Source organism: Triturus cristatus, chromosome 7, assembly GCF_964204655.1.
Source record: "Triturus cristatus chromosome 7, aTriCri1.1, whole genome shotgun sequence".
NCBI classification, from domain to species: Eukaryota; Metazoa; Chordata; class Amphibia; order Caudata; family Salamandridae; genus Triturus; species Triturus cristatus.
In genome coordinates this window covers 268,708,465-268,852,643 of record NC_140590.1, presented here as the reverse complement: position 1 = coordinate 268,852,643, position 144,179 = coordinate 268,708,465, and the positions used below count along the sequence as shown (strand labels likewise).

The following is a 144,179-nucleotide window of genomic DNA, read 5'->3' as shown; positions in this document are numbered from 1 at the left end:
AGATTCATCCCGGGGGTAGTTGCAGCTCTCTATGGACCGGTCAGAGTTTTAGCAGATGCAACCCTACAAGGGCTGATCAGGAATTCAATAGATGCACCTCCATCTGGGCCATTCAGCAGTTGCAGCCCCACACTGACTGATCAGGAATTCAGCAGAGAGAGCCCCAGACCAGACCACTGATTGGACAGATACAGTCCAAAATTGGCTGATCGAGAATTCAGGAGATGCATCCCATGCAGTCCTATTTGCAACACAAAATCACAGGCTCAACAGGGCCTTAGCAATCACGTTGTAACAGAGTCAATGTTCGTTCCCTCCTGGAACATTTGGGAGAATCTCTATGGGTCCTCTGACACCCTTTTTTCTGGACATCACACAGTCACTGGGAATGCCTTGGACGTCGCTCCTTCCTGGACAGCGTGTTTCCTGCAAGGTAGGCGGGCTCTTTCACTATCAGCAGGCAGACGGCTTCTAGGTTCTTCAGGACAATTCACAGCTTCTCCTGCAAGTGATCCAGACCTCAGGCGATGTCCCTTAACCCTTATGGGGGATTGGCTGTCAGGCAGACACCAACCTTGGCTATATAGCTGCCCTCTTAGTACTCTTTGAAGAACTCCCTTCTTTGGTCATGGAGTTCTTGTAACTAGCACAAAGCCGGGTAGTTGGTATACCCATTTTATACACAAGAGGCAGACAAAAGATGTGGATCCACTGCCTAAAACTGTAGAGCTGGTAGAGATCGTACTTCTTCAAGCGTCCTTTCTAGACTGTTCTCCAGGTAGCCTTTGTGTAGAGCACAGGTCTTCAAACTGTGGGGAGCCCTCTCCGGGGGGGAACAAGGATGTATTCCTTTCTGGGTGGGGGGCGCAAATGTTTCAGTAAGAACTTGTAAATGAAAATGACCTGGACAGGAGAATTTGTTTATTTACTGCGTTTCCAGGCTGTCTTCATTTACAAGTGCGTGGCAGGGTCAAAGACGATTAAAAAGCGTGTATTATTGTTTATAAATGCCAATAAAAATGTTTTACAAAAAAAAAAGACGATTAAAAAGTACAAAATATTTCGTAACTAATTTGTTCTGGGTTTTTTCAACTTCAGGCAACTGTACATAAGTTAAAGCATACCTTAAAGGAAACATAATTGCAAGTTAATACTTGTGAAACCTCATTTGGTTAATGCAATTGGTGCAGATCAGGGCATACAAATTCTCCCTACTTCCACGGATAGAGTAATTTCACAGATACACGCACATATACTCATCATACGCTTGGGCCCATTTCACTAACACACACTCAGATTACTCTATTAGCACTGGTCATGAGAGAAACTCCTGAAACACCCTGTATCTACAGTAAGGTCAATGCGACCGAATTGATTCTGTCCTGAGTCATGATATAAACAACAATAATCACAATAGAGTATTCAATAAACGACAAGAAATAACCACCAACACTGTATTTAAAATAATGGTACTTTATCTAAAATTAGTTCAAAGAAATTCAATCAAAGCAAATCATTATTCTCATAATTACCTATTCTAGCTAAATGTCATGAATGGGTCAGGACAGGTCTCTCAGTAGAAGTCTCCCGAGTCGCCGTCCTCACAGCATCGATCCTCACCAATGCAGGTTTGGGAAGAAGTGGCCTTAGACCCTCTCTAGGCTAACAATACTTATAGCAAATCTTTCAAAAATAACGCAACATAAAATGTTCTGAATATCCGTTGAACCGCTGAGCAGAGCGAGCAGGAAAGGATGTAGCATCGCTACATTTGGAAAATCTCCGCTCCGAAAAAATCACAAAAATAAAAAGACGGAAGAAGGAAACTCGAGTTTTGCAAATGTTACTTTCGCGCACACATTTCCTCGGAACCACCACTGTAATCACAAAGTTCATTGTGGCTCTCTTGTCCTCCAAGGTTATTTGGACGCTTGCCTGGAGTCACTGTCATCACGGAAACTTTCAAAACTCCAGCAGAAGCCATAGTCAGGTGACTTTCAACAAGGCCTCTCGTCATCTCATATTCACTCGAGCACAGGCTGTAAACGGCAGCCATTTTATCACAGGCCAAAACGGACCATCTTAATTAAAAGAGACAAAAACAACGTTACCACAGCATAGTGATTGAACAGTGTTAACCCCACTAATACCCTTATGTGTATGTAATTATCTAGCCTTTTGCAACACAGTAAAGCATTAATACACGTTATTTCAAAAGCGTTTTGTGCTTTTAAACAAACAGCACTTAGCAACATTCATTTAATTAAACCTGCACATTATTATTAAGCAACATATATGCATTCCCACGTGTAATTTCTCTTGTTAATTGTGTTGGTTAGTCAGAATTTTCACACAGAAACAAATAATTAATGATTACAAATTAGTATTTTAAGTCTCGACATATAGACAAAACTGGAGCTTAAAAACCCAATAAATTTTCAACAGAAAATTCTGCTCCAGCAATCCCCCCTTTGGTGATATTATCACCAAATAAACAACCCAAAAAAAAAATTTAGTCCCATTTTAGGAGAAATTGAAAATGTCTTTTTTTCTCTTCACAACACTACACACCAGACTCCCTTTCATCATCCCTCTTCGTTTCCAAGTAAACACTCTCCCTCAATTCTTCTAATTCTATTTCTTGTGGTTCTCTTTTTGACCTCTTTTGTTTCTTTTCTGCATTACTTTTAATTTTTCTCTTTTTCCCTCCCCTGTTTTTACAACACAAAAACACCAATCTTAGTATCAATAAAGCAACAAATACACATGACAAAGGAAACAATATTTTACCTATAATAGTACTACCTATTTTTGCAATAAAACTCTTAACAGCAACTATTTTATTAGCTATTTTGGTCCAGATACTCTCAGCTTTCAGTGGTACTAATTCTTCATGCAAATCAGTAATATTTTTGATATAGACCTTCAGGTCTTTGCTTTCGTCAGGAATGTAAGTGCAACAATGTTGAACTTTCAGCATTCCACAGACCCCACCCTCCTTGGCCAATAAAATATCAAGGGCAAGTCGATTTTGCATAGACATGGCACGTACGGCAATCATCTCCGTATTCACCAAAAGAAACCCTCCAGCGGTATTTGTCGATAAGCGATCCACCACTGTTGACAGTTTCCGAATTCCATATGCATTCAAAGAAATTCCCACTGCTGGAATTAAAGCCCCAAAAATATCACCTACAATTTCAGACCAAGTTTCTCTCTAAAAACGTGTTAGTAAATTAATATGTTCTACATCTTCTATTCTATCTATATGAAAGATCTTTGGAAAGACCAGGCCCACATAACACGTGCCATACCAATGGTCAGGCAACCTGTAATAAGCCTTGTTCCCACAAACATAATACACTCCTGGGAAAACTGGATCTTCTCCTCCCTTGAAACCCCATCCTGTTGCAATGAAGTATGTATCATGACACTCACTAGTCCCAACAAAATATGTATCATATTGGGATCTCTTTCTTGTAATGCATAGCCTACCCTTCTGTGGTGCATCTAGAGCTAAAGTTGGACTAGCCCCATTTCTCAATTCTTTCCCCATCTCAATGTCCCAAATTGTCTCACCCATTTTATATTTCCCTGCCTTTTCATGCATACTCATTCTCCTTTCCTCCACCATGTTTAGGAAAGCCTTCTCCTCTTCTTTCAAACTGCAAGTTAAATTGTTCTTAAAAATGTAATCTAATGTTAATTCTTCTTTTTCAATAAAAATCTCACCAAAAATATTAGCTTCTTTAGCTGGATTCAGCTTTTTGTTCATAGGCAATTGCCCAAAAATATTATCTTTGTTAGACATCTCATAATCTATTTTCCCTAGCAAATAAAAAACACTACTTAGCACACTACAAGAAATTCCATACGTAGCTGGTAAATGGTGATAAGTAACACCCTCTGAAACGGATGCAGGTAACTGCATACATACGTAGCAATCCCTAACTTCCATTGTCTTCACGTATTCATACAACAATTTTGAAAAAACATTACTAGAAAAATCATTAATTGACCTATCTTTATGTATATAAGTATTACTAATTCTAGTTGGAACTACCTTTTGTGAACTCTTCTCTACATTAGTCACATTCTCTGTGTGTATCTCAAATGTACCTATTGTAACTCTAAATGTAACTAATAAACCTAATACACCCCATAGTAGCATTAATATTCCAGTACAGCAGCAGCACATTTTACACCATCTTTTCAAAAATGCACATCTACTTTGATTATTTTCTATGTTAGCCATTTTACTACTTTGACCGTGTCTTTTGACTTAGCCTCTACTATATCACTACTGGAACTTTTGAAACTTTAGATTACTTCAAACAACTAATTTTCAGACTTTTTCCTTTTCACTTTTCTCCAAGTGATTTCTTCTGTTCACTCAATTTGGATACTCATCACTCTTTACTTCATCTTCTTCAACATCAAATTGTATTAAATCTCCAACATCATCCTCAGTATCCGATTTTTCTCCAATGTCAGTCAAGATTACTTTCAGGATTTCACCTGTATCTTCCTCAACCACTTCACGTATGGTCTCCTCTGGATTTCCCTGACTCTCTGCCTCTTCACCTTCAGACAGTGCCACGTACGTCCATTCCGGCGACCTATATTTCTGGTTAGGTTTTCTTATCCTTTTGATCTCCTCTGGTTCTTTCGACTCTTTTCTTTTTTCACCTTTTGCTGGATTCTGACTCGACACCTCATTCACTTGTTCAGCTTTCGAGGTATTTGCTCGTGTCAATCTGTATCTCAGCCTCTTTACTCTGTTGTTAGGCCAAAGATCTCCTCTTATAACCTTTTTTGGTCTTGTTTCTTTATTATTTCTTTCTCCAATCCAAGTTCTCTTCCTCAGAACTCGACCCTCTAATTTCTCATTCTCACTTTCATCCGATTCTGTTTCAAATGCCTCTTGTTCTTCAGCAGTTTTCTTTCGCTCCACAGTCTTTTCCACCACTGTTTGAGACTTCCCTATTTCTGTCCCTCCTCGGCTCTCCAACACGCAATCTTCTTGCTGTCTACTTGTCCCTTCACCTAGCTTATCAAGAATGTTCCCTACACCTCCTCGGGGGTCTTCCGCAATCTGTCCCTCTCAATCTTCTTCTGACCCTGCTTCTTCAGGTATAATCTCAAGTGGTTTTTCAATCTCCTCATCTGATTCAGGAGTAGTCTCTGTGGAACTGCTCTTTTCTCTTCTTTCTTCTCCACTGCTTGTTGGAACTTCAGACTCTCTTACAGAATCTGATCTTCCCTCTGAGACTCTCAATGTTTCTCTTGAAGCTTCTCCTGGAAAGAAAGAATCACCTGACTCTCTTTCTCCTTCTGTTCTTTCAAAATTCCGTTTCCTTCTTACTGGTTCTGTTTCTTCATCATCACTGGAATCTGACTCTTCAAAATACTCCTTACCAGTCCCATCTTTTGGGTTTGGAACTCTCAGAGTATGACTTGCATGCACCCAGTTTTTCACACCGGCACACTTTACTGCAGTTGTCGTAGTCAGAATAACTTGTCTTGGCCTTCCCCACCTTGGAACCAAGCAATTTCTTCTTCTGTGCACTTTAATCCTCACCCAGTCCCCTGGACTCAGATCATGAGCCTGCTTCTTCTCAAGTGTGGTAGCATCTCCTCCAACCTGGTGAAACACAGAATGAACTGCGTCAGCCAGGCCTTTACAGTAATCCAAAATCATGTCATCAGTTATTGTCATCAACTTATTGACAGGCACAAATGCATGACGCATTGCACGTCCCATCAAAATCTCATGTGGACTTAAACCAGTAGTTCTATCTGGAGTAGATCTAATAGTCATTAGCACTAGAGGCAAGACATCAGGCCATTTCATTCCAGTGGCTAAACACATCTTACCAATCCTGTTCTTGATTGTGCCATTCATCTGCTCCACTACGCCAGAAGCCTCTGGTCTGTATGCACAATGTAGCTTCTGCTGTTTGCTCAATGCTTCACAAATCAAACTCATGAGCTCATTATAGAAGTGTCCACCTCTATCAGACTCAATCGTTACTGGAAACCCATACCTAGGAATCAACTCTCTTAACAGTAACTTTGCCACTGTTATTCCATCATTTCTCCTCGTCGGATAGGCCTCCACCCATCTCGAGAACAAACAGACTACCACTAGAACATACCTCAATCTGTTCAGTTGGGGCATTTCAATGAAATCAATTTGCATTCTCGTAAAAGGACCACCTTCTCTACCTATCGTTCCCAGACTCACCACTGTCTTTTTCCCAGTGTTAAATTGCTGGCAAATCAAACATCTTTGACAGATGCTCTCTGCAATCATCCTGAACTTTGCATTGTACCAAGTCTGTTTAAAAGACCTGATCATCGCATCCCTTCCCAAATGTCCCTGGCCATGATACATCCTTGCCATTGTTGACAACATAGAGTTAGGCATGACTGGTCTACCATCTCTATAGACCCAAACATGATCTGTTTCTCTTGGGGCACAACCTGCCTTGATCCAGTCTTTCTTTTCTTCCTTTCCTGCCTCATCCTGCAACTGTTTCACCTCATCCCACGTCCCTAGGACATTAGTAAACATCACAGAACAAAAAGACATTTCCCCTTCTCGTTCCCTATTAATCGAGTGTTTATTTTTCGCACAATATTGTGCTATATCGTTTGCGAAACGATTTCCAAGAGTTACAAAATCATCTCCTTGTCCATGAGCAGCACATTTTACAACTGCTAATTCTTTAGGCAGCTGTATCGCCTCAAGTAATTTTCCAATCACTTCAGCATTCTTTATTGGAGTCCCACTCGACGTCAAGAAACCTCTCTGTAGCCAAAGCTGGCCAAAATCATGCACAACTCCAAATCCATACTGACTATCAGTCATCACAGTCACTCTCAGATCTTTCCCAATTTTGCAAGCTTTCGTCAATGCCACCAATTCAGCAACTTGTGCAGATTTCACTCCTTTCAATGGTGAAGCTTCCATAACTTCTGAAACCTTGCACACTGCATATGCTGCACTCAGCACACCCTCATCATTCCTCAGACATGATCCATCCGCAAACAGCACATGATCACTCTCAGGCAATGGAAGATCTCTTATGTCTGGTCTCGGTTTTGTACAGTAATCAAGCACATCTAAACAATTGTGATCATCTTCTGTCTTCACACCCACATTTTCAGTATCTGGCAACAATGTTGCTGGATTCACATTCACACATCTCTCAAGAGTCACATTTGATGCTCCCAGAATGACTTTCTCATATTTAGTCAGCCGACTATGTGACATGTACTGAGTTCTGCTTCTTGTCAAAAGAATTGCCACATTATGAGGTACGAATACCCTTACAGGATATCCCATTATGATTCCCTCACTCTGTTCCAGACTTCTGCATGTTGCAGCTACAGATTTCAAACAACCTGGTAAACCTACAGCTACAGGGTCAAGTGTCGATGAGAAGTACGCAATAGGCCTCCTCAGTTGTCCATGCTTCTGGATTAACACTGAAAGTGCACATCCATTTCTCTCACTGCAGTACAACTCAAACTCTTTTTCATAGTCTGGCATACCCAAAGCAGGGGCTTCACACATTCTGTTCTTCAATTCCTCAAATGCTGCCATCTGTTCTCCATCTAGTTCCAATGTGTCTTTTACCTCACTCTTTGTCAGCTTAATCAGTGGTCTTGCTATCAGAGAGAAGTTACTAATCCACTGACGACAATAACCCACCATCCCCAGAAACATCCTCACTTCCCTCTGGGTCCTTGGGGCCTTCATTCCCCTGATAATTTTGATCCTGTCATCAGTCACCTTTCTCAGACCCTTTTCAATATTGTGTCCAAGATAATGCACCTCTTTCTTGCAAAATTGCAATTTGGCTGGAGATACTTTTAACCCTCCATCTGCCAGATGATTCAGTAAAGCTATAGTATCTACTTCACAAGCTTCACGTGTCTTTGATGCCACAAGTAGGTCATCAATATACTGCACTAGTACTGAGTTTTCAGGCATGATCAAACTCTCCAATGATTTTTTCAATAATTGATTGAATATCGAAGGACTCTCTGTATACCCCTGTGGGATTCGACACCATGCTAAAATCCGCTGGCCAAACCTAAATGCAAAAATCGGCTGGCTGTCATGATGCAATGGTATCGAGAAGAAAGCATGACACAAATCAATCACTGTGTACCACTCAGCATCATGTGGAATCTGATACAAAATCACTGACGGATTTGGCACAATGGGACAACATGCCACCACAATTTTGTTAACTTTTCTCAAATCTTGTACAATCCTGAACTTCCCATTAGGTTTCTTTAGCCCCATTATCGGTGAATTACACGGGCTACTCAGTAGTTCTCTCAAAACTCCTTGCTGAATCATTTTCTCAATTATAGGAGTTATTCCTTCAATTATTTCTGGTGTCATTTTGTACTGAGGAATGTTAGGATAAGTAATTCCCTCTTTCACTGAAATTTTCACAAGATCTACATTATTCATCAATCCCACATCCTCTCCAGTAAAATCCCAAACTGTCTTTTTCACTGTGTCTCTCAGCTCTTGAGGCAAATCCTCCGGATTAAACACAGCATATGCACCAACCATCTCACTCTCTCTATTATCTAGAGTCATTCGGTACAAAACATCCTCATCTTGTGTTTCAAAAGCTATTCCATCCGGAGTACAAAAAATTGTACAATTCATCTTGCATAGCAGGTCCCTGCCTAACAAGTTCACTGGACTAGTGTCACAGACCACAAATCTGTGCATGTCTGAAAATGTCCCTATTCTTACCCTTACTGGTTCAGTAAGACGTGTCTTGATTTGTGTATTGGCTACACCCACTACTTGGATTGCTTCATCCGAGAGAGGAAGATTTCTAATATCTGTTGACCTGACAGTTGATCTTGTCGCACCTGTGTCTACTAAAAAAGTAACACTTTCTTCATTTATTTTCCCATCTACAAATGGTCCTGCCTGGTCTATTTCTAGAGTTGCACCAAGTATGCACTCTTCCTCCTCTCCTCGGCACCGTCAATAATCACCTTCAGACTCACTCCCTTCATTCTTTAACAAATACTGTTGTACCTGGTTAGAACGCCTTGGTTTGTTTACCTGCTCATCATTGTAGAATCCTGAATCCTGATTGTACTTTTGTGACCCTCTATTCTGCGGCAAGGGCGGTTTTGGCTCTTGGCTCTGCTGTCTCACAACCTTCTGTTGTTGCTGCTGTTGATTATTCCCCTCGTTCTGCACCTGTTGATTTAAGGGTTTACTCTCGTTATTCGCTAATGGTGGATTGGTACACTCGGATCTCCAATGTCCCAATTGGCCACAGTTGTGACAAGGGAACTTTTTCTTAGCTTCCTCAAGATTCCCCTTTCCTTTCCCTGCATATCTGGGCCTATTCCCTGGATTATTTGCCTGTTCCACCAACTGTGCTTCTTGTCTTTCCGCAACCTTCACTTGTGCCCACATTGCCTTTTCTTTCAGCTTTCTCTGTTTTGCTTCAATTTCATCACTGAAGTACTTTGCATGTCTCAGAATCTCATCTATTTTCTTACTCTGCCAGTCCACTGTATGCTCACGAATTCTCTCACTAATCTCAGGTCTCAGGCCATATACAAATCTGTATACAAAATGACTCAAATCCTTGTCACCCAGGTGCTCATCCCCACTGAATTGTTTAAAAGCCAGTATCAGCCTCTCATAAAAAGCATGAACTGATTCTTTTGCTTCCTTATGTGTTCGATCTATCTTAACCCAGTCTGTCTCTTTTGGAGGTACTTTACTTTTCAGGTATACAATCACCTGATCATACTTCCTCATTACCTCTGGATCTGGTGCTCCTGTTCTCTGATCTCTTGGATATTCCTCAGTAGGCCAACTTACAACTATTTTACACTCAGCCCACAAGTCTGCTGGAACAATTATATCAAACAGACTATTCAGGTCAATCCACAGCACTTTTGACAATTTCACAAACCTGTCTACCTGCCTATACCACTCGACAGGCTTTTCTCTCAGTCGAGGGAAATCATTCGTAAATGATAAAATATCCTGTCTGGTCCATGGAACATGTACATATCCTCCTCCAGGTATTTCTCTCATAGGATAAGCATCCACTGTTTTCTCTTTTTCTCTCACAGGAAATGCTGAATAAGTCCTGTCCACTGATTCTTCCCTTTTCTTGTACCACCTATCCTTCCATTTTTCTACATCACCCCATTTTCGCAACAATGCAATCATTTCCTTAATCTGTCCTGTTCTACCAGCACCATTCAGATTTTCAATATCTTTGTCCGTGAAATCCATCCTGTAAGACTTCTGCAATGCTTTCACCTTATCAATGTCAACTCCTTGCTCATTCGCTATTGCTCTTAACCTGTCATGTGTATTTGTAGCTCTCCAGGTAATGTTTTTGCACATGAATAATAATTCTCCATCATGATGGTTTTTTAGAATGTCTATAGGAATTGTCCCTACAACAAGCTCCTCTAATTCTATGCGTAACCTGGCCACATCAATTGCCTGTGAATCTTTATCCCTCTTTTGAAGGACTCTCATCCAATCATTCAAATCTTCAGCTGTTATTTCAGTAGTTTTTCTCACTGGAACCACTTTTTCTGGCATCCTCTGTGGTTCTAAAATTGGCATCCCTGAACAACTAGTATCACTAGTATCCAATCTCGAATTAGACTGTACCCCTAATCCTCCACTACATGTGTCATGTCTGGATTGTCTCAAATCACTACTTTCTGTCCTTTTTCCTGACTCTCCTGAGGGACCAGCCAAACTTGTTATCTTATTCCCAACATATGGAATCACCAAACCATTTTCACCCGTCCTCTGCTTATCAAAAATAGGCATAACCGGACCTATGGTTACAGGCACCGTAACAGCTTCTAGATTCTTCGTCAGTTCTCTAATCTTTTCAGTCAGTTCTGATGTAGTTCTGGCTAATTCTCTCGTATTCTCATCACCACATCTTTTCTCTCTCTCTTTTTCCCTGAAAGAACTACCACTTCTTAAATCAGGTGTCACAACTTCTGTCTCAATGATACGCAATGTATCTCTTATCGGAGAAGCAACTGGTGTGCTCTCTTCGGGTTCTGGTCTATATGGAGGTGGTCTCTTGTAAATCATGTCATCCAAGACCTCATCCTCATAATCATTAACTCTATATCTTTTCACTTCTGCCTCAGGAACCCTTTCCGTACCCTTCCTTTCTTCCTTCTCGTCAACTGTTCTCATAGGATATAATCCCTCTGACATACTAGCATCTCGCAATCTCCTCATTCGATCATGATGAGTTTCACGATCATATTTCCTCCCGAACATGTACCTATAGTTGCCTCCAGACCTCTGTTTTTCTCGCTCATGTACTTCCTCTTCCCATTCCACCAAAGCCTCAAACTGTGTCGGCCTTGGTCTAGGCTCTAGACTCATCATTTTCTCCCGTAAATTTCTCAACACGGCCAGATTAAATGAACCATGTTCTGGGAATGCTAGGACACCATCTTCCTTAGTATACCTAACCCAATTCTCCAACCATATACAGGTATGATACCCATATCTCGCAACCATGAAGGATGCAGGCGTTTTCGTTGGAGGTAACAATTCACCTTCTCTTGTTTTAACATCTTTATCCTTGTCAAACCATCTTTTAATTTTTCCAAACAAGGATTTCTTCTTTTTCTCTTCTTGGTAATACATTTTAGCGTTTACCAAAACTTTCTAATCCCTTCCGTAATACAACTGTACAGTACGATATTTCATCCAATAACAGCGCGACTCACACCAACGCACCAATCCTGGAGCGTCTACGTCACCTTGTACCCCTTCCAATCCTTGCGCGGCTCACACCAACGCACCAATCCCAGCGCGAACACTGTTCTGATCCAATATCCAATCAGAGCGCGGTCTGTTTGACGTCAGCAGTCGCTGCAGTCGCTCCTGCTCCTGTCTCCTGTCACTCGTCTACCCCTCCTTTACAAAACTTCTCAGTAGACTTTGTGTCAAATTCTACAAAATCTATTAGTTACAACATATAAACATCTCCATTGTCTGCTTCGCTAACCACAGAATAGTAAAGAAAATCTATTTCACAAGAATCCCGTCTTTCCCTGAAACAGCACTCACTTCTGCTCCAGTACGGAATTAATACTCTTGTTGACACAGTAGCACATCCCTCTACTCTGCCCTTCTATCATGCATTCATTAACTGTTTCCTCTAGGACTGCTCCAAAGAGTTTTACAATCAACTAAATGCTCATACATTCACGCACATTCATACAAAAAATTTAGTACATACACACAGAATTCTGCTTTTTCCGAGAACAGCATACGATCTGCCCCACTACAGAATTATAACACACGTTAACCAAGCAGTGTATACCTCTGCCCAGTCCTTCAAACAAGCTCAGAGAATACCTATTACTTCTCCAGCGGTAAGCTTTAACGGCAAACCTTACGGATCCCTGGGACTTAAGACCAGAGTTTCACAGATAACCTTCGCTACCATCCACACTTCTTTTATACCAGAAATATATCCCTAATAGTAACACACGACGATGTCACTGATTCCGAACCCAGACAATGTGACGTGCAACTTCAATGGTCACACGTTTCTCCTGCATACGTACAGGACCAGCAATCCCGTCTTTCCCGAGAGCAGTATATACTTCCCTCTGCCCTACTACGGAACTGCTACCAGCTCCCAAGTTCCAGAAGCACTACATATAACTCAATACGACGACTCCAAAATATAGTATTAGTACATATACCAACATCAATCAATAATCAATGAATCAAAAAGCCAATGTACAAGCAATCTAATCAGATCAAGACAATAATCAAAACCATCCTCTGCTACCAGGAAATTGGTGCAGATCAGGGCATACAAATTCTCCCTACTTCCACGGATAGAGTAATTTCACAGATACACGCACATATACTCATCATACGCTTGGGCCCATTTCACTAACACACACTCAGATTACTCTATTAGCACTGGTCATGAGAGAAACTCCTGAAACACCCTGTATCTACAGTAAGGTCAATGCGACCGAATTGATTCTGTCCTGAGTCATGATATAAACAACTATAATCACAATAGAGTATTCAATAAACGACAAGAAATAACCACCAACACTGTATTTAAAATAATGGTACTTTATCTAAAATTAGTTCAAAGAAATTCAATCAAAGCAAATCATTATTCTCATAATTACCTATTCTAGCTAAATGTCATGAATGGGTCAGGACAGGTCTCTCAGTAGAAGTCTCCCGAGTCGCCGTCCTCACAGCATCGATCCTCACCAACGCAGGTTTGGGAAGAAGTGGCCTTAGACCCTCTCTAGGCTAACAATACTTATAGCAAATCTTTCAAAAATAACGCAACATAAAATGTTCTGAATATCCGTTGAACCGCTGAGCAGAGCGAGCAGGAAAGGATGTAGCATCGCTACATTTGGAAAATCTCCGCTCAGAAAAATCACAAAAATAAAAAGACGGAAGAAGGAAACTCGAGTTTTGCAAATGTTACTTTCGCGCACACATTTCCTCGGAACCACCACTGTAATCACAAAGTTCATTGTGGCTCTCTTGTCCTCCAAGGTTATTTGGACGCTTGCCTGGAGTCACTGTCATCACGGAAACTTTCAAAACTCCAGCAGAAGCCATAGTCAGGTGACTTTCAACAAGGCCTCTCGTCATCTCATATTCACTCGAGCACAGGCTGTAAACGGCAGCTATTTTATCACAGGCCAAAACGGACCATCTTAATTAAAAGAGACAAAAACAACGTTACCACAGCATAATGATTGAACAGTGTTAACCCCACTAATACCCTTATGTGTATGTAATTATCTAGCCTTTTGCAACACAGTAAAGCATTAATACACGTTATTTCAAAAGCGTTTTGTGCTTTTAAACAAACAGCACTTAGCAACATTCATTTAATTAAACCTGCACATCATTATTAAGCAACATATATGCATTCCCACGTGTAATTTCTCTTGTTAATTGTGTTGGTTAGTCAGAATTTTCACACAGAAACAAATAATTAATGATTACAAATTAGTATTTTAAGTCTCGACATATAGACAAAACTGGAGCTTAAAAACCCAATAAATTTTCAACAGAAAACTCTGCTCCAGCACAATCACTGCAGATGCTTGTGTGTGAGGTCAAAGATTCAGAGAACTGAATCCTGGTAGGCGCATTGGGGAAAAGGGGCTTGTGTATTTATAGTGCTACGAGGTCCTAGCCTATAACAGAAAGCACTGTGAATGTGAATATATAAATCATTATTTGAAAACTGTATTACACATAGTATAAAATAGGCTGGTGCCGAATGGTTTAGTCAGGGCAGAATTATGTAGCAGGGCAGCCCCAAATTATGTGACAGGGTAGATGAAATTAAGTCAACTATGCAGCATAATGCAGTACATTTGTTGATAGTATTACTTTATTATTTTGTGCTTTTTACACATGGTAATACTGCTTGGCCAAAGATTTCACCTCATTAGTGCCAGTTTAACAACCAAATACAGAAAAAAGCACATCAAAGGTGATCAGCTAACCTTTGTGTAGTGCTGTCCACTGCACATGAACATGTTGACATATTTTAGTAACTTTTGATCCGTTGAGCTAGAAACAAATTATGTTTGTTAAAAACTTTAGTTTATGCACCGGATTATGGATTACTTGGCAAATATGGCAGATCAAGAATTATGGGAAAAAAGCAGCAGTATTGCATAATTCTAGTGGCTCTGGGTTTAGAGTGTTTAAGATAAAACAAGTGCTTTCAAAACATATATTTAGGAGTAGGTAATCAAACTGTACCTAGTACAAGCATTTTTATAAGTATCCATCAAAAGTACATTTTCCAGAATTCAACATCCTTATGTCACGTGTCTGGGTCCCAAGCAGCCCTTATATTTGGTGATAAACTAAATGCATTCATTTACATTTCTTTGAGGTAGCAGGTTCCTTGGTGTGAAGGTCTATTTCTTGTTTAATTCTCTGTCCTGCCCTCGCTTTGCAAAACAGGAAAGCCCCGCCCCTCCCCATTCACTTTCAATTAGAGGCCCCTGAAGGTCCACATAAACCATTCAGGGATGGCTGGTTCTTGTGTTTTACAACAGAAAGTATGGAAACAGGTTTCGTGAAATTAAAACAACATGGGCACATTGATTACCATAGACCCTACCCTCTTCGAAATGCAGATGTTCTTTCAGGTAAGTTGAAGGGTGTCATGGTGGCCAGCTGGGTCGCATTGAGAATCAGAGCCCTGATCATTCAGACCCCTTATCATTCAGGCCACTGGAGCTCCATGGATAACGTCAAATACATTGTCCATGGGAAGGGTGCTATCAGGGGGCTAATTTTCCCCCCTACAAAGGGACTGAGACAGCTCTTTCTCAGAGAGATGCCTTGAGGAAGGTGGTACCTTATGGGGGCTGTATTTGTATGAAAGGGCCAGCACTACCATTAGCATAGCAGATGCAGTAGGATGGGGTCAATGTTGTGGGGGGCCACTGCACCCTAATTGTGGTTGTCTTGCTGGCAAAAAGTCGAATGGGGGCCCATTTTCCTTGCTCGTATTAGAGCCCAGGCCACTCTTGTTGCACAGGGAACATGGCATAAGCACCGGGGCGAGATGTGGGCTTTGTTCCCTTTTTTATTACACAAAAGGGTAGCAAAGCCTACTTTGAGCCTCAGGCCTAGGATAGCCCTGTGGAGTGGGCAGAGGACGAACCCTGTTTCGGAGTGCTGTAGCTATTATTGGTGCTGCAGGTGCAGTGGCACTGAGGCCTTCCTTATTTGCATTAGGGCCCAGAGCCCCCTTGCTGTGCAAGTGTTGCTTTGCGCCTTGTACCAATGCCCCAAGGGAGGTGAATATGAAGCATAGGAAACAGCTTAATTTGAGCCTCGAAGAGATGACAGAAGGGGTATGGCCAGTGGTGTAACAAAACGTGAGGGGACCTCCTTGCAAAGTACACGGAGGTGGCTCCCCTCCCCAGCCCACTTCCTACCACTTTTGCTGAGGGTACCCCTGGAGCACGGGAGGCCCCACACACAGTGGGGGCTGCAGAGGCTTATGTTACGCCACTGGGTATGGCGCAAGATTAGGGCCCATGTTTTTGACAAAGAGCAGAGGAGACTACCTGCTTTGCAAGGCAGTAGTTATCATTAGTGAAGCAGATAAAGTGCCAGTGGATCCCAAGGGGTGGAGGGCCCACTGCATCAGAGTCATGTCTATCTTACTTTCCAAATGAAGCATGTGGCCTTGCTAGCATTAGAGCTGAGGAAACCCTTGCTGCAGAATGGGGGCTAAAAACTGTGTCAGATGGGTGTTGGGACTTCAATCCTTTTGTCTCAGTTATATGGCTATGCTGGTACTGTTTGGCATGTTCATTGTGTTCCGTTTTTTACAGGACTGTTTGCTTGAGGTGTTTATGCCTCCGCTTCAAGCGGTCGCGGTAACTCTGCGTCTCTTCTTCGCGGCCGCCCTCCATTGTTTTTCCACTCACCGGAGGGTCTGGGTCTAGCGGTCCTCTGCCTGCTAGAGGGTACACGCCCGCTCGTGCCCTCTGCAATTATGAGCAGAGTGCCCCTGCCAGCCTAGAGCGTGAACACCCTTCGGGGTAAGGTTTCTTCAAGGAGCAGTGACTCCTTTATGAGGGTAAACAGTGCCCAGGCTGCAATACTGTCGTTTGACTGCCCATTTACTGTTTAAGGGCAATTTGTCTGCCAGATCCTTTCCCCTCAGCGGTTAGGCCAGTGTTATCTGTTTCACATGTTTTCAGAGACCTTCCAGGGCCTAAAGCCTACTGTTGCCCCTGCCTGCCTGCCTACAGGGCTTGGGTCTTCTCACTCCCCTCACCACTAAAGACCTCACTAGGTCAGTTGCAGACGACCATTCCTTATTAGGCTTACCCCCCACGCAATCTATCCCTCTTACCTGGTGGGTGGCCACCATACCTTAAATGTCTGTAGTGATTTCCCCTTGGGGTACTAACCTCATTACTCATAAAGGCTTATGGGGATTACTATGAAGAGGAAGAAGACTTGTCACATTTCCCAGTAGCAGACAAGTTCTGCAACGCTATCTATCATTAAAGCGGTCTCGCTTGCAATGGCCCCATTGGAGAAGATACTCATGCAGGTGGCACAGCGATGCTTACAACCCCTCGCACCGAGGGAAGACCTGCCTGGGCCTTCGCCCCCAAAACCTCCAGAACCGGCCTTGGGCTCCCCTACCAAGAACCTGTGTAAATGCCCACATTCCTCGGGGTGGACCTGGATGCGTTTGCCAGGTTGAGGAATTCGTTCTTGGGCGCTAAGCCCCCTGTGATCCCTGACCTGCCCACCCAAGCAGAGCCCTTGCAACTGAGTGAGACCGCCCCCAATTCACATCCCCCCATCTGATGGCTTCCCTACAGGCTTGGAGTGTGAATCCAACCATGATCGGTCTTGGAAGGCCTCCTCCAACTCCACCCACAGGCCCGCTGCCCTCTGCGGCTGAACCAGATGTCCCTCAGTCAGATCTTTTGGCCCGGGAGGAGCTAATGCATCCCTGTTCCTCGGAATGGGCACCATTTGACAAGGTGGCTGCAGGAGTGTGGAACTAAATAAAATATCTACTTGTCCATGGGGCAGGTAGCTTCAGAAATCTGCTTGTCCTGTAACAAAATCCACTTGTCCCTTTTGTGCCATGTAATGCGGCAACAAATTATGGCAGCCACCTCATTATATAAGAGCTCTGAAATAGCCTCTCTGATTATGCCAGGGCTCCTTCCATAGTAGGGTTTGAATACTAGCAATTACCTTATGTTGCCCGTGTTACCGCAGATCTACATACTAGGGCTGAAGGTAATGGTAAGCAACAGTTCCAGGGTCAGAATGCTGTTTTGAGTCTGTGCAAACCTACCCAGTTGCATGTTTTAACGGTTTTCACCAACTCTTCTCTGATCTTTTCCCATACTGAGAAAGGTTGGAAGTGTACTCGTGACAGTGGCATACATAAAACTTATTCCAGGCTTGGGAAAAAGTGGTTGGAGGGAAAGTGAATTTTCAAACACTCAGATTTTCACATGAGCAAATCAACACCTGCATATTTGCTCATTCTAAAATGCAGTTCACAAATATTTTCTAGGAGTACTATTTCTTGGCCTACTTCTGTTAAGTCTTGTGAATTCACGAAAGCCGTGTATCTGCACTTAATGCAAGGACATGGATACACTTTGGAGACTTTGTTTGATAATTGGACCGCAAATTAGGTCTGGCGTTAACCATGACTTTTTGTGTTTATTAAAATTCTGTCTGTCTCTCTCTCTCTGTCTATCAGCTTGCGTCACTGTGAGTGACAGCATTCTGTTCTTTCACAAGGTGCATATCAACACACAGTTGTTTTGTTCAGTGCAAGGAACTATTGTAGCAATGTGTGCTTTTGAGACCAAACCGGTTTTTGTTTTTGCCAATGTTTGTTATTATGGTGAGTGCAGGAAAGTAGGATCTGCTTCTTATGGTTATCCCCACTTTTTGCTTCACGTAAAAACTGTTTTTGATTAGCCTGACTGGGATCCTGCTAATCAGGACCCCAGTCTATCTGCTTTCTCCTTAAACGGTTATGTTACGTACCTAGGTACACTCCAGATTGGATACTAGGGTACCCTTGTCAGTCCCTAGTATATGGTACCTATGTACCCAGGGCATGGGTACCCCAGAGGCCTCCCATGGGCTGAATCATGTATTATGCCACTCATTAGAGGCCATGCAAAATGGAACCTACGGGCTGCCATTGCAGTCTGTGTAAGCTGGTGCATGCACTACTTACTTAAGATATAGGTTTACTATATCTAAGGGTCACTACACTTAAAAAATATAAGTCACCCCTATAGCAGGCCTTGACAATCCTGAAGGCAGGGTGCTTGGTTCTACGTGAGAGGATGCCACTGCATGAGAAGGACACCCCTGCAGCCTACGGAGTCCATTCTCCTGGGTTGTTAGCGCTACAGCCATTTACGATGTATAGAGTGGCATTATGCAACCACGTAAAGACCAACTCTAAAACGGCTGAAAATAATCCTATCGTGGTTGGTATCAAACATTGTGGGATCATACCTCCACATGATTCCACCCCTCAGAAATGAGCTTTGTTAGGTCCCTGGTGTTCCCGGTACCAGCCTTCTACTCCCAGGCAGCCCAAATGGTTGCTGCCAATCAGAGACACATTTATGCCCTCCTGCTGCTGAGCCAAGCTCGAGCAGGGGAAGGCAGAACAATAGGCATCCTGTCACAGGGAGGTGTGACCACTTCCCAGACAGGATTTAGTGTATTTGGCCTGGGTGGGTGCGCTTGCCAGCAGCCGAAAGTCTGCATGAGGGGCACATTTGGTGTCCCTGTGCATAGTCTAGTTCAAACCAGTCCTGGAGCCGTTGGCTCCTGCTCTGGCCCGAAACTGGACAAAGGACATGGGAGTAACCTCCCCTCTGTCCTGAACCTCCCCTGGGAGGGTCCCCTGAATCTGTCCAACCCTCTCCCATGGGTGCAAAAGGGCTTACCTGGCTGTAGGACCCTAGATTCGAAGTGAACAAGATTCTGAACCAGAAACCACTGAACTTCTACCGTCTGGACACTCTGGACTTCGTTTGGGCCCGACTTCGTCTACCTCTCATTCTGAAGCATAATCTGTGCCCGTGCACCATACAGGCTCCTTGCAGGACCTGTGGAGCATCAAGGACAACCCTAGACATGTCCATTGGAGTGATGGAGTCACTCCCCTGCAACCGCAGGCACCACATCTCAATTGACCGGTTTGCAGCTCCTGAGCTTCTATGTACTCCAAAGTCTCCAGCAACACATGAGGTGGGTTTCCAAGTCCCTCGAGGTCCGAGCGGCCCTCTTACTAAGTTTGAGGTCAGATTCCCTCGTGGGGGCTGCAATGCCCGTACCACTGTGCACCGCGTACTTTTGCAAGTGCATATGCTTGTTGGCGTTCCCAAAAGAAGTGCACTGGGCTCCAAGTAGCCCCAACCTCTGGTACCATTTCCTACAAAGAACTCCGGCCTCCTCGCACCTAGTGCTCCGTCGGCTGCTGCTTTGTGAAACTGCTTGAGGTCCCCTTGCGACTCCTGTGCCTCTGGCCTGTGGGTCCTCTTGAGGGTCAACACTGCTTTTCTTGGGCTTTCCTGGTTGATCCAGGCTTGCCCTGACTCCCCTGTGTTTGGTGAGTCCCCTGGACCTTACTTGTCTGAACAGTAACCTATCTTGACCTTCTTCGTGGTTTGCCGCTGCCAAGGCTTGTTGGTGCTCTCGCCAGACGCCGACCCCACCGACAGCCTTCGTGGGACAGCTCGTATCCGGCTCCTGGTTGTCCTCGACGTTTCCTAGTCCCTGTGGCTGCAGAGTCAAGAACCCCCTCAACGCACCTGAAGCACCCGATATCGGTGGGCATTTGTCTACCGAGGCCCGGTCACTCCTGAGTGACCAAGACTCTGTCCCCTCTGCTTTCAGGTACTCTTCGTCAAGAATCCACCTTTGGATTCCATCGGACACTTTTCTTCTTCCCAGCAGTGGCTCTTCTTCGAAGTCCTCCATTGAGTTCGATGGCGGTTTCCTACGCCACTTCAGCCCTATGCACCCGGCTTCCCTGGGATAGGTAACTCTGGTACTATGGTATCCACGGATGGGGTGGCTCTCCAACCTCCTAAGTTCCACAGGGTTTCTTCGAAGTCCACTCAGAAGGGTCCTTAAACTTTAAAACTGCAACCGCGACTCTCCCAAAGAATTGTAACGCGCACGTGGTCGTGTTCCCAAACTGCACCCGTCCTACGTGAGGTCCCTCCTTACTCACCTTAGGTGGTTCCCAGTGATTCTACATCCTTTAGACACAGTCTTGACTCGAGTCGTGGTTCTTATACCACTATTTTAGTATATGGTTTGGTCTCCCCCTAGAGCCCACTGTGTATTAGTGCTATTTACGATTTTTTCTATGCTACAGTACTGTGTGCTTTGTGAGTATCTTTGTCTAGAAGATACTGTGTCGTACTTTTAGGGTTTTATATTAATAAATACGTATTTTTATAACTTCTGTGTGGTTCGCCTTTCATTTAATCAATACTATAAGGTGGCATTCTGATAAAACAAGCTGCTTAACATTCCTTCAAGACTAAGCCTGAAAGCTGCTCTCCACAGCTACCACTGGGATAGCTTTCTAAGGTTATCTTTGACCTCTTAAATCACCATAAGGGTTGTTTGGACTGGTACAGGGTGCCCACTTTAATTAGTGGACAGCATATACCAGGTCAGCTTCTCAAGCAGCTCCCACACCAATAAGGTTTTACAAAAACCATGACAAAAGAAGTCACAAATTGACAAAGCCAGAAGACTGACCAACAATTTCAGACCTACTGGCTTTATCAGTGCTTGTTTATTTGTATGTTTCCCATAATCTTATTAAAACTAGTTACACTGATTTCCCATTATGAATATTTTTGGGAAATACTAGCATACATCAACATATTTTACTAAATGATGCTGCAAAGAAATGGTACCTAACATTTTACAGTATTTAGCTAAATGATTTTGCATTTTTTGTGACCATTTTATTTTGAAAGCAAAGAATCATCAATCTTGCTTTCAAGCGTCTGCAAATATTTGCATCTAATCAGACAGCATTCTGGGAGCATTATACGCGGCCTTATATTGCTAAACATTGAGAACGTGTGTACACATTTTTATACTGGAGCCACTGTCAGTAGTGCAGTCTGAGCTTACAACATTTGCGTAGAGCACTCACCATAAACCATAAATACAAGTTTGCACAGCATTAACACATGGACGCAAATATTCCCTTAACTGCAGGGAATGCCTTTTCCTGATCCATAATGTGGTATTGTAAACTGGCAGACAAGGGGTTTGTGCTGTAGGAGGTTGGGCCTACTTGTCCCGAGGATAAAATACTCATGAAAACTTGTTCCCATTGACCCCAAACAATATGTCCAGGGCATCGGGCTATAGGAATTCCACATCCCTGGGGCAAGTGCCGGTTGAACGGAGGGTGCAGAGGGGGCTAAAGCGGAACACACTTCTGGGCTGGGGGCATTTCCGGCGCTGAGCGGTCTAGTCGCTCGCCGTCCCATACTATTAAAGTCCTGGTCAGAGCGAAAGCGAGTCAGATGAAAGAGACTACGCGGCTCGGCCAAGTCAAAGCTGCTGTTGAATTACGGTGATTCCATTGATACTTTTACAGAATTTAAAAAAAAGATACATACTGTTTTTACCTACTTGCTTATTTGCACAGTCTTGCACCCGCATCCTTGGTGGTAGTTCTGCCCCAGGCACCCCGGTCTGTCGCGGCAAGTGCCGGTTGAACGGAGGATGCAGAGGGGGCTAGAGCGGAACACACTTCCGGGCTGGGGGCATTGCCGGCGCTGAGTGGTTTAGTCGCTCACCGCCCCATACTTATTTTAACCCAATGCTAGTACGAACGCGCAGCGGGCGCGTGCAGAGGGCGCGCCAAAGGCAAGCTCGTCTGCGCCTGGACCGGGCCCAGGTCCACAACCCCTACACAAATGGAGCAAGGCCCAGAGAGGATAAGGTACTCTAGCCATGAGTTGCTCACACTCAGGTCTAAATCCTGCTGTCATACATTGATGATGTTGAGAGAAGTCAAACAATGCCCAAGCTGTCAGCTATCTTTTGAATTCTCACATAGCAGAAGGCTGAGTACACTTCAGACTCACCCTATCAGGCCAAATAACTAAATCACTAAGGCTGGGCTAATCAACTCGCGGTCATTAGTCAAGCACAATATAGAAATGGCTAATTTGATAGAAACTCAAAAACTTCATCTTAACTACTGAGACCTGGGCTGATGACGCCTCAGATGTAGATTTAACATTAGCAATTCCAGAGGGATATTCAATCATCAGGGCGGACAGAAAAAGGAAACGGGGGGGGGGGAGGCTTGGCAATTATCTTTAGAAATGAACTGAGGACTAAGGGCTCGGACCAGGGCAGCAACCCAGATTACGAGACCTTATTCTTTCACATTAACATTACGAATAACTATACTTTAAAGGCCTTTTGATTTACAGACCACCTAGGGCTAAAACACCTTTGACACAACTGCTTAGCCCATTTCTGGAATCCAGTGTGAAGGGCTCTGATTTTACCATTCTGGGGGATTTCAACTTGCATCTAGAGAAGAGTTCAGACACAGGATCGGCTACAGTGAAAGATGCATTGGCCAACCTAGCCATGGAACAAATTGTTAAGCAGAACACCCACAAAGCAGGGCACACTCTCGATGGGATTTTTACCTCCAATAGTGACATCGAGCTATTAGAAATCCTGCCGGTTCCCTGGTCAGACCACAAGGTAATAACATTCTCTATAAATGTGAAAAAAGATGCAATTACACCCGCCCGCCACCAAAGCGCACCACATACCTTGATTGGTCAAGGACAGATTCCACTAAACTAAAGGAGCAGCTCTCACTGACAGTTCCTGAGATGGAACCAGACATCAACATTGCCACAAATCAAATTTCAAGCTGGTTAATTTCAGCCGTTAAGGTAGTAGTCCCTCAAAAAAAAGTTACCTCTAGGAGGAAAACCCCTTCTCAACCATGGTTCACTGACTCACTAAAGGCACAAAAGCAAAACTGCAGAAAGGTCGAGAGGAGATGGAGGACTAACTATGATCAACGGTTGAAAGACGAATATAAAACCTCTCTGGCCATTTACAAAAAATTAATATAAGAAGAAAAAAGCAAATATTTTATTCGAAAAATACACGAGGCACAAAATTCTAGTAAAGAACTCTTTACTACTGTAAAAAAACTAACACAAATTGATGGCAACAAACAGGCAGTAATTAGCACTGAATTTTGTAATAATCTGGGCCAGTTTTTCGTAGATAAAGTGACCTCAGTCTATGAGTCCTTCAAAATGACCGACAAGCATTTTCCCACACGGTCAAACTCAGAACTTATAGAGGAATCATTCCCACTAAAGCAGAATCCCTGGTTTCACTTTTCGCCACCTTCAGTGGAACAGATTCTTCAGATAGTTAGGACTACTAAGTCCGGTGGTCTAATGGACCCTTGCCCACCGAAGGTGATGCATCTATTCCCTGAGCTGTTGAGCGAGCAATTAGGAAGGTTATTTTTACAAATAGTGAAATCAGGCCGCTTCCCAGATACATGGAAAACCACCTCTGTGCTGCCACTATTAAAGAAACCAAATCTAGACCCACAGGAACTCGGGAACTACAGACCTATTGCGAGAATTCCATTCGCCGCAAAACTTCTGGAGAAACTATTGAATAAACAGCTGGCCCTATTCCTCTCAGAAGTAAATGCCTTAGACCACTCGCAATTTTGTTTCCGAGAGGGACATGGAATGGAAACAGCCCTGCTCACGGCAGTAGAGGAACTCAGGAGTGTTCTGGATACCAAAGGAAAGGCCGCCTTGAACCTTTTGGATCTCTCGGCGGCCTTCAACACGGTAAAACACGGTAAACCATGACACACTCCTGATCCGACTAGCCGAAGCCGGAGTTCATAAGACGGCTCGATCGCTGTTAGCATCCTATTTGTCTAACAGAACGTTCACAGTGGAGCTGGGTGAGGCAAAATTAAAACCATTCAACTCTCCGTGTGGTGTTCCCCAGGGGTCTCCTTTAAGCCCTACTCTTTTTAATTTGTATGGTGCGCCTTTAGCAGCAATTATAAGGAATTGTGGGTTCCTACCTGTCTCTTATGCCGACGACACCCAAATAGTGGTATCAATTGCAAATAATGTCAAAGAGACGGCAGAAAGATTTTAAAACTGCATGATGCAAGTTAATCAATGGATGCAGAGTAATTGCTTAAAGTTAAACAGAGATAAAAGCGAAGTCATGCTGTAAGAGACAGATATGAAAATGTGGTCCCCGGAGTGGTGGCCAGATACTTTAGGGGACTGCCCATCTCCAGTCAACAAAGGGAAAAATCTGGGTGTGATACTGGACAACAAACTTTCATTTGACGCCCAGTCAAACAAACTGGCATCGACCATTTGGTACATCCTAAAAATGTTAAGGAGGCTCCTGCCATTTATCCCCCTGGATTCCCGTAAAATGGTGGTAACAGCTCTGGCCTTATCAAGGCTAGACTATGGGAACGCTCTGTATGCTGGGATACAGGCTCAGTACTTAGCAACACTGCAACGCTTGCAAAACGCAGCAGCGAGGTTGGTGCTGGGCATTCCCAGGTTTGAGCCGATTGCACACAGACTAAGATGCCTCCACTGTCTTCCAATTGAAAAAAGAATAAAATTTAAGTCTGTATGTTTGGCCTATAAAGCCCTGCATGGGATGGGCTCTCCGTTTTTAAAAACTCATTTAAGATTGTATGAGCCATCCAGGAATCTTCGATCTAGCCAAGCAAAACTGATTTAGGTCCCAAAATACAAACAGGTCAGGTGGGGCGGGAGAAGCTTTCTGCTACATGCAGCTATGGCTTGGAACCTTCTCCCACTCACAATCAAAAATAGCCCATCTATGCTTTCATTCAGGAAAGAGGTAAAAACATGGCTGTTTTCTTCCAGTTAGATCCTAGTCTTGACGGATCCCTGGTATTCTCTGCATCTACCCAGCGCCAAGACGCCCATGGGCAAACGCGCGCTCTATAAATTCATAAATCAAATCAATCAAATCAAATCAGGAGGCTCTGGAAACCCCTTGATCAGGAAGTCAAGAACCGCCTGGGGGCGGAATGACCCTGCCCAGTTTTGGATGGGAAGGTGGCGGTCACCCAGGAGATAGATGCACCGATGGCCACTTCTTTGCCAAATATTTAAAGGATCCGAAGAAAAGCATCAACCGCTCCTGGTGGTCATGCCAGGACAAGCTACTGGACATAATAGGTCCTTTGGTGAAGATCTTTTATATGGCGGAGGACACCAAGGTGTCTAGGGCCCTAATCTTCCCATAGTTTCTGTCCAGCTGGTCCCAACGGGCGATCATATTCCTCAGCAATGCCAACTGCACCATCTCTATGGAGAGGCGCAGGTCCTTGCTCATTAAAATCGGCCCCAAACTCTGGGAGCTGGCGACGTCACAGGCAGGCTAGGTGGCAACCCTAGGTGGCAACCCTTTCCTCAAGGAGCATGGGAAATTCGTGTCGACCTTTAATTCTCTGGATAAGGCCCATTCTACAGTTAAGTGCATCTTCAATGCACGTGTTTTCTACAGGGCTGGCCGTAATAGGGGGAAATCAGCCAACCATCTCGGCGAGGTCAATGGCAGGACTCTGCACGCTTCTAGGGTTTTTGTGCCACAAGAGGGTAAAGCTTCTCCCCATCACGCTCAATCACCTTTCTGGGATTTGTGATCAATTTGGTGGAGACCATGCTCAGCCTTCCTTCCAGGAAAATGTCCCAAATACATCACAAGGTGTCAGGACACTGGCGGAACCTCAGACCTCCCTCCCCCAGATAGCCAGGGTGGTAGGCCTGCTGTCAACCTCCATTCAGGCCATCTTTCCAGGGCCCCTACACTTTCAGGCCTTGTAGTGCTTGAAGGCCTCCCATCTGCGCCACTGTTTTACTTATGCCTAGCATGTTCCCTTGTCCGACGAAGCCAAGGAGGAGCTCCAGTGGTGGCTTGTTCACATGGAGGTGCGGAATGGTCCACCCATTTTCGGGTCCCACCAGGATCTAGTGATGAAGTCTGATGCCAGAGGATCAGGCTGGGCACTCGTTGTAGGGAGTTCACCATTGGTGGATGATGGTACGCCGTAGAACAGTCCCTACATATAAATTGTTTGGAGTTGCTGGTAGGTTCCTATGCGGTCAAGTGTTGGACCAGAGATCGAGTGCAATTGTATGCCCTTCTGAAGATGGACAATGTAGCGGTGGTCCACTACATCAATCATTTAGAGGGTACATGGTTGAGAACCTTGTCGAATTTGGCCATTCATTTTCAGGAGTCCTGCCTGTACCATCATGTGTCAGTCACGGTGGAGCATCTACTGGGGTCCGCCAATCAAGTAGCGGACTGGCAGTCCTGCCATCTCCGAGACTCCAGTCTCTGGAAACTTCTCTCGATAATGTTCAATGCCCTTGTCTCCTGTGGGGCCCGTTCACAATCGACTTGTTTGTGTCCCGACTGCATCATCAACTTCCTCGATACTCCAGCTGGAGACCAATCTGTGGTGACCGATGCCTTTCTCCATGATTGGTCGGCGGAGCAGGGTTATGCCTTTTCCCCCATTTGCCATGATAATGTTGACAGCGCAGGTGCTCAGGCAGGGGACAGGTCTGGTGGTGATCACTCTGGTGTGGAAATGGTAAACTGGTTTCCAGTTCTGATAGAACTTTCTTAGGCTTCTCCAATCCTTCTACACTATTATCCTCATCTCCTGAGCGATCCATTAGTGAATCTCCATCGCCCGGTGGCCGATGACAGCCTGCAGCTTATGGCGTGAAGAATTACAGGTCTCGATGGCAAGTCCCTGGTCTATTGAGAGACGCTGCAGATCTCCTCTCTTGAGCTTGGGCAGATGTTACATTCAAATGGTACTGATCAGCCTGGTCTTGATGGATGTGTTGGTGTCTGCTATGGAATCGAAATCCCATGATGGAGGACATTGTTAACATCCTAAACTTTCTAGCCTTTTTTGATTCAGGAGGATTCGCCTATAGAGTGTCAATACGTATAGATCATCCATCTTGGCAGGCCATGCTGTGATTTTGAGGTTTCAGTTGGAGAACACCCTGTGGTTAAGAAATTGCTTCATGACAATTCCTTTCTCGTCCTCCGGAACCTTGATATTCGGTCTTTTGGGACATTAATAAGGTTTTGAACCTTTTGTCCTCTTGACCGAGCAATACGTACTCCTTCCGGAAATAGCTGTTGGCAAAGTTGTCCATTCTATTGTGCCTTATCTCCTGCAGGAGAGTGTCAGATCTTAGGGCTGTTGATATTACGGGAAGGTCCTTTACTCCGGAATGGGTCATGTTTCCTGTCGGCTGAAGGACCAAGTGTTATTCTAGGATTATTTTCTATCCAGCATTTCCTGAGGTTCCCTAGTTGTGTGTTGTCAGATGCATCAAAGCCCTGGTCACCAACCAATACAGCACCATGCCCGACTTATCTCCGGTCTCATAGAACCTGCTCTGTGATGCTATTGAAATGCGTTTGTATCTATAGTGAGGTGATGGAGTTTAGACATTTTGGGACCATCTACCTGGAAAGATGGTTCCCATAAGTTTATCTGTGTTGTAATGTTCTCAAAATGGACTGAGATGAAATTGGTTTGCACAATTGACACCAAGAGTGTGATTGATTTTCTGGAGGCTGTAGTTTTGAGTGAAAATGTTTACCAGCTACCATTCTGGCTGATAATGGCATTTAATTTAAATCTGTGGAAATGCTAAGTTATTTAGAATCTTCTGGCATCAATCATACGTTTTCTGCCTTTTACCATTTTAGTGGTACTGGAATGAAGATGAACAACCTCGTTATTACAAGGTAAAAAGGGAGATATTTCACGATCGTGTCTTTATGGTTAAATATGTGGGTATATTTTCTGTATCTATTTTAGAATGGTCACTCATGTACATTCTTTGTGAGAATGTGGAATGTTACGTGTCTTGTATGGTTGAAGGTAAGAGAGCTGAGGAGTGGGAGGTTTCTTGTATGGCTCTTAAACAGTAATGTTTGGCAATAAAGAATCACTGCTTATTGATTGATGATAGGCTTTATTTCGATATATGAATATCATAAAAGCTTTACAACAAGTAAAAATAGTCACAGTTATTACAATATATACAAAAGAGAAATAAAAACAGTGACATGATCCAATAAAATACAGTTAAAAATAGAATTAGATTGAGACTGACAGCCTTTTTACACGAATCAACCAGGACCACTTTAGAAATTTTGACACCCCACAAACCACCAAGGTGGATGTGTCGGACAATAAGATGCGTAGGGCCACAATGTGCTGGCGAGTACCTAAACGTCTACACAGTGGTTTGAGCCAGGTGTACAATAATCTGGGCATTCAAAAAGAATATGTGCCACCGTCTCGACCCGCGTTGGACAAAGGGCACAGAAGGGGGAGGACTGGAGGGATGATTTCCACCGGGCTGTTAGGTCGCCTACAGGTAAAGTCCCCACTCTAAACTTGAAGTACAAGGCCCGGTCAAAGGGAATGCGAATCATGTCGAGATATGGTTCATAGGCCACCACGTCTTTAATCCTCAAAAAGGCTGCGGTGGAATTGCAATGACGTGGATCGACAGTGAGCTTATAGGAGACCCATTCCCAATACAATTTCTTTATCGTGGCTTATTAACTACAGTGCTATCACTTCAAAAGCTTTTTCTTTGTGCAGTAGTTTTGGAAAATATTATTAGGTTGGCTAATTGGTTGATGCAATGTACTTTTAAGAAGTCCTAATTCAAATCATTAGTGGATGTTAATCTTTGGTGTTAAGTTTTAAAAGAATATAATTCTCTGTTCAAATCTTGACATACAATAAAACGTTTCGTACCTGTTTTGAGAGAAAAAATAAGTTCTGTTGAGAATTTAAAGGTGAGGATTATCTACCCCAGTTTAAAATTGTAGCACTTTACTACCTTCCCTTTGATAGATGAGAAAATGTTAGTTCTGTATATTGTTTTTTCACTCGTGTTTGGTGATTTTCTCTATTAATGGTTCCATGGTAGATGTTTCCATGTTATTGATGATTGGTCTCCATCCAGCACGAGCAAATCCGAAAAGAGAATGATCCATAACATTTGGAGAGGACGCATGTGGATGTCACATAGGGGTTCATTTCAGAGAATGAGTCCACAGTGGAGGACAGAAGACCATTTGGGACACTGTGGAATGCTTATTGGCTATATGGTGTCACATCTACTTTTGTTCCTAATTCATCTGTTTGCGAGTAACTTATCTTTGAAGGTGATGTGTATTTTGTTAGCTGCTAAGAGACAAAGTGAGGAAAGTTTGAGTGTAATCCTCCCATTCTTATATTTAAAGGAATTGAACATTTTCTTTGCAGATCAAAAATATATAGAAAGGAAAGCTTGCCTCGGGTAGTCAATTAAATATGCACAGAATATCTAACAGTGAGAAGGTTCATTACCCATTAAAATTTGGAAAACATCAGAGTTTTAGATGGGATGACTGAAATGCGATAAGAATAAAAGGAGTGGGACAGGAAAATTAAAGAGGTGAGAAGTTACTTCATGAGAGAAATGGTGGAGTGGGGGTTCTCACAATACAAAATGTAACCGCTATGAAAAAGACAAAAATGATCAGAACTGCCAGCTCACACAGTGCCACCGTGTGAGACACGATTTGGGGTCCGTTCACAGGGTCAGCCAGTGAGGAGCCGAAATCACACTGTGACAGGGAAAACGAGCTGAAAACCACTGTGAACAGTGGATTTTCAGCTGGTTTTCGGAGGCAGCATGCAGTTTCGTCCATTAAGTGGTGTGAAAACACCACAAGACATCGGCAACAGCATCAATAAGCCTTTGTTTTTGTGTTTTGGGGAGGGGATTGGGGCTTGGTGATGGGCCTCTTCAGTAGCTCTGAGCAGGAGGCCCCGACCCTCCTCAAACTATGACATTCATTTGTAAATTGTCAGGTATGCTTGATGAACTTGGCCATTACTTCCTAAGAATCAGTGTAAGCAGTCTCGCCGTCAAGGAGGAGATGGTCACGGTACCAGGCCCCATAATGTGAGGAGTTTTGGGATGGCACACACTCTGGGGGAAGCGAACCGAGTAAGAGGGTGTAGACCAGAGGCGCAACTAGAGCCAAATTTCGGGGGGGGGGGGCTGAATTTTAAGCAATAGGCTGAGTGGAGCTGCAGGGGCTCTTAGAAGGGGTCATTAACATGCAAATGGTCTTTTAAAGACCTGTGAAGTGCTCGGGTGCGGCTGCTTTTTTGCCCGGGAAGGTGTCTCATCCCGGGCTGCCACACACGACGGGGGGGGGGGGGGGGGGGCTGAAGCCCTATGAGTCCAATGGGTGTTGTGCGCCTGGTGTAGACTGTCTGTGAGCGCAAGGGGCGGTCTAATGCGAAGGACCCGCCCCTGTGCCAGCTAGCTGATGCAATTTTGACTCAGTTTGAGAAGGAGCAGGCGCGCCACCGCATTGATAGTTTGAGGAGAGTGCCCTCGCCGCGCTCCCCCTTCCGCGACCCACCGACTGAGCACCCCAGGAGCGAGGACCCCGGCAGGACAGATCGCAGCTCAGGGCGGCGGCAGCAGGCGAGCTCGTGTTGCTCGGACCCTGGCTCCATGCTGGAGTGGGATTCTACACATGCGGTGAAGACAGACTGAAGGATATCCTTGAGTCGGGCCGGTGAGATCAACGCTTCACGTTACTACTCAGTAAGTGCGACGTGGAATCAACTCACGATGAGTGATATGATCTGGCTGCTGTCAGTGCGCGCCCGTGGACGCTGCTTCCCGCGCCCACTGACAGTGTATGGCGGTGGGGGAAGGAGGGGCCAGGGAAAAGTAGACAGGTGCGAAAGAGAAGGCAGACGAGAGGGGGGAGAAAGAACTACTGAGAGGGGAGACTAGCGCAAAGAGGTAAGGAGAATGCGGGGAGGATACGGGGACAGAGACAGTACAAATACCTCAGGGCAGAGCGGAGGCAGAGGTGACACGTGCACAGGGAGGGTGCGGATGCCGGCGCAGGCGGCGTTGCCAATAGGCACTGTTTATTTTGGCATGCTTGTGGTGCATGATGGGACATGTGTGTGTGCTAAGGGGGAGCATTAGAAGGACAGTTGAAGGAGCATATACAATTGTACACGACATTGTTCTCATGCGTTTCCATAGTATAGGTCTTTGTGTTAATGCCTCTGCATGTTTGGGCAAAACTGTGAATGTCTGTAGATACGTCTCTGCGTTTGGCTTATTTTTGTGGGCACGTCTTGAGTCTACTCTTGTCTGTAGATGGCAGCGTGTTTGCAGGCCCCTACATGCGAGTTTGTGTATATGTCACGTATGTGTGTAGACGATAGCAAATCTGTTGGTGTACAGTACCCTTTTAAGTGTGTCTGCATGGCAGCACTCCCGCCTACTTGTCTTTGTAGGTTAATAGCTGTGTCTGCTTGGTTGCCTTTCACAAGAAAACTACGAACTGAAACTGTTCCGCCGTCTAGGAGCCCGTAGGCTCACTTGTGTGTGTTTGTGGACACTAGGGTGTATGTAATGTAAATTCTGGGGGTGTGGTTGGGTGTCTCTGTCTTGGAGTTGTTGGATTGGATCTTGAACTGCGGGGCGGCGCCCATTCTCAAGAAAGCAGTCCTGAACTCGAGTCGCGCACGCTCCGTTTCACACTGAGGCCCTTCCCTCACACACTGCTTTTATTTCTCTCACATGCCAGTATTTGCTGTACTGGCCCTTTCACCATGCACCATTATCTCTTTGGTCTTCCCCCACTCATGCTGCTCTTTACACTCTCTAAGGTCGATCCCTTTCATATGTGATCCTACCTGTCACTATGATTTTAGTCACCTACTCAGGGTCGGATTAGGGTGCAAAATTGGCCCTGCACACAAAAAAAGTGTCCCACATTTGCGGATCGCAACCTTACAAGAATCATTGTGTGGTTAGCATTAGGGGCTTATTTTGGGAAGAAACTTGTGGTAAATTATGCTTTTTTAAGTTTCAAATGCCAGTAGCAGGATCCTAGACTGGAAACACTGCTATTACATTACAGATCACGTGCGTCTTCTGACATATACCTTCAGGTCAATAAAGCTCTCAGCGTCCGGTCCCTGAACGCATTGCTCTCTTTTTAGATACCCAAGACCTTGCTCACCCACGAATCTATGGGTCCCCTATCATGACCTAAACTCCTGGGCATCCATAGGGATTCTCAGTCACTTCTATCCAACATGGATCTGCAGACTAACGCTCTTCCAACTTACCCCCCTTCCTTTCTCATATTTTGGTAGGGCTCCCTTGTTAAACACCTATATTTCTCTCTCTCTCACTGTGGTGCTTCTCCTGAAACCCTGGTTCTTTCCTCTCACTGTAGTATTTTCTATCCTATCATGGTTAATCCCTGTCTCACTATAGTCTTTCTAATAGCTGATTTTCTCACCGTAAGATCGTTCCCTCACATGACAGTTCTAACCTTACACTGTGGTCCTTCCCTGTCACATTGGTCTTTCTAATACTGAGTTCTCCTTCCCATTATAATCTTTTCTACTCAGAGGGTGATTTTTCCTTTTTAGGGCAAACAAAGCAAAACCAAAGGGAATGATGGTTGGAGTGTTGAACATTTCAAGCACTCACCCCCAGTCAACTGATCTGGGTTTAATCCATCATCATTCATTAGCTCACTCCGCCACCCCAGTTCAGACATGGCCATATGAAAATCAGTCTGATCCTGTGCCTCATAGGAACAGTCCAGCCCGAACTGCCAAGCCATGTCTTCCCTGGACTGGAAACAAGCATCCTGGGACCAGTTTCTGGCTAATCAGCCGTCATCAGCCAGGCTAGCTTGAATCCAGTGGCAAAATGAGCAAGGGACCCACGTCTGGGCATACCCTGCCAACTTAGGGCGAACAAAGCAAAACCAAAGGGGATGATGGATGGAGTTTTGAACATTGCAAGCACTCACCCCCAGTTAACTGATCTGGGTTTAATTCATCATCATTCCTTAGCTCACTCCACCACCCCAGTTCAGACATGGCCATATGCAAATCAGTCTGACCCTGTGCCTCATGGGAACAGTCCAGCCCAAACTCACTTTGCCACTGGATTCAAGCTAGCCTGGCTGATGACGGCTGATTAGCCAGAAACCGGTCCCAGGATGCTTGTTTCTGGTCCAGGGAAGACATGGCTTGGCTGTTCGGGCTGTACTTTTCCCATGAGGCACAGGGTCAGACTGATTTGCATATGGCCCTGTCTGAACTGGGGTGGCGGAGTGAGCTAAAGAATAATGATGGTTTAAACCCAGATCAGTTGACTGGGTGTGAGTGCTTGCAATGTTCAACACTCCGTCCATCATCCCCTTTGGTTTTGCTTTGTTCGCCCTAAGTTGGCAGGGTATGCCCAGACGTGGGTCCCTTGCAAACTTTGCCACTGGATTCAAGCTAGCCTGGCTGATGACGGCTGATTAGCCAGAAACCAGTCCCAGGATGCTTGTTTCCAGTCCAGGGAAGACATGGCTTGGCAGTTCGGGCTGGACTGTTCCCATGAGGCACAGGATCAGACTGATTTGCATATGGCCATGTCTGAACTGGGGTGGCGAAGTGAGCTAAAGAATGATGATGGATTAAACCCAGATCAGTTGACTGGGGGTGAGTGCTTGCAATGTTCAACACTCCGTCCATCATCCCCTTTGGTTTTGCTTTGATTTTTCCTTTTCACATACGTCTTTTCCTTTGGCGCTATGGTCCTTTCACGCATATTGTGATCCTTCAGGCTCGTGCGTATTGCCTTTCCTTCTTACGCTATACTCTTCCTCTCTCTCGTTGTGGCTCTTCTTTATTTTATTATGGTCATTGGTCATCATTTCCTCGCCCTGAGAGTAGGTCATATGACCACCTAATAACATCTGTAATAAACTGCCATGGATTCAGCAGCTGTCCTCTCTCGACTAGGCCATTCCCTCTTCTCCCCGTCACTGGCATTCTGATTCGCCAACCTGGAACATGCTAGGGTATTTCAGGGTGTGCTAACTGGAAATTTGTGTCAAATACCAACTAGGTACTTGTCAGGTTTTACCTGCTAGAAACGTGGGGATATGCAATTTCCTCATGGACAAATAACACGTTCATTTAGCGCATGGGCACACACTGCTGGACCTGGATCCTGTTTTGGGTTCAAACAGAAGTTCTCACCCTGTAGTTGTAATCGGGGGCCTATGTTTTCTCTCTTATAAGCTGTCCAGCATTCGTCCCACTCACTGAGCGGGTCACTTCAACCCCAAACTATGCTAGACTTCTTATACTCCTCTCTCTTCACATAATCGATGCCTTGCCACCCGTACACATTTTTTTCTAACAACCTGCACTGAGCACACCATTCTGAACTTTATTTATTGATATCACAAAACGGTAGGTGTTGGAATCTGATCTGTAGAGATTTTGTTTCTGAGTATTCACAATGTGCAAGTAAACAATATAAAGAATAAAACACTGTAAGATAAGACATGTATGTGTGCGTACAGATTATTTGTTGTGGAGAGGTTCTGTGGAAGGGTGGTACAAAATATTTAGGCATATAGCGGCCTGCCTTCATACCTGTAACAAGCATTGGCAAAGCCAGTAGGTGTCACCTTTTGAATTTATTGGTTTTGCCAATATTTGCTTTTCCAATGCTGAGCAGCATCCGCCTACAGAAAGCAAAGTAACATTTACTCAATCTTGCTAGTCATCCCGCTATTGTGCTCTAACATGATGACAAAAGTGCACTGGCTACCATTTTGTTTATTTTCTTATTTACCATTCCATTCATTGTGACTCACCTTTGGAGAGGTAAATAAAGCATGTGTAAAAGCACATTCACACAATTCAGTGGCCTGGCAGCAAATGGCAGTAGCACAGCCCTCCAAAAATTAAAGACAAAAAAATGTATACAGATTTTTTTGTTGTTGTAGAGAATCCAGAATGGAGGGGTGGGCAAGCATCAGAGTAGCTGGTAGGACATATACAACTCTGAGAAGTAAAGAGGCCATCGAGGCAGGGAGAGTAAATAAATAATATTTACAACAAATATGTAAAAAAGCATAAAGGGTCAAGGTGGGTTGGAAGCAATCAAAGCGGGGTGGGGTAGCAACAGTGCATTTGGGTTGGAGGTGGTATGTTAGGGGGAAGCAGTACATTAGGGAGAAAGTAAGAAAATGTATGGACTCTTATGTACTGATAAGAAAAAAAATAGTTCCCTGAATGAACAGTGAAAGGATGCAAACCATCCAATCAAAAAGGATGGTAAAGAAGTAATGCTCCAAGGGCTGGACAAACACAAGAAGAGGAACTAAAGCCACTGAATAAAAAGCAAGCAAATGAGTGACAAGAAAGCCAACCAGTGGTAAGCAATGAACTGGCCATCAGCCGCTATAGGTTTTTGTATAGTCTTTCACAAACAGCCAAAAGCTGTCAGTAGACAAGACCTAAAAAGGCAAAAAAAGTCTGCTTTCCTCTAGTGGTGGAACAGTGATAGAAGGCTAAGATTGGCAGCATTGCACTCCACAACTAAAAGCATCCTATCTTATTTAATAAAACTAAAAGCTTATTTGTAGCACAAGCATGTGGGTAGTTACATTTGAAGAAAGTACAGGAATCGATATGCATTTTGCATGGTGATAAAAAGGTGCAAGTTATATTGGAGCTGCAAGGATTTGTGATCTCTAGCTGTAGAAAACAGTGACCTATAAGATTTTTACATGGAACGTCTGGGGCCCGGCCAGTTATGTAAAGAGAAATGGGGTGCATCCTATGTAAGACGCATTGGAGGGAGCATCACCTGCCTGCAGGAGATGCACCCTGAGGCAGACAAACAGAAGAAATGCGGCTGCCCGCAGCCCACGCAGGGGGCCACTCAAGCGGGCTGCCCTCTAGTGCCATCTGGGCACCAACCCACCCCCCTCTCTAATGCGGGAACTCAGGGAGGGTCCCCCCTCCTTGCCTGTAGCGCGCTGGCGCGTCACTTCCGGCACGCCGATGGATGGGGCGAAGGTTTATAGGTCTTCCCCCGCCATCCTTGCGTCTTCTGTTGCGCCGGACACGCCGTCTATGGGTACAGAAGGGTACCTCTGCAGGGCACAATAGGGGTGCCAGAGCCAAATCCCAGGAGCCTCATGGCAGGTTCCTGGAAAACCGCATTGACGTCCCGTTAGTCCTTCGGGCGGTTGTGGGCCTGAACAACCGGGGGCTTGCCTTGCTATGCTCCGCCCTGAAAGGGGCGTGAGTAATAAGGGACCAATGTGTCACGTGATCTGGAAAGTGGATCACACCATAAGGTGTAGCACTGATTGGGTTCTCCCCAGTGCTGCTTGGCTCATCAGGCGGGCAGGCAGCACAGTTTGGTTACAGCTGCCTGCCCTTGGATCGCCCGTAAGATAACCCACCATATTGCATACTTTTGTGTGGAATAAACCTGCAGCAATATTTACCCAAACAAAAGTTGTATTGTGTATTTATTTATTTAGCATGCATGCTATGTGTTTGTGTGGGTGGGGTGTGCTGCCAATGGTTGCACTAAGATGGAGGGGGCAACTGATCATGTCCACTTTTTCCCTCCTACTCTTGTGGAGTGGCAGTCTTAGCGGCACCCGGCGTCCACTTTCGTACGATCTACATGGAGGCAGGCACGCAGGGTCAATACATCTTGGTTTTGGATGGAGTGGATGTAACTATCTGGAACGTCTATACCTCCAATATCGATATTAAGGATTTCTTTCCGCAATTGTAATCACTGGTGATGGATAACATGGTGTTACTGCTAAATGGAGGATGCAGAACTGGAGAAAGAAACAACATATTCTGCACGTGAAGATAGTGCTACATTAGGCATGTTTGATAGGCACTAGAATGAGACCGCTTTTTTCTAGACAACTGCTATACCACTGGCCCAGCTAGATCAGTTGATCATCTCAGAGGTTGGTAGCGAAAAGTAATGGCTGGTTCATATGTAAACAAATATTGCTAGCTTTAGAAAACACATTGCTGGACATAGGAACGCAATATGTGTCCCTTGATGGTAGAAGCCCTGGTACAAACAAGCTCTCTCTCTCTCTCTCTCTCTCTCTCTCTCACTCCCTCCCCCCCCCCCCCTCGCCCCCGCCTTGCTTAGCAGTTCTGTGGTTAATTGGTAATTTGCGAGTGTTCATTGTGGTGCTGCCAGTTCAGACATTTGCAAAAACAACAGTTGATGGACAGAATGCAGAACAATGTCATACATTCACCCCAGTACAGAGATCTGGGCCTAAATCCATCGTTGTTGGCTCACCATGCCTTTCCAGTTTGAACCCAGCCATATGCAAATCAGTCTTGACCCTGTGCCTCATGGGAACAGTCCAGTCCAGACATTAGCATGCCAAGGGGATAAGTTTCAGCCTCATTTGCTGTCAATGTTTGTCCTTGCTGATTGTATCCTCTCGCCCTAAATTTCGTGGCCCTTTGGGTTGTTAAGATTCTTGTCAGGTTGTTGATGTTTCCTCTAAGGAAAAAAACAAAGATGCAAACAGTGTAAAACGTGTTGCTTTCTGCATTTTCTAGTGCGAACTACAGCACCACACCATACTCTAATTAAACAACACATGAATGAGAAAAAAATACACAACATGAAATCCGGGGTGGGGGGGGGGGGCTAGTAAAGAGCAAAATTGCTAACAGAAAATTGGTTTACTAGACTGATATTCACCAGTCAGTGTATAGATGTAATTTACCTACTAAGTAAATATGCACTTATGAATAAAAAAGGATTACCACTGTAAAAGTGACATATGACTGAATCGTGTCTGTTCTGGGTTGTTTTCACCAGTTTCGGTGATGCCACTGCATCGTATTCAGAGGTCATATTGTTCCCCTGATGTCATGTGGTCAACGGTCATGGGGGCTGCTTTTCTGTGACTTCATTAGGAGGAGTGAGATGTTGTGTGATGTCACTTCTATTACTCCTATAATGTTTTTGAACCAAATGCCACTGACTGTAGTGAGTGGGAAAAACATCTACAAAACTGTTATTTTTTAGAGGAAAGCTGTTTATAGTTAAACAGCTGATATGCAATACTTTTAAAAAAGCAGCAAGGTACCCATCCACTTTTATATTTTGCTGTTTAGCTACTTGACATTACTGTCAACGTGGCATGCTTCCTGGGAAGAAGCGGATCCTCTCAGCAGACTGGGCCATGCTACAGTTGGATGGCACTGAACTGTGTAGTTCCGAACTGTGCATGCAATACTGATAGTCTTCAAAACCTGGTGCTTTCTTGACCACATAAAAACATTTTCAATGTAAAGAATTTGCATTCTTACTGGGACAGGAAAAATATCTTAAGAGACTGCTCTCCTACTAAGAGGGTTTAAGAAATCCTTCGGTTTTCTTTCACTCTCGTCTTCCGCCATATTCTACAGAAATTCATCTAATCATACAATTTATAAATATTCTGTGTATCCCTTTTCTGGCTTTACAAGACTGTTTCTTTAGACCTAGTCTTGTCTCACAACATGTTTCTGGGTCTCTCTGAACTTCCTGGCTCTCCAGTTCAGAAGGTTGGGATGATTTTCGTACCCTCTCCATTCTATAGCCAAACCATAGCCGAGTTTCTGAGGACGAGCCTAGACACACATTGGCTTCTTGAAGGATAATATAGACCGGTGTAAAACAAGTGTCTCGCCTTCTGCTGTTGGGTTGTCGACAAACAACTAAGCCCATTTCTTGTGTTCCCTAATAATGTACCATAGTTAATTACAGGGGCCTATGTTAACAGGTCTGAAGGTTAGTTTTCTCTAAAAAAACAGGGCACTGAAGATACATTCTTGATGTTATTCCTCATTTTCACCCTTCCATTAGATCTCACACTGCAATCTGGTATTAATCTTGTCACAGTCGTAAAGCCACAATTCTTTTGAACACATGGCTTTTTGCAACATTGACTTGATGCCTTCAAAGATACCCTTTTTAGGTCTCGCGAGCCAAAGGCTCGAAGAGACATTTTATAACTGGGCTTTTCAAAGTGCTGCCGTGGCCTAAAGCTACAGTGCACGTGAACGTGCACGCGCGCAGCGCCATGTGTCTTTCCTCCGTAGCGATCGTAATCATGATCACTTTCACTTTCGCGGGCTCCTCTGTTGCTGGTTTGTTGTTGTTAAACTAAGCTGTTTACACCAAAGGCATCACCCCCGTTCTGTGCTACTTTAGCAGTCAAGCGCTTTTAAAACCTCTAGGATTTTTCTTTTGCCATTTTATGCAACTGCTTTTTATTATTGCTAGGATTTCACGCAAAGCCACGTTGTGCTAGGTTAGTAGATCTGCCTCTGCATGTAAACGCTGTTCCCGCCCTGATATGCCCCCACTGCATTACATTAAGAGGGGGCTTGCTGCTATGCAATACAGAGCCAGACATTTTGCTTCAAATTATCAGCGCAAAACCTCTCTTTTGTTTGACAATTGGTGTTTGTTCTGCTTTGTGTCGCGCTAGAGTACTCCTAAAAGAATAGTCAATCTGAGCCTACCATTATGGGGTTTAAAAGTTTGGAGCCAACGTCGGTTTGCCAAATTGAGGAGTTTTGCCCACAATACACGTGTTGCTCTGCAGTGATGAGACAGCACGTCACGTCAGCTGCACGGCTCGAGCCAACAACAGGCAGTCTCTCCTCACGACTGCAACAGCCAAGTTGCGATAGGAGGGGCGCTGCTTACGAGCCCTGAGACAGCCGTGCGCGTGCACATCGCCTGTCCGGGCGCATGCCATCTCCTGTCCTGTCAGAACCCCTCGATCTCAGATGAGATTGCTGCACAGAAATCCATAGAAAACCAAGTTTCTCAAGCCCAGCAAATACCAATCCCCGAGCCTCCATACTCTCTCTCAAAATTTAACTTGACTTTGCGGCTTACTTGTAGTTTGCAAATGCATATAGGAATTACTAGGACGGCCCTAACAAATCTTTATCTAGAATGCACTTTTTGAAACTCTTACCATGAGTCAGCTGGCACTGTGATCGGCTAAATGACTGTGTACAGAAATTCTGGGAACAGACCTATTGTTTAGCTTCCATTTCTGTGTCACTTCAAAATTGGTAGTATTTCTGCTTTCACTTTTTCTCTAACAAGACGGATGGCAACAAGAAATAATGCCTCTTAGGGTCCAACTACAAATCTCCACAAGCCTGAAGAGACAAAGTGTGAGTGTATGCCACATTCTTGGCCATGATGTGGTGGAGTACACAATGACCACCTTCCCTGAGAGTAATGAGTGGTGAAGGCAATGGCCATTCCTGAAGTTTCACCTAACTATGAATACTGTACTTTTAGAGAATATGCAGTGTGGCACCCTAGTCATGTGGGCAAAGGTCAGGGGGGCTGCTTTTCTGGGACTTCATTAGGAGGAGTGAGATGTTGTGTGATGTCACTTCTATTACTCCTATAATGTTGTTGAACCAAATGCCACTGACTGTCGTGAGTGGGAAAAACATCTACAGAACTCTTATTTTGTAGAGAAAAGCTGTTTATAGTTAAACAGCTGATATGCAATACTTTTAAAAAAGCAGCAAGGTACCCATCCACTTTTATATTTTGCTGTTTAGCTACTTGACATTACTGTCAACGTGGCATGCTTCCTGGGAAGAAGCGGATCCTTTCAGCAGACTGGGCCATGCTACAGTTGGATGGCACTGAACTGTGTAGTTCCGAACTGTGCATGCAATACTGATAGTCTTCAAAACCTGGTGCTTTCTTGACCACATAAAAACATTTTCAATGTAAAGAATTTGCATTCTTACTGGGACAGGAAAAATATCTTAAGAGACTGCTCTCCTACTAAGAGGGTTTAAGAAATCCTTCGGTTTTCTTTCACTCTCGTCTTCCGCCATATTCTACAGAAATTCATCTAATCATACAATTTATAAATATTCTGTGTATCCCTTTTCTGGCTTTACAAGACTGTTTCTTTAGACCTAGTCTTGTCTCACAACATGTTTCTGGGTCTCTCTGAACTTCCTGGCTCTCCAGTTCAGAAGGTTGGGATGATTTTCGTACCCCCACCATTCTATAGCCAAACCATAGCCGAGTTTCTGAGGACGAGCCTAGACACACATTGGCTTCTTGAAGGATAATATAGACCGGTGTAAGACAAGTGTCTCGCCTTCTGCTGTTGGGTTGTCGACAAACAACTAAGCCCATTTCTTGTGTTCCCTAATAATGTACCATAGTTAATTACAGGGGCCTATGTTAACAGGTCTGAAGGTTAGTTTTCTCTAAAAAAACAGGGCACTGAAGATACATTCTTGATGTTATTCCTCATTTTCACCCTTCCATTAGATCTCGCACTGCAATCTGGTATTAATCTTGTCACAGTCGTAAAGCCACAATTCTTTTGAACACATGGCTTTTTGCAACATTGACTTGATGCCTTCAAAGATACCCTTTTTAGGTCTCGCGAGCCAAAGGCTCGAAGAGACATTTTATAACTGGGCTTTTCAAAGTGCTGCCGTGGCCTAAAGCTACAGTGCACGTGAACGTGCACGCGCGCAGCGCCATGTGTCTTTCCTCCGTAGCGATCGCAATCACGATCACTTTCACTTTCGCGGGCTCCTCTGTTGCTGGTTTGTTGTTGTTAAACTAAGCTGTTTACAACAAAGGCATCACCCCCGTTCTGTGCTACTTTAGCAGTCAAGCGCTTTTAAAACCTCTAGGATTTTTCTTTTGCCATTTTATGCAACTGCTTTTTATTATTGCTAGGATTTCACGCAAAGCCACGTTGTGCTAGGTTAGTAGATCTGCCTCTGCATGTAAACGCTGTTCCCGCCCTGATATGCCCCCACTGCATTACATTAAGAGGGGGCTTGCTGCTATGCAATACAGAGCCAGACATTTTGCTTCAAATTATCAGCGCAAAACCTCTCTTTTGTTTGACAATTGGTGTTTGTTCTGCTTTGTGTCGCGCTAGAGTACTCCTAAAAGAATAGTCAATCTGAGCCTACCATTATGGGGTTTAAAAGTTTGGAGCCAACGTCGGTTTGCCAAATTGAGGAGTTTTGCCCACAATACACGTGTTGCTCTGCAGTGATGAGACAGCACGTCACGTCAGCTGCACGGCTCGAGCCAACAACAGGTAGTCTCTCCTCACGACTGCAACAGCCAAGTTGCGATAGGAGGGGCGCTGCTTACGAGCCCTGAGACAGCCGTGCGCGTGCACATCGTCTGTCCGGGCGCATGCCATCTCCTGTCCTGTCAGAACCCCTCGATCTCAGATGAGATTGCTGCACAGAAATCCATAGAAAACCAAGTTTCTCAAGCCCAGCAAATACCAATCCCCGAGCCTCCATACTCTCTCTCAAAATTTAACTTGACTTTGCGGCTTACTTGTAGTTTGCAAATGCATATAGGAATTACTAGGACGGCCCTAACAAATCTTTATCTAGAATGCACTTTTTGAAACTCTTACCATGAGGCAGCTGGCACTGTGATCGGCTAAATGACTGTGTACAGAAATTCTGGGAACAGACCTATTGTTTAGCTTCCATTTCTGTGTCACTTCAAAATTGGTAGTATTTCTGCTTTCACTTTTTCTCTAACAAGACGGATGGCAACAAGAAATAATTCCTCTTAGGGTCCAACTACAAATCTCCACAAGCCTGAAGAGACAAAGTGTGAGTGTATGTCACATGCTTGGCCATGATGTGGTGGAGTACACAATGATCACCTTCCCTGAGAGTAATGAGTGGTGAAGGCAATGGCCATTCCTGAAGTTTCACCTAACTATGAATACTGTACTTTTAGAGAATATGCAGTGTGGCACCCTAGATGCATTTTTTAGGCTTGTTTTGATGCAGATTGGAGTTTTAGGACTCAACTACCAGAAACCGTCAGAGTGACTTTATAATCCCGCCGGGATTCCAGCACCCCCCTCTCCTAATACAACAAAGAACGAATGTGTATTTTACGTTCCTTCGCTATGCCGTACTTTATAATCATTTTTCAAAGGGAGCGATTCTTGTCCGTTGGTAGCGCCTATTACCGCAGCGCTACAAAACCGAATACAGGAGCTGCTGGTTTACACAGAAAACAAGATATTGATATTCCACCCATGTGTTTTCTTCGTGTGAGTTGTATAAAGTAGGTCCCTGTGGCATTAAATGGGTCTTGCACAGCTTGTCTGGTCTGCCACCGTGTGCGATCTCTTAGTCTTCGTAGTTGGGCTTGTTCGATTCACTAGCCCTATACCTTCATCCCACCCCTCCCAGTCTATACTTTAAACATGAGCATATTTCCACTTCAGTGCACAACATATAATTCCACATCATGCCACATACTATGCCACATAATTTCACTCCCTACAACATAATTCCACTCTGTGTCACATAATGCCTCTTCCCTTTCGCGCCACATAATTCAGCTCAACATATTTCCACTCAACTCAACACAATTCCTTGCCATGCGACACAATTGCACATCACATAAATCCATGCCACATAATTCTACTATATGCCACACACTTTCACTCCACACCACATAATTCCACACCACGTCACATAATTCCACTCCACATCACTTAATCCCACTCCACACAATTGCACTCCATGTCACACAGTGGCACTCCTCACAATTCATGTCTCAAAATTTCACTCCATGGCACACAATTGCACGCCATACAATTTCACACCACACAATTCCATGCCACACAATTCCATGCCAAATAATTCTGCGCCACTTAAATCCAATCCATGGCATGTAATGCCATGCCACACAATTCAACTCAACATAATTCGGCTCCATGCCACATAATTCCACGGCACGTAATTCCACTCAACACCACACAATTCATTACCATGTCACATAATTCCACTCCATGCTATATGATTTCCACTCCACTCAGTGACACTCCATGTCACCCAATTGCACTCCACATCACACAATTGCATTTCACGCCACACAATTCCACGTTGCACAATTCCACTCCAGTCAACACAATTACACTCCGTGCAACACAATTCTGCACCACACAATTCAACTCCATGCCACCTAATTGCACTCCACCCTCATATTTCCAATCCAAGCCACATAATTCCACTCCATGTCGCATAATTCCAATCCTCTCAATGCCGCACAATACCATGCAAAACAATTCCATGCAACACAATTCTTCTCCACATAATTTCACGCCACCTAATTCTACTCTACACCACATAATTCCACTAGTCAACACCCCACAATTCCATGCCACACAATTCAAGTCCATGCCACATAAATTCACTCCATGCAACATCACATGACTCCACATCATGCTACATAACTCCACTCCATGAGACATAATTCCACTCCATACCACATAATTCCACATTGTACCACACTGTACGACCTAAATTTAATCTCCCCAAACCAACATAATTTCACACCACACAATTCCACACCACACAATTCCATGCCAGACCATTCCATGTCACATCTCATAATTCTACTCCACGGAGCATAATTCCACTCCTTGCCACCTAATTCTATGCCACACCACTTGAATTCAAACCATGTCACATAATTCCACTTCACGCCACTGAATTCCTCTCCACACAATTGCACACCACGTCACATAATTATAGTTCACGCCACACAGTAACATGTCTATCTCAGTGAATGCAAAATAATTCCACTCCACATAATTCCATGCCACATAAAGTGCTCTCCACTTCTCATAAATCCACACCACATAATTCCATTCCATGGCACACAATTCCATGACACATAATTCCATACCACACCCCATAATTCCACACCACATCACATAATTTCACTCCATCCCCATACTTCCTCTCTGCAGAATTGCACTCCATGTCACACAATTGCATACCACGCCACACAATTCCATGTCTCACAATTTCCCTCAACACCCCTCAATCCTAGGCCACACCACACAAATCCACACCAATTAATTCCATGCCATACCACATAATTCCACTCCATGGCACGTAATTCCATGCCACATAATTCCACTCCACTATTAATGAATCCACTCAATAACATAATTCCACTACGCGGCACATAATTCTACTCCACCACATAATTTCATTCCATGCCACATATTTCCACTCCATTCCATGACACATACTTCCATTCCTCTCAACACAATTCCATGCCACACAATTCCATGCCACACAATTCCACTCCACACAATTCCACACCACACCATATAATCCTACTCCACGCCATGCCAACTAATTCCACACCACATCCCTTAATTCCACACCATGCCACATAATTTTACTCCAGGTAACATAATTCATTTCCATACATTTGCAGTCTATGCCACACCACGCCAATCAATTCCACATCTCACAATTCAGCTCCATGCCACACAGTTCCAAGCCACTCAACATACTTTCATGCCACATAATTTCACCCCACACATCATAATTTCACTCTGCATATTTTCACTCTACTTGACACCACGTAATTCTACTCCCCTCTACATTTGCAGAACAAGCATTTGCAATGCAATAGGTCTCGCATTTACGCAAGTTTGAGCTATTCACATTACAAATAACAATGCCTTTTATTTTTGTTTTCTTTTTTAAAATTAAAATAAAAGGCAGTGTCATTTACAATGCCAATAGCTTAAACTCGCGTAAATGTGAGACCTATTGCATTGTAAATGCTTGTTGGGTTTGGCATCCTCTTTCAGAAGTATTTGCATGCTTCAATCTCTGTCTTTGAGAGAGCCCTATGGTCTTTGCTGTAGATACAAAGTGGGTTTTCCAGCACTCATTCTGAAAGTCTTAAAGCAGTGTCACTAGATTTGAGAAAGTTACCTATCGGACGTAGAGTTTAGATCCTCCTTTCCTCAGTTGAAGCAGCACTTATAATTGTCCTGAACCCTGGCATTCTTCCTGTCGTTGGTCGTGTATGCTGGATTTGCACATGGCAACAATGCAAAACAAGCCACTTTAGCCAGGTTGGCAGTTTCTTGAAAACCAAATCCTACTAAATGAGGTGAGTTTAGCCTCCTCAGAGACTCCTGCTCATATTAACAGAGAAAAAATAGCAATAATGGCTTTTCTAAGGTGCGAACCCATCATAGCCATTTTAGGGCAGGAAATTGCTCTGCTCCTCTAGTTTTTTGGAAACATTATTCTCTGAATACAGCTTCGCGCAGAGATGCAGCCTATGACTACCAAGCTCTGAGTGATATTTTTACTTGAATCTTCTTTGAACATAAACCGGCAAGATGGCTTAGTGAATTCAGTGTTCAATGCTGAGATACACTGTGATCTTCAGGTCATGTGTTTGGGCCCTAAGGCTGACAATCTTCCATCCTTCCGATAGCAGTGAATTGGGTATTCGTAACACCTTTCATTCACAGTGCTTAGAAAGTGTAGAATAAAACTGTTCATAAACCAGTGTATATAATATGCCGCCTTTCCCATCCTCCAGAGTTTTCAGTCCGTGAAATCAGGTTCCCAGCCACCTGGAGAGAGGCAGAGTAGCACGAAAGAGTAATGGAAAATTACCACCATGCTGTGTTTGAACTTTGCCTGTCGGAGGAAGCCCGAAGGAGCTGTACACGGGCTGTTGTCGGTGGGTTTGTGCGCGCTGTGGTGTCCCTGTCAATGTTCGTTTTCAGAAGCTCTGGTTCAGCCTGTGGAAAAGGAAATTCCCAATCAATTATGAAGGCGGGAAAGCAAGGGCAAAGAATTCCAGAAACAACATAAAGGAAACAATGTCCTTTTAATTAGTTTGCTGTCTCTGTTGAAGGAGGGTGAACGTTGGGGAAGCAGAGGGAGGGAGTCTGGGAGGAGACTCACTGGCTGTGTGGAGACGACGTGGCAGTAGCATGAAACCCTCCTGTGGCTGAGTTCTGCCATATGATATCGTAGTTCTCTGTCCGCTGTCCAAGTTTAGTCTGATGTTCATTTATTATGAAAACAAGTTGTAGATTCCTAAACCGTTTAGGGTCTGCGGGGTGCAGGGCTGCGGATCTGACCTGTGTGAGAATGCATCAAAGCTGCTCCAGCCATAGCGACCTGTGTGAGAATGCATCATAGCTGCTCCAGCCATAGCGACCTGTGTGAGAATGCATCAAAGCTGCTCCAGCCATAGCGACCTGTGTGAGAATGCATCAAAGCTGCTCCAGCCATAGCGACCTGTGTGAGAATGCATGCATCATAGCTGCTCCAGCCATAGCGACCTGTGTGAGAATGCATGCATCATAGCTGCTCCAGCCACAGCAACCTGTGTGAGAATGCATCATAGCTGCTCCAGCCATAGCGATCTCTGTGAGAATGCATCATTGCTTCTCCCGCCATTGCGACCTGTGTGAGAATGCATCATAGCTGCTCCTGCTATAGCGACCTGTGTGAGAATGCATCATTGCTGCTCCAGCCATAGCGACCTGTGTGAGAATGCATCATAGCTGCTCCAGCCATAGCGACCTGTGTGAGAATGCATGCATCATAGCTGCTCCAGCCATAGCGACCTGTGTGAGAATGCATGCATCATAGCTGCTCCAGCCACAGCAACCTGTGTGAGAATGCATCATAGCTGCTCCAGCCATAGCGATCTCTGTGAGAATGCATCATTGCTTCTCCCGCCATTGCGACCTGTGTGAGAATGCATCATAGCTGCTCCTGCTATAGCGACCTGTGTGAGAATGCATCATTGCTGCTCCAGCCATAGCGACCTGTGTGAGAATACATCATAGCTGCCCCAGCCATAGCGACCTGTGTGAGAATGCATCATTGCTGCTCCAGCCATAGCGACCTGCGTGAGAATGCATCATTGCTGCTCCAGCCATAGCGATCTGTGTGAGAATGCATGCATCATAGCTGCTCCAGCCATAGCGACCTGTGTGAAAATGCATCATTGCTGCTCCAGCCATAGCGACCTGTGTGAGAATGCATGCATCATAGCTGCTCCAGCCATAGCAACCTGTGTGAGAATGCATCATAGCTGTTAGCAACCTGTGAGAATGCATGCATCATTGCTGTTGTAGTCATAGCGACCTGTCTAAGAATGCATCACTGCTGCTCCAGCCATAGCGATCTGTGTGAGAATGCATGCATCATAGCTGCTCCAGCCATAGCGACCTGTGTGAGAATGCATCATTGCTGCTCCAGCCACCGCAACCTGTGTGAGAATACATCATAGCTGCTCCAGCCATAGCGACCTGTGTGAGAATGCATCATAGCTGCTCCAGCCACAGCGAGCTGTGTGAGAATGCATCATTGCTGCCCCAGCCATAGCGACCTGTGTGAGAATGCATGCATCATAGCTGCTACAGCGACCTGTGTGAGAATGCATCATAGCTGCTCCAACCATAGCGACCTGTGTGAGAATTCATCATTGCTTCTCCAGCAATAGCGACCTGTGTGAGAATGCATCATTGTAGATCCAGTCATAGCGACCTGTGTGAGAATGCATCATTGCTGCTCCAGCCATAGCGATCTGTGTCAGAATGCATGCATCATAGCTGCTCCAGCCATTGCGACCTGTGTGAGAATGCATCATTGCTGCTCCAGCCACCGCAACCTGTGTGAGAATGCATCATTGCTGCTCCAGCCACCGCAACCTGTGTGAGAATACATCATAGCTGCTCCAGCCATAGCGACCTGTGTGAGAATGCATCATAGCTGCTCCAGCCGCAGCGAGCTGTGTGAGAATGCATCATTGCTGCCCCAGCCATAGCGACCTGTGTGAGAATGCATGCATTATAGCTGCTACAGCGACCGGTGTGAGAATGCATCATAGCTGCTCCAACCATAGCGACCTGTGTGAGAATGCATCATTGCTTCTCCAGCAATAGCGACCTGTGTGAGAATGCATCATTGTAGATCCAGTCATAGCGACCTGTGTGAGAATGCATCATTGCTGCTCCAGCCATAGCGATCTGTGTCAGAATGCATGCATCATAGCTGCTCCAGCCATAGCGATCTGTGTGAGAATGCATTATTGCTGCTCCAGCCATAGCGACCTGTGTGAGAATGCATCATTGCTGCTCCAGCCATAGAGACCTGTGTGAGAATGCATCATAGCTGCTCCAGCCATAGCAACCTGTGTGTGAATGCATGCATCATAGCTGCTCCAGCCATAACAACCTGTGTGAGAATGCATGCATCATAGCTGCTCCAGCCACAGCGACCCGTGTGAGAATGCATCATAGCTGCTCCAGCCATAGCGACCTGTGTGAGAATGCATGCATCATAGCTGCTCCAGCCATAGCAACCTGTGTGAGACTGCATGCATCATAGCTGCTCCAGCCATAGCAACCTGTGTGAGAATGCATGCATCATAGCTGCTCCAGCCATAGCAACCTTTGTGAGAATGCATGCATCATAGCTGCTCCAGCCATAGCAACCTGTGTGAGAATGCATGCATCATAGCTGCTCCAGCCATAGCAACCTGTGTGAGAATGCATCATAGCTGCTAGCAACCTGTGAGAATGCATGCCGCATTGCTGCTGTAGTCATAGCGACCTGTCTAAGAATGCATCATTGTTGCTCCAGCCATAGCGACCTGTGTGAGAATGCATACATCATAGCTGCTCCAGCCATAGCAACTTGTGTGACAATGCATAATTGCTGATCCAGCCACCGCAACCTGTGTGAGAATACATCATAGCTGCTCCAGCCACAGGGACCTGTGTGAGAATGCATCATTGCTGCTCCAGCCATAGCAACCTGTGTGAGAATGCATGCATCATAGCTGCTCCAGCCACAGCGACCTGTGTGAGAATGCATCATAGCTGCTCCAGCCATAGCGACCTGTGTGAGAATGCATGCATCATAGCTGCTCCAGCCATAGCAACCTGTGTGAGACTGCATGCATCATAGCTGCTCCAGCCATAGCAACCTGTGTGAGAATGCATGCATCATAGCTGCTCCAGCCATAGCAACCTGTGTGAGAATGCATCATAGCTGCTAGCAACCTGTGAGAATGCATGCCTCATTGCTGCTGTAGTCATAGCGACCTGTCTAAGAATGCATCATTGTTGCTCCAGCCATAGCGACCTGTGTGAGAATGCATACATCATAGCTGCTCCAGCCATAGCAACTTGTGTGAGAATGCATAATTGCTGATCCAGCCACCGCAACCTGTGTGAGAATACATCAAAGCTGCTCCAGCCATAGGGACCTGTGTGAGAATGCATCATTGCTGCTCCAGCCATAGCGACCTGTGTGAGAATGCATGCATCATAGCTGCTCCAGCCATAGCGACCTGTGTGAGAATGCATCATAGCTGCTCCAGCAGCCGCGGCTCCTCGAGGGAGTACTGCGGGCGGGGAGGGGCAGGGTGAGGGGTAGTAAACTCCGGCATACTGCCGGCCGAAGTTAAGTACATAAATAAATAAATAAAACAAATTACATTGCATGCCCTCGAGGAGCCGCGACTGTGCTCCAGCCATAGCGACCTTTATGAGAATGCATGCATCATAGCTGGTCCTGCCATAGTGACCTGTGTGAGCATGCATCATAGCTGCTCCAGCCATAGCGACCTGTGTGAGAATGCATCATAGCTGCTCCAGCCATAGCGACCTGTGTGAGAATGAATAATTGCTGCTCCAGCCATAGCGACCCGTGTGAGAATGCATCATTGCTGCCCCAGCCATAGCGACCTGTGTGAGAATGCATGCATCATAGCTGCTTCAGCCACAGCGACCTGTGTGAGAATGCATCATTGTAGATCCAGCCATAGCGACCTGTGTGAGAATTTGAATTGAATTTGAATCTAAAAGTATTTGTTGAGCGCTCGTACACCAGGCGGTTTCATGGCGCTTTTGAGGAGAGTGGTTCCTGAGTGGGGGGGTGGAGCAGTTTAGATTTTAAAAGCTTGTGCAAACAAATAGGTTTTCAGGGTGCTACGGAACTCCAGGTAGGATGATGTTGATCTCATTTGGAAAGGTAGAGAATTCCAAAAATACGGAGCAAGGACGGAGAACTTCGAGCCACCCGTTCTGCTCTTCTTGAACCTGGGCACCATCAGGAGGGACTGAGAGGAAGATCGCAGTTGTCTGCTGGGGATATAGGGTACAATTTTAGACATGATGAAAGATGTGGCTGTTCCCGCGAGGGCCTGGAACGTAATGCATCCCATCTTAAAGAGGGCCCTTTCTCTAATAGGGAGCCAGTGGAGGGATCTTAGAAGGGGAGAGGTGTGGTGAGATTTGGGCAAGCCGTAGACTAGGTGGGCAGCTTGGTTCTGCACCAGTTGGAGCCGCCGGATGGCGTATGCGGGGACACCGTTTTATAGGACATTCCCATAATCTAGGCGGGAGAGAACCATGGCCATCAAGATCAGTTTAAGGGCTGAGAAAGAAAAAAATCGTGACATTTTTCGAATGGTGCGCAAAGTAAAGAAACAAGAGGAAACCACCGTGCTGATCTGAGAGTGTAGGATGAGTTGTTGATTGAGGGTGATCCCCAGTGTCTTGACAGAGGGAGAGGGAGAAGGGGGGGGGGACCGAAAGAGGGGGGCCAAAAAATGGGAGACCAAGGGTTGAGTTTACCGCCAGTGAGTAGAAGCTCGGTCTTGTCAGGGTTGAGCTTAAGATGGTTAAAGCTCATCCAATCCCTGATAAAGACCATCACTGACTGGAAGTTGTGGATAGAATCAGGGGAATCAGAGAGGTTAAAAATGAGCTGGAGGTCATCGGCGTAGTTGAACACCGTGACCTCCATCCTCTGTAAAGCAGAGATAAACGGAAAAATTTACAAATTAAAAAGAAAGGGGGAAAGAGAAAAGCCCTGAGGGACGCCGCATCGCACTTTGTGGGCCACGGAGGAAAAATTCGCCAGATGGACTGCCTGTGACCGGTCGCTCAAGAATGAGCTGAGCCAGGTAAGGGCAGAACCTCCAATACCAGCCGCCTCGACACGGGAAAGAAGGATGGTGTGGTCCACTTTGTGGAAGGCGGCTGATAAGTCGAGAAGAACCAGTACCTGTGGAAGATTAGCATCTTGTCCCTCTCTGAGTGTGTCTAAAACGGAGACCACTACTTTTTCGGTGGAGTGGAGGGGGCGGAACCTTGCTTGGCATGGTGAAAGGTAGCCGCTGTCCTCGATGAAAGAGCTAAAGATTTTAGTGACGTAGCGTTCGAGAACTTTGGCCAGGTAGGGGAGAAGAGAAATGGGCCGATAATTTACTAGCGCTGTTGGAACTGCGCCTGGTTTTTTCAGAATTGGAATGATGGTGGCTGATTTGTGGCTTGAAGGAACAGTGCCTGACTTAAGGGTCTCGTTGAGAAAGGTGAGGGGGGGGGGGAGGGAAGGGCAAATAAGGAAGATGTCTCGCAAGATGTGAGCCGGGCAGATGTCGGAAGGAGATCCAGATTTGACGCACGGGAGTAAAGAAGGGAAGATATCTTTAGACAGCGGGGCTATAAGGTCAAGGTGAGAGGTGTTCGGAGGAGGATCAGGGTTGACGAAGGCTGGGGAGGGAGGAGAAATGTTGGCCTTGATATCTGCAATTTTGTTAATAAAAAAGTTATTCAGAGAGTCACACAGGGACTGGGAAGGTACTGGCTTGGGTGTGGTCCGGTCTGAAGAGGCTAATTCGAAAACTGTGGCAAAAATTTCTCTGGGTTGATTCTCTGCCCGGAGGATTTTATTCGAGAAATAACAGATATTGGCATCAAGGATGGCTTTCTTGTACTCAACCTGGGTGGAAGAGTACAATAATTTGGTAGCAGTGCAGTACGTGCGTCTCCACGCACGCTCTGCACGGCGAGTAGCCAATTTTTTCTCCTTAAGTTCCGGGGTGAACCATTTGTTGACGTCGTGAGCGTGTCTTACTCTGATGCGTCTTAGGGGTGCCACCTGGTCGCAGGCATTAGACAGCCATTTATTGAGGGTTTCCGCCTGAAGCGGTGTGGCCTGGTCCTCTATATCTGGGCTAGAGGCTAATAGAGAAGAACAGAGCAGTTGAATGTCGACTTTGCCCCAGTTGCGAGCCCAGGTGTTCTTGGGCAGGGGGGGTTTAGTGGTCAGACTAGAGTCCAAGAAGAAGGTGATTAAGTGGTGGTCAGACCACAAACAAGGGGTAACAGTAGGAGCATGAATAGGGATGTTGAGGGACCAGACTTGGTCCAATATATGGCCCTGGACATGGGTGGGGGTGTGGATGTGGGATATAAAATTCAAGCTTTGAAGTGATTCCGTGAAATCTTTGGAGGGGGCATCTTCTGCCGGGTCGAATGGCCAGAAATTAAAGTCACCAAGTACCAGGACTGCCGAGTTGTTGACGGCTAATGTAGCTAGCAAGTCCTGGAAGGCTGGAAGAAAGTGCGGCATATTTTTGGGAGGTCGATACATCAGGACACATGTGATAGGTGTCTGGAAGGAGTTAGAGCGTGCAACTAAGTAGTCTATTTCTGGGATTGGGGGGTGGGGTAGTAGTTGAAAATGTAAATCTGAGCGGATGATCAAAGCAACTCCCCCTCCTGCTTTGCCGGGGGGTCGGTCGACCCGAAGGGCATAGTAAGAGGAGGGCAGAGCAGCGAGCAGATTAGGCAGGGAGTCCTGGCAAAACCAGGTTTCCGTGAGGAACAGTAGGTTAGGTTTCTGAGTGTCCAGGAGAGTGAACAGGTCGAGATGATGTTTTACTGCCGACCGAGTGTTTAGTAGGGAAGCAGAGATTGTCGGTCTGTCACTTACTTGAAGAGTGGAAGAACTAGTGCAAGTGGAAGGTCGTGTTGATGAGGGCAAGTTGGGTGGTAGAGAGGGTAGGGGATGGGTACTTAAAATCCCGGCCTCTATGATGTGGTCCAGCGCAACTTGATTCAGGTCCCACGGGCCTTGATGGGCACATAATGTTTTAGGGGGGTAGGAAACAAAATGGGCATGGTGTTGAGCCCCTGGCCCCGGACGGGCGCAGACGGGCTTGCCTTAGGCGCGCCTTCGGCGTGTCCGCTGCGCGTCCGAGAGGTGCACATTATAGGGTGAGAGGAGGGGCGTGGCCTCACGTCAGTGGGCGTGGCCTGTGGGCTTGGGGGTGATGGCGGCAACTAATTTGCCAACCCGCGGCAGCGCTTACATCGGCTGCGCGGGAATCTTCAATGTGCTGTTTCCCGAGGAAAATGCCCAGCAGAGAGAACAGTCAGGTAGGGTCAATAAAATACACAACATACAATTCTGTTAAAACACAGCGTCTCTCCCGGCTTCCGCCTCAGGAGTGTCAATATCCAAATGCATGCATCATAGCTGCTCCAGCCAAAGCGACCTGTGTGAGAATGCATCATTGCTGCCCCAGCCATAGCGACCTGTGTGAGAATGCATGCATCATAGCTGCTCCAGCCATAGGTATGGGAAGCCAGCTACTTAACAGGATTGATGTGTCTCTGCGGAGCTGTGTGGAATCCCATTCCTGAAATTAGTGGATTAACGTACATTGGCAGAGCTATGTGAATAAATCAGTACCTCCTCTGGCACTGAAACAGTTTCTACAATATAAGGTCACCAGTCCCTTCCCACCCGAGCATTCTGCACAAAGTAGACTGGCGTGCGATATGTCGGAGATAAGTGTCCAGCATGCAGAAGATCCTCGGAGACCACCCCCCACATTTTGTTCTTCTGCTCTGTCGCTGGCCATCCTAGGGAAACATGGCTATTGCCCTTGTGTAGGACCTTGGGCGTTAGGAAGCATGTGGAAGCCTTTAGGATCCTAAGGACTGATGGTTCTAGGCTGGTGGTTTTTGCTGTTTCGATATTAATTATGGCTGTCTAGATTTGGTGGTGCTCAAAATGTGTCCGAGCTAGTGATGTGCAACTACCAGGTTAACCACGTTGGATGGCTTGGTGCAGCATAGCTTCTTTCATTTTGTATTATATGCTGCTATATACCTTGGTTATTGTGTTACCACGACATTTAAATTTTGTATTGATTTACACTTTCATGAGTGCACTTTTAATGATTTTAAATTCTGGCTCTTATTTATGTTGTAAACCAATTTATTGGTATTTTTACACAAAGTCACGTTTTGTAGCTATTGTGTTCCCTTAGTTTTATGGAGACCATAGATGTTGTAAATGCAGCACCTATAAAATGAAACTGGTCCTGCAAATCGCGATAGGGAGAATCTAGGAACTTCCATTAAATATTGTATGAATCACATCGGATCCATGATTATAAAGTATGTACTTTTGAGGTTTTTAATTTGTATGGTATTTATGGACTTGGATCAAATGGTTTTATATGTGATCTCTATTGTATGTGTGCTTTTATGATCCTTGGCTATCAAATAAAGTCTTTGAAACTAAACAAATAAATCAGTAAAGTAATATCAGGAGATGCCACAGGACTGAGGGGAGATATCCATGTAAGATTTGTATATCGTGGGTTTAAATGGACTCGTATAGTATGAATCTTTCCCCTCCTAATGGAAATAATGTATATAGTTTGGGGTTGTCCTCCAAACCTGTCATGGATCTGGCTCTCCTGCTCCTATGCTGAATACCCTCATACAGAAGGTGTGAGGCATTTCTTTACAAGTAGGAAGTGAAAGTTATTTACAGTGGTGAACAAAAAAAGGTGAGCGAGAAGTTCCTGACACCTTTTGATGTATAGATCTAACTCAAATGTGTTGCTAGATCTGACATGGTATGGCACTACATTGACTCTATTCAAAACAACACTGGAATTATATCCTATGTGGGAAAGATCAGAGCTCTCATCTTGAGTGTCAATCGATTACTGCCTTCTTTGTTTTCAGTACTAGTCAAAGGGCAAAAGTGCCATAAGGAGTGGTACACAGAATGGTACAGATGGATTAAGTTTATTGTGTTATGTCCTTTTCCCTAGTAACTCTGGATTAATCTCAGTGGCTGGCGCGAGACCGCTGAGAATCTGCAAAAAAAAGCTACAAAGCATTAAGATAATCTATACAACGAAACATACAGCACCCAAAAGGGTCTGGATCCAGAGATTTGTCTCAGCATTACTCCCATGAGCGAGCTGGTGGGCGTGTAAGGGCCATTCCCGGTAAAGGATGAGGTCTCTTCACACTCCAAGTCATCAGGTATGTCTAAGTCAAAGAAGAAACACAAGATGTCGGAGTGCGACGCGCCCTTATCCCACTACTCAAGTCCAAAGAAGTCGCATGGAGGTCAAGGTGCTGCCCAGTCTCCAACCAAAGAACCGATTCCATGGCTCACACCAGTGCTACCCAAATATGGGGGTCCGTTGGCGTTTTAGCAAAGCCATGTTGCGCATCTTCAGCACCCTTCTGCCTCTGTCTGGTGTGCCTTTGGGCCCCAGGCATCCGAGGAGGCTTTTAGGTGGGCCACTGTCAGCGGATCTGTCCTTCAATCCGTCTGCTCCTTTTTAATTCTGCCCCGAGTCCACCGTTGGCCAAGTCAACTTCTGATCCATCGCCACGATCTGCACTAGATCCTGCCGCATCGACGCCAGCACAGCTGCTGGTGGAAGAACCCATTGTCTTCTCGGACTCGGAAGCAAACCCGATACAACCTCAACCGATGTGTCTCTCACACTTCTTCATCCATCACACTGTTAAGCACTGCATCTTATAACACAATAGCTGCACCTCGGAGGTCATCATGCACAACAAATAAACACTACCCACATAGGATCAAAACAAAGCCAACTCACTTCTATTCACACACCCTACACGATGAAGCATGCTACCCATGTAGGCAAGTGCTTGTGCTTTACCAGCCTACATAGGAGTAGTAGGCAGTACATAAACGTTGCATACAATACAAATGCTCTTCCAGCGTTCCTAAGTGAAATTCAGAAGAGCCTCACAGCCATATTTAATACTGCAGCCTTAAAACAACTTAACTATATGTTGACAGAATTTGATATGAACTAACCCTTTGTAACTTCACCCCCACAGCCTCGGATCACTACACCTATCCAAGAAAATGGAGAAAAATTAATTTGTTTATTTGAACAATTTTATATAGCGCTAGCAGGACTCGAGGGTATCAGACTGCTTTACATCAGTGCATGATTACATTGAGATAACAAGGTACAGCAACTCAGTGAATGTTTAAACAACAAAGTAACTAGATAAATCAGCTCAAGTAGGTTAGATCAAGTCATGTCTGTGGTTAAGTATAGGATAGGGGAAGTTGTGGGGGACACCACACCTCAAATCCTACAAACAAGTAATGCACTCTTTAATATTCACCTTCATGCTACGCTTTTTAACACAGGCACATATGTGTCTTTCTTTCCACCTGCAGTCGTCATACCACCACTAAAACCCTATAGAATCTTCTACACCTCTAAATTACGACACACAAGTGAAGGCGAAAGGCAGTGTTCCTAAGTATCACAGCAGCCACCTGCACCCTGTAGAAAGAATGGGTCGTGGAAGACTAACAATACAAGGGGTACTACTAGTGGGGAGTGTATCTGCCCACTAAAGAGCCCTGGAAGGCTAAGAGTACAAGGTTTGCAACTAGTGCGTATCATAGCTGCGTTCTATGAAAGAGGGCATTATAAGAGTACAAGGGATCTATTGCAGAGTAGCATATTTGTGCTCTGTGTAAGAGATCCTTAGAAGACTAAGAGTCCAAGGGCTACTACTGGTGGATAGCCTCTGTGGAAGAATAGTAGTGCAAGGGCTCCATGGCGTAACGTACACTTATTCTAGCAACTTAAGCAGGGGCTGCCTTTCATGAACGGTCATAAAGAAAAGTTGCAGAGTACTGAGAAAAAAGGTTTTGTGGGCCTTGGGCTGATCAGCATAGTAGAGGAAACAGAGACAAAGTAATAATTAAAATATAAGAAAACGCAGTGAGTGAAACAAATAGATATAAATTTGTACGAGTGAGCAAAGTAAGAACGAAAATAGATGACCAGATAGAATGGGAAAGCAAGAACAGGAGTAAGGAACGGTGGCAGCAAGAAAGGAAAGAAAGGTGAAATGTAGGTTGGAATGGTGAATAAATGAATAGGAGGGTAAAAACATAGCTAGATGGGAAGGTGAGAGGTTGGACAAAAGGGAACACGAATCAACAGGTTGAAAGAGTGAATGGATGGAAGAATGGACAAGAGTAAGATGGAGAAGAGTAAACGGGTGGATATAATACATGAATATATTGATGGCAAGACTCTAAAGGGAAAGATATGAGCGGATGCTTGGTTGTATGGATGTTCAAAAGCACGGGTAAGCTGTTGGGTGGATGGAAAGGTGAACGGATGAATAGATGGAAGGATGTATAAATAGAAGGAAGGATGGTGAAAGGGGGAAAAGAACTCTTCTAAGAAGGGTCATATTTGCCCGCTTTGCATGCTTGGTGTGATTAGAGGTATGCTTCAAGTGTATGGGCGTATTTTAATTTTCTGACTACTTCCTTGCGAGGGCTACTTCTGGTGGGTAACAGTGTTGAAAGGCCGCTGGATGACTACAAGTACAAATGGTGGGCAGCATAGTAAGGGCACTATGGGAGAGAGTCTTGGAAGACTATGAGTCCTAGAGAGCAACATATTTTGGTTTACTGTACACAAAACCATACCTGGGTGTTTGTATCACTCTCAGAAGACAGCAGGAAGACTGACACCAGTAAAGGATTAGTATTTGTAGATGGTTTGACTGCTTAATGCATTGCGTGGAAACTTCACTTGTAACATCTTGATATGTTGCCTTTGTCAGGATACACCGTTTTAGGCATAGAATATTGCAGATGTTCTGACTTAAGTGCTGCTTGTTTCCTAATTGATATGTATTGCCCTGTCTGGACTCTTTTAGCTCTCTGTGTCTTAGATAGGTATAACGTTTACAGTCTGGCCACCTCTTTCCAGTTTCTCTACATCGCTAGTAAAAGTCTGCAAAAGAAACTTGTGACTTGCCGAAGCCTGTGTTTAACATTGTGCTACAGCTCCTAAAATTGTGTGTAATTAGTGGATGGCTCCTTCTTATCACAGCAAGCACAAGAAGGTTGTGTATTTTCTGCTGACTTACATTGTTGCCTTGTGGTCCTCTGGATCTTCTTGGTTAATGCATTGTCTTCTTGTGCATTCTCTTGTAATGGTATTTTAGTTATACTGTAACAAAAGAATTTTCAAGATGGCGGCTGATACAGCAACCTTGCGTGAGCAAACGGACGACCACTGTGGAATGCCTTTTAATTTACTTCATGACAAAAAACATTTTGGGATGTATTTTTTTCATAAAGTAAAACAAAAAGTGTAGGGTGGGAAATGTGAAGAGAGAAGGGAGTGAGTGGCTGAATGAGCAGCAGTAAAAAAGAGACACAGGAGTAAAAATAGTCCTCATGCACTGAAATGTAAGGTTCCTTCACCTTCAGAAATGCACCCACATGACCTCTACTAGATATTCAGCACCTAAAGGGTCGAGGAAACGAGAAGCCAGATTTAGCCCTCCTAATGGCTGAGCATATATGACCTCGACACCACACCAAGTTGATATATCGGAACTCTAGGGTTCTTCTTCGGGATGGCTGGTCACATGATCTCCACATCGTGCCCTGTCGGTAGGGTACAAGGAACTGTGCAGCACAGGATCCCCGTGGCTGTAAACAAGACCGCAAAACCATATGCAGGCAGTAGGTTTAAAGCAAGCATTGGCAAAGCCACCACGTCTCACCTTTCTAAGGTTACACCTTTCTTAGTTACAGGAGCAGGGTGTCTTGTGAAGGTCATGTGCGCAGATCTGAGAAGAAGAAACCTTAGACACGTTGTCCCCAGGCCACAATGAGGAGGGAGTTGATTAGGACTAACATTCAGTCAAGCTGACAGCTTTTCACAATAGCCATAAGGAAAGCCACTCCCTGCATTTTAACTTGAGCACCTGGGCTTTTTTCTGTGGTCAGTGGGAGTTAAAGTATGTACCTCGTCAATGGAGCAAATTCCATGAGAAATTCTTTGTTAGACTCCGTTTATTCGTGGAAAAGGCGTTCACTGGAACCTTTCTTCAATTTTAATTGCTTTTGCGTATGCAGTATTATACACGTCTGTTAAGTGCTCACGTTCATCAGCTGCACAATAATTGGCTATTTTTACACAGAAATTGACCAGTGAAAACAGCATGCTTGCAGTTAAGAGACTTGTTTGAGTAGAGCTGTGTGTTAACTCCTAGACGAAGGTTTACTCAGACAGTTGTACACTGAAGGGCCTTGGTGTGAGAGGAAGGAGGTCTATTGTTGTATCTAAATTCTTCATTTTTTGTAGTACTAATAGTTACGGACAAAATAGTAAAAACTTATAAAGTACAGATGTACCAATATATGTAAGGTATGTGTAGCTAGACTTTGTCCTCTGGAGATGACGAAGATTGGGATTAAGCTTGAATTGTCTTGTTTCTAATCAAAGTTGTTATTTTCCATGGGACTGTACCAACCCTTTTTCAGCAGGGTTGCTATATTTTTTATAGTATAGTCTATAGTAACACCTTTATTAAGGCTGATTTACTCCCGATAGAACTGTACAGCTGTTCTTAAAAGACATGCTAGACTTTTAATCAAGTAGCATCTTCTGTGCTTTTGAGCAGAGCTGCCATACTATGGCAGTACCCTCAGGTCAGTAGGGCTTGGATACCCATAATAGGCCAGTACAGCTACTTCTCAGCAGAGCTGCCATACTGTTAATCGGGCAGTATTGGCTCGGGTCAGTAGGGTTTGGATACCCATAATAGGCCAGAACAGCCACTTCTCGGTAGAGCTGCCATACTGTTAATGGGGCAGTACCGGCTCGGGTCAGTAGTGTTTGGATACCCATAATAGGCCAGAACAGCCACGTCTCAGCAGAGCTGCCAACTTGTAAATGGGGCAGTACATGCTCGGATCAGTATATTTGGATACCCATAATACGCCAGAACAGCCACTTCTCAGCAAGGCTGTCATAGTGTTAATGGGGCAATACTGGCTCGGGTCAGTAGGGCTTGGATACCCATAATAGGCCAGTACAGCCACTTTTCAGCAGAGCTGCCACACTGTTAATGGAGCAGTACCATTTTGGGTCCATAGGGCTTGGATACCCATAATAGGCCAGTGCAGCCACTTTTTAGCAGAGCTTCCATACTGTTAATGGGGCAGAACCGGTTCACGTCGTTCGGGTTTGGATACCCATAATAGGCCAGTGCAGCCACTTTTTTCAGCAGAGCTTCCATAGTGTAAATGGGGCAGTACAGGCTCACGTCGTTAGGGTTTGGATACCCATAATAGGCCAGTAGAGCCACTTTTTTCAGCAGAGCTTCCATACTGTTAATGGGGCAGCACTGGCTCACGTCATTAGGGTTTGGATACCCAATATAGGACAGTAGAGCCACTTTTCAGCAGAGCTTCCATACTGTTAATGGGGCAGCACTGGATCTGGTCAGTAGGGTTTGGATACACATAATAGGCCAGTACAGCCGCATCTCAGCAGAGTTGCCATGCGAGTTTCACCAGACGGTACCAGCAACACTCAGCAGGGCTGTCGTAGCTTTACTGAAATAGTGCCAATACTTCCCAGTAGGTCTGCTATACGTTTAATGTGCAGTGTGTGACTCAAGCCTAGTCAGTAATGTACAAACCTGTCAGTTACAGTGACGTTCTAGAGAATTCTTCCTCGTCTGCTAGTCATGAGAAACTGTACTCATAGAAGTCTCACCCTTATGTTTTCACAAATGACTAAACAGATTTTTCCTAATTTTCCACTGTCAGGCCTTTACTTCAGATCCTGGGCAGCTCATAGCTACTGTGAGATGGTCTTGATGGGCACTAATGTTTTCCGCTAGTGCTGTAGGGTCTTAGCTAATCTGATTCCATACTTGACTCCCCACGTGTGACATTATCAAGCAGTCCAAGCTTTCTGAAGGTGGTGGCACTTGTGAAACTCAGGTACTTAATAGTATAGTATCAATACAATGATAAACAAAAATGTGCTCAGTGTAAGCTAACAATAATACAGCTATTTTTACCATAGAGGTACATAGGACTATTAAAATGATTTTCTTTAAAGCAAACTGTTGTACCCTATTAGAATTATAGGATTGACCAAAGACTTGTTAAAAAAATACAAGTTTTATTGTAGGTTCAACGAGCCACCGCTCCACACACCCAGTGCCTTCGAGGTCCCAACTGTCCTTTACAGAACCCCCTGACATCAGAATACTATGACAACATACAGAACATTCGCCCCACCTAAACAAGCATTGCTAGGCATAACATATTACCTCTTTTTGAAATAAACAAGAAACAAAACATAGTTTCCTAAGCAAATAAAAAAAATAACACAAAAATACACAATAACATATCCAAAACATGAAGAAACCTATAAAATACTACATAAGTAAAATAAAAACAAAAAAACAATTCACCATTATAAAAGTTCAAGAAGCAACAGTAATACCGTACAAATGAACAGTTAACCATTACACAAATAATTGTTCCCATCACCGCAGTTTCCACGGCAGTTGCTTAACACGTGTGGACCTTCTTGGCCCATAACATAACATATTGCTTTCACCAGAATCACACCGTGGCACGGTAGACAAACCATAGGAACCAGCATCCACCAACTTTCTAGAACTATGAACTATTGAAGGAGATGCGTCCTCTGCGGATTGAACCTTGACAACTTTGCTCAAGTTCCACCAGTGACCCCCTTTGACCATAACCGCACCTCCACACACTCTTTCCACACAAACAGGTTCACCAAAATTCTTTCCACCTTTACTGACAAACCTCGTGCTTTTAATACGAACCAGATCCCCAGGACTAAGCCCAACCAATTTGACAGAATTTTTTATATTATATCTGTCAGCCATCTTCTTCTGAGCATCCTTCACTCGTAACTCCAAGGCATCCTTATCAATATTAGAGGACACCTTGTTAGCCACAGTCCTCAACAACCAAGCAGGATACAACACAGAAGTAGGAATTCTCCCTTTTAAAGACACAAAAGGAGCAATTTTGGTAAGAGAATGAGGTGTCGTGCGATAGAACCACAACATAGATCTAACCGCACCTTCAATATCAAGACAATTTTGTTTAGCCCATTTGATACAATCGCCCACAACCCTGTTCATTCTCTCCACCAATCCATTGGTCTGTGGATGCCCAACTGAACTCTTTAAATGTTTCACTCCCGACTCCTTCAGAAAATCTTCCATGTCCTGACTTACAAATTGCACACCATTGTCAGACACAATGACTTCCGGAAAACCTTCTCTCATGAATATTTCTTTGAGGAACAAAATAGCATTGTTAGCAGTGGGAGCAGCACAAAACTTTACCTCCGGCCATTTACTATGGAAATCCATTAACACGAAGGCAAAACGAAGATTGTACGGAAGAAAGTTGAAAGGACCAACTAGATCTATACCCACTTTCGACCACGGTCTCATGGGATAATCAATAGGTTGAAGTGGAGGCGTAACAACTCTCAGCTTCTTTTCCGCACCACTACATACACCACACAGTTTCACACTTTCTTCAATATCTTTATCCATAGAAGGCCACCAATAATGCAATCTAAGGCGCCTTTTCGTCATGGTTGCCCCCAGATGGCCATCATGCGCACAATCAATAAGCTTGCAACGAATACCAGAAGGAGGTACACACCTGCCATCCCTCATAATCACACCATCTTCAATAGACAGCTCCTCAGAAATTTTCCAAAAGGGTTGAATTTCCTGACTTATACATTTTTCTCGTGGCCATCCCTTTACAATGAATTCTTTCACCCTGTCCAGACACTGATCAGCTTTCACTGCCACATTCCATTCCATCTCACTACAAGCCTTGTTATCCACCGCATCTACCACCGCAATAAAACAATCCTCTTTGTCCTCCTCCAAATCTAACGGGTCATCATCACTCAAAGGCAGTCTAGACAACATATCAGCCCTGACATTCTGTTTTCCAGGTATATGTTTTGTGACAAAATTATACTGTATCAACTTTGTAGTCAATCGCGCAATTCTGGGAGTTGCATATTTTACACGCTCACCCCCTAAAATATAAACCAACGGTTTATGGTCAGTGTGAATCTGGAATTTCCTGCCCCATACATACGTTCTAAACTTCTCACACGCCCAAAAGCATGCTAATAGTTCCTTCTCAATCACGGAATAATTGACCTCAGCATCTCTTAAAAGCCTGGACGCATAACTGCTGGTGACCTCCTCATTACCCACAACTTGCGTAAGGACTGCCCCCAAACCATAGTTGCTGGCATCCACCTTAATAATACAAGGTATCATTGGATCGTATGCCCTCAAAGACTTCGCATTCGTCATTTCAGCCTTGACAAACTTGAAAGTTTCTTGACACAACTCATCCCACACAAACATGACATTAGATCTCAACATATTGGAAAGCGCTTTCATTTTACTGGCATACCCTGGGATGAAGCGCGAATAGAATTCACATAAACCCAAGAATGAACGCAGCTCGTCCTTATTCTTGGGACAAGGACACTCCACAACAGCTTTAACCAACCCAGGCCTCGGACTCACACCCACACCAGAGACCAAGTGTCCTAAAAACTCTATCTCCTTCTTCCAGAATTCACATTTGCTTTTCTTAACCACAATCCTTTTTTCTTCAAAAATGCTTAAAACAGATCTAAGGACCTTGTCATGTTCATCCAAATGCTTGCTGAAAATTAATACATCATCTTGAAAGATCACCACCCCTTTCACCTCTTTCAACACAGACTGCATAACCCTCTGGAAGACAGACGCTGCAGAAGCTAACCCAAAAGGCATTCTACAAAATTGAAATGACCCAAAAGGTGAATTAAAAGCTGTGTAATGTCGAGAGTCCATATCCAACAACACCTGATGGTAAGCCGACGCTAAGTCAATTTTCGAGAACCATTCAGCTCCTCTCAGTTCCTCTAATAAATCCCCAATTTTAGGTAGAGGATGTGCATCCACCCAAATTTCCTTGTTGAGGCTCCTCAAATCTACACATAAACGAATCTCGCCATTGCGTTTACGTGCGACCACCAATGGACTAAGCCATAAGCTAGATTCTATCGGCTCTATTATGCCAGATTTTTCCAGTCTGTCCAACTCTGCCTTAAGATCAGCTCTAAGACTAAAAGGTACTGACCTCACCTTGTGCTTAACTGGAATGGCATCATCCTTAATCTTAATTTTATGTCTGAAACCTTTAATTTTTCCCAAAGAATCAGAAAATACACCAGGGAATTCACTTTCCAACTTGTCAGAACCCAAAAAATCTTGCACAACCAACACCTGTTCACTCGTCCCTGGTCTCAATACCATGCCAAACAAACCTTGGTGAAACCACCCCAGGATGTTTAGACCACGCACAGCGACATAGATTTTACCTTGAATCTTGCGCCCCTTAAACTCCAGCACATCTTCTATAAATCCCTCTAAATCTATCTTGCGTCCTTTCGTAGGAGACAGGTGCTCTATCTGGTGGAAACAAAGGTCTGTCACCCCATGACTTCTTAAACAAATCATGAGTAATCATAGTGATACGTGCCCCCGAATCCACCAACAACTTCAAAGTCACATCACCCACTTTTATTTCCTCATATGGATCAACACAATCTGCAGGATCCCCAGAAACAATGCTCTCATCAGTTACAGTCACAATCATATCATGAAACTCTTGGACTAAATCATTCTCACTCAAACTCTCATCTTTGCCAACACTATTCACTTTCTCATTTTTTAGAAAATTTGATTGACACACCTTAGCCAGATGTCCCAATCTGCCACACTTATGACATTTAGCATTTCTCCCAGGACAAAATCTATTGTCCTTGCCATGCGGAGCATACCCACAACGGTAACACATATTAGTTTTCTTGAAAGGTCCCTTCATTTGATTTTTATCTTTTCTAATCATGTTTCCCACAACACTAGTGGTTGCAACCGCATTAACCGTATCTTTTGTAACCGACCCACTATTTAACTCCTTGATAGAGTTTTGTGCCAACTCCAAACTTTTTGCCACTTTTATAATTTCCTCCAGACTAGGGTTCCCCATAGTGAGCAATTTTTGTTGTATCTGTTTATATGCACAATGCGCGATGAATTGATCTCTAACCAACTGGTCTCTGTATTCTCCAAAATCACACTCCGCACACAACTTTCTCAACGCACTCAAATAGGTATCTACGTTTTCTCCTTGCACTTGTGCTCTTTTAAAGAATTTGTGTCTTAACACAACCAGACTTGGCTGAACGTCAAACTTAATAATTAGCTTCTTCACTGCTTCTTGATATTCATCAAAGACCTCGCCTTCAGCTAATACCAACACAGGAAGATGTTTGTAAACTTCTCTTCCCTCAAAACCTAGTGAATTTAAGAGCAGAAACTTTTTCCTTTCCGCTCTATAACGCAAAGCTCCAATGGCCCCCACATAAGTCTCAAACGCGTCAAACCATTGCCTCCACTGTATTGGTGGTGCTCCAGGACTTTCTAGGAACGGGGGAGGCGGATTTACAGCTTGCATACTGCAAGCCACAAATTTTCTCTGTTACAATACAAGTTATGACAAACTTGATAAATCACCCCAACACTACTCCCCGTAACCGTAGTGCACAAGACTAAAAATACCAACCCTCCAAAAAAACAAACTTGAATGTCACAAAGTTACTCTGTCCCCCCACCGAATACAGCTCAACAGTTAAGACGACCTAGTAGTCTTATCAATAGTCCAAAACACAGTTCAGAAAAAGAATTCCCTCGATGGATCAAATCGCCGTGAAAAACGAACAAAAACAAAAAATATACCATAGTCTTTTCACCTTCAAACACCTTGAAGGCACGACACCCACTGTCACCAGCCGATACTCCCAGACGGATGATCCGCTCGTAGCGTGTTGTAAAATAAAAAATAAAAAATCCAGGCTCGGCACCTCACAGAAGCTTTGACTTCCTCATACGAAACTGACGTGTTGACGCTCCAGGTTTCTACGCCGCTGCAGAAACGTCTTCACACGTAATAGGCTGTTGCCCCACCAAGCTTCTCCCAACTATACGTTACGCACAATTCTAGTACGTCATCACTCCTCCTCTGCGCTCGCCGGGGAAACAACCTCTGACACCGCACAGCTCCCGGACTGCCCGATCTGCGTCAACTCTTCACGAACAGGTACTCCTTACTCTTTCTTTGCTCGAAGTAGCCAGAACAGGAGCTACCACCTCGGTTGTCCTTACTTTCCGCACAAATGTCCCACGAAGTGTTAAAACTCCACCAAACCTTGGGAACAGTGCCATTTCTTGTCGGACTTCACGACCCTTCCACAGCGTTTGTTCTTCGCGACTGCACTTCGGATGCACAATTCTGACTCGTTCGACCTGTAACACCGCAGCCCTGCAGCAAGTCGTTACCTCTTCCCCAAACGCTGTTTATCGTGTGTCACAACACCGGATCCCATCCTCGTCGCCAAAAATATGTTGTACCCTATTAGAATTATAGGATTGACCAAAGACTTGTTAAAAAAAATACAAGTTTTATTGTAGGTTCAACGAGCCACCGCTCCACACACCCAGTGCCTTCGAGGTCCCAACTGTCCTTTACAGAACCCCCTGACATCAGAATACTATGACAACATACAGAACATTCGCCCCACCTAAACAAGCATTGCTAGGCATAACATAAACCACAATGTTTTAACATTATATTTCCTTCTGGTGCCAAGGGATAGAACCTCAAACAATTTTATAGTGCTTGGAAAATAATCCCTATATGTATTTAACATAAGAGTCCATGAAAGAGTGCCATCCTCTGGCTGATGCTTTGGAAGCTTTCAGGGATGTCAGGGTGTGTAAGGCAAAACGTTTAAAAAAGGGGAGCCTCAGTCAGTGTAGCGAAGGCCAACCATGTATTTCTGCACATCTGACCTTTCCCCTCGTTTGCATGCATTGTGAGGGGATCAAAGCAACAAAATACGAACTACTAGTGTGGCTGCTAAGGTGTTCTCGAGCACCAAAAGCCAAAACTTACCACCCACACTGGAAAGTAGGCTCATCCCGAACCAGGGGTCCTCGTGGTGTTAAAGAAGTTCTGCAAAAGGATTCACAAGGATTTACCCATTAAACCAGAGCCAGTTAGCATCTGGTTCTTGGTGGTCTACCAGATTTTTCAAGAGTTGCCATCTTCGTTCATGATGTCACTGGTGCTGAAAACAGGATAGTAACTGTGGGTATCATGTAAGATGTCTGCAAACATCATAGACCTCTGTCAAATGACAGAATGTGGTCACGTTTAACAGATGTAATGGCACCCAAGGACAAGTTGGCACTAACTGGATTCCAAGACACCAAAAAGTATACACCAGAATCTACTAAATGCTATCACTCAGAACACAGGTTCAAACAATCCTGAGTTCAGCGCAAATGGTCCTACACAATGGAAGGCAGCGCAAGGCTTTTGCATGGGCGTGGGGAAGATACGGGTGGAGTTGTGGCCTTCATTTTAGGCTCAAAAAGGATGATAAAGGTGCCCCAGAAGTCAATGGGAGTCGCTCAATAGCAGGGAGGACCTGGTTGAATTTTATGCTCAGTGTATCGACCCATCACTCCCCACTAGTTTCACTTAGGACCATGTGCTGGGAATCGTTTTGGTGAAGACAACAGGGCTATAAACTAGAAAGGCACAGTCGCTTGTCTGGGCGGACTTGGACTTCCAAGCAAGAAGGCCCAGTGAGTTAAGTGCCTGCAAATCGCCTTCTTATTTGAACGGCAGGTCATGAATTTCAGTTTCATCTATACCAACTCAGCCTTTCATCCTTTCAAGATCGGTTCCTTGAGCTTCTTTACAATGGGTAGTAATAACAGCTGTGTTTTTACCTTTTTCTTTTTAGTTATGGCAGAAGTGTGATATGAAGCACTATTGAAAAAATATTTTTGTCATGCAAGTCTTTTGTCTCTGTTCCTTAGTCCTAGTCTGATGAGCTTCCCCCCTGCCCCTCATGGTTCCTAGGCTGGGTGTCTTCTCCAGTTCTGCTGGGCTCTGACTTGTCCTGCAGTCATGTCCTCATGGAATAGTCTGGATGTTTCTCTTCTGGGCTGGTCACACCAACTTTGTCAGCAAACCTAGGACCAGAGGAAAAACAGACTAGTTGTGGGATGAAGAGATGATCTGTGACAAAGCCCTGCCTCCTGCTTGAGATACGGGGTTCAGACCTATCAGCTGTGCCAGGGCTGTCTCTCCCCTACAGCACGACCATATTGGAGTGGTATTTCTTAAGCCATATGAAAAAGTATTTCATGATGCCCATGGATAGTACTTATGCACGACAGCCATATTGGAATGCATTTTATACACACACACACCACACACACACCCTTCTCTCTCTTTTACATTGGAGTTCTGAAGAATACGTTATCCTTACCAATTAGTATTGCCCCAGACTCATTGAGGAAGCCCTTCTCTTCTCTCCCACTAGCCTCATAACTGAACAGTTTTAAAAACAGTGAAACATGTTTGATTATTGGGTATGTGTGAGAAAGGTTGATCTTTGGCTGGCACATACATTTAAAGTGTAAACTCCCTTAAGAATGTGACGAGAAAATTAAACCATTCATTCCCCCCGATGATTTCAACACGGTAGTACAATCTCTAGTCCTCTCTAAACTGGAGTATGGGAACGCCATCTTCACAGGGATGCCCACCAAAATTCCACCCCCCACCCCTCCCCATATTAGTTCTAAACATGGCAGCCTGGCTCAAAACGGGTGTTAAGCGGCTTGAACACATCACACCAGCCATCAAGATCCTCAACTGGCTTCCCATCGAAGGAAGATGTATTTACAAGATTGTCTGCATCACCCACAAAGCCCTTCACACACATACTCCCAACTATCTAGACAAAAAACTTACAAAAGCAGGAAGAACCAGAACTTCTTCTCATACCTCCCAAACTGAAAAGGTAATCCACACAGACTCGCTCTTTTTCTGGAAATACACCCAGGATATGGAACTCACTCCCTAGAGATCTCCGATGCATCCCCTCCTTCTCCTGCTTCAAAAGGACCCTGAAATTACTTCTCCTCAACAAATACTTTAACACGCACTCCAACTGAACTATGTTCCAATAGCTCTCTCTCTCTATGGCTCGACCCTTTGTGATAGACGGTTGTTTAATTGTTTTAGCTGTCAAATATGTCATTTACTTCTTTAACTTATGCTCTTCTAACTGTTCCGCATATTGTAACCACCCTTTTTGCCTAATGATTCTCTTAGTCTCTATTTATGCTTGCTCTTGAATCCAAGTGTCAAGCATCATATGTAAAGCTATGTTATTCTGTTTTTCATTTTTATGTAAAGCGCTCTGATAACTTCGGGTCTAGCTAGTGCTATATAAAACTGATAAAAAAATAAATATTACATTTTTATTTTTCAGCAGGCTCATAGATTTCTGCTTCTGAGAAAATATACACAGAGAGGAAGACCGAAATATCCATGCCTCATTCTGATTTATGTTGGTAATTTTATTTTACACCAGTAAATCTATGCTAGGGCTAAGCCTCCGTCTCCAATTATGTTTGAAAACGTTAAATTCTTTGCGAGGCTGATTTTTGCTACTCAACAGTTAAGCTTAGGTGGAGGGTACTACGCCAGTGTGTTACAGCAAAGCAGGAACTATGTGCACTGGTGTTTTTTGGATTAACCAACACAGTTAAATGTGATTTGGTATGGTAAAACCTATCTGTGCCAAGAGGTGGTGGAGGCTAAAGACATAATAAATCGATTGTCCCGATCTTCTAGATTGGAAGAGGAGCCACATTCTTACACTTGCACGCAATACAGAAATATCTGCTCCCAGAGATAACCCTTGTAATGAGGTTGAGTGAGCATGGTTAGGAGGGATGGTGCAGGAAAGATTGGAGAGGGATAAGGTGAAAGGGAGGCAAAAGTGGGCCAAAGAAGAGATGACTGCATTTTTATATAGTGCTGGGATGTCTCCTTGTGACTGCTTCAGAGCATTCACCGCATATATCCTGTTCAGTTTGCACAGGTAGGGGGCATTTAAAGTCCTGACCTAGGTTACACCCTAGATCTTTCAATATGTTAATTTCTGCTTGATGCTTGGTTACGGAATTGGGGTAGGGCATGGGTGCAGTTTGTTTCCATTTCCTGTCTCTTAATTGGCTACTGCTTGTTGGATTAGTGTTGAGGTTAGTATCTGTTGAGTGTGGTTGGATCTCGGAGGTGGCTCTAATTTGCCTATCAAAGGAGTGGAATAACCCTGTTGAGGGAATAGGTGAGGTTGTGCTAGTATCCTTTAGTTGAAAGTTTATGTGAGTAGTTCTGTTTTTTAGAACCTTTTTGAAGAGCTTGTGGGTAGGCTCTCACAATAGCCTTAAAGTCTGCTGAAGAGATCTATCCCAGTTGTTGAAGGCCCTGAATCTGGAAACTTTGCTATATATCGAGGGAGAGGGGGTCTTTAACAAGTGGTATAGCCCGAGGCAGAAGTGATACAAGGCTATTAGGACATTCCACCTACTGAGGGTAGATTGTTCTAAATTAAAAAAGGAGAAACAGCGAGGCAAATATTGGAATGTTAGAGCAAAAGGTCTGTACCAATCATTATTATCTGAATATACTCCATTGTCTACAATGGAGCACCCAACATGCCAGTGTTTTTATCAGTTTTGGAGTGCAATCTCTATCTTTCCAGCATTGCTATCTCAGACCAGAGGTTGGAGAATTCCTGTGGTATGCTTACATTGCTTTGGTAAATGCATAAGATTGTGGGGTGCGTCTTGGTGAGCATGAGGTCAGTCACTGGTTTAATTCGTAACAGGAATATCTGCATTTCAAAGAAAAGAGGTCAGAGGGCTTTACCCATTGCTTCTGCACATGGCCGAATGATTATAAAGACAATATGCACCTAGAATTGCTTATCTGACGTTATAGTACTTTCATCTAAAATAGCCAACTGTTTAGTTTATTCCAGTTGTGTTTGATGCACTCTTTGTTAAGAGTTTGGGGAACCTTATCTTGATGATTCAATCTGCAGGAAACCCGTTGATAGCACACTGTATTACATATCTGTTATCTCCTGAATGTATGTGGAGCATTGTGTCAAATATATTTTGCTCTATGTTTGCATATGATGTGCCTTGTTGGCAAGTCCTGTTGGAAGTGACGCAATAGCCAACTGCAAGGCATATCTTTGCTATGTTGGACTTCACATTCCATCAACTGGGACCTAGAACTCTTGAGACACTTGCCCATGTGCTATTGATGCTTGAACTTTGTTTATTGTGTAATGCTCTCGCTGATTGGCGAACCATATTTGTTAGGTGCCTCTAGTTTACGTAGGCCTTTACTTATGGGGGAGCTTTTTGCCTCTGGTTTACGTAGGTCTTTTCTTATGGAGGAGCTTTTGGGGGGAGGGGCGAGGTAACATTGTATTGGGTTATTGCATCTTTTTAGATACAAGGGCAAACCTGACCGCTTGATTTTACATTCACAGTCGTTGCCTGTGTTTTGGGAGTCCTTTGCACATATGTATGTGAGGGCGCTGGTTCTGCTGGCCAAAACTCGTGGCATCTCCCTTGTGTCATACGCTGATGACACCAAGCTGGTGTTTGCCTTCTCCAACAACCCCAGCCAGGATATGGTGAATTTTAGACAGGATCTGGCAATCTTGGAGTGGATGGCTGCTAACTACTTGCAGCTCAATTCGTCCAAATGCGAGATTCTTCTAGTAGGCTGAGATCACCATCTTTGGGGAAATGAATGGTGGCCTCCTGCTTTCGGAGCTCCCCCCATACCGGTGGTGAAAAACCTTGGCATAATGATGGACAGCGATCTCACTTTTGAGACCCATGCCAAATCAGTGGTAGGGAAATGTTTTGGACTGTTGCGGGGCCTCAAACCTATACTTGGTCTCTTTGACTCCAAGACTCGTCAACTGATCATCCAATCTTCTGTCCTTGCTAGACTAGATTACTGCATCGTGCTTCTCTTGGGAGCCAACAAATCTGTTGTTAAAAGGCTGCAGCGTGTTCAGAATGCTGCTGCTAACGCTATCTTTGCCCTCCCTAAACACTGTCATATCTCCAGCCTACTCTGTCGACTTCACTGGCTCCCTCTCGAACAGAGTGCTCTTCAAAACGCTGTGCATCACCCACAGAATCTTGGGGGGCATCGGCCCCAGAATCTTGAGTGATTTTTGCTCCTACTATGCTCCCACACGCACGCTGCGCTAGGCAGATTTGCTCCTGGCCAGAGTTCCTCAGATACACAGGGCCAAAGCAGGTGGGCGTTCTTTTAGGTTGTTGGCTCCCGCCCTCTGGGACTCCCTTCCCATCAACATCCGCAGCACACCTGACCACCTTACCTTCAGAATGCTGGTGAAGACATGGCTATTCACCCAATACTAATCTCTCCTCTGTTCTGTCGTCTCACTCGGTGTTCATCTCAGTGCTGGGACGCCCCGTTGCTGGGGCAGCCGTGCGCTCTACAAATACCTTACCATAACATGTATGTTGTGATAATCAAAACCTGCCATTATCAGTGCTCTAGTCACTTAAGGTTTTTTGCTTTTTATGTTCAGAGTAGTGAGAGCGGGCCAGGGTGCTCTGCCAGGCAAATTCCTTTACATTTTTTTTAACTGTAGTCCTGCATCATTTCATATTTGGAAGCATCCATTCAAATCCACAAAATATTTATGGTTGAGGAACATTGTGATTTTATCAGAGTCGATTTGTGATTGAAGCTGGTGTGATTAAATAACCTGATCTAATGGCCACATGCAAGTGTTCAACAATTTTGATGATATAGAGGGCCTGATGTAGAGTTTGGCGGACATGTTACTCTGTCATAAACGTGCCGTTGGATATAATGCACTTTTAATATGGCAGGCGGGATATCCGTCACGTTAGAGATGTAGTAACCAGTCCGGCAAACTCTAAATCAGGGCCAGAATATTCATGTATTGCACCACACAGCACCTTAAGCTTGGAAGATCCATCAGTCTACTTTTTGCTTGTTTGCTTTGGTTCTGGAAGAGTCAGTGTCATACCTCAAAAGCTGGCATCGTCAAGGGATCATACAGATAGCTTTGTTTTAATTGCCATGGGAAATGTGTAAAAGGTTTTTCACTCACCATACCACTGAAGTGGTTTTGTATTTATCAGGTTCCTAAAACGTTCCTCTCCTTTCCTTCTGCTCCCCTTGAATGTTCTCTTTTGATAGTCAGTATGTGGTTGCACTCCCAATTCTTTAAACATTTTTCACTTCTTCTTTCCAGGCTTTCCATTTCCTGGCTTTAAAATGTGCATGTCTTCCTTCAATGACTGGCTTTGAAGCACAAGTGACCAGCTTCTCACGCCACCATTAACTGATGGAAAAGTCTAAATCGCAGCTTGACGACATCACGGTGGGTGAGTCCAGCCTGGGCCTCCTGCCCGAAGAGACCCCTATTCGCCCAGCATGGAGCAGTAAATTGCAGTACATCCTTGCCCAGGTTGGCTTCTCCGTGGGCCTTGGTAACGTTTGGAGGTTTCCGTACCTTTGTCATCAGAATGGAGGAGGTAGGAAAATCCCTTCTTCAGAATATCATTAAATATGTCTTCCTGACTCCCTTACCTGGATATGATGCCGTCTGGCCTTTTCAAAGCTTTCTCAAAGTTTGCTTTTGCAGTCCTTAAAGAAACGTCACCATCCATGAGATAGCACTTTCGCTCTTTGAGAGAGAGAGACAGTAACAAAACACTTGGTGACAGTTTCCTATGTGCTGGCTTTGAACCACTGCCCAGCATGATAAGAGTCTTTGAGCCAGACTGACCCAACTTGATCGTGTTTCATTTGGGAGTGTGGAATTGAGTTGGGCAAGGTGTGTAGAAGGACAAGTTTGCACATTCTGTGCATATTTTTTACATAGAAATGTAGAATATTCTGTAGATACTTAGGGGCTCATTACGATGGCGGGCGGACAGGAGTCCGCCCACCATCTTTGCGGTGGTGGGACAGCCCACCAGTAATACGGTGGTCCCACTACACACATTACGATGCGCCCACCATACTGGCGGGCTCATCCCGGGCCCTTAACATTGCAGAGGGTGCTGCTGGGTGCACCACCGTTCGCAATGTCGAATTGGCATGCACTGCATTTCCCTGCACTGCGTGGCAGGCACCACGCGGTGCCTGCCAAGCAGTGCAGGGAAACTCAGGGGGATACCATGGGTATCCCCCCCCAGTGCAGCAGCAACCCCCCCCCCCCAAACAAAGGGGGCCCGCAACAGGCCCCCAAACCCAATCCCCGCCAGCCTTTCCAAGGCCTTGTCCAGCTCACATCCTAATTTGGTGGATGGTGCCTGCTAGGCACTGCCACCATTTTAGGAGCCCTGCACCGTCCGCCAGGCAATCGGTACGATTGCCTTTGGCGGTGAAGAGGCGGACGGACTTTGCGTCTGCCGCGTTACCCACTGCCATCCCAATTGGGAGGTGGGTTAAACGCCTAGTGATGGCGGAAGGTCTGCCACTGCCGGCCCGGCGGTGTCGGTCCTTCTGCCATCCTAATGACCCCCTTAGTCTTTCTGGCAAACTGAAAAATCAAAATGGAAAAAATCCGAAACACTTGCTGGCAAGACTTTAACCTCTCACTCGTTTATGCTCCGTATTCAACTGGTCACTCATTCCTTCCCTACCATCCACTGTGGGTTCTACCCCCCCTTCCCGAAAGTTGCTCTCTCTGACTTCTGTATCTTAGACAGCATCTCCGTAGTACTGTGTGGAAGTATTGGGAGCAGCAAACACATGTAGCAACAAGCTGGATCCCTGTAAACATCTACTCTTCAGGTGTAGGGTTGGCAGGCCACTATGGTGTAGCCACGTTGTCCAGTATGAGGTAGAAACAGGAAGGAAACCTGTTGAAAAGAGAGTGTGCTGATACTATCCACCATAGAAGTGTGCAGAAACGCATTTCATGTATAAGACCAGTGTCGCATGCTCGATAGGTGCACACATGGAACTGACCCGGTCCAGCTTTCTCCTTGGAGCCTGGGGCTACATAGAATAGCAGGGTGCCAAAGGCAACAGCCCATTTGCATGCACACAGCACACCACTCTACACTACACTATTCACTGCGTACAGCTATAGTAATTCATCCAGATGCCTCCACTAGGCTTGTCCGCTTTTGGACAGGACTGATATACACGGATGTCCTCTGTTCATGACCACAGAGCATGGGGAAAACACATTTTAACAGCTCAGAGGGAGTGAACCAATACAGAGCTACTATTCCCCACATTGGGCATCAGGGGAACAACCACCTGCTACGGGAACCACTTCTTTGTGCTAGGGGCACAATTCACTTGTCTTAGAGCTCATATCCTCATAGTGGCACTCTTACATCAGTGTAGAGGCACTCTTCTGCGTGTGAATGCATCTCCCCCATGAAAGGAGTACCTTCTCCACATGTTAAGGATACTCCTCGCTTATGTAAGGAGCTCTCTTCTTTCTTTAGGATCACTGTAATCCTATTTTATGAGTTATGATTGTTCTACATTTAACTTCTGCTTCCTTAACCACTCTCCTCTTGTTCGCAGGTGCCTTTCTTTTGCTGTACTTCCTGCTGCTTGTCATCATCGGTATTCCCCTCTTTTTCCTGGAGCTGGCTGCAGGCCAGAGCATTCGGCAGGGCAGCATTGGGGTCTGGAAGCACCTCAGTCCCCGCCTGGCTGGCATCGGCTTCGCCAGCTGTGTGGTGAGTTCATGGTCACTCTTCTGACTGAGTTTGGGTCATAAGGTACTGTGGCTGAAGGCAGAAGATGTGAGCCTTGCTTCCCAAACCAACCATCTCCTGTTTGCCTTTAAGACTCCATATTTACAAAGTGGCATCTGCTGTTCAAAGAGCCGTCCACAGCAGGTGATACCGGCGTGTTTCCAACAGTCGAATAGCAAAACTTCTAATGATGTTGGCTCATTGCATAGCACTTACCCTCAACTGAATACTCCCATGACACTGAAACAATAGATCATATTATCCAACGGAAATAGTTTTATTGATATCTGAAGGATGAAATTCTTAGTCCATCCTTTTGAGAGTTAATTCTATAATATGCAAGTCACAAATATATATGCAACAGTGGCTTGAGCTAAGCTACCATACCAGAGGAATTCTCACCCTTATGACAATTAGGATGGAAAGCCTCTGTTAAATTAAATGTCTTTTTTCTTTGAATTGAAGACGAGACCGATGTCCAGCATTTAGGTTGTACCGCTTTATTTCAGAGCGATAGATGACCCACTGCTCTAGGAATCTATGGAGGAAGCATGGAGAGAAATAAACTCAAATAGCAGTGCTTAACTCAGTCAAACAGGCCATTTCTCAATATTTTGCTGTGCAAGTTTATATTTTAAAGGGATGTAAAACATAACCCTGGGATTCTGAGTTTAATATTTGTGTGTGTTAATGCCACCATCTTGGGGTGAACCGAGAGGGTGAATCATCCAGAAGCAGATTAACAACCTAGCACTGGAAGTTTAGAAAGCGACCGGACTAAAAATTGGAGGGGACAAGCAATTGGCGGACCTTACTTTGATTAAGTTATAATATACAAAAGAAGCATTAGCAACGACTGACGCATCAATAATTCATTGTTGGATTGCACAAATGCTTTAGCATATTATATCGAAGTGTAAGAAAGCTCTTATGTGTGACCTGAAACTGCTGACAAGTTAATTTACTTGTGGAAAATAGAATTTGACAATGATGCGTCAAAGATGCCAGCTTCTGCAGTGCCATGGGTATACACTGGTAGCTCCAGGGAATAATTAGCAACTTGGCTCTTTGCAAGGCTTGTCAAGAGACTTAACAGTGATGGGAAAAATGTGAAACTGACCTGTCACCTTGTTAATTAATCAAATAACCAAGGTTAGATTATCAAAATCTTTCACTATTTAAGTTATTGAAACGTGGGCACTGGGCAGAAGCTTTTGCGCATAGGTGATGTTATGCTGGACAAAGTCTAAGAAACCATTTCATATGAATCAGCCACTTGCCCTCTGTAGGACCCTCACAAACCAAAGTAGTGTTTTCAAAAGCTGTTCAAAATGCTGTCACAAAGAAAACAGACCGCATAAAGCTGGTTCTTTAGGTATTCCCAGATATGTTTCAGTACATTTCTTTTGGTGTGTTCTAGCAAGAGAAATAGGTTAAAATCTTTGTTTTCCAGCTACTGTCCTTTTGCCCATTTCCACGCACCATGCCTCATCCAAGCTTAGCTGACCCCCGCTCATTACCTCCTATTCACGTTCGACATGCTGAAAGGCATCCAGTAAGCTAACAGTTTCCATCCTGCAGAATCTTCCAGTTCACATCCTTGTAAACTATGGTTTAGTAGCACACAACTTCTTTTGAGATGTTCAGCACTCTCAGCCTTTTTTTTTACTCCAGTTGAAGACGTTTCTCTTAAGTCCCTTGAAAGGCACATATTTCAAATTGCATTTTACATATACATTTAGGCTGCTACTAAGCCGGTCCAAAAACTGGAACCGAGGCTCTGCTCTAAGAAATAATCAACAACAGCCACACAATATAGTAAAGTGGTGAAGCTCATTAAAACCCAGGTGCCCAGGATGCAAAGTCATCAACGTGACCAGCAGAATAGATCTCCCACAGGTGGAAATGTTCTCCATGTTATATCTTGTTCATTAGTGTGTGTTCCATTTTTGACATATGTCTATATGACACCACTGGTCCATGTTGCAAACTTGGAGGGTGTCACTGAGCAGAAGTTGGAAAGATGTTGAGCCGGGAGCTTAGGGGCTCATTACGATGGTGGAACGATCGCCGGTCCGGCGGTGGTGATCGTTCCACCATCGTAATGAGATTTACCCACCACCATATTAGGATGGCGGTGGGTATCGCGGCGGACTCAAAGTCCGTCCGCCGCTGGCAATCGTAACAATTGCCTGCCGGGCGGAGCAGGGGCACTGATATGGTGGCGGTGGCTAGCAGGCACCGTCCGCCATATTAGGATGTGGGGACTGAACAGCTTTATGGAATGGCTGGCGGGGATTGCTTTTGGGGGCCCGTTGAGGGTCCCCCTTGTGTCTGGGGGAGGTGGGGTACCTATGGTACCCCTCTACATTTCGCTGCACCAAGTGCCTGCCATGTGGTGCAGTGAAATGCCAGACGTGATTTTAACATTGCGGCGGGTGCTGCTGTAAGCAGCACCCGCCGCAATGTTACATTGCAGAATGCGACCGCCATGGTGGCAGTCGCATCCTAATTCGCGGTGCGGGACCGCTGCATTTCTGGCGGCCAGTCCCAACACTGCGGGGATGGTGGACAGATTTAGGTCCGCCCGCCATCCTAATGAGCTCCTTAGTTGGAGAGGTGCCATTACCTACTGTATCCTTGAACCAATAAACCTGAAGACACCAGTTTGTACTTTTTTGAGTCCAGATTGGCCCTTGCCTGGTTCACTGACAGAATATCGACACCTAAAATATTCCCATACCTCAATATCGAGTTCTAAATATCAATGTTAAAAATATCGACATTCTATATTTATAATGGTAAGTACAAAAATATCGAGAAAAAAAACAATGTCAAAAATATAGTTGTACAAAATACCGTTTTCAAATATATAGAATAAAATAATAAATATTAAATGATAAAATTAATTTAAAAAAAATAGATTTAATATACATTTTAACAAATATAACAAATAAACTTATTTAAGAAAAGTTAAAATTCATATCTAATAATATATTTATATATTTAATTTAAAACAATTAACTATTTTAATTTCTTTTATAATTTTAAAATTATATGAAAAATTAACATATATATATATATATATATATATATATATATATATATATATATATATATATATACATACACATACATACATTACCTACTGGCGGTCGCCAGTAGGTAGTTATAGTTAGGACCCCTTTTCCATAGGAAATCCGCAACATTCTATTTTGAATAACTTTGGCGCCGGTCGACGAATCCTCGCAAATTTCTCAAAATAGGTGGGGCGCTACGCTCCGCTCCTACCCTGAAAGTCTCGGGGGGATTCGTCAAGCGGGGGCTGAGATAAAAGGGGGGTCCCAAAACGCGTTTTTCCCATGCATTTTTCCATAGGACCTTTAGACAGGGCTACAGCCCGAACGGCTGAACAGAATTACTAGAAATTTGGCAGAGAGGTAGTCCCTAGGTCAAGGAAGTGCCTTTTGTAGGTTTGGTGTAAATCTGTTCAGTAGATTCTGAGAAAATAGCCTTTAAATCAATATATATATCTGAGCCAGCTTACGGTACGCTTACCGTAAGCTTACCGTACGCGTACGGTGGCGTGCGCGAGCGCGATTCTGATTGGCTCTTAGATCTTAGTAAACATTCGAATCGGCCGAAACCAGGAAGCGGCGGCCGCCATTTTCTCTCTCGCACTGAGAGTTAGGTTGTTTAATTAAAACCAATACACATGTAAAGGAGCTGTTTTGACAGCTCACACACACATAGCCATGATGAGGGAGTCCCCCAAGACCCCCCAAGGCCAAAAAAGCCATTTTTATTTTTTCGCTAATTTCGCCGATTACGCTTACCGTACGCGTACGGTAATAAATATAAAAAAAAAAACACTATCCACACTCTCCCCACCCCCAGTGCTTTTGGTGGCTGTAGGCCACCAAATGTGCAGGGCTTATCAGAGGTGTAAAAAACCACAATATTTTCAACAAAAATAATCAAAGAAAAAATTAGCCCCACTCTCTCCACCCCGTGTGCAAATGGTGCCCGAAGCGCACCATTTGTGCATGGCTTATAAGCACCGTAAGCACAGTAAGCACCGCGTGCTTACTGTGCACGCACGGTGCGCGAAGCGCACCGTGCGCGCATGGAACGAACTGCGTTAAGTGGGCGCGCACGCCACGAATGGCGTAAAGTAACTTAGCATTTAAAAAACCGTACAAATTCACAGAAAAAACCATAGGTTTCACACACGTTATAGTTAGGAATTAGCATATAAAAAACCTTGCAAATTCACTGAAAAAACCATAGGTTTCACACATGTTATAGTTAGCGGAAATTTTACTGATAAAAAACCAGTGAAATTCCCCCGTTATAGTTAGTGCAGGCAACTATAACTCACGCGACCGCAATCTTCTGCTGATGACATATGTGTCTTTATGAAAAAAAAATATTTGTAATATATGTATAGCTAAAAATGTATGGAAGAAGACATGGGCAAATAAGTGTCTAAATACAGTATTAGCATCAGCAGAAGATTGCGGTCGCGTGAGTTATAGTTGCCTGCACTAACTATAACGGGGGAATTTCACTGGTTTTTTATCAGTAAAATTTCCGCTAACTATAACATGTGTGAAACCTATGGTTTTTTCAGTGAATATATATATATATATATATATATATACATATATACCAATAACATAAAATCTATAAAAAAAACATTCTATTAGAACTTAAAACATTAAGCTATTTAAAAATCTTTACACTTGAATTTCCCACTCCAGTCAGTACAACAGTAGGGAAAGTGTTGGATAGTGGAGGGGTAGAAATTACTGTTCCCACTCCAGTGAGTGCAACAGTAGGGAAAGTGTTGGATAGCGGAGGGGTAAAAATTACTATTCCCACTCCAATAAGTGCAACAGTAGGGAAAGTGTTGGATAGCGAAGGGGTAAAAATTACTATTCGCACTCCAGTCAGTGCAGCAGCAGGGAAAGTGTTTGATAGCGGAGGGCTAAAATGTACTATTTCCACTCCAGTCAGTGCAACAGTAGGGAAAGTTTTGGATTGAGGAGGTTAAAAATTAGTATTCCCACTCCAGTCAGTTCTAAATTAAAAACAAACAAAATATCAACAACAACAAAATAGAAAAAAATAAATTAAATAAAAATATATAAATGTTAATAATAAAATACAAATATATTTAATATAGAAAAATAACAACATATTATAATGTTAAATACATATGACAGATGCCTACAAATATTATATTAAATAAAATAAAAACTGTTTTAAACAAATATTTTTAATTAGAAATTATTATTACATAATTATTTTTATTTCCTTCCCTATAACACCACACAATTTAAAACCCACATCTACATTTATAAAAAAGGACCTCCATAATTAACATAATTATCACTTAAATATTATTACTTAAAAAATAAATTAAAACACATCAAAACTAATTACCGTCCCACCCTTTACCCCTATGTCCACAACCCACAGCTAAAATTAAACTGTAAAAAAAATTAATTACACAATTAACATTTATTTTCAGTTAAAAAAACTAATAGTATTTAACAACAAATTATAGAGTAAGTAAAATGAATTTACTCCCCACCCTTTACTCCTATAAAACCAAACCCCCCACAAAAAATAAACAATTACCCTAATTAATTATCAATTAATAATAATGATCAACTAATTATTAATTAATTAAACATAAATTCCTTCCCACCCTTTACCCCTATAAACTCCACAACCCACACCTAAAATGAATTACACAATGTTCATATTAAATTATTAATTCATTAATATTAATTAAACATAAATAAGTCATACCCTCTACCCCTATAAATGCCACAACCTGCACCTAAAATTAATTACAGTTTCTATATTTAATTTTCTATTAATTAACAACTAATTATTAACTATTTTAAAATAAATTACTTCCCACCCTTTACCCCTATATACCCCACAACCTGCACCTAAAAAAAGTACACAATTGCCATAATTAATTACCACATAATTAATAATAATTAACAACCAATTAATAATGAATGAATAATTACTTCCCACAATTAACACTATAAAAACTCAATTAAATACATATTAATACATAATAATCATTTATTTATTATAATTAAATTACTTCCCACCCTATTCTCCTATAAACCCACAACCCGCTACGGAACAAAAAAACGCAAAATGTAATTAAAATAAAATTGATAACTACTAAAAATGTAACACATATTAAAACACATAAACAATACTTAGCGTGGGAGCGTACTGGAATAGAAGGGTTTCTTATTGAATCATATTGTGTGTTTGTAGCGGTACCCAAATACAATCTAGTGTACGTGTAAGAGACACCTGTGTATGGTTCGCTTCTGACATTGCTTTGGGGTTTGACATTGGTAGGCTGCACCTACTGGTTGATGATGCTAAAATGTCAGCGATATCAGTCACTGTCCATGATTTATGCTGATGCAAGAATTTTTGTCTGGCCTCTTGCATTGTTCTAAACTTGAGGTTCGTACCAAGCTGGATTTTCTCGCTTTGTGGTACGTGGCATTGATGATCCTATACATCATGCAGTGCTACCATGTTTTGTCTGATCTATCTCCAGTAGTATTGGTAGGGATGGGGAGGAGAATGTGATCCCAACACTATTTATTTTTGGAACTTCAAAAAGGTATTGCCTCCATTTCATGTCTACCTTTCTGTGGGCTGAGCTACTAGCTGCTACCCTCAATCTCTACTAGCAGGACCCTTGTCTCCCTGAATCTGCCATCACTCTCTATGCTTCTTCCGTCTCTTGGCTTCATTCTTTCCTGCCCTATAGCTTTTGACTAAAACCCTCTTTCTTTCTCTAGGTGTGCTACTACGTAGCCCTTTACTACAATGTCATCATTGGCTGGAGCCTTTTTTACTTATTTAATTCCTTTCAGTACCCTCTGCCCTGGGAAGACTGCCCTGAAATGCCCAACACGACTCATAAAGGTTAGTGTCCGGATATGCTAAGTTTACAAGTAGATATCCATATACATCGCAGCCATAGGCTCTAAGGTGACGACAAGCAGACTGAATCCTCTTCTCTGGAGGATAAAAGCTTACTACTCTGTTTTGATGTGCAAAGGGCCAACTTCAGGACCTAATAGGTAGCAGAAATTGTGGGGCTTTTAAAGAGGCCCTCTATTGAATGTTGTCACAGTAGATTTCCAAATCCAACCCAGCATTCTGCTCACAGGCACATTCTAGATTTCTTATTGTTAGTGATGAAAGAATGGGATCATTTTCACAGGATCTCCACAAGTTTAAAACTCACGGAGGAAATCTGACCTGCTTGCTCAAGTTATACTGAGTACAAATCTTTTAACATTGTAGACTGGCCCAGTATTAGGCCGGACCAAGGCACAGATTTCATTTAGCAGATGTTCTGTTGGCTGAAAGGCGGAGCCTTAAACTTTTTCTTGGTCAAATAATGTTCCTTGGCTCAGTGAGTACAAGAACCTTTAGAATTTGTAGCAGTGGCCCCACACATCCTATTGCTCCCTCTCCAGCATAGGCTCACACCAGCATGGTTCTAAGTATTGAATTAAACAAGACAGCTGAGGAGAGCAGGATGAGGAAGGTTGGCAACTCTTTCTGGGTAGTAAATGTGTACATAAATTCTGACTCCTATAATTCACTTTGTTTTCCAATTCAGAGTTTGATTGTGATCACAGCACCAGCACCACCTATTTCTGGTACCACAAGGCCCTGCATATCAGCAGCTCCATTGAAGAGAGCGGGGGTCTGGACGGCTACATGACTGGATGCCTCTTCGCTGCATGGGTGGTGGTCTGTCTCTGCATGATCAAGGGCATAAAGTCTTCTGGAAAGGTAAATGCAGGGCACCTAAGTGGGGACGATACCCAGAGAAAGAAGGTCTGGCAGTATGATAGGAGGTATGTGAGTCTTAGAAAGAGACAGGCAGAGGCTTAGAGGAGGGGGTTGAGTTTTGGGAAAATCAAAATTGAAGCTCAGGAAAAGGGACATGCCCATTTAAGACTCTGTCTTTAGAGGCAAAAGACATAAAGATAAGGCTTGTTACGAGTAAATTACTGGCTCAGTGAAGTGTTCTTATGGTCCTTTATTTTATTTATTTCTTTTATGTACTTGTAAAGTGCCCAAATTACCCCCAGAAGGGTATCTCCACGCTACGGAGGTGCTATAGATAGGTAGATGAGAGGTGGTTGATTAGAAAAGTTCAGTTTTAAGGAGCCTTCTGAATAGAGGTTAATCTGGGCATTTCCGAAGATGAGTAGGGAGATGATTCCAGTAAAAGGGGGCTAGATGGGAGAATGCCTTCCCACCCAGGTGTTTTTTATTAAACGCGGGACAAGAAGCAAAGATTTAGCTCTTGCGCGTAGGGGTCTGGGTGGCTGATATTGACTGAGTTTTACTGCAAAATAGCCAGGACCTTTACCATTTAATGCTTTGTGCACAATGCAGCATATCTTACATCTGACCCGTTTGCGTACTGGGAGCCAGTGTAGCCATTGTAGGAGAGGGAGAGAAGCAGTTCTAGCAGGAGAGTTTGAGACAAGGCGGGCCACGGTGTTTTTAACTACTTGAAGTCTACTCAAAGAAGACTCACTTGCTGAAATAAGGAGAGCATTACAGTAGTCCAGACGGCTTATCACCCGTGTCTGGATGAGTGTTTTTTCGTGCGGTTAAGGGGAGAAAGGGAAATACCCTGCGTAGGAGACTTAGCATGTGGAAACATGAGCCCACGGTAGCTGTAACTTGCTCTCTCACGGTAAGTTTCTGGTCCAAACGTATGCCAAGGTTCTTAACCACTGTCTTAGGGACCGGGGTGTAGCTTAGCTCAGACATACACCATTCTGGGGTCCAGAGCATATGTGTATCTCCAAACAGCATGATCTCGGTTTTCCTGGTATTAAGCCGTAGGAAATTATTCCTCATCCAGGTCGCAATTGCAGTCATGCCTTTCGAGAAGGCAGTCTGGATATTGTAGGAGTTTTTGTCAAATGACAGAAACAGCTGGGTGTCATCAGCATACGAGATTGGTGTGAAGGCCAGCTTTCTAAGCAATCCAGCTAGCGGAGCCATATAAATGTTGAACAAAGTGGAACTAAGGCAGGATCCCTAAGGTACTCCTTTGGTCAGTTCTATGGTCTGAGATCAGAAAGGGCCCAGATTGATGCTCTGAGTTTGATGGGCTCGACATCCACTGAAAGGCTCGTCCTTGAACTCTAGTTTCTTTGAGTCTGATGAGAGACCGTGTCGAAAGCTGCTGACAAATCCAGCAGCACTAGTAGTACTGCTTGTCCGTTTTCAAGGGAGTGCATTATATAGTCGGTGACGGCAATCAATGCTGACTCCGTACTGTACTTTGGCCTAAACCCAGACTGAGATGTGTCAAGGCATCCAGTAGATTCGACCTAGTCAGAGAGATGTTTATTAATCGCTTTTCCAATATCTTACGCAGGAGAGGTAGAAGAGAAATCGGACGGTAGTTGGACAGGTCCTCCATTGGGACATTGGTTGTCTTGCGAATGGGAATTATTTGTACAGCCTTCCATTCAAGTGGTAGTTGGCCCTCTCTCATAGGGAGATTGAGAATTGAGCAAATAGATGGGGACAACTGTTTAGAGAGTAACAAGGACATTTTTTCTGGAATAATGTCCAAAGGGGAACCTGATTTAACTGTGTTCAGCAGTGTTTAAGTTCTTATGGTATTGAGCCAGAGAGGTCTTATACCTCTCTTTATCCTGTACATCATGGGAGTGGCGCCAGCACCTTTCCAAGTTTATACAAAGACATTTTTCCTTCTGCAGGTCTAGAGAGAACCATGCTGCGTGTGGGCGTCTGGCCGAGTTAGGATATTGTTTCAATGGGGCCAGCTCATCTATGGTTGTTTTTACTATAGAGTTGTAGCTGGCCAGGCATTCCTCCTCATTCTTTTATTCCAGGTTAATGGTTGCCAGGAATGTGTTCTTAAAATGGTCGGGTGTTATTTTATGCCACTGTCTACGGAGACTATAGGAGGCCGTAGGAGGGGCCTAGTGTGCCCTGGGACCCCTGATTTGGAAGTCAATTAAAGAGTGGTCTGTCCATGTAAGTGGGCGTGGAGCTTCACAAAAGAAGCTTGGGGAGTTGGTCAGTATAAGATCTGGCGTGTGTCCTGCTGAATGTGTAGGACCCACGTTGATCTTTCTAGTCCTAAAGTGGCTAAGTCGGCAAGAAGCGTAGAGGCGTCCTGATTAAAAGTGCTCTCACTTTGTATATTGAAGTCCCCTAATAGCAGGAAATGTTTAGTGGAAATTATATGAGGGGCAATTAATTCCATCAGTTGGAGCGAGAAATCCAAAAGGGGACCTGGGGCCCGGTATCAAGGGTGCCTTGCCAGCTGTAATGGGATAAGAAATCAATTCTAATGACTAGAATTTCAATTTTGTAATTAAAGCATTGCTCGAGTGCCGATACTTTGATGATGTCTTTATGGGTGATGGCTATACCTCCACCAACCTTAAATTGTCTATCCAGCCTTTGGATACAGTAGCCATCAGGGAGTACCATTGCAATAGTGGGGGTGGAGCTAGGTTTGAGCCTGGTTTCAGTCAGAAATCCGATGTCGGGAGTCTTAGAGGATAGTAGATCCCAGATTTCAACAGCATGCTTGGGCAGGGATCTAACATTGCTCAGAAAGCCATTCCAGCCCTGAGCAGATTTGTTGGCAGGACTGCCAGGGGAAGTCTGGGGTTGATTAACTAAATTGAAATTGTGCTTTCCATTGCCTGGGTCAGATAGCAGTGGCCCCACGTGCTTCAGCTCCAGGCTTTGGAATTGGCAAAACCTGCATGTACAGGGTCCTTCTCAAAAGGACATGTCCAGTTCCTCATCCTTCCATTTTGAATAAAGAGGCAAAAGCTTGAAAAATATCAGGGGTAAAAATTCTTAGGAGAACTACTGTCTTTCTCTTATATTTATTCAACATCAGTGATTTCAGCTTGCAAGATGTTTGCTGAAATCCTTCTTTCAGTGACTGCAGAATGTATTTTCTGGCTCTCACAACTTGAAATCATCAATTTCAAATCAATAAACACATATCGATACAAGTGTCATAATTAGTTTAGTTTACATGTGAAAGCCATGCTTGGTTATACACTTAGTGGTGTGCAGGACAAAGAGATAGACGTGCTCTTTGATATTAAGACGTTCTTCGCACCCTCTTTTTCTGGGAAGGCTTGGAAAAATGCAAGACTCAAGAAGCTTTGATCTTTTTGCAGAATTACAATTTACACCAGATGCAGAGCTGTTATAAGCCTTCACAAGCAGGGCCAGAGTGGGCACCAAAAGCAGCTCCGCCAAAAATATTAAAATCAGCATGTATGTCAATGAATTGTAAGTACCAGGGCGACCAGGGCAGCTGAGGCATGCAAGCACATGAAACATCTTGTCTGACCACTGTCGCTTTCTCCTCCCAGGTTTGACAATAAGTAATCATTGTGTGTTGACATTCTACTTTGTCACTTTAGGTTGACTTGGAATTGGGGCAAGTAGTAAAAGGCGGATGCTGCTGTGTGGAGGGGTGGGTTAGTCACTACTCATGCGCTATGCAGCACTCTCCCATCTACCTGATATTGGCCATGGGTGGGTGAAGCACACACCAGCAGAACTTTTAAAAAGATGAGGGAGCCGGTAGGCATCGCTTTAGTGGCACAGGGTAAAAAGGTCCTGTTCACTACACAGTATGCTGCCACCACAGCGATTGTGCTGCTTAATTCTTGGCTGGAGGTCAAACATGAGGGTCTCCCAGAATGGTAATAGAAATGTTCAAACAGTGAGATACCAGCGCTTAAGGGGTCACACAGTGAGACACCCAAGAGATGAATTAAATAGAAGTTGATTTGCTTTGTCATCGACTCATAAGACTATACTGCTCATAATATCCTGTGCTTAATTTTCCAGGTGATGTACTTCAGCTCCATCTTCCCCTACGTGGTGCTGCTGTGCTTTCTGATTCGTGGACTGCTCTTGGAAGGTGCTGCAGATGGTATCCGCATTATGTTCACCCCAAAGGTAGGTAGTCAAATGCATGTGCCTTGTGAAATACTGGGAAACCTCAGTCTCCTTGAATGACTCTGAGACTGAAACAAATACCCTTCCCTAAGAAATAGCACCTCTTCTATGTAGATGAACTCTAGTAAGACTAGTTAAGACAACCAAAAAAAGATATTGCAAGTTCACTATAATGAGATTCTCACTAATATTAATGAAAGGGTGGGTATTTTCATGTAAGTGCAGAGTCCCAGAACATATGTTTTCAAAATAAAAATAATTTAAACAAGAAAACATGCCTAAAAAAGCAACATTTTGCATCAATTCTTTCAAACATAATAAGGATATCCAGATAATTAAAAATGACTGAAGTACTAAGAAGGGTTAACCTTAGAAGAAAAAAAGCAGGGTTATCTAGGAAAGCATTCTGATCTACCTCTACGGTTTTGTTGTCCTCATATGGGTTGCATGGGTTTCTTTCCTCCAGGTGATACAATCTAAGAGGGTCGGCCCTCATACTTTGGCATCAGCATCCCTCTCGCTCATGGGTGAAGTTGAGACTCAATGTCAAAGCACACTTTGAGGAATAAAACTGTCCGACGCAAATCATTATGCATCATTTAGGCTATCTCTCTCTCTCTCTAACCCAGTGTTAAATATGCCTTTTGTGATGTCAATCGTAATGTTGTGGAAAATGATCAAGCCTCTATTGCTTTCTTCTCAGTCGTCTAAACTATTGCCAGAGGAGCTAAGACGTATTTCATCTTCGAAGGATGACACACAGTGCAACTACCCACAATTATCGCCCAGCCATCTGGAAACGGCGAAAATACCATCCATGACACTTTCAAATTAAGCTCACTCCCCCACCAAGTAAAGAAAGGCAAAGACTCAAAAAGCATTGCCACAAAAGACCAAGAACAAGTCAGCAGAACAGCCTAGAAAAATATGATATGGAGAGGAAAGTCCCAGGCATTCAGCTGTTTCGTTCTGGACACTGTCCTAGGATAGTACGTTCTAATGAAGATGTTCCTTCTGAAGAGCAACCCTGACATCCCAGGCGAATCACTCTGGATGCACCAGCTTGGAGGCACACCGTTCCCCCTCAGTTTCTAGACTTTATCCCTTCCAGTATTTCTCCAGTTGACATACCAGATTTCCATGAGGGTACTAACAGAGTGGTTATCAAGCTAAACAATAAAACCGTCACTTAGGTGTTTAAAACACACATTTTTCACCTTGCCACTCAAATAACAGGCAAAGCTCAGGGTGCAGTTGGTTCCCAGCCTCATCAGATCCGTAGAGTGTACCTTTTTATATTCTTTCCTCTGTGCTCAGGCATGAGACAATAAGAGAAGAAATCCATAGCAGCTGAATCAGATGCACAATTCCTAAAAGAGAATGTTACTCTTGATTCTCTAGCGGTCTCTTGAGAAGGTCAGCGTGATGCTTCATCTGCACCACCCCGCCTACTAAAGTGGGAATCTAGGGCCCGATTCACAGAACTAACTTAAGACAAAATCCTAAACTTACTACCATTTTCGTATTCACAGAAGGCACTTACTCATTTTGGTATTCACAGAAGACACTTACTCACTTCGGTATTCACATAAGTTAGGAGTCCTAGCTTTAGGACTCCTAAATGCCTTCTGTGAATACCGAAAGTCTTAAAATTAGGATTTTTCTCAGTTTAGGAGTCCTAAGTTAGGACTCCTAACTTTACTACTACTAAACTGAGAAAAATCCTAATTTTAAGGCTTTCGGTATTCACAGAAGGTATTTAGGAGTCCTAAAGGTAGGAGTCCTAACTTTACTACTACTAAATTGAGAAAAATGCTATTTTTAAAACTTTCGGTATTCACAGAAGGCATTTAGGAGTCCTAAAGTTAGGACTCCTAACTTCTGTGAATACTGAAATGAGTAAGTGCCTTCTCTGAATACCAAAATGGTAGTAAGTTTAGGATTTTGTCTTAAGTAAGTTCTGTGAATCGGGCCCCTAGATTCCCTGGGCAAGATATTGGGCAGAGTGGATGCAAGATCAGAATTTCAGGCTTCCAGTCCCAAATCTCACCTGTTTGTTGAAACCTGTCCTTCTGGATGAACTGGTTATTTATGTAACCTTCCAGTGAAAGAAATAAGCACAGGAGGAAGCACTAAATCAACAGTGTAACCAAAACCTCTCCTGCTGTTTTACTGTCATAAACATAGGTGTCGCGTTTGTGTCCTAAATCAAACATCCCCGAACAAATGGCTGAAAAGAGATACATTCAGGATGATGGTGGTATCTCTAATATGCCCATATCTACATTTGGAGATCAAAAAGTACACCATAGATTAGGAAGAAGAATATTTTCACATTTGAGTCTGCCAGTGACACAGAGGCTACTTGAGTTCAGGACTGACCACAAACATTAGTGTCCTTCTTTTGCTGAAGTCAGCTCCTTGAGCTTCCCTAAAGTGCATTGCTGTAGTTGTGGCTTGCTTTTGTGTACTGGGGATCCTCAATATCTTCTGTCGTCAAAAAATACTACAGTATTTCCAAATGATGAAGGGCTTTTTACAGGTTCTAGTTCTTCATGACAACACAGACAAACCTTCAAAATTCAGGAGCGGTGTTTGACTTCTGAACTTCCTGAAAAGTGTCCAGACAGTCTTGTCCTACGGTCAGTGAAGTCTTTGCTTCTGGACTCACTGCATGGTAAATCTTCCCAATGCTGGATGTCAGATTGCATATGAGATCCTTACAAGAATGTGTTGAAGATAAGTGTCAGAAGTCTGGATATTGAGATGACATCATCTAAGAAACAAAAAAGCTGTATATACTATTTCATGATGGAATAAAATATGTTGCAAGGGGTCCTCTACAGAATAAATATAGTGGATTGGTGTGCTTACGTGTATAGTCTGACAACCCCAAGGGAAAAGGTCTCTGAAGGAACAGCAACATGTTCAATTTGAGGGCAGTCCATGTATGCCTAAAATATTTGCCACTACTGCGCTCATATAGTTTGGTTCTACTTAAAATGGAGAACACCACCACCATGTACAATCAGAACAAGGTACACAATCCTTCCCAAGGGAGCTCAGTTAATCTGGCTCTTGCTTCTAAAATGAGACATCTGCAACATTGCACCTCATCTCCCGAGCTTTAGAACTAAAAAGAAGATAAGCTCTGCAGGCACCTAGAAGGCAATGCGTGGGTGTTAAGTGGCTGTTCTCTGGTTTATTCTCAGTGTATTGACTCCAAAGCATACATTTATTGACTAAATCTCAAAATGCTCTTGATTCTTCACTCCTTGGGGAATGATATTTTGATAAACTAGTGAGGGACGTTTTTGCATGTTTTGGCTGTCTGAGCTTCAACGTCTCATTCCGTGGGAGTAGTGCTAGATGCAGAATCCAAAGTGATCTCATTGCTTTGGAGTGACCGTGCCATTGTTAGTACACAGATCTTTTGCTGTAATCCTTTGACCACAGAGGAGACTTCAGTTCAGACTCCACTCTAGAATGTCATGAAACATTCTCCAACCTCCTTTTCATTCACTAAGCTTAACCCTCCTGCAATACAGTCACTTAAATCTTTCAGATGATTGCATGACTATTCTGATAAAAACCAACATCCTTCCACAAGATCTACATATACCTTAAATTGGAAGAGTTACCTGGCTAACTATAGCTAGCAGTTCCCCTTTCTTAATGTCCGTTTCACTACAATTATTGCGTGCAGGGTGGCATTGGGTGGTGTTTTCAAGCAAAGGTACTTTACTTTAATATGACTTATCTGGCTGAATGTTGTTTTTTAAAATTAGATTTGTATTGATACCTTCTTATTTTCGTGTTAATATTTTTTTCGACTAAAAACCAGTGTGCATTAAAGAGAGTGGTCCATGATCCCACACTTGCACATAGATAGTCTACAATTTATGAATTCAGAAAGAATACCCATGAAGAATGAACTAAGATTACTAGCAGGTAACGTTTCTGTTCGGTTTCACCTTGCTTGGCTTCAAAACGAGTGCTTGTCAACAGCAAGAAGGTAATCAGCAAGAACTGCAAAGACTGAATGGGAGCTCAAGATATTCTAAGAAGAGTGAAAAGCTAAGCATGTGAATTAAAATCAATTGAGTTTAGGGAGAGAATTTTGCCCGAAAAAGTCTGCAAGGCCATTGGTCAGTTTGCTCAGTAATAGTCTTGACAGTCTGTTCTGCCAGGTGCTATTGGACTTTGTGTGATTGGTTGCAACCGAGAATATCTGCACAGGAGTCAAGTGAAAGGTTAGAAGGCAGGAAGCCTAATCTTTCACTGTCTCTTGTTTAAAGAGGCATTAGACAGGAATATAAGGCAGGCATGCAGCATTTCCAGCTGTAATATGGAAGTAAATTCACATGTAGGACTGAAGAGGATTTCCAGTGCTGAACAGCAGGCTGATTTTACTACATCTTGAAAATCAGCATTTATTCGAGGGCAGATATTTTCAAAAGGCCTACTGTGTCTTACATGTATTTGAATTTGAAGGTGCCACTCATCAGTTAACCGTTTTGTTGAGGGCGTATTTGAGTATCCCTGTGTCAGACACCCTTGTGACCAAACAGACGCTGCTTTATTAGGGCAAATAAAAGTGGTTGTGTTGCAGCGAAAAGGTGACATGATGAGCATCTAGCTATATATTTGGATGCATTTCTTTCTAAAAGAATCCGTACTCTTAATTCAAATAGGTAAGCAATTATTGTGTAGGCCTACAGAACTGAAAACCCTTATCATGAAAGAGAATCATGAAGGCGTTTGAATAACCAACCTTAAGATATGTTTGCAATTCCTATTCAATTGCTGAAATAATTAATCCTCAGTAATCGATCTTTCATAGATTTCCTTGTTTTGAAGTATTTACAGTTGTCAGGCTGGGTGGAACATTAACGTAGCAGTAGAAATGTAAACATACCAGTCAGTGCCTATGCAGCTAATTATTTGGGTCTTTCTGTCTCAGCCAATGAAGTCGATCACCGAAAGCTCTGTCCAGCCTCATATTATTACTACCTTTTTTATGAGTGGGAGTGCTTGCCTGTGCCCTTGAGAAAGATGCGGAATACACATCCCTTCAGGGAACAGCATATCTCCACGTAAGATTCACCATCAGTAAAAATCTTGCTTCACTGTAAATGATCTTGAATCATAACTTAGAGCTCCCACCATTGATCTACGTCTAGATTCAAACTCCACAAATATATCTGTACATAAATACATGATACAGCCATTGTGTACATGTTGACAATCCCCTCATTGACAATAACATGCTGTTCAAGTCCATTGACTGTGGGATATTGACTACCCTGTTGACAACCAATTATCTGATTAAACTAGTATCAATCCTTTAAATGCATCAGCTTACCCATGTCTCTTCCAGTTGATTAAAACCCTGTCACTTATATAATATCTACCAGATCTTATCTTACCAGATTATTTCTGCTGTGAAGGAGGATGACAAAGGAGCTTTTGAGGTGGAAAGAGGATTTGAATCAAATCTCCACACACCACTTAGAAGAAAAAGAAAATATAAGCAGCAAACTGTAGGAGGAAGGAAGACAAATTGACTAGTTGATGGTACTCCAGTTTCCCCCTTATCTGCCCGGATGATTGATGCCAGGATATTTTGTTACACTAACAAGTAGTGGAGCCTCAGTAAAAGCCTCTTTGTAAACTAAACATCTTTAAGTCCACTGAGGGAGGTCTATGTTGTGATTTTACCTCTCTAGCAGAGCGCAAATCTCTGTTTGGCAGAGGGTACACACAAGGTGTATATTTCCTTATAACATAACACGTGTATTTGTAAAGCGCACGTTCACCACTACGGGTATCTTGGCGCTGAATAACAGATGTTTATTGTTACCCAACTCAATGGTACTCATTTTATCGACCTCAGATGGATGAAAGGCTGAGTGGACCCACCGGGATTTGAACCTGTGACCATGAGGTCAAACACAGGCCCCTGCAGCAGACGCATTAGTCCACTGAGCCACCAGACCCGGCTTATACTACTGGTTGACTAATTTAATTTGCCTATGCTATGTTGGTAGCTGCTGAATCAATAGCGCAGCGACGCAAATCGTTTCCCCTCCCCCCCCCAGGAGAAGAAATAATCTGAATATTGAAACAAATAGTAACTAATGCTGGAATTAAAACTCATAAAACACATACTCTGTCAAATATATCTAGTGTTGAGTTGTAGCATTAACTCACTGAGCCATTTTGCCTGCTCGGTTCCCTAAACAGGTGCTTCAGAGGCTTTTTAACTATTTTGTGTATCCCTCGACATAAACCTGTGCCTCTATATTGATGGATGCAAAAGAAACAATTGATGAACAGAATGCTCGACACTGCAAACATTCACCCTCGGTCACAAGGATCTGGGTTAAATGTATCATTCTTTTGCTCACCACACCGTCCCAGTTTGGACCCAGCCATATGCAAATCAGTCTTGACCCTGTTCCTTGTGGGAACAGTCCAGCCCGAACTGCTAAGCTAAGTCCTTCCTGGACCCGGAAACATGCTTCCTGGGACCGGTTCCAGGGCATCACCCTTCATCAGCCAGGCTAGCTTGAATCCACTTGGTGTAGTGAGCACGGGACCCACGTCTGGGCATACCCTTCCCACTTGGGGTGACATATGCAAAAGAAACAATTAATGGACGGAATGCTGGACACTGCAAACATTCACCCCCAGTCACAAGGATCTGGGTTAAATCCATTGTTCTTTTGCTCACCGCACCACCCCAGTTTGGACCCAGCCATATGCAAATCAGCCTTGACCCTGTTCCTTGTGTCAATGTTTTGATTTGTTCTGCATTCCGTCCATCAATTGTGTGTCTTTTGCTTTCCTGCCCGAAGTGCGCCGGGTATGCTTAGACGTGGGTCCCGGGCTCACTGTGCCACTGGATTCAAGCTATCCTGGCTGAAATGGGGTGAAACCCCGAAACCGTTTCTAGGATGCTTGTTTCCGGTCCAGGGAGGACCTGGCTGGGCAGTTTGGGCTGGACTGTTCCCATGAGGCACAGGGTCCAAGACTGATTTTCATATGGCCAGCTATAAACTGGGGTGGCATGGTGAGCAAAAGAATGATGGATTTAACCCAGATCTCTTGACTGGGGGTGAATTGTTCGATTTGTTCTGTGTTCCGTCCATCAATGATGTGTCTTTTGCTCTATATTGATGGAAGCATAAGCCATACATCCATAACTTCAGTAGAAAATTCTCAATATCGGCCAGTGACACGCAATGTTGATTAAGAGGGATTCCTCTACATTGAAGGTTATCCTCAATGTAGAGATGGTTTCCTTGACCTTAAAATGGCTGCCCTGAGCTTCCAGGCATTTTACTGGATAAATAAATTACCATAGTACTTATGTGCATTTTGGACATGCGCAGGCCTTGGCTAAAGGCGTGCGGTACAAAGCATAACTCTGAATGCCAGCAACCCAAGAGGTTGGCTGACTGTGGCCCCTCGACTGCATGCTAGTGGCAGAGACCGGTACAAATGTGGAAGACAAAGCAGATAAGCAAAGCATAACTATGGACAAGAAGTCTTGTAGTAGCTTTGCAAAGGCTGATCCTCTCTTCCCTGTGAGAACTATGCTGCCGGAGGGCCATACCTCCAGAAGGGCCACCTGGAGGTCAAACACCATTTTAGTGGTGCCAAACACCTACAGCTCCAGAAGAACATTTGGAATAAAAGCTTTCATTGTATTAACAATTGCTACTAGACGTGTTATTGAATTTTAAGCTTGTTCGGTAAAATAACAATATGCCATATTTGCACTGACAAGGGGTGCTCAAGACACTACAGATTTATCTCAAAGTCCCTTCAAGGTTCATACTAAATCGGTTGTGGCATTGCTAGCTTTTTTCAGAATTGAAAGAGCTCTGCACACACATAATACTGACAGGCACACTGTGCTTCTTTATAGACCGAACAAACGAACTCCGCGGATTGGTTTATGTCGAGCCTTTTCCAGTCAGATAATCCGCAGATAGCCTGAAGTGGCAGGTCAGGCTAGGGCTCCCAGATTCCTTTTTTTTGGAATCGTTAGAAATGGGGGGCTCTATATTGCGTTCTGCCAACCTGCAATCACAGCATTTTAAAACCCTGTTTGATTTCTGTATAACGCCGGCAAAAATCGTGGAGTGGAGGGGAGGGGACTCTGTGTTTTAGATGCAGGGCTGAAGGCGCGGAGCTGTCTCACATATTTTCCACCCATCCCTGCATAGAATCAATAGGTCGGGAAATAGGTTTTTTTTTTAAGCGAGGTACTGAAGGCGGATATCCCTCTATCATCTCAGATTATTCTATTAGGAATAGATGAGCCCGATAGGAGAACTGGGAAGGAGCCAATCTTTATTGCCATGTCTGTCCTCAGGTTGTGCGTCGCCTCAGCTTGGCTGGATCCGTTACCACTGACTGTTCAGCAATGGAAAGGGCGCTTCCTACATATATGCAATTTAGAGACAACTTTGTATGAACGAAGAGGCAGGAAGGGAAATATTAAGGGAAATAGGATTTGGGGGCCACTCAGCTTGGATTTCCCTGTATATTTAGCGAGTTGTGAATTAATCTAAAAACATTAGCTCTTTGGGATTTTTTAACCAGCCCTATCAGAATTGCTGCTTCTATTTCTTATTATTGCCCTTTTTTGGCTGCGCACTCAGGTTGAACTCAACCAAAATGAAATTGTTTATATTCTTGCACTGTATCTATGATTTTTTTTTTTAGCTGTCATTTAGGAATTATTATGGCTGATATTTATGATGAATTAATATCTACATGTTTTTTAAATATATCTATGCCTATGATCATTTATGTTATTGCTGTAACCTGTTTATGTTTATATGGGGAAAAATGTCACCATACATTAGCATATAATGTGACGGAGCCGACTGAAGAGTATATGAGTGTTAGGGCATACTCTGATACAGATGTGGCAGTGACTGTGGCCTTTCGCACTGGGCGGCTGCTGCTGCTGCAGGAGATCAGCGCTGTGACATTGAGCTCCAGATAAGAAGAGAGTTGAGAGTGGAGCATATGGTGCTGCAGAGCCTCTTTAAGTAAGGAAAGCATCACTCCTGCATGCATAATACACATACTGCTGTTTATTGTAATTCACACACATTTTTAAAATATCAAAGTTAATTCCTTCTAACTACAGCTCTCCAGTTAGGTGTCTTCAATAGCTCAATGTGGGGCTTATAGTTCAATGTGGGGCTTGTGCATAACTAGCACACTTGTGCTGAACAGTCTTAGGATGGTATTCTGGGGAGTGTGGGTGGAGCAGGTTGGTGTGGTGATGCTTAGTCTCAATTACAATGGCTCAGAAACAAATACCCTTGTAAGGAAATGGCTAGGCAGGCATATTGATGCTGCTAGTGTACTGTACCAAGGATTTCCAGACTCATGAACTGAGAATAATTCAATGCATGATTAGTCCATGTAAAATAGCGCGCAGGAGTCTTGTAGTTACAGGTAATTACATTTTTCCATGTGGAGGCTATGCTGCAGGTGTGCAGTCTGTACTGGTAGATCCAACCTTTTCCTACTACTGAGAACCTACCCTTCTCACCAGCCATTTCCCCGTCCCTGTTGTAACCCGTTTTTTCAAATACCTGTCTGCCATTATCATGCCTGCCTTTAGAATAAGAGTAATATTTGCCCCCCATGCGTTTCTTTCTGCAGGTGGAGATCTGGGGTGACATCCAGGTGTGGCGTCAGGCTGCCACCCAGGTCTTCTTTGCCCTTGGCCTTGGCTTTGGCAGTGTAATTGCCTACTCCAGCTACAACAACCGTAACAACAACTGCCACTTTGATGCCATTCTCGTGTCCTTCATAAACTTCATGACGTCTATCCTGGCCACACTGGTGGTTTTTGCTGTTCTTGGATTCCGCGCTAACATTATTACGCATCGCTGCATCGAAGAGTGAGTGCAACCGAGGATTGGCAAACTGGGATGGGTGTACTCTGTGAAGCGACTGTTTGAATGAATATGTTGATGGATAGACGTTCAGCTTCATTTATGTTCAAGAGTTTGATTTTATTTTTTGCATGATCTGTTTGATTATTTTCATGTTTAGCGGTTAGTTTGGAATCGTCCCGAGGATGTCTGTTTTACATTGGCATGAACTGTAGGCTGATGAACTTATGTTGAGGAGATAATTGTATATTTGTGTTGGGATAGGTGTTGGCATGGATTGGAAGTTTTGATGAATTAATGTTTCAATATTCGATCTAGTCTGGTCTGAATTTATGGTCCGATATATGAATGTTCTTCTGGTTTGTTTTACTTTCCCATTGATACTCTTGCTTTCATAAAGTGTTATTTTGATGGATTGTGTAGGTGAGATGATCGTATCTTTGTGTAACTCATTTGATGCAAACATGGACTGGATGTTTTTATAGGTTCATATTGAGTAGCTCAATTTAATTACAGCAGTGGTTCTTAACCTGTAGTCTGGGGACCCCTGGAAGGGGTGGGATGGTTCAGCAAAGCCTACTCGGGGAATCCGCGACTGCTTAGAAAATTAAATTAAATAAACAGATTTATAAAGTGCATATAACTAAAGAAACTAAATGAAAAAATGAACACTTTAAAACATTCTGCAGATGTGTAGGAATTTCAAAACGGATGTTAAAAATTAAGATATTGTACTCAGTTTGATTAATGAGAGCTATACAAGTGCATCAAATAAAATATAGTGCGGACGATTAATTTAGAAAAGCTCCAAACTTCTCAAAATTAAAAGGTTTTTCTTATATTTGTTTGTAAATATTTCATCCTCTGTATATTTGTTTGAGTGCGTGTTTCTGTTTTTTGTGTGTATTTTTTGCAGTTCCCCCAGCTTGCAGTAACGACTCATTGGGGATTCCTGGATTCCAATATTAATTCCGTGGGACTCCCCGGGTGGGATCCAATAATGATTAAGTGGGGGTCCACAGAAGTCAAAAGGTTAAGAACCAGTGAATCAGAGCATGAATGCTTTCATTTTGACAGAGCATGTTTGATAGTTTGGTTAGTTTAAGTTTGAGAACACAGATGTTGACAAAAATGTTGTAATTTTATATTGAGATGATTGGATGGAATTACAAAAGTGAGACATAGCATACTACACTCAGTGCCTCTGTGTGTTCACATATAATCCTAATAGTATTACAACGAGTTAGGTAAATTATATATGACTGATTGCTTGTAAGTGAAACCTACTGAGGGCTCAGATTTGAGCAAGAACCTTGGGCATTGAGAACATGGCAATGAATACAGGACAGACCTACGGATGCTAATGTGGCATGGTTGAACAGTATGGAAAACAGGATGCAAGCGAGTTGAGAAAAACAGAGATTTTAGGTGCTTGGTGATCTGGTGAGTGATACTACAGTAATTCTCACTGCTAGAAATTCACTAGGCAAGACAACAAATTCCACTTTGTCTCTCTTCCTTTATTAGAAACGTGGCAAAGATAGTGGACCTGGTCACTAATCAGAGTGTAGGAGCCCAGTTTCTTCCAACAGAGAACATCACTACCTCTGAGGAGTACAGCAAGTGGTTCCTTAGCATTTCAGCGATTGATAACCAAACACTGCAGCAGCATGGTATTGAGCACTGCAAGGTGGAGAACGAGATGAACAAGGTGCGTCCACATTTCCATCTTTTACCTCCTTTCTAGCGATCAACCCCTGGCTTCATGAAAGCACTGAGCGACAGTTTTGTCCACACAGACATTTGTATTTTGCAGTACATATAGCCAAAGACTGTGATGACTGAACTACATGTTGTTGGTTTAATTGGCTTTGCCTTCTGGGGGATGAGATGGTTTTGGCACCGCTAGCTTGTGTTCTTCATTGCCTTCATGTTGCACATTTGTCTAATGCCTCTACTAGCAATAGGAGCTGATGACTTATATACTGGAAGTAGGTACTGTTTGCTGAGATGGAAGTATGCATCATTAACCCTTTCCTTTCTCATTCTCTTCTCAGGGAGTGGAAGGCACAGGTCTGGCGTTCATCGCCTTCACAGAAGCCATGACACACTTTCCTGCCTCACCATTCTGGTCCGTACTCTTCTTCTTCATGCTTCTCAACTTGGGGCTGAGCACGATGTTTGGGACAATGCAGGGCATCCTCACTCCACTTCTGGACAACTTTGCTGTTTTGCGCAAGAGGAAGACAGTCTTCACAGGTATCCCTTCGCCCCTCCTACAATACTGGTTCCTTTCTTTGCCAGACATGTAGATTCCCAACCCCTTACCATACAAGTGAACTGGTGTAGATGTAGAGCTTCTATTACCAATGCACCCATTTTGTTAGACATTCTTATGAATGGAGGCAATGCAAGTGCTTCTTCGCTGTCCTCTTAGAACACTTCAAGGTGTGTATTTTTACATGATCCGAAGGCACAATGGGTGAGTTCTCCTGCCCCCAGTGAATCACCTCCCCCTGTTGCAGGCACAGCGACTCTCAGTACATAGTGTGTATGAGCTCTTACTTTAAAGTTCAGATTTAGTACCTGTTGCTGACCCTTCAGGCACAAACCTGAGTGTTCACTGTTGTGTGGGTAGCGTGTGTGCTCACTCTCCACCAGGCACAATATAATTGATCTTTCTTCTCATAGCTGAGGCTGTTTTTGGCTCTCGGGCACACTGTGAGTGCTCCATCATCATTAGGTAGTGATTGCTCGTCATTATATAGCGTGCCTGCTCATTTCTTAATCTCCATTCTCTAAATGCCGCTTTTCTATTCTCTGGCACAACACATGGCCTCCCTATCCACATACATAAGACTTCCCTCCTCTCCTCTAGGCACAGTATGAGCTATGGGTTACCTCTGGGCTCTGTCTCAGTGCGTAGACTGGCCCTTAAGAACAGTCGAGTGCTCAAACCATGTCCTACAAGTAGAGTATCCCCTCGGCTCTCTGGAATATCAATTTTTAGCTACAGTGTGAATGTGCCCTCTTAAAAAAGCTCAGTGTAACCTCTTTGCTGTAGGCCCAGCCTTAGTGCTCCTTCACTGGCACTTTTTAAAATTGTTCCTTTCTTTGGGCAACCTGGAAGCTTCTTCCTATATGTACATATTGTTTATTGGCTCTCATCTTTGCAATTTCAAAATGTGCATTTATAGTGAGAATATGCAGTGATTGAGACTATTGGGAAAACTAGGACAGGCAAGAAGAGTGATGCTGAGAACACACCGACGTGGCTGATGGGCATCCTGCAGAAGAGCAAACTGAGGGATGGGAGGAAAGTAAACAAAGAGGACAGGCAAGATGGAGGAGGGCAACAATTTAATAAACGTGAGCATGGTGGGAGAGTGTGGACATACCAACAAGGGGACAAGCAATCTGGCAGGAAACAAATTGGGTTGGACGGAGGTATGTAAATGGAAAATCATCAAAAGGCAGGCATGAGAACCATTGGTGGATCTGTGACAGTGAGTGCAAAGGTGGACATATATGAGTGTTTGCCAGTGTTGGTGATTGTTAGAAATGGGTTTCTCTAGTTGGCAATGGTTTGCACCTTTGTCCAAGTAGGGAACATTCCACCTTCTCAGGAAAAGGGGGATACACTTCTCAATTAACCTCTGCTCTCCCCCTCGGCAGCTTGGCACGAGCAGGCTGGGTTGTCTCAAAGGCAGTGCGTAAAGCATTTGTGCACACATACTGTAATACAGTGAAAACACTATGAATGGACACCACACCAGTTTAGAAAAATGTGTTATCTTTATCTAAACCAAACAAGACCAAAATGACAAAAATCCACAATACAGTAATCAAAATGTACTTCTTAGACGGTAAAAACAGTTCTGTCCCTAGCAAACTATAGATGCAACACTTTCAACACAAAGTACCTTGGATGCGTCACAATCATAAACAAAAACTGCTGCAGGGAAGGTAATGCGTCAGTTCCTTACGTGCTGAGAAGGTGATGCGTTGGTTCCTTACTCCTGGGGAGGTAATGCGTTGGTTCCTTACTGCCATGCAGGGGAGGTGATGCGTCGGTTCCTTAGTGAAGGGGAGGTGATGAGTCTGTTTCTTACAGTGTGGGGAGGTAATGCTTCGGTTTCTTACTGCAGCCCCTGTGTCCTTGTAGATTTGGCGCCGCTGTGCAATTTTAGGGGGGGAGCAGGGATGTGTCAGTTCTCGATGCGGCAATGGCGCTGTGTTGGTAGCTGCGGTCCCACGATGCGTTGGTTCCTGCAGCCGCACAGCAGGGCCTGCGTCTGAATCAGTGTGGTGATTTCGGTGCACAGGATTCGGCATGCGGCAATTTCTCCAGCTGCGGGCAGGCGCTGCCTTGATTTCTTCTGCAATGTATTGGAAACCGGTGCGGATGTGTTGTGCTTCTCGTAGTTGCGTCTCTTTTCCAGCTCCCAACAGCAGGAACAACATCCTAAGGCCCAATTCAGCAACAGGCACCTCCTGGCAGGTCAGAACTCCCAGCAAGTAAGTTCAGAAGAGCAGGTGGTGAAGTATTTGTGTTCCTGGGACTTCAAAACAGGAAGCAAGCTCTACTTGGAGATCTTCCTCAAGCATGAGACACAGCACACAGCAAAGTCTTTATCCTCACCTTTGTAGAAACAGCCACTGCAGGACAACCTCAAACAGCTCACAGCAAAGCGGCAGTACTTCTCCTTCGGTTTCTTCAGCTCTTCTCCTTGGAAAAAGTTCCTCTTGAATTCTAGAAGTAATCTAAATGTCTGGGGCGTGGGCCCACTTTTATAGCACAAAATTCCTTTGTTCTCTGGTGGCAGAGAAGCTCTTTGCCCAGCCAAAACTAGTTATGTTCTCTCTGGTGCAGCTTTCTGGCAGGAGGTGGAGACAGCATTGTCCAAGGCAGACGATGCCCATTCAGGTGTGAAAGAAGTCTCCTCCCCCTACTCTGAATGCAGCCCAGGTCTGTTCAACCCAGCCCTGACTCTCCCTGGAAAGGCAGGACACACATCACCCCCGCCCCCCAAGTGGCTGACTGAACAGAATGCACATCCCCAGCCCCTGTCACTCCAAAGCCAGACAGTATATACACAAACCTAGCATAGGCACACAGGATGGCTAAGCGAGAAAATATCTACTTTCTAAAAGTGGTATTTTCAAACACAGAATGTAAAAATCATCCTCACTAAAATATGCATCTTTATAGTCTGAGTTTGGCCATACTAAACTTTACCTTCCTATCTTGTCCCCATGAAAAGTTATATTTATAAGATGTTCTAAATAAACTCCCATTCTATCCTATGGGACTGATAGCCTTTCAATAGTGAAAAACGAAATTGGCAGTATTTCACTATCAGGACATGCCACATATATCAGGGCATGCCCTATCTTTCACATACACTGCACCCTGCCCACAGGGGTACCTTGGGCCTACCTTAGGGGTGACTCACATATAAGAAAAGGGAAGGTTAGGGTCTGGCAAGTGGGTGTACTTCTCAGATCGACACAGCAGTACTAGACTGCACACAGACACTGGAATGGCAGGCCTGAGACCCTTTTGCAAGGCTGCTGGTGTGGGTGGCACAATCAGTGCTGCAAGCCCACTAGTAGCATTTGGTTTACAGGCCCTGGGCATACACCATGCACTGTACTAGGGACTTAACTGTAAACCAAATAAGCCAATTCTGGAAACACTAATCCATGACAACAATTTACAGAGGGGCGCTTGCACTTTGGCACTGAACAGCAGTGGCAAAGTGCCCAAAGCCTCTAGACCAGCAAAAACGAAGTCCAACACACAGTAAAAACACAGGAGGCAAAGGCAAAAATACAGAGGAAACCCACGTCAAGGATGCCAAGTCTAACAGTGATAATATTATTAGTGAGATCTAGAACAGTTTGGAGAGTAAGAGACAAGTGAGGCATTTAGGGAAGTGGAAGGATCTGGGTTAGATCGCAGTATAAAACAGATGGAGCTTTGGAACAGATGCTGCCTCTGACAGGCCGTGTGAAAGTACAGATGACATGTTGGAAATATGGTAAATCATATTTTGATGACGAAGTGTTGATGTTGTACAAATGAGACTGTAGATCTGGCACATAGATGTACAGACAATGGTTTTGGTTTTGAGTTCAGTCATTTGCTTATTCTCATGTCCCTTTCTTGTTTCAGTGCTCTGCTGTGTATTGTCCTTCCTTATTGGGCTAATGTTTGTACAGCGTTCCGGCAACTACTTTGTCGCCATGTTTGATGACTACTCTGCTACGCTGCCCCTCATCATTGTCGTCATCTTCGAAAATGTGGCTGTAGCCTGGATCTATGGAGCTGACCGGTGAGGGTAGAAATGTGAAGTCGTTATGGTATGGATGGGAATCCTCATTGAGCCATATGCATTGACTATCTGCTCCTAAGAGGATCCGAGAACACGTTTGTAGAGAGAATGTTTGCAACGTGAACCTCCTCTAGATTCATGTGCTTTGCATCCTCCCATCGTCTAGTAATTGGGCTCATCTTTGTACCTCCTTACAACTGTTTCTGAAACAAACAACCTCTTCCTCTGCATCAAATGTCTACAAAATGCACCACTGCCAGTTGGACACTATGTGCTTCAAGGCGGACCCAGAATTGCTTGCTCAGGCACCCGCAAGCAAAATTCTGTACCCTGAATTGAAAAGGTCCTCTCCACCCTTATTTCGTCTAGCAGTGGGTTGTTATTGCAGAGATGAAGACCATGGCACACAGGGCCTGATGGTCCAGTCCTCAACTCCTTAGCTGCCAAGGTTTCAGATTAGTATGTGTGACATTTTCTTAATTTTAGTGTCATTATGGGTAACATTTGAGCGACTGAGTGACACTCTCGCAAGCAAAATAAAACAATGAAGATGAGGGAAGCATATAATTATCAGAAAATGCACGCGTTCCGGCAACAAGAAACTGTAAGAAGATCTTAAAATGACTGCACAGCACCAGAAATAGAAGGGCACCACTGACCTGGTACACTGACACTCGGGTGGGGGTGGCAAGTGGCAACTACTTTACTTACTAAATGTTTGTGGTGATCAGATCTTTGCGGGGAGCTGCGTGCTTGGCCCAGGGGCGTATCACGGGCCCCTGCAGCCTCCACGGTGCGGGGGGGCCCCAAGCTCCAGGGGGCCCCCTCAGCACAGCATTCGGGCTGCAGAGCTCCTGTTTGAGCCCGGAGGGGGCCCCTCCACGTGTCTTGCAGGGAGGCCCCCTCGAGTTTCGTTACGCCAGTGGCTTGGCCTCGGCGACTGACTCTGAAGCAGGCTCCTGCTGCCTCGAACCCCCCACCCCCCTGGCAATCATTTTCGGTTTAATGCAGCCGGTGCTCGGTTATTTCAGGCAGCCTGTCCGTGTCCTCTTCTGCAGTTGCTGCAACGGAACCAGGCGGCCCGTGAGTGTGGCGGTCGGTCACAGGTCATGACTCTGACGACGCCCTGCACTCTCCCGACTGGGCTCGGCTATATTAAATTGTCAGCAGGTGGCCTGGCCTGTGCTAGCTGTAGTCCCTGAGCACTGCTCGAGACAGGACCAGGCCGCTGCGGGCAGAGCCGGGAGCATCATAATAATCAATAATTCATACGCCAGGAGCCCGCGGCACACTGTAGGAGGCAGCAAATTCCTTCCGTCCGTGGAGCCACGGCCAATGTATTAAACAACCTGACAGTCTCAGTAGTTCTAGTTGCTATTGGGCATACTACCAGGCCGGCCGTGACGTCAGGCTGTCTCCCAGCTGCTTCGAGTGGCTCAGAGCTGCACAGACAGCACGCCACCGCAGGAATTGAATAACTATAACACATTGTTGTGCTGACTGTGAGTTTGCCATCGCGGCCTTAGGTCTCAGTGGGCAGGCCTGCCAAGTGCCATGGAGTGCCCCAAGCCTGTTCATCAGTTCAATTACTAATGCTGACTGATTTAATTGTGTTTTAAAAGTTAATCATTGTGATTATTAATTGCAGATAAGCACTTAAGAGTCTAGTGGTGATTTCTCTCTGTAAAACTGCTACGGAATCCCACACATGAGCAGACATTCTGTGTTGCACTACTAGATAAGATGCTATAATGGAGAACCCATGGTTCCCTCCTGGTGTCTGCCGCACCGCTATAATCTCTAGTATCCTCTCTTTTACTCTGCCTCTTGTGCTGTGATCTCCATTCTTCATCATTCATGTCCTTTCCTAGGTGCGGTCACTCCTACTGTGATTGCATTTCATCTGCGTCATGATGGCACTACTTCTGCACTCCCCTGCTTCCCCAGGTGCCAGGCTGCTGCCATTTCTTTTCCAGTCATGCCTGCAGGTGGTGCCATTGCCTCATACTGCCTCTGGAAGTGATGCCATGGAGCTGAATATAGGCGAGTTTGCGGACCCGGAGCTCCACTACAAACTGTGATAGCTATAGCAACCACTAAGCAACATTTTTCCTAGTCTCAACAGTGTGCTAAATGAAATGTGTCCCATACCTTCCATTTACTCCACATACACACAAACACAGCCCTATGACCACAGGCAGCAGAGGAATGACATGGACCTGCATGCCTTTTGTGTGTATTGTCTAGGTTACTCTCATGACTCGAAGTTGTACGACATATTCTCTGAACTCCAAGGCAATCAGGGAGTGGGAAGAAAATGTTATGTCGCAGAAGATCACAAAAGTAGGGCAGATTGCACTCACAATAACAGACACACTCCAAATCGCTGGCCGTTCCTGTGCAGTGGCGGCTCCCCCTATAAGGTGGAGAGTCGTCGCCCTACTGCTCGTGTAAAAAAAGTAAAATGATAACTGAATTTATTTCTGTTATTATATATATTTATTTTGTTGAGGCCGGGTTGGGTGGGGCCGGCAATTCTGTGACGTCAGGTAGGAGGAGTGGTTTGCACTCCTTAAGTGTGCACGACTGCTTGCAATGGCATGGCTAATAGAGAGCCCTCTGTTGGCCTACAAACCATTTCAACCAGAGCCAAGAATGCTTTTAACAGAGTTGGCAAATACCTGCACATATACCAGGCTGCTACATGGGAATCCATGCATATGTTTACCAAGCCCTACTCCCATGGCAGTCAAATCAGCAGAGAGGGCTATTTTGTCCACCTATTCCTCCAGGTCTTTTTGGTGTGAGTCCACTTCTAAGACCCTCCGCTTGGCTGTCTATTCAAAAGTATCCATCAGAAGAATACGTTGTTTACCTTCTGTTACTCTCTTTCTGGAAAACACTGTCTGGCTGTAGATTCCTCACTGCCTACTCTTCTCCCTCTTCTGTGGAGTGGACTCTTTTAACTGTTAATAATGTCCCACATTAAATTAGGCTGGGTCTGCATCAGAGGGCACAAAAAGGTTCAATATAAACTGATGCCTGCGCACAGGGAACAGCTTAAATGCAGCTCTTCGCCATCCCTTTCAGAGGCAGTATGAGGCAACTGTGGAGTGACAGTGCACAACTTCCAGCACATGCGAGCAATTGCTTGAAAAAACCTGTAGCCAGTCTGGTACCTCGGGATATACAAAAGGTGTGGAATCTTCACGTAGGATATCCAGAAAGAGTATTAGAAACTTGTTCTTCATATCCACAGTTATTCATAAGCCGACAACAGCTTCTACCATATGGTCCCCATCAGGCTCTCACCCTCTTGCTGTGATTGTATCCTGCTGCTTCATACCCAAGATCTCCACTTGGCCCTAGCTCTGCTACTTTGATCTCATCCTTTTTTCTCATCACAAACTTTAGGTTCTTCCCACTAAGCCTCAGGGTTCTTCATGTATTCATCAGGGACAATAAATCTGATGTTGTGTCACTTGATTCATCCCTAGGTTCATGGATGACATTGAAGAGATGATAGGTCACCGACCCTGGCGCATCTATAAGTACATGTGGCAGTACATCAGCATCCTGGGCATGATTGGCCTGCTGCTGGCGAGCCTCATCCGCATGGTGATCAAGAAGCCCACCTACCAGTCCTGGGACGGTGAACAGGTGTGTGGGGCGGGCACTCTAGAGGGAGTGATGTGGAGAAGAGTTGGTCTAATATGCAGTCAGGTGCATGATGTGCATTACTGTAGGTTCTCAGACCATTGTGACACTTGGGACTGTGATGTACTGCAAGGCAGCCTTTAAACGTGATGTGATTTGCATAATGTGCAGAAGGGCCTAAGCTCTTGGGTGGCTGAAGTGTCTCTGTTTACTACTGAATAGAAGAAGTATATGATATGCTGCAGAACTTGCACTGAACTGATTGAGTGTGCAACATGGCATCAGTGATGTTCAGCAGGACTTGCTCAAGAATTATGAGATGACTGATTTTCGTCAGGGTTTATTGTGACATGCAGGACATGGAGCAGGTATGGCTTTGAGCTTCTGTGTCTTAAGTGAATGCAATTGTTAGCATATATCAGAGCTGATAGCTGTTATTACTTTATCAGTGGGGGGTGCAAACTCTCCATGTTTATTTACCGAGGCAGGTCACAAGCACATAAAATTTAAGACCGAAACTAACACACAAGTCTACCTAACTTGTTTCTCTGGTATATGAAAATTGGTTAAAGAATAGAAATCTCTACCCAGAGTACAGGATTCCTTGGTGTGTTCATTGTGATCAAACATAGGAGATGTACCAAGTTGATATGAATGTACAGCTGGTGGGTATCCCATCCTAGTTCTGTGTCTCCAGTTCTGCTGTTTGTGAGACTCTGGCAATACCTAAATGAGCATTTTGTGAGCTTCCATCTTATTTGTATAAGGCATCACTAAAGTGATTGGTCACTGGGATTCCCTATGTCCTTATGCATGCTCTCTAAGCACAATTTTTTTTTTATTGTGTATCTTATTTGATTTTGTATGTACAACAATAACTGCAACAGAATACTTGCGCATTCTCTCCCCGGGGGGTACACAGTGTCAAACCTTCAATGTGGCTTACATCTAGATTCAATATCAACTGTGGGCAGTCCAGGACTGGTATTCCTTCACGTCTCTGCATCGGTTTAGTGCCAGAGCCCATTCAATTTCTTCTTTTTTTCAGTTTCATCCTTAAACTGATCATAGCTCTATCATTCAGTGGACCAACATTCCCATATTTTCCCAAACTTCTAAGGGCACCGCCTAGTCTTGTAAATTGTTTTTTCTTTAGCTTGACATACACTCATTCTCTTGTCCAGTTCTATACTCGAGGGCATTCGGCACTTCCCAATTTCTGCTCAATTTCTCTTAGTAGGAAGCCTAAGTTAATAAGGAGTTGCTGGTACGAGGTGGCATCTGAATCCCTCCATATTCTCAATAACACCAGTGGTGCATGCACATCTATCCGTGAGCCCCCTTGGCTTCTAGTCTATTCCGTAACCCTGTACAGTATGATTGAAGAGCCGGGCAGTTCCATAGTGTGTGTATGAAGGATCCTTTTTGATCCCAGGCACAAAAACATTGGTTGTCCCCCACCCTGCTTAGTTTGTGTGGTAGCGTTGTGGTATAATATACCCTGTGTAGTATTTTAAGCTGGTTCAAGCAAAAGTGCACCTGAATCTCTGCTTGTAGCAGATTGCGGGCATCTGTCCAGTCCTCTACATCCAATTCCTTCCCCAACATCTATCTGCCATCACGCTTGTATTTTGTGCAGGTCACGCTGTGTGTTTATTATTAACTTACCATATGTTCGGGACATTTCCTTTGTGGACATGTCACCATGCTATTCACATTCTACATGTCCTCAAGCATATAGAGGACAATCAGGTCCCACTTCCTGAATCCCGTTGGTATATTTACTGGGCCCAGTTAGGTGCCCACCCATAGAGGAGTCTTAGCCGTTAGTCTTTTTTCCCACCCCATTTCTCTTAGCAGCCTACACCAAATGGAGATTGCAGCTGCGGTGGTAGGCGGTGCATATGTCGCCAGATAGTCACCGTAGAAGACATGGAAGTAACCTTTCCCGCCAGTGGCCGCTTGGTCCAGATGAAACGCAGGGTCATCCAACGGGGCATACTTATTCACAACACCGACTTGTGCTGCCTCTTAGTATTTTTGAACATTCTGCAAAGCTATTCCCCATCATATATCACAAGTGGTGAAACGTTGAGAGCGCTATTTGTGATAGGCCATCTACTCATAGCAAGGACGTTATTAACCTCTTAAGCACCTGGTAGAAAGTGTCCGGGATTACCTATGAACTGTTCTGGGGTATATATGTGAACCTAGGTAATACAATCATTTTGAAAATCGCAGCCTGACCCTCAGTAAGTGTGGCAGCAGATTCCTGTGTATTTGGATATCGATAGTCCGAGCTATTTAAATGATGGTTTGCGCTCTTCAGTATTGGGAATATTAGGGATTTATCCCAGTGTATACGCAGTTCCAAGTAGCTCTCTTAGGTTGCAAAAATATTACCCACGCTTGCTTGGGATGGTTCTGAATTTGTTAGGTAAAGGTTGATGCTGTCAGCATATAACGATATTTGGTCCTCCCAGTGTTTTCTCAACGCCATCCCCATATCTGGGCATCTACCCTTATACGTTATACTAACACCTCTCTGGTAAGAGCAAATAGCATCGGTGAAAGGGGGCAGCCCTGCCTGGTGCCCCTTCCTATCGGAAAGTCTTGGGAGAGGGTTCCATTTACTTTAAATCATGCCTTAAGGGTTTGCATGGAGAAGTTTGACCCATCTTAGAAATTTGGGCTGGAACCCCATTTTCTTGGGAACCTCAAACAAAAAGGGGCATTCTACTTAAAGCTTTAGTCACATCCAATAAAACAAGGGCGAGGGAGTATCCCAATCCCTTCGCAGCCACTATATTGTTGTATAAATGGTGTAGGTTGAGCTTTGTAGATCTATGGAGCATTAATCCGTTCTGGTCTGGGATGCACCATATCCATCATCACTTTCCACAGTCAGTTTGCTTGGACCGTTGCCAGTATTTTGGTGTCGAAATTGAGGCGTGAGAGTGAATGGTAGGAGTCCCAGCGATCTCTAGGTTTTCCTGCTTCTGGTATGAGTACACTTGTTGCAGTCTCAAGGGGAGCGTTCCACTGGAAGTCAATTCTTGCCTGGGGTTTTTCCATTTTGCAGTTGTGTGAGAGCTAGCTGCACCTCTTGTACTGTTAAATCCTCTTCTAGTCATTGCCCTGTGACTCTCCAGCTGCCCCTCCCTCTCCCCATCTTTCCCTCACCAGGGGCTCCCCGCGATTGGCGATGTCCATTGACTTATCATGTTGGAGATCTGCCTCTACTTTGTCCCGTTTGAGTTTGGCCCGCTCTTTAGAAGGCATCACAAAGGTGCACCTTAGGATTCTGCAATGCTTTACTGTATCTTTCCTTTCTTCGATCTTGCCACGGCTCAAATTGTGAACCTTTCCACCAGCACTTAGCTGTGTCTTTCTAACTCGTCCCACACCTCTGTAGCAGTTTCACAAAAATGTAATGCACCCTTTATAATTATTCAAAGCTTTGCAGGTCAGGGCAGATCATAGTGTAAGGGAGATCTAGGTGACGTAGATGTTGCTAGACACTAATGAAGGTTCCTCGTTGTTATTATACCATCATGATGTAGTCTGGGTAGATATTGACGTTACTCTCATCTTTCTGCCAGGGCCCGTGTGTACATGCCTTTTGTAGTGTAGCAAAAAAATCAAAATAGGGGAGTTAGAAGCGTGGGGGGAGTTTACTCCGCTTCCATAAGTATAACCTCAAAAGGAGAGTGAACTGGTTTCTTTGGTGTCTGGGTGTTCGAGGCATATGAGCTTCTGATTACACACTATGTATAGATCGCCATCTGGTGTTGGGCCCGGATGTTTGCACTTGTTTTTGTCTTGGAAAGTCTTTGGAAGTCACGAAGTCGGTGACTCCTCCTTTGGATCATAGTGCGCATGGGCATCGGCTCCATCCTCAGATTGTTTTTTTCCGCCATCAGGCTCGGATGTGTTCTTGCGCTCCAGGTCGGAACCGTTACCGGTTTTCTCTTTCGAAGCGCAATCCGTCCCTTCTCGACGGTATTGTTTCGATCGCGTTTTCCCAATCCACGCGACTCTTCAACTTCGAAGTCTTCGATTCCGGTCGTCGATGTAGGCCTTCGGGCCTACCTGGGCCTCATCTCCGGCTCATGGAAAGGACACCATTCAAAAAGTGTCCTTGATGCGGGTTGAAGTTTCCCCACACCGACCTGCATGAGGTGTGCAACCTCTGCCTCTCACCGGAGCACGAGGCCAGAGACTGTCCAGCTTGCGCCTCCTTCCGCTCCAAGAAGACGATCCGGGACCGACGAGCTAGTAGAACAATGGCTCGCTCATCATCTTCGATCCCCGACGACATCTTCCAAGAAGGCGTTGATGTTCCAGAGCAAGGTTGGGTCGAAGAAGGCCTCATCAGCGCTTCCGAAGCAGATGACCCCGACGTCGAAGACATCACTCCAGCTCAGAGGGCTGTGAGTACAGACGTCGACTCCGACCCAACCCCCCCCTTAACACTCTAAAAAAAGGCTTCGGTACCACCTTCACCTTTGGGCCCAGGTGCACATCGAGAGACTGCTTCCCATGCCCCGCCTTCGGGCCCGGTAAAGAAGCCTACTAAGCCTTTAGATGACTCGGGCTCGAGTCAGCCTAACCTCGGTGCCGAAAAACATACAGAGGCACCGAAAAAGAAGACGTCCTCTTCATCATCCACGCCGATCGCTTATTCGACATCTAAGTACTCGGCGTCGAAGGCTAGCACCGGTTCCTCGGCACCGACAACACCATCGGAGCCGACCAAAAAACGACCACCAAAGGGCCCCGACTCCCATTCTTCGAAGCCGAAAAAACAACAACAGGTTCCATCGGACAAAGACACTGCAAAACTGCACAGTTCCAAACCTAGAACCGCTATCGAGTCGGCGCCGAAAAAGCATACGGCACCGAAGCCATCGACTCCGAAGGATCTGCCTCCCACAGAAGAACTGTTTCGGCCAGGTCCTACCCAAAAGACTCTTGTGAAGGATCCTAAGACTGGTCACTTAATGCTTAGCATCAAGAAAAGACCCATAGATACGCCTGAACCGGCTCCACCACCGAAAAAGAGAGACTTTGCTACCTTTCCATTAAGGATCCCTTCTCCTCTTCCTCCCCCTCCTCCACCCCCACCACACTGCTCTTCTACACCATCACCTACTCCAGTAGATGATGATGATGATGATGATGATGATGATGATGACAACACCTCAGATGATGCAGGGGGAGGTGCGGACGATCAACCCCTAGGGGACCCTACCCCTACTGGCTCCTCAGACCCCTGGGATGATTATAGTGTCCCAGACGTCCCTTACACCCCACAGGATGACATCTATCCCTCCAGGCCTTCCCCTCCAGAGGACGATATCGGCTTCAACCAGCCCCTTCACAGAGCTGCCCAGTACCCCGGGGTTGCCCTTCATACAGTCCCAGTGGAGGAAGATTTTGTCATGGACACTTTTGACACCACACAAAGGTCCACCTCAATTTTACCTATGCTTAAAGGGGTCATTAAGCATGCACCAGAGATCTTTAAAGACCCAATCACGGCTCAAGTCATCAACCTGAGAATAGAAAAAGTATAAGGCTGCTCCTACTGATCCAGCATACATTAAAGGCCCCGCACCTCTAGACTCCTTGGTAGTCTCCAATGCAAGGAAGAGAGTCAATTCCCAAACATCAGGTGACGAACCACCACCAGATAAGGAATCTAAACTCCTGGACACCACTGGCAAACGAACAGCGTCACAGGCAGCAAACATATGGCGCATTGCCAATACCCAAGCGCTGTTAGCCAGGTATGACAGGGCACATTATGATGAGCTTGAGTCCATAATGCAGCACCTCCCTGACAGGTATAAAAACAGGGCCAACGAACTCATACAGGAAGGCAAAACCATCACTAACACCTCCATCAGGTGTGCCTTAGATGTGACAGATACCACCTCAAGGACAATAAACACCAGTGTCCTTTTGTGTAGGCATGCCTGGTTACGCATCTCAGGTTTTAAACCTGAAGTCCAGAGTTCCATACTCAATCAGCCATTTGATGAGCAACACCTATTTGGCCCTAATGTGGACGTATCACTTGAGAAAATGAAAAAGGATACAGACACAGCCAAATCTATGGGAGCCTTGCAGTCGCAAGCTCCCATATGGTCCTTTCATCGCTCATCCTTCAGAAGCACCCACAGAGGCTACTCCTCTGATAGCCCCTCCACTTCTTACAAGGCTCCCACCCAATCCACCTTTACTAGAGGTTACCAAAGGGGGGTTACAGGGGGAACAACAGCAAAGGCAGAGGCAAAAACAACAACTCCCGCTCTGCCTCCACCCCTCCACGCCTCCAGACTCCACCAATTCCTCCCTGCCTGGGCAAACATCACTTCAGACAGGTGGGTGCAACAGATAATTCAATCAGGCTACTGTCTCGAACTAGCATCTACCCCCCAAACATACCACCCAAACAGCGTCCAATGTCACAAGAACATCTGTTACTGCTAAAGCAGGACGTAATCTCCCTCCTACAAAAAAGTGCAATAGAACCAGTTCCCCTGCACCAACAAAACAAGGGAGTTTACTCCCTCTATTTTCTAAACCAAAAAAGGACGGCTCTCTAAGGCCTATTTTAGACCTCAGACCCCTAAACCTATACATACACTCAGACCATTTCCACATAGTCACACTTCAGCAGGTCCTTCCTCTGCTTTCACAGGGCGACTTCCTTGCTACCCTAGACCTCAAGGATGCCTATTTCCACATTCCCATTCACAGCGCTCACAGAAAATATCTTAGATTCGTAGTGGACGGTCAGCACTATCTATTCAAAGTACTCCCATTCGGAGTCACCACAGCACCAAGAGTGTTTACCAAGTGCCTAGCAGTGGTGGCAGCACACCTAAGAAGACAGCACATCCACGTCTTCCCATATCTAGACGACTGGCTCATAAAAGCCAGCTCATACAATCAGTGTGTACAACACACTCACACCACTATTCAACAACTTCACAACCTTGGGATCACAATAGACCACGCCAAGTCCCAGCTGCAACCGTCCCACATGCAACAATACCTCGGTGCCACAATAGACACCTCAGGGCGCTAGCCTATCCCAGTCCCAACAGGATAGCAAGCGTACAAGCTCTTCTCACCAAATTCCAACCGCAACACTCTCTTCCAACTCGAGTGTTCATGCAACTCATAGGGATGATAGCCTCTTGCATATTCATAGTGCCTCATGCAAGACTCCAGATGCGTCCTCTCCAAGAGTGCCTATCACGCCAATGGAACCAGGCTCAAGGTCAGCTAACAGATCTGGTGTTGGTAGACGGTCGTACCCATCGCTCTCTGCAGTGGTGGAACACCAAGAACCTTTCCAAAGGGTGACCGTTCCTAGAGCCGATTCCTCAAATAGTGATAACGGCGGACGCATCGCTCTCCGGCTGGGGAGCTCACCTACTACATCACACCATGCAGGGCAGGTGGACACATCAACAAAAGTTACTCCACATCAACCACCTGGAATTACTAGCCATATTCCTAGCCTTAAAAGCATTTCAAAAACACACATCAGGCAAAGCTGTCTTAGTTCGCACGAACAACATGACAGCCATGTATTTTATACAAAAACAAGACGAGACACACTCTCTGAAGCTCTCTCACCTCGAACATAGCATGTGGAGGTGGGCTATACCTCAGAACATTTTTCTCCTAGCCCAACATGTCCCAGGAGTCCAAAACACAATAGCCGATCTGTTGAGCCGTCAAACACAACAAATCCACGAGTGGGAACTTCATCCGCAAGTTCTTCAACCGTTTTTCAGATGTGGGGGCAACCACAGATAGACATCTTCGCCACCCAAGAAAATGCTAAATGCCCAAGTTTCGCTACCAGGTATCCTCACCCATTGTCCAAAGGCAATGTGATAAGGATGAACTGGTCAGGCAAATTTGCGTTCGCTTTTCCACCTCTCCCTCTCATTCCACTAGTGGTGCGCAAACTACAGCAACACTCCTTAACGCTCATCCTAGTTGCTCCAACTTGGGCCAGACAACCATGGTACACCACATTGCTGGAACTCTCTGTAGTTCTGCACCACAAATTACACCTCTCTCCACCCCTCCTAACCCAGAACCATGGAGAGATCCAACATCCAGACCCAGCTCAGCTCAACCTAGCGATCTGGCTCCTGAAGTCCTAGAATTTGGTTACCTTAACCTTCCTCCTGACTGTATGAACGGCATTAAAGAAGCTAGATGGCCTACCACTAGAGCATGCTATGCAGCCAAGTGGAAAAGATTTGTAATATACTGTCATAACAACACTAATCCCCTAGATGTGTCTATCCAACACATCATAGACTACTTACTACACCTCCAAAGATGCAACTTAGCCTACGCGTCTATCAGACTGCATCTTGCTGCCATAGCAGCATATCTACAAAATAGACAACATCTATCACTTTTCAGAGTACCTACCATAAAGGCCTTTATGGAGGGACTCAAAAGAATAATTCCCCCCCGAGTACCACCTTCACCTGTGTGGAATTTAAACATCGTTCTCACAAGACTAATGGGGCCTCCATTTAAGCCTCTACATAAATCTGAGCTACAATTCTTAACATGGAAAACTGCTTTCCTAGTAGCCATTACTTCTCTATGAAGAGTTAGTAAACTACAAGCACTAACTATTCAGGAACCCTTTCTGCAGATGCATCATAATAAGGTTGTTCTCCGAACTAATACTAAATTCCTCCCTAAAGTCATTTCTCCCTTCCACCTCAATCAATCTGTGGAGCTGCCTGTATTCTTCTCGCACAAACAGTCGCAGAAAGAGCTCTTCACACTTTAGATGTCAAAAGAGCACTGCTGTACTACATAGAAAGAACACAACCTCTTTGTAAGACCAAACAACTATTCGTATCTTTCTCACCACCACACAAGGGCAACCTCATATCAAAATCTGGGATAGCTAGGTGGATTGTCAAATGCATACAAATTTGCTACCACAAAGCAAAACGTACATTATCTGTTCCTCCTAAAGCCCACTCTACACGAAAGATAGGGGCTTCAATTAAATTTTTAGGGAACATTACCTTAGACGGTATCTGCAGAGCAGCTACATGGTCTACACCGCACACATTCACAAAACACTATTGTGTCGATGTGCAAACTAAACAACAAGCTAGTGTGGGCAAGGCTGTACTCAAAACACTATTTCAAACTAGTGCAACAAATACTCGTGGTCGCCGCTAGGAGGGGATACTGCTATACAATCTATGCATAGTGTGTAATCTGCAGCTTATATGCCTCGAACGGAATATGCTACTTACCAGTATGCATCTGTTCTTGGCATGTAGAGCTGCAGATCTACACACGCCTACCCGCCTCCCCGGCTACCTTTATCTGTTCCAGTATTATCTTACTTAGATACAGCATACATAGGCATCTTTCCTGTTTCTTACAAAGCTCCATCATGTCCCTGCTGGCGAAAAACAATCTGAGGATGGAGCCGATGCCCATGCGCACTATGATCCAAAGGAGGAGTCACCTACCTCGTGACTTCCAAAGACTTTCCAAGACAATAACAAGTGCAAACATCCAGGCCCAACACCAGATGGCGATCTATGCATAGTGTGTAGATCTGCAGCTCTACATGCCAAGAACAGATGAATACTGGTAAGTAGCATATTCCTTCCGGAGTGTCAACCTGAAACCCTCAACCAGTATTTGCCTCTGGGGGTGTAAGTAATCACCAGTATGGTGCTTTGTTGTGTGGTGTCATCATTGGGTTTCTTACCTAGGTACTCTCATCCCTAGGTGCGTACCGCCTACATCTGAGGGAAGGTAACTTTTGTGATCTGTGCAGTGATATATTAAATTACCACCTATACCATAAAAATGTGAAGTTAAATAGAAGTAAGGGTCTCACCGTCCTGAGGGTCTTGCTGGGTCTCAGGCGGGCGAGCCCTCTTCTCTTCAGCTGTCTGCGGTAAAGTCAGAGCTTCAGTGGCACGGCATCCACCATCTTGGCCTACCACGCCACCAGTCGAACTCAGATGTTAGGACGAACAGCCATCCCGCAGCAAGGCCCGTGGCTTCGCTGATGCTCTTCAGGGTCCCCAAGCTGTGCCCCGGCACTCTGTCATCCACAAAGTGCTCCGGGGCCACAGGAAGACTGCTGTCACGGGCCTCGGGCCCTGGAGCTCTGCACTTACGCTGCCTTCTTCATGCGTCCCTGGCCATACCCCTTCAAAGCTCAAATGTTGATGTTGATGGGAGGGGGGGGTAGGTGTGTGTGTTAGTTTGTTAGTGTGTTAGTTACTGGAATTCCCTGTGTGCTGCTTTATGATATTCCAGCTTTAGCCGTTTTCCCTTGGTGCACATCAACAATGGGTGATATCTGACTCCTGCAGTCTGTTTCTCTCTTTCAGGCTTTGGAAGTACAGCGCGAGTACCCACCATGGGCTCTGGCCATTTTGATTGGTCTAATTGTGCTGGCCTTCCTGCCCATCCCGGCTCTCTTCCTGAAGCAGCTGCTAAAGGAACGCAGAAAGAAGCACAGCTCCGATACTTATGCCGAGTGTGATTACAGCCAAGGAAACACGGATAACGAGGCCATGGAGGAAAGTCCTGAAGACCCCGAATGCCGACCTAATGCTTACGTCCCCATAGAGATGGAGGACATGACTGAAACGGGCAACCTGCTTGCTGGCACCCAGGGCCCTCTCACAGAGGAAGACAGCAACCAACCATTAACTTAAATCCAGGCAGATGAAAGGTTTTAGACTTATTATATGGAGCAACTGCTACAAAGAAGGGGCTGATCACTCACCCTTCCTTACACCAGGTCCTGGACTGAGTTGTGCACTCTTGACACGGTCAGGTCATTGAAACTGGTTCACTGTTGATGGTGTTCTGTGATCGAAGGCTACAAGTGTTGGGCTACTCATCCTTCGAGCCAATAAACGTGGTCTTTGCACTTGTGCAGGTAGAATAGACTCATAAAGCTGCCAACCTGCTCCCACCTGCCATGATCGCTACCTCTCATATCAGGCGGGACCCAGAGTAGCCTGGAAGCTCCTACACCCATTCCAGGGATGCTGCAGTTAATGGACTCAGACACTGGCAGATGATTCAGCTTCCGTTTTTTGTAAGCACTACAGTAGGCACAGGATGGAAACATCGCTCTCAAAGATGCTTCTGTGGAAATAGAACCTTTCTACCACCGTGCTCTGTTCAGTGGAAATAGGACTCTGCCATTGAACAAGGAGCACAACAATCAGTTGCCAAAACAACATTTACCATGACTATTGACTGGTGGAGAGAAAATTACACAATCCCTTATGAGGAATGAACAGTGGATGATCTACCTCAGATCAGTGCTCGCAGGAGAGCTTATTTTGGTTTTCGACTGCTTGGGCTCTCATTGTTGGGTTAAGCAAGCTGTCCTTGGTGGGCAAGATTAAGGGAGATTTCTTTCATGGGTAAAAATGGGATGAGAGAAAGTGTTGTTTGCAGCTAATACACAGAGAACTATAATTTTGAGAATGCCTAAAGAAGCTCTTATTGAAAGTGTTAAACAAAGTGATTTCTCATTCTTGAATGCAACAGCTTTACTTCGTAGATCAGACCAAGTTTTGTTTCATTGGTGGTACAGACTGAGCTCTCAGTAGTAGACCATTTGTAATGAGTGGTTATTGGGTAACCGCCTGATTTCCTTAGATTTGTCTTTCCCACAACACTCTTCTTGACTGAGGATTTGGCATTGTGAGCACTTTTGTGTTTTTTAAACCAGTAAATCAGTGAGTGAGAATGCTTGGAAATCTCCAGTCCCCATCATACAAATTCCCACCTTCTAGAATGTTCCCCTGATGACCGGAGGACCACGCTAAAATGGTTTTCTTGTATTTTTATTTTTCTGTATCATGCCTGTAGCTCCCCTTTATCTCAAGTCACCTGCCCCTAACCTTTTTGGTGGAATTTCTACCCCCTTTCTTGTGAATGTTTTGCAGTTTATCAACAGTTCACCATTTTCTCTTTGATGACACCAGACTGGGTATCACATTTTTATTACTTACCATTTTTTTCTTCCCTTTTCTGTGTGATTATCTATTTTCCATGATGGACACCCTGAAAACGAATTAACCTTAGGCATTCATTCTGTTTGCAACTATGTTCTGCTCTGAAAAATGTACAAGCTCATTTATGGCAGCAACAGGAGAGAAGGGGAGCTGTGGAGTTATGCTTACTGAAGAGCAGCATTATGTAGGATAAGGAAACCTTGTGCTTGGCTATACCTCTGTCTGGGTTAAGCATGAAAGGCTTCTCCTCGTAGTTAATGTCAATGGCAGAACGGAAGCCACCATGGACATTGTAGCCTGCCTTGCTATCAACAGTCACCACCTCAGAAATTGAGTTTGCAGAGCACAAGACTCTCTGTCCATTCTATACTACAATTGTATTGCATTTTTAAGACTTTAATGACGGCATGTCTACGTATTGATTCTTTCGTCCGACATCCTGGGGAAAGGTAGGCTTCTCTGTGCCTATATACGACACCCCCAAACTGAAACATAACTTGTTTCAAAGACTTTTCAGACCAACAGTAGATGTCAGAATAATGCACATCATGTTACCCTCGAAGAGTTTCTAGCTTCAAAACTAATGTTACAGGTAAGTAAGTCACTTGTTTCTTTCTGAGTGCAAGCTCTGAGCTGTTACTGGCCCAACAACCTGTGTTCATAGCAATCAGTGCTTCATCACAACCACCAAACCAATTCCCCTCTTGTCTCTAGCAGTGCTGCTATGCTATGATATCATGTTTCCCCTCAACATGCAGGTGATATTTAGCACCAAGCGGATTTTGGAATTTCATCTGCAGTTTGGTTAAGCCCATATCGAGACTGTAGAAACAGTATCGACAAGGATACTTTGATACCCTAGCTCCTGTTGTTTCCAGTGCACAGACTGATCCAGAATATCAAGGGGGCAGGATGTATCAGTGTCTTCTTTAGGGGCCTCGTTTGAGGCACATTTTTATTTTTTATTAGGCATTTCTTGCTCATTCAAGCCCTATATTGGCTAACAATATTGAATTGTACATTAACAGTTAAGATAGAGAAATAAGCTGGAGACACTTCATTTCCCCAGGAGGGCCTTGAAAGATGGGGGCTCTGGGCAATTTCCCACTTTGCCCATGCCTTAAAATGATTCTGGGGTGTGTGCCAGGCTTCTTTGCCTGGTATTTAGATTCTTTCCACAAGCAAAACAGAGTGGCAGTTATAATTTAGTTTGAGTTGGAGAAACGTTTGAAGAGCTTTAGCTCGCATGACTTTTTTTTTTTTTGCTTCATTTTTGCCTGCATCTGGTTATGTCAGGCTTTTTGTGGAGGAGGTTTTAGTGTGGGTGTAGTTTGGTAAGGGCATGTGCTTGTGTTTTTGTACAACATCTAAAACAGTTTAGGAAATCTTTGAATTTTAGTTTGTTTTTCATAGCACTCGGAACTCCAGCACTCCACTAATACCCTTCATCAGTAGGCCTATGTCCTTAGAATCGGAGTTGGTTTTTAATCATTCGGTCCATTGCGCTTGGAGATTCATGTGCTTGCTGAAATCTTCCATGCAGTGCTTTTTAGCATTACACAGTTGTCATTTGGACTAATCACTGTTTTCTCTTCGATAAGTTAGTGCCTATTGCTAAGCCAAAATGCTGAAAACTTAGAAACAAAGATTTGTAAAGCAATGAGAATTGATTCTATGCTTACTCGGAAAGGATAAGCCCACACAGGTCCACAAGGCAATATGTGTGGCTTTAGGGAGGTAAAGAAAAAGGGAAAGCTGTCACTGAAGTGGCAATTCCCTCATACAGATTTTATTTTTACAAGATGTAGCAACCTGAATCCCCACCTTGTTGGAGTCCTAGCATCTGTCACTACTTTCATTAGTGACATTAATATGGTTTAAATGTGCTAGGCTGCAGCAAGAGCTTTGGTTTATACCTTGACAAAGCATTTCTGAATGCGCTTTAATAGGATGTATGCCAGGTTTGGCTGCACAACCCTGGATACCTTGTAATAAACTCTGTTTATTACTTATGTTTATTCAGGAATGTGGGAGTGTGCTGTGGTCTAAATGAGATTGATAGGTTACATGTCAGGGAGAAATCTATACCTGACCTACCAATCTTCTTGAGAGCAAGCATAGAGCTACCTGCCCTCCCTACCCTAGAACAAACCCCTCCTGCTGGTACCATTGCATACGTGGAGCAGATAGAGGGTAACTGTAAGTAGAGTGGGCATCTGAACAGGCACATTGAAAAGACAAGTCACATACTTAGTACCAGTGGGTTCCAAGTTATATCACTGTTCACCGTGGCAATCCTGACAGCAGTGGAACACTACAAATAGAAGGTACTCAGAATTCAGTATTCACCTCGAGCTTCATTGATAGTTTTGTCTGATATGTCCTTTCTCCATATTGATTGAGCTTCCTTTTTCAGTCTTCCATTGTACATCCAAACATGTTCAGTATGTGAGTTCTTTGAGCTGCTCTTCCAACTCAGTATTGTCTATCGTTATGTATTTGGGTCTGAGTCCCAGTCTTCCTGACTCTTCCAAGTGTAATTTTCTGCTGAAAGCAGAAGAAATGTAGGTTTATTTGGTTTTGTTTAATTTTTGGTGCACCTTTCTCTTAACACTTTGTGATTTGTAGAGTTTGTGACAATCTTCAGACAGTGAAAATAGCGAACCTTCAACCCAGCGTGGATAAATGGGTAGACGGGTGCCTTTCTGTCTGCATTGGACAATCTAAGCTTGTCTTGTTTTTCATGGACCAATCAATGTTGTTTGCCGTCTAATTTGTGAAAACAATGCAGTCTGAAGAAGACCTCACAGCACATGAGATTATGCTTTTCCATGAGCTGTACTGTTTTTCTAAATGCTTTGATGGTTTTCCTACACTTAGGATCTGTCCCTCTGAAAGGCTAGTAGAGCCGGATAAGAGTTTTGTCATAAGTCAAGCTTGCCTCTGAAAGGTATATATGACCTGGGACAGCCTCACTAAACTCGCCTTTAAAAGGCAAGTTGAGCAATGGTAAGTCAGTCGCATTTCACACCTGACATTTTAAATACTCTGCCTCATTAATACTGCTTTTCAGACATGCTGTCCAAGTAAGAAAGTCATGCCTGCCAACATGCAGTCTGTCATTTGCAAAAGGTGCCCTCAAATCTTAGCATCGTATGCTATAGGTTTTTGAAGGGCACCCACCCTTCTTGAACATATTGCTAGATGTAATCCTGAAGGCATTTTCCAGAAGTTCCTTACTTTGGGCATCAGGCTTTTATAATCCTGCCTAAACTCAGTCCTGCCTTTTGATGGTAAACAATGCTTTGTGAATGTCAGACACTTCCAGTGTGCGCTGCGGTTTGTGGAGATAGCTTCCCCATGTTTCCTTGAACTCTGAGACTGAATTGATACATTAGCCTCTCACATGTACTTTGTACAACACTGGGGCTTGAAGTTGACCTGATTGTATTGGTTCTTAGCCTCCATGGGCATATGGCATCTCCTTTTCTGTTGATGCCTCTTTTGGCCTAAGATGCCATCAGGGCTGGCTTTAAGAGAAATAGATTGGTGATATTTACTGGCATTTCTTTGGCATCTTGTGTAACGGCTAGTGGGCACAGCTGGTTCGAGTTGTGTCTTATGAGATGTCCTCTTTATTGATATAACTGTGAACCTGCAGGAAATCAATGCGTGTGGTTCAGGTGCAGCACACTGAAGAGTCCTAGTTCAAGTTTGCAGTGGCTTAGACATAGTAGTGTAACTGCTTTGTTAATGTGTCCTTGGATACTATAGAAATGAGGTAATTCATGTCTGTGACTATATAGAGTCAATGTATTGAAGGTTTTTGGTACATTCAAGAGAAGTAGAAATAAAATGTGCTGTCGGGGGTACTCCTACTATCAAACCTCAGTCTGCTTGCCTGATCTTGTCAAAGGGACCAACAGAAATTTCCAAACCTGCGTGCAACCTTTCATGTGCAATTTACCGGCCCTACGTGAACAGCACAGCAGGAGACCTGAACCTGCCCATATGAAATTCGGATTCTCCAACACTTGGGCTGCCTCCGAAAAGTGAATAGGGCTGTAGGGCTCTAACAGAGACAGCCAGATGTCAGACACTTAATGTGGGATTGACCCACCCCAGCTCTGATGTGTCGGTTTGCCAGAAAATACCTAACTTTACTAAAGGTCCAGGCTTCCTCTGCCTATGGGTTTGTAACAGCTCGGGTACAAAGGACGCAGTAAACTCTAATTACAGAGAGGAAATACAGAGTACTCTGGTACTCCTATTGTTTGCACTTGCCTCCTGTTTTCCCTTTGAAGACTTTTGAAAGCCACGAGTTAGGAAACAAATGAAGTTGTTTGTGTGCCATCCTGGTAGCATGACCCATGCAGCCGAGTGCCTAACGTAATGATTTACAACAGTTCAGACCTTGCACCTTCATGTAAATTGTTTGTTTTCAAGTACATAAATGTACAGATGTATTTTGTGAATTCTTTTTAACTTAAGCCTTTAGAAAGATGTCTGATATTTTAGAGATAAATATGAGTAGTTTGATAAAAGCTGTTTCTGTAAATATGTCGTTTTGTGTTTTAAAATATGTTGAAATGTCAAACGCGTGCTGCACTAGCAACAGCTCAGTCCATTAAGGCGAGGGAGCAGTTGAAGATGGGGAGCTTTTTGGACATTGAGCTTGCTCCCAAGTGACTTGGGAGCAGATTTCATCAGGCTCTAGTGTTTTAAAGCCAATGTGATCCTTCTGAGCTTGTAATATAGCTCTATTTCTGGTACATGAGTATAACCTTGTGTTTGCTTCATAACCTGCAAGTCACAGATAAACGTCCCAGCAGGACCAACTACATTTTTAAAAATAAAAAAATAGTACGTTGAGATTTGCAGTAGCATCACTTTTTTAAGTAGCAAGATTTAATTTGGTTTATTGTGTGAACTGTAGAAGTAGGTCATAATTTTACTTTACCTATTCCACCCACTTTATTATAGCTACCAGTGACATTGACTTAAACTAGACACCGACAGCAGAGAGAAACAGCTGCCATGTTGTTTGTAAAGCAAATCTCTCCTATGTCTTCCTTTTATAATTATAATTTGCCAGGATTTGGAAGCAGGAACTGCCTCTATTCAGTGCCACTTTACTGTGTATAGCAGGTAGTCGTTGATGTCACCCAGGCTTGGTGCTCATATCATGAAGTGCCTGTAGGTGGAGACAGCAGCTTCTAGAATAAGGATGGTGGGATATTCCCAATGCCTTGCCTGCAACCATTGTTTACTGGTCTCTCCGCTTGTCAGTTATAGCATGCTTTATCTTTGTGCTCCACCCTGCAAGCTTATTTTTGTGTTAAGTCCTGTCAAATCCTAATCCTTATGGTGAAGTGAGGACAACATATCCAAGGACAAAAACTGTCCAGTTTTACTGTGATCTCACTTATTGCCTGACCAACAGAGATCTATCTATCAAAGTGCCTTAAAGTTGCAAGGAGACACTGGCATAGATTCAGTCAAATGACAATTGACGCAGTTTCTTTACCTGTATTTTCTTGACTGCTCATGGTAATGTTGCAACGTGCCTTTCTAGTAACTGGATGAGCCGATACATATAAAAAAGAGAAGCAACTGGTAGATGTCCAAGACAGCTATTTATCGGCCCCCACACCAAAGCAGTATGAAAGACTGGTGAAATCCTTTTAGTTGAAACCGGAAGAGATAGTATATAGAGGGAAATTGTTTATAGGCAGAATCTTTTGCGATCTCATGGTGTCACGTCAGGTGTGAGTAGCCAACAGTTTGCAGGGCACCGTGTATATTTGTACAGATTAGCATTTGATTTGGAATAAATTAATGTCTTTCTATGCCTTGATTTCAAAGTGTGATTAAAGCACAGTAGAGGAAGCTCTCGGAGAACACTTGGGAAAACGTTACACATTTTTGTCTCTTGGTACTTCCTTTCCCATCTCATGTCCCCACTTCCCTGATGTCTTTGGAGTGATCGGAGTGTGTCAAGGATATGCAACCAGTGCCACGTAAATAGTGGCTCTGCTGAGTTTTCAAAAGGGCAATTTTGTAGATTGAGGAAAGCATTACTACAATGTTTGGGGGAAGGAGATGTGGCAGACAAGCCTTGGTAAGCAGCGGAGCGATTGACCTGGGACAGCCTGAGATCTCCGGGCCTTTTGTAAGTAGACTATTCTGCTAGTCGCTGAGAAGTAGATATTTCAGTTCCACATGCCATGCAGCTTGTGTTTCCTTTTTGCAGCTGAAAGTCACTCTGTCATTCAAGTTTAAATGCCTAGAGTTACTGCCTCATTCGCTCTATTAATGGGTTGTACTTGTTTGTTGTTTTTAGTCTCGTTTTCCATCTGTGTTGGACTTCCCAATACAGTAAAATATCTACATTCAGTGGTGCAGCTGCAGAAGTGTGGATAACAAACTGAAACAATCAATGCCTCAGTAGGTAGTAACATACCTTAGTGCTGCTATCATTCCGCCCCTACGCCCGAGCCATGAGGAAATGCCAATAGAAGTGTGAAAGTGTCAAATGTTTAACATTTGTGAATATTAAACTATTTTCGCCAAATATGCAGCTGTTTTTATTTATTCTTGGGAGGCTAGGACTTTTGGACCATTGTAGACATATCACATGTATGATCAAGTTTAATGCTTTTGGTGTTCCTAACTACAGACTAAACAAAATTCCCAACTCTGAAATCTAAAATTGATGTCTAATACCTACATACAATCAGGTAAGTCAGTAGAAGGGTCTAACGTGAAGACCTATTTGTTCATGAAACATAGAAAGCTGCAGGGCTTAATAGTCTTAAGTCTTAAGTAAGGGGAGGTATATGTACACTATGCAGATGAAAAGCATGTACTTGTAGTTTAATTGTTTCTGTGAACGTAATGCAGGTACTCAGACCCAGTAGAGGAATAGCAATACTCCTTGGCAATTGATTTATGCAGAGGAAGGGCAGTACATACTTTCTCTCTACACTGCCTCTTCCTCTCGGAGTATGAAATGAACACTGCTCTGCCTCTTAGTGTAGAAGAGTGGCAGGTAAGTATTGCCCAAGCTCCTGTAGAGATACAGAAAAGTAGGTACTTGCCATATCCGTCCTTACCCTGAAGGAAAGCTCTTAGCTGTCTCTCACTGCCTTCAGTAAGGTGCAAGTACATGCTGATGATGAGCAGGAATGCAGTCTCTTAGTCACTTCAGAGGCGGGTGTGTATTCAGTTTCAGTAGAGGAAACTTGCCATGCCCCCCGTAATGCAAAGTAAAGTACTTACTGCCCCTGTCTCTGCATGGAAGGGTTGAGGCTAGCTGTTTCCACAGCAAAAGAAAAGAATTGCACAGTATCTCAGTGAATGCAAAGAAAGCAACTCTCTTTAGTCTTTCTGCTAAAGGCAGGTGTTTACTATCTCTGCAGAGTAAGAGTCTGTTTTCTTATTCTTTCATTCCCTGCAGTGGAGGCTAGTTACTCACTGTTGTTCATTCTGTGTAGAAATGCATACTTTTCATTTACAGAATTTTCTGTGATGGCCCTAAATGGTAGAATCTCTATGCAAACATCCGAGATCCTTAAAACACATTTTATAATGTACTTTTTTCACATGAAAAGGTGATTCAATGAATGACATTTCTATAGAACGCTACATTTTCTAATTTCGTTTTTAAAAGTGTTAAATAGTTCTGTATTTTAAAGATTTTTTTTAATTAAAAACTCAAGGTATACATGCAAAACTGAACTGAATGTTTTAGAATTCCTGAAACTGTAGCTTCCCTTCAAACTGGAAATAATGACCACATCCCAATCACCTATCCAGGCCCCATAGGATTACTGACCATTTAACTGAGACTGACATTCACTCCCTTCTACTATCTTGCAGCTCCTGCCGTAATGACTCATTACCTGCATCATTCAGGATCCAAACTATTCCCTCCAACATGCTTAAGGAACCCAGTGTCAATCTCGGAACTTTGAACAAGCATAATTTATTACCTGTCTCCACTTCACACCTAGAAACCGTAGTAACTAAATCTCACATCAAATCAATGCTTCTTAACTCCAGGTCAGCTGTAAGGCACACTACTGATATTGACTACCTTATACCTACACATAAACTGTACCTACTGATCATAACTGAAACTTGGCTCAACGACTCTTCCCCAATTCTGGACATCTTAGTTCCCCCTGAATATGACACTGTGAGACTGGATAGACCGGTTAAAGTTGGGGGCGGTATAACATGCATCTTTCGCCCCACTCTTGCACTGAGACATACACAAACTGCTCCGATGTCTACCTGTGAACTCCTGGGCATCGAAATCTGGAACAATCACAAGATAGTCTGTACACTCCACACGATCTATCATCCCCCAGGTGATAATCTTTTTATCGAAAAATAATGGAGACTATTTTCTCGAACTATGAGCAACATCATAACCACATTTTCCTTGGGAATTTCAACTTACACTGGAATGACGTAAATGATCCCCTACTATGCACTTTCACGGCTTTCCCCTCGGAGCTAAACTTCACCTAATCCTGCAAGGGACCTACCCACAACAAGGGCTCCACCCTTGATTTAATCATTGCCAACGACAACGTTATACAACTGGATGGCATATTACATTGTGACTGGTCAGACGACTACCTAGTCTAGTTTCTTTTTTCATCTTGGAAAGGGTGCTGATCAGACAGGGACAACCTTGTAAGACCAAGCAATGGGCAAGAGATTTGAGGAACATTAGCTTTAATGATCAAACTTACATTAGCAATAACCTACTTCCTCCGCCCCCTGATATGACAAATCTGGATGACCTTACTGAATTTTACATCTACTTCATGACTAATTTACTTGACGAAATTGCTAGGAATTCTTTTGAGCTGTTTTGGAACACACTCCAATCCCTTGTTCAATTGCTGCCTTAACAAGGAAAGACAGAAACTAAGGGTGGCAGAGAGATCATGGAGAAACTCTCCTTCCATAACAAACCTCAAGCAGTTGAGAATGACAAGAAGTGCGTATCACAAAGACATCCGTGCCCAAAACTAATCACTTTAAATCACAGGTAGACCATGCCAAAAACAGACTGAAAAAACTCTTCAAAATTATCAAACAACAAGTACACCACTCAACTAACCAGCACTCTACACTTATGGACTCACTCCCTAGCTGTGACGAGTTCTCTACACACTTCGGAGAAAAGACAAGAAAAATAGAACTAGAACTACATCTCACCATACTTAATACACAGTTTCAGACCCAGTCCACTCCCTCTCAATGGTTACCCTTGATGAGCTCCCCTCTTTCTGACTATATGAAGTATACTCCCAAAAATAATGCGTCGTTGTTACACCAGTTTAGAAAAATAAGCAAAACTTTATCTAAACCAACAAGACCTAAAACAAAAAAAATCCAACATACAATACTAAAAAAAAATAGTTACTGTGCAAAATAACCTTTAAATTGCAAGAATAACGTGAAAAACACAGTTCCTCTGACTCCCGAGGCTACCGCGATACTGAACACAACAGTCTAAAAATTCCAGCCAACCGCGTCGACAGACTCTGAGAGAGTACCTTTCTTGGTGCTGCCAACACAAGCCGGTCAGGGGCAACTGTTGCGATGTGAGATGGAAGCGTTGCAGCGTGCGGTGTCCTCGCAGCTCGGTGCAGGCAGCGGTTCGTTGAGTGAGTTGGTGAGACCAAGGCTTGCGTTGCAGGGTGAGGCAGGTCTCGATGCCGTGCTGGCAGGTCATAGTGCGGCAATGGAGCCGGTTGATGGTTGAGCCGGGCAGCGACAGAGTCTCTGACGTCTGTGCAGCGAAGCAGTGCGGAATGCGGTGCCCACAGGACACGTTGCAAGCAGCGGCTTGTTGACTGAGTTGGTGAGACCAGGGTTGCGTTGCAAAGCAAGGCGGTGGCCTTTTTCTTCTATGGCGACTAGTTCCAGCGGAACCAGAGATGGTGCCCAGAAGGATGGTGAGGTCTTTGCTGTTCCTGAGACCTCTTGAACAGGGGACAAGCTCCACTTTAAGCCCTTAGAGATACTTTCTCAAGCAGGATACATGCACAGTTCCTCTCCTTGGCAGAAACAGCCACTGCGGGCCAACCCTAGACAGCACACAGCAAAGGGGCAGTACTCCTCCTCCAGTTTCTCCAGCTCTTCTCCTTGGCAGAGGTTCCTCTTCAATCAATCAATCAATCAAACATTTGTAGATTGCGCTACTCACCCGTGAGGGTCTCGAGGCACTGGAGGGGGTGGGGGATGTTGCAGCTGCTGATCGAACAGCCAGGTCTTGAGGAGTCTTCTGAAAGTCAACAGGTCCTGGGTCTGATGCAGGTGGATGGGGAGAGTGTTCCATGTCTTGGTGGCGAGGTGGGAGAATGATCTGCAGCCGGTGTTCGTTCGGCAGATGCGTGGGACGGTGGCGAGGTAAGCGGAGCGAAGCTGGCGGTTCAGGGTGTAGAAGGTGAACCGTTCGTTAAGGTATGCTGGTCCGGCGTTGTTGAGTGCTTTGTGAGCGTGGGTGAGGAGCCTGAAGGTGATCCTCTTGTGTACCGGGAGCCAGTGCAGGTCTCTCAGGTGGGCGTTGATGTGGCTGTGGCGAGGGATTTCAAGGATGAGGCGTGCGGAGGCGTTTTGTATGCGTTGGAGTCTTTTCTGGAGTTTGGCCGTGGTTCCCGCTTAGAGGGCATTGCCGTAGTCCAGCCTGCTGCTGACGAGGGCTTGGGTGACCGTCCTTCTGGTTTTGGTGGGGATCCATCTGTAGATCTTGCGGAGCATGCAGAGGGTGTTGAAGCAGGAGGAGGAGACAGCGTTGACTTGTTGGGTCATGGAGAGGGTTGAGTTCAGGATGAACCCCAGGTTGCGTGCGTGGTGGTGGGTGTCGGGGCAGCTCCCAACGTGGCTGGCCACCAGGAGTCGTCCCATGTGGAGGGGGTGGGGCCGAGGATGAGGACCTCCATCTTGTCGGAATTCAGTTTCAGATGGCTGGACTTCATCAAGTCTGCGACGGCCTTCATTCCCTCTTGGAGGTTGGATTTGGCGATGGCCGGGTCCTTAGTGAGGGAGAGGATCAGCTGGGTGTCGTCGGCGTATGAGATGATGCTGAGGTGGTGTGCTCGGACGTTGTTGGCGAGAGGTGCCATGTAGATATTGAAACGGGTCGGGCTGAGGGATGATCCTTGGGGTACGCCATAGGTGATTGTGGTGGCTTCGGAACGGAATGGGGGGAGGCGGACTCTCTGGGTTCTGAGGGTGAGGAAGGAGGAGATCCAGTTCAGGGTTTTGTCACGGATCCCTGCATCGTGGAGGCGTGTGCGCAGGGTGTGATGGCAGACGGTTTCGAAGGCGGCCGAGAGGTCCAGGAGGATGAGGGCCGCGGTTTTGCCGTTGTCCAGCAGGGTCCTGATGTCGTCGGTGGTGGCGATAAGGGCAGTTTCGGTGCTGTGATTGCTGCGAAAACTGGATTGGGAGGAGTCCAGGATGTTGTTCTCCTCCAGGAAGTGGGTCAGTTGTCTGTTGGCGGTCTTCTCAATGACTTTCGCCTGGAGCAGGGAGATGGGTTGAAAGTTCTTGAGGTCCTCTTGAAGTCCAAAAGTGTTCTGAAGTTCTGGGGTCTGGGCCCCAATATTTATACTGCAAAATCCTTTTTTCTCTGAAGGCAGAGAGTGTCTGTGCTCAGCCAAAACCAGTTCTGTGCTCCCTGGTGCAGCTTCCTGGCAGGAGGTGGAGACCGCTTTGTGGAAGGCAGACCAGGCCCATTCAGGTGAAAAGAAATCTCCTCCCCCTACTCTAAATGCAGCCCAGGTCTATTCAGCACAACCCTGACCCATCAGACTCTCTGGAGCCACTGCACCTCCCCAGCCCCTGTTACTCCAAAGCAAAACAGTCAATCTACATTTTAACAGAGGCACACTGGAAGCAAGAAAATATCTACTTTCTTAAAGTGGTATTTTCAAACACAGAATGTAAAAATCACCCTCACTAAAAGATGCATTTCAACATTCCGAGTTCAGGCATACTAAACTTTATTTTCCTACCTTGTTCCCAGGGGTAATTATGTTTATAAGATGTTATAAGCAAAACTTCAAATTCTATCCTATGGGAACAGGTAGCCTTGCAATAGTGAAAAACGAAATTGGCAGTAATTCACTATCAGGACATGCGGCACACAACAGGGCATGTCCTCCTTTCACAAACATTGCACCCTGCCCATAGGGTACCCTGGGCCTACCTTAGGGGTGACTAACATGTAAGAACAAGCATTTGCAATGCAATAGGTCTCGCATTTACGGGAGTTTGAGCTATTGGCATTGTAAATGAGAATGTGTTTTATTTATGCTTCAAAAGCCAAAACATAAATAAAAGGCATTGTCATTTACAATGCAGATAGCTCAAACTCATGTAAATGCGAGACCTATTGCATTGCAAATGCTTGTTTATCCTGTCACATAAGTCAAATGCCAGGCGATAGCTACTAACAAATTGCTAATTATTCTTTTAAATGAGGATTGATGTCCATTTTTCTTTCTCTGACTGCAGAGCAAGAGGATTTTGGAAAGTGAACTATGTGACACTCTTATTGGTGTGAAATTAAAGGCTGTATAGTGTCAATTTTCTTCTTAACACAACAAAATGTAAATATAAATGTACTGTTCTAATAATTCAAAGTATCAGCAGTTAAGCACAAATTAAGCACTTTTTTGTCATTCAGAAGTGCGGTCGAAACAAGCAAATGTGTAATAGGATCAAAAGAAAGCAAGATACTTAACTTTTACTTTATGTGTGAATGATAAATATTTGCAGAAACCCAATTTCCACAAATTACTGTTTGTGCACTGCAAAGTATCATCAGTAAAACTGCATGTCTGTGCAAATGTAATGGGTGTTTTAATGCAGAATGTGCTGTCTGTAAATGACTGAACTCCCACACCATGCTTTATTAATTCGTGAGACCCTGTGCTCTTAAAATGCACCACCAGCTACACACCACACCCTTACCTTGCATGCTGAATGGACGAGGCTCATTTGGTACACTTTGTTCTTTGTGTGATGCTTCGATTTTACACTACCCCGGACGTCAGTGAAGTAACATAATGTCAGCAACCCACCCTGAAAATTGTTTTCAGCACCACCGAGTACACTTAAGGGGGTGACAGTTGCGGACTTTCCAAAATTTTAATTTTTGTTCATTAGACCAGATCTCCTTGTGGGACCTGCATACCTGCCAACCTGAACAAAAATCTTACAGCAAGAGGGGGCGGGGCCTCAAAGGCAAGAAGTACCTAAGAGGCACTTTAGAACACTACCCTGCCCCCAAGCCCCTGACCCCATCCCCAAAAAAAGTTTGCAGAGGCTGGTGCCAATGTCCCGGATCACACCTTAATGGACGTCGACTGTTCAAAGCCTCTGGAAATGAGCTGGAAAACCACTATTACAGTGAGTTTCAGCTCGTTTTCCCTGTCAACATGTGATATAGGCGCCTCACCGGGTGATCATGCGAGGGGAGCCTATCGTGTGTCACACGGTGGCACTGTGTGAGTTGGCAAATACGGGCCTGTGTTTGGCGTGCTGCACTTGCACATAAAATCACGTGATACTAACAAAAGAATACAACTGGTTCTGCGCTTCAGCGCTCTCTTAAGCAGTGTGGAAAAACTGCCCTGGAGCTTCTCTGGCATTATGAAATCAATAGTATGATTTGAGGTGCTATTAATACACACTACATGTGCTAACAAAAAGCAAACATTGTGGATGCGCTATGCATTACACGGCACTACGGTAAGTGAAAAGGCAGCTCTGTGTGCTGAAACTGTGCCTCCGGAGCCACGCACTCAAGCCCGCTGCCTAGCAACCAGGCCCCTTCCCAAAACATCTCTTTTGAGGAGAGTCACGATTGACTGGTAGGAGAGATAACGTGATGCACGGAACAAGGTTGAAAGGGGCCTGCGTTACGCGCATAGTAACTCCGCAGCTCAATGAGGGGAAAAAGGCCCGTTCGAAAAACACATTAGCACAACCTGGTCGAACCCACAGCCTCAGTAAACAAGAAAGGACAAAACAGCCTACGAGAATCTCTACAAGTACAAACGCGATCAACCGGAAATGACGTGAGAGTGCGGGGTAAAGTGATCTCCGTCAGGCCAGACAGTGGGGCCCCAGCTTTGCACTCTATGGTATGGGCTACCTGTAAGAACGGCCGCTAACACGCAATCTCCTCTGTTGGTACAAAGGGCCGTCAAAGTGACCCATCGAGTCCATTCAAAACAAAAAAGAATGTGCTCCTGTTGTTCGTGGTTATTTTCAAGAGGATATGGGTTTCTTGACTGTGGGGTAGACATTTTAACAGCAAGCCTGGACAAGTAACTCTTGAGGGCTCTGACACAAAAACGGATCCATATAGATGTGCACGCCACCCTTAGAGGCTCTGACATAAACAAGCCGGAAGTCAGGCGCCCTTGGCTTGGACGTGGGCGGGTTCTGCTCCGGCAAAAACAGAAACCGGCGTGCCGTGCTAACGCGGGGCTCCCATGCTGAAGGGAGAGCCCCGCGGTGGCGGCCAGAGTGGAGAGAAGCCCCGGGTCCCAGGAGAGGGCCCGGGTGAAGAGTGCGGCGACCGAGGCTGCCCTCGGCAGCGCAGGGCTCCCAGGAGAGCAGGAAGCCCCGCAAGAGAAGTGCTGCAGCCGCGAGGAGGAGCCCCCCCCAGAAGAGTAGCCCGGTGAGTGAAGAAGGGCTGGGGGGCTCCGTGTGGGCTATTGTTGGTGCCTGATCGAGGCACAGTGTCCTTTTGGCATTCTGAGCGGCCCCGTCTTGCAGCGCTGTGTTCGCCAGGCGAGACCTAAAAAGGAAGGTTAGGGCCTGGCAAGTGGGTGAACTTTGCAAAGAGGGATGGGCCTGCACACCTCTATTAAATTGGTTAACAAAGATCAATTGGTGTATATGGTAGTTATGTTTTTTAGTGTGCTATCACGTGTAAAGGAGTCTGAGAAGTTCATAAACAAATTTTTGAATGAAATAAACAACAGTATTCTTGTAAACAAAAAGGTCGACTTATATTTAACAACAAAGTCAGTCTCTTAGTTCAAAACCGAACCGATGACAATGCGTTTTTGTTGTTGCATTATAAAATGCTGAAATCCATTTTACAATTTTAGAATGTGATGAAAAACAAAAAGTCCCAATTGTTAAACAAGATCCCAATGCATTTCCGGTTGGTCCATTCTTGTGCATCACGCAAGTGGGTGCACTTGCCAGGTCGACATGGCAGGACCAGACTGCACACAGGCTCTGCAATGGCGGACCTGAATTACATTTACAGGCTGCTTAGGTTGGTGGCACAATCAGTGCTGCAACCCACCAGCAACATTTGAGTTACAGGCCCTAGACTCACACAGTGCACTGTACTAGGGACTGACTTGTAAATCAAATATGCCAATCGTGGAATCACCAGTCCCTAACAACAATTTACAAAGGGAGCACTTGCACTTTGACACTGAACAGCAGTGGCAAAGTGCCCAAAGCATCTAGACCAGCAAAAAGTAAGTCCAACACACAGCAAAAACACAGGAGGCAAAGGAAAAAATACAGGAGAAATCCATGCCAATGATGCCAGGTCTAACATGTATCCCCTCCAGCTGAAATGTGGGGAGAACTATTCACCCTCTTGGGAGTTCTTTTCACTATGGCGAAAAAATATGGACAGATCATCAACATTGGTGTGTTCTGTACCAGGGCGGTGTTCCACAGTGAAGTTCATCCCCTGTAGGGAGATAGACCACCTCAATAACTTTGGGTTCTCACCCCTAATCTGCATCAACCATCTAAGGGGCCTGTGGTCTGTCTGAACCCGAAAGTGAGTCCCAAACAAGTAGGGCCTCCGATTCTTCAGCGCCCAGACCACAGCAAAAGCATCAGGCTCAATCCCACTCCACCTCTGTTCCCATGGAAGTAACCTCCTACTAATTAGGCTATGGGTTGGTTTAGGCCCTCATTCAGCTGTGAGAGCACTGCCCCCACACCATGTCCTGAGGCATCTGTCTGCACCACGAATTCCTGTGAGAAGTTAGGTGCCTTGAGCACGGGTGCCATGCACATGACAGATTTCAGGGCATCAAAAGCTCTGTGGCAGGCGTCAGTCCAGTTCACCTTCCTGGGCTGCTTCCTGAAAGTCAGCTCGGTTAAGGGGACAACAAAGGTGCCATACCCCTTGGCAAATCTCCTTTAATAGCCAGTGAAGCCTAAAAAGGCTCTTGTCTGGGTCTTGGGGGTTCCCAAGCCAGAATGTTGTCAATCTTAGGCTGTTGGGGCGCCACCTGGCCACTTCCTACCTGGTGTTCTAAGTACACCACTGAACCCTGCCTGATCTGGCACTTCCTTGCCTTGACCGTGAGGCCTGCCCTCTGCAGAGCCTTCAACACTTCCCAGAGGTGGTGCAGATGTTCCTCCAAAGTTGCACTGAACAATGCGATGTCATCCAGGTAGGTGGCACTGAAATCCTCCAGTCCAGCCAACACCTGATTGCCCAACCTCTAAAAAGGTGGCGGGGCATTCTTCAACCCAAAGGGAATCACCCGGAATTGGTAGTGCCCCTCTGGTGTTGAGAATGCTGACCTCTCCTTTGCTCCATCAGTTAAGGCATTCTGCCAGTACCCAGACGTTAAGTCAAGTGTCCTGAGGTACTTGGCAGCTCCCAACCAATCGATGAGCTCATCAGCTCTGGGGATGGGGTGCGCATCAGTCCTGGTGACTGAATTGAGCCCTTGGTAGTCTACACAAAACCGTAGTTCTGGCGTGGCAAAGGGTGCGGCAGCCTTCGGGACCAAGGGCTGTTTGTGGGCTCAATTACCCCTAGCGCTAACGTCTTGGATACCTCCTCCTTGATGCAAGCCTTGACCCTGTCAGTCATTCAGTAAATTGTGTGCTTCACAGGAGGACTAGTCCCAGTGTCAACATCATGAACAAACCACTGAGTGACACCGGGGGTCTGGGATAATAGATCTGCAAACTGTCCCAACAGCTGGCGGCAGTCATTATGCTGTTCAGGGGTCGGGGAGAGGGTTACACCATCCACTGACCCATCATGTTCCCTGGCAGACAGGAGGTCAGGAAGAAGTTCAGTCTCCTCCTCCATTCCAGCATCCGTCGCCAGGAGCATACCCACTTCAGACCTCTCCAAGTGGGGCTTAAGGCGGTTCACATGTAGGACCCGCAAAGGGTTCCTTGGAGACTGCAAGTCCACCAGATAGTTGACTTCACTCTTGCGCTCCATCACCTCAAATGTCCCAGTCCACTTATCCTGGAGTGTACAAGGCTCCACTGGGGCCATGACCCACACTTTCTGACCAGGCTGAAACTCGATGAGAATGGCATTCTGATCATACCACCGTTTCATCTCTTCCTGCCTGGCTTCCAGATTCTCCTGAGCAAGTTGCCTGAAGCGCTTAGTCCTGTTCCTGAAGGCCAGCATGTATCTATATACATCCTGGGGAGGTTTACTGGGAGCTTTCTTCCAGCCTTCTTTGACCAGACTTGGAGGTCCTCTTACAGGATGCCCATACAGGAGCTCAAAGGGAATGAACCTTAAGGACTTCTGCGGTACCTCCCTGTAAGCAAACAAAAGGCATGGCAAGAGTGCGTCCCACTTACGCCTCATGGGCTCACCAAGACCCATAATCATGCCCTTCAGGATCTGGTTGAATCTCTCAAACAGCTCGTTACCTTGGGGGTGGTAAGGAGTGGTGAACTTGTAGGTAACACTGCACTCCTGCCACAGGGACTTCATTTACTTAAATATGAAGTTTGTGCCCCGGTCAGACACCGCCTCTCTGGGGAACCCTACATGGGAGAAAATCCCCATCAACGCACGACCCACCACGGGGGCCGTCGCAGTCCGCAAAGGGATGGCTACCGGGTACCGGGTGGCATGGTTGGCCAAGACCAGGATGAACCTGTTACCCATGGCTGTCCTGTGGTCCAGAGGCCCCACAATGTCAATACCCACCCTCTCAAAGGGGGTTGCTGACCACAGCGAAGGATTGGAGAGGAGCCTTGCACTTCCTCCCACTCTTACCACTTGCCTGGTAAGACCTGCAATGGGTGTCAGAATCTTTTCTCATCCGGAGCCAGTAAAAGTGGGTGACAAGCCTTTCAAAGGTCTTGCCCCAGATGTCCTGCTAAAGGTACCCAGTCGGAAGGCTCTGAAGCGCTGGGGCGCCACCAGCACCCGGGCTGACCCATGCTCAGCAACCTTAGGCTCACTATACAGGAGACCACTCTCCCAGTAAATCCAATGTGATCCAGACTGATCAGCCTGCTGCCGCAAACCAACAAGAGATGGGAATTTCTTCTGCACGTGGCAGAATTCATCCTTGGCGGGCCCCCCTTTTTGCTGCCAATGGGTCAGCTCGGGCAGGTCCCTCAGTTCAGCCACTTGTTCTCCTGTAGGCTCCAGGGCATCCCTCTCACGGTTTGCCTCCTCCTAGACTGTGGGAACTTCGGGGGCCGGCTTCTCTTTCCGGGAGGCACCTGGGCCATTGTTTCAGGCTCTAGGTCCTCTTGATTGCCCTTACCGGCTGCCATAGACCGAGTGGTCACACACGCCCACTCAGGCAGACCCAACATCTCTAAACTAGACTTCCGCTCCACCTTCTGTCAAGCGGAACTTTCCAAATCGTTGCCTAGAAGACAGTCAACAGGCATGGTCGGCCTCACAGCTACTCTCAAGGTACCTGAGACCCCCCACTCAAAGGAAACCTGTGCCACTTTACAGAGGCACACAGAGGTGTCAGCGCAACTACTGGGTAGAATGTGTTGGCGCCTACCTGCTCCTCAGACGTTAGCTGACAGCTGTCACACTGGCTTGTGTCTCTCGGAGCTTCCACACTATGGCCATTGATAGTCACCCACTGTCTGTATTTATTAGTGTTATTAGGCAGATGAGCTCTTGGGACCATCTCACTGTCTCCTAAAGAGATCCAGGGTCATCTCTGCAGACTCCCACCCCTCCTGGGAACCCGACTCCTCTCCCAAAGCTACACTAGCCAACTCACAAGGCGGAGCACCTGTGGGTGCAGTACTGGCTTTCTTGGAACAGTCAGGATCCCCTATGAAATGTACAACTTGTGCACAAGCATAACATACCCTGTGACCTTTCTGGGCAGACTTACCTCCTGGGACCCATGGTGTCTTCTCACTGGGGGGAACCTTGGTTACCTTGGGAATTACTTTGGGGCCCTTTCTGGAACTCCTTCTGTTTACCCTTGTCCCCACCCACTCTTCTGCTGGGGACCCTGCCCACCTTTGGCGGAGTCTCCCACATGACCTTTGTGGACCCTGGTACTGACCCAGCAGTCTGTCTACACAGCAAGCTTCCTGGGGTCTGTCATCTTACTGTCAATCAAATACTGGCATAGCTCTGGAAAACAACTACTAGATAAGTGCTCCCATGCAACCAAATCATAGAGCCCCTGCAAGTCATTTACCTGGCTACCCTTCACCCAACCATCCAGTGCTCTGCGAAAATAGGACACATACTCCACCCAAGTTCTTGACTCCAGCTTCTTACGGTTTCTAAACTTCTGTCTGTACAGCTCTGGGGTCAACCCATACCTCCTTATTAAGGTGTCCTTCATGGGAGCATTAGACATCTGATCCTCAGTGGGTAAGGTTAGCAAAGCTTTCCTCCCTTCTGTGAGAAAGCGGCTCCACAACCCCGCTCCCCAGTCTCTCTTAGGGATTATATGGGACCTCATTGCTACCTCATATGCCTTAAACCACTGCCACATGTCCTCACTCTTCACAAAGTCCTTAATTACCTCCTTGGGGGTGTACATCCTTCCTTCTCCAGGTGCTAATGGTGGGCTGCCACCATGGGGATTGGAATTTATACTTTCCAGCTCTCTCATGCTCTAAAAGCATCTTCTTTTCCTCCATGGCCAATTCCTGATTTCTAGCTCCAATTTCTTGCTCTCCATGTAACTCTCCTTCCCCAGCCTTAGCTTAACAAGCTCCCTTTCATGCCACCTATTTCTTTCTGTCCTCCAACTCCTCTGGAGACAGACCACTTGAAGAAACACTGCTGCTATCTCTGGAAGGTACCCTCCCCCTGGCAGATTCAACAGCCTCTTCTACTGCCCATCCAAATTCTCTGCCTCCAATGGAGGCTCCTCATCCTGCCCACTGGTATTTCTGGATTCCAACCAAGCCCTCAGTGCCTTTTGGTATTCATCCTTTCTGGTGAGGCCTTTCACAACATTTCTTGCAGTTGACTTTAAGCTGAGACACAGTGTAGGTGTCTACCCTATCTTCCTCAAATTCGAGATGCAATGGATGCTAGCTTGGTCATGATGAAAAACTTGGCAGTTCTTCAGTTGCAGAAAATCCAAAAGGAAAAGTTCAGTAATAGTATGTGGTTACATAATGGTCTGCACTATGCTAGTAGTGTTCACCAATTACTGTATGTAAGGCACAAATGAAAGTCCAGATCCTCACCGCTGACCACCAATGTTGGAAATGGGGATCTCTAGTTGGCAAGGGTTTGCACCTATGTCCAAGTAGGGACCCGTCAGGGTAAGGGAGATACACTTCTAAAATAACCCCTGCTCACCCCCTTGGTAGCTTGACACGAGCAGACAGGCTTATCTCAGAGGCAGTGTGTAAAGCATTAGTGCATGCATACAGTAACACAGTGAAAACACTACAAATGGACACCACACCAGTTTACAGTAACACAGTGAAAACACTACAAATGGACACCACACCAGTTTAGAAAAATAAGCAAAACTTCATCTAACCCAACAAGACCCAAAAACGACAAAAATCCAACATACAATACTGAAAAAAATAGATACTGTGCAAAAAAAACCTTTAAATTACAGGAATAACGTGAAAAACACAGTTCCTCCAACTTGGTAGTTCCTTCGGGGGCTACCGTTCTACTGAACACAACAGTCTAACAGTTCCAGCCAACCGCGTCAATACGGGTCTACGTGAAAGCGACGACAGACTCTGAGACAGTACCTTTCTTGTTGCGGCCGACTCGAGGGCACGAGCCGGTCAGGAGCAACCGTCGCAATTGCGATGTGAGATGGAAGCATTGCAGCATGCGGTGTCCTCACGGCTCGGTGCAGGCACCGGCGCGTTGATGGAGTCGGTTAGACAAAGGCTTGCGTTGCAGGGTGAGGCAGGGCTTGATGCCGTGCTGGCAGTTCATTGTGTGGCGACGGAGCCGGTTGATGGTTGAGCTGAGCACTGACAGAATCAGTGATGTCTGTGAGTCGTGTAGCGAAGGAGTGGGGTGCCTCCAAGACATGGAGTCTGCGGCAGACTCGGTGACTGAGTCGGTTGCCCTTTTCTTCTGTGGCGAGAGGAACCAGAGACGGTGCCCAGAAGGATGCTGAGGTCTTTGCTGTTCATGTGACCTCTTCCTTTCTTAAGCAGGATACACATACAGTTCTGCACACATACAGTTCTGCAGGCCAACCCCAGACAGCACACAGCAAAGGGGCAGTACTCCACCTCCATTTTCTCCAGCTCTTCTCTTGGCAGAGGTTCCTCTTGAAGTCCAAAAGTGATCTGAAGTTCTGGGGTCTGGGCCCCAATATTTATACAGCAAAATCCTTTATTCCCTGAAGGCAGAGAGTGTCTGCGCCCAGCCAAAACCAGTTTTGTCCTCAGGCAGACCAGGCCCATTCAGGTGAAAGGAAATCTCCCTCTACTCTAAATGCAGCCCAGGTCTAGTCAGCCCAGCATTGACCCATCAGACTCTTGGAGCCACTGCACCTCCCCAACCCCTGTCACTCCAAAACCAGACAGTCAATCCACATTGTAGCAGAGGCACACTGGAAGGCTGAGCAAGAAAATACCTATTTTCCAAAAGTGGTATTTTCAAACTGTCAAGAATTCCTGTCATGCGAGGGGAGGAAAACGGTAACCAGCGAAAACGGACTACATCTCCCAGGATGCTTAGCGGTTGAGAGGTTATGTAAACAGGAGAGCTGTTACATAACTCAAGGAAAACACGCCCTTATGTAAACAGGAGAGCTGTTACATAACTCAAGGAAAACACGCCCTTATGTAAACAGGAGAGCTGTTACATAACTCAAGGAAAGCACGCCCTTATGTAAACAGGAGAGCTGTTACATAACTCAAGGAAAACACGCCCTTATGTAAACAGGAGAGCTGTTACATAACTCAAGGAAAACACGCCCTATAAAGGGAGGAACCGGGAGGTACAACGCTGTCGGATATTGTGTTTACACCGACGTACCTGCTTCGTGAAGAGCAGTGTTCCGGAGTGGAGCTCCAGTGAGGCAAGAACGGAGGTAGGTCGAGTCGTTACTCCCTGGGCCGTGTCTTGCCCCATCGTCACCTGTGAAGGACCCGGAAGCTCTACCGGTCAACCATTGAGCTTCGCTTTTTGACTCGGCTGAGTCAAAGCGCAGTGGCGCTTTTGCTGGTTGGAGTCGTAACTCCCAGCCCGACCAGAGATACAGGGACTGCCAGCTGTAACGCACACCCGGAGGTGTTTGCCGCGTTACAGACTCGGAAGTCCACAGGATCGATCGAGCGGCTGCTCTCGGTTCAGTCTTCTTGGTTTTGATTGGGGTATCGGTGACGCATCACCAGGAGGTGACTCCGCGTCCCGGTGCAGTCTGAGGAAGAGGTTGAGCGGCTGCTCCCTTCAGGTAGAGACCCCGGCTGGGTGTTTCCCTGACTCCTCGATTCTCCCCAACACTCTTCGTGCCCCTCACAGCCTACCGATTGGTATTGT

At 44.8% G+C, this 144,179-nt stretch overlaps 1 protein-coding gene across 1 annotated transcript; it reads left to right on the top strand.

Annotated features, from left to right (window-relative positions):
- The first annotated feature begins 31,133 nt into the window (after nucleotides 1–31,133).
- Nucleotides 31,134–121,810, top strand: LOC146809384 (sodium-dependent neutral amino acid transporter B(0)AT2-like). Its single transcript, XM_085616198.1, has 12 exons — nucleotides 31,134–31,407; nucleotides 74,857–75,139; nucleotides 77,157–77,314; nucleotides 84,187–84,313; nucleotides 85,020–85,195; nucleotides 89,291–89,401; nucleotides 99,098–99,339; nucleotides 100,861–101,044; nucleotides 101,391–101,592; nucleotides 105,512–105,671; nucleotides 109,169–109,331; nucleotides 119,756–121,810. The coding sequence occupies exons 2-12, from the start codon at nucleotides 74,950–74,952 to the stop codon at nucleotides 120,083–120,085; spliced, it is 2,043 nt and encodes a 680-aa protein (XP_085472324.1). The 5' UTR covers nucleotides 31,134–31,407; nucleotides 74,857–74,949; the 3' UTR covers nucleotides 120,086–121,810.
- The last annotated feature ends 22,369 nt before the right edge of the window (nucleotides 121,811–144,179 follow it).

Coding starts and splice junctions, on each gene's coding strand:
- LOC146809384 (XM_085616198.1), top strand. CDS start 74,950: ATGGAAAAGTCTAAATCGCAGCTTGACGACATCACGGTGGGTGAGTCC. Junction 75,140..77,156: donor TTGTCATCAGAATGGAGGAG/GTAGGAAAATCC, acceptor TCTTGTTCGCAG/GTGCCTTTCTTTTGCTGTAC. Junction 99,340..100,860: donor ACGCATCGCTGCATCGAAGA/GTGAGTGCAACC, acceptor TTCCTTTATTAG/AAACGTGGCAAAGATAGTGG.